The sequence below is a fragment of the Dromaius novaehollandiae genome, chromosome 5 (assembly GCF_036370855.1).
Source record: "Dromaius novaehollandiae isolate bDroNov1 chromosome 5, bDroNov1.hap1, whole genome shotgun sequence".
NCBI classification, from domain to species: domain Eukaryota; kingdom Metazoa; phylum Chordata; class Aves; order Casuariiformes; family Dromaiidae; genus Dromaius; species Dromaius novaehollandiae.
The window spans coordinates 11,626,516-11,770,694 of NC_088102.1; the positions used below are offsets into that span (position 1 = coordinate 11,626,516).

A 144,179-nucleotide genomic window follows, 5' to 3' on the forward strand; every position below is an offset into this window, starting at 1 on the left:
ATCAGAAAGAAGGAGAATGAATCTAAGGAGTGAAAATTAAAGACCCCATGACATCTACATCCATCTACTACATTCAGATGAAATGCTTCTCCTCCCAAGACTCAAGGATGTATTAAGATCCTTCTGAGAGATGGAAGTGGTTGTAGAATTGAGCATATTAACATCATCAATATAAATTATAGTTATTTAAGTAGAAAGATTTCTCTTTGCTCATCATTGAGGCTCCACAGAGAATGCAACATCTTTTAAATGAAAGCACACCTGTTTTGCTCAGCAAAGTGATACAAAGACCTAAAGCTGGAAGGAGAGATCCTGCAAAGGCAGTGTTAGCCTGACTTCAGTAAATCCATGCTGCTTTACCTCCACTAAGTGCACAACTTAAGCACCTACACTTCTCTCATAAAGGGAAAACCAAAGATGGCATCTGTGTTCAAGGCTGGAGACACAACTGAGTGTCCCCAAAACCCAATACTTCCCCAGTTGCTTTACCTGCCCTCAAAGCTTTCAAGCATAGAGGCTAGTTAGGGTTCTTCTAGGGTACTTCTCTACTTAATGCCAGAATTATTCCAGCATAAGGAATGCCTTAAGGTCTCAAGGCCATCTTTGTTTCCCATTAGTCCCTAACCAGGCACTCAGCATCCCTAGACAAAAAGTTTTTTAGAATAATCCCCCAGAGCCACTAGCACTCTTAGAGGAGTCCAGATGCAACAGGCATGCCTGTACAGAGGCAGTACCAGCCAGGTGGAGAGCAGCAACAGCAGCAGGCCAGAGAGGAAAAAACATCTTCCAGTAACTGATGGTAGCCAAAAAGGTGACTTGAAGCATAGCAAAAATATCAGGGAGCACTCCTGAAACCAGGGTGTTTTATCAACCCAGCATTTGAATGTAAGTTTTACTTTTCACTAAGAGTTCAGCATCTAAGCTGTATATGGAAAGGACCACAAATGCCTGGGATAACAATTTGGCTGAAACATTGGAATGAATTAACTTACATAAAATGAAACAGAAGCAGTCTTGGCTTAAAACACATGTGCAGCACTCTAACCTTTGTAGACTTGAACTTGTAGTCCAGGGGCAGCTTTAATCAGCAACGGACATAGCGAAACACGGGGCAAAGGGCAGGTGTTCTGCATCGTGTACTCTACTGCGTGTTGTAATTGAGCATGCAAGTATGTGGGTGTTGCAACACCCTGAACACTGGGATCTTAATCTATGGCATGTGGACACAAGTACATGAGAAGAAAAAAGCCTCCTGAGCCTTAGCTTTTGCAGACACAGGGCAGGTACTGTACTAGATTTATGAAACGATATCCAGGTTAGAGCAGCCTGGGAATTTTTCCTTCAGCAAACTCTTTTCCCATTGGAAAACTTCAATCTGTCAAAGCTAAAACTTCTTTGGGAACATCAAGTTGAAAAGGATACAGAAAGTTTTCCTTCTCTGCCAGGATGAAGCTTTCTGGTTAACAGAAGAATGGCTCCAGAAAAGTCAGATTATACTTAGCCCCCTGAGCTACCTAGATGGAGCACTACACTCTTGGTCTGAGAGGTTTCTTTCCCTCAGCCCCTCATTTCAGAGGTGTTACACATTGCATAAAAAAAAATATATAGGGGAAACCAAATAGGCCATTGGCTCAGCACAGGTGGGAAAAAACCTCAAGATCAAGTCTTTTACATGAATCAGGTCTAAAAAATTTGAAAGTAGTATTTCACATCCCACACCACTGACATTTTTGAGGAGGAGTCTCCTTATCCTTCCAGACCAAGAGTAAGCTAACAGCTTTCTGGTGTCGTTCAGGAACAATTTGGAGAAGCTTTGAAGTACTGAAGAGCTTTAAAGGGTGGGAAAACTATTTCCCACATGCTTCCATTAAATACTGTATTTAGCTAATACAGCAGCGTCTGTAGGACTGATCTTCATAGAAGAGTCAGTTGAAGTCCTCTCCAGTTTGGCTGTAGGTATTACTCCATAAACCAAGGAAGTAACAGGAGCTGAAGGGAAAAATATCAGCTCTCCTAGCTATAGCTGTAGGACCCCCCTTGTAAGAAGCTTCCCTATGATTAAGCTCTAGTACAGTCACAGGGTGCTATTTTTCATTTATTGCCTAGCTAGCACTATGGTTCCTAAAGCTTTGGGATCAACAGACCTGAAACCCGCAGAAATTTGAATGGCCCACTCCACGTTTTTTGCTTTGAGTATTCGCAATAAAGCGGTGATGCAATGTCATTCGCATTGCTTAATATCATTTCTCAGACACAGAATGATCCACTAATAACAGTCTAGAAAATTCCAGACTAACAGAAGTCAACAACCACTCCTCTTGGATATAAACCTTCCCACATCTAGCCAACCTTTGCTGCCTCCTGGCTTGGATGGCTGCCATAGTTAACCCTTCAAGGGGTTAATTGAAAGCTAATGCAACCAAGACTAAAAAGGTAGTTTTATCAGAAATAGCAAGTTTGGGTACAGATACTTAATTCAGGTATTTGCAGACAAATCAGGCTGAATAAAGCACGCAAAGCTAAAACGCCTCACTTTTATTTATTTTAAATTCTATTTAAGCTCACCTCTTTTAGAGGTACATAGCAGCCTTAACTTGCTTTAAGAGAGACTGCAAAAATCTCAGCAGAACGAGAATTTTCAGTATAAAACTACTTCTGCTCTCACACACCAAGATTATTCCAATCTTGGCAGCTCTGGGTCAGAGAGCACAACTGGGCCCCGAAAGATTATTAAATCAGTATTAAAGCAGGATGAGGACTAAATTACAGGCTCCTACTAGACAGAGTCTCATACTTCCTATGCCACGAAAGCTGTTACTTTTCAGCAACTGGCTGCATACCAGAAAATAGATACAAAATAGCAATTTTAGTTAGAGCTGACTTTCAAAACACGTCATAATTTATTTGGAGTGAGAAAAGCTTCTTACCCTGTGCTCTTGCAGGCTGCTGCGTTGAGGAGAATACAATGATTTGGCCTCTTTCTCAGGAAGGATAGTAGCATCAGATACTTGCTGAGGGCAGAAAGGGTCCTGGCTGTTTAAAATTCCTGTTCATATCCACATTCCAGTATGAACCATGGTCACACCAGAGACTGCAATTAGATGACAACGAAACAGACTGTGCTCCCATTAGCTGTTACTGATGCAAGCGCACTACTGCTTTTTAAGGCAGAAAAATTCAAATTAGTTGAACATCTATCAGTCTGTGTAGTTCCATCCACATGCCTCCACAAAGCTTTCCTCTAGTAATAAGGACTCCACTGTCTTCAATGGGACCTGCTCAGTACTAAAAAAATCCCACACACACCCCCCCACAGGTCACGTTCCTGAGGGCAACGGCAAATGCACGTAGTAACTGAACTTAATTTTCAAACTTCTGCATTTAATGACCTTTCCCAAAGGTTAAAGTCTTTCTGACAGTACAAAACCTGGAGTCTCCTTCCCTTTGGCTAAACAAAATCTTACATTCAGACACTGAGGGTTACCAGCTACACTCTGCACTTTGTATACACTCTCAGGTGGTATTCTAGGTAGTGACCATCCACAGATCTCAGCAGAGATGTAAAATAGGCCTAAAATACCTCCTCAGCAGTCACAGCTGGCAGCATGGAAGAGAGTCATGCTTGTCCCATTAGTGATGCACTGTGTAAGAGGCAACACAGTAAGTGAAGAGTCCTAAAGTGTGTTGAACCACATCCGTGTAGAGCTAGTGAGTCACCCTTGCCTGGCCTTTACAGTTAGCATTTCATTTAAGACCACCACTGAGTTTACTATCACTTACAGATAGACAGAGCATAGTAGAGCATCATGACTATGTCCAAGTCTATCCCAGTACTTGCCTCTAAGTGATGAAATTTAGCTTTGGTTCTAAATGTCTCCCTGTAATAACATCTTTAATGCCAAGCTACCTTATTCCCCCACAGTAGTGGTAGCAAAGTGCTACTCTGGTTACATAATAAAAAGGAACTAGCAGGGAGGGTGTATAAAAGTAATGCCAATGAAGTTACTTATGCTAAACTTTCTTTGGGGAGTTGCAAAACATCTGAAACTCATCCCATCAACCTTATGCTACTGTCTTTGTAAGAGAGGAATGTATAGCATGCCTGGGGTGGCTTGGCACCCATGAAGGGGGAAACAGTTGTAAAAAACACTTACAATGACAGATGAAGTCAAGATGAACATTTATGCTTAAATGCAATTTGGAGGATATTATTTATCTGGTGTAAAAAAAAATAGGTGGACTAGATCTTAATACTGATCAGCACTGTACATGCAAACACTCTGCAAAATATTAACCAAGTGAAGTAAAATGAGTTAGAATTTGTCAGGTGCTTACTTTGTGTAATTCCAGATTTTTATAAGTTAACTCTCACTACCTTACTCCACCAGTTTCCACTGGTTATTTTCCACTAAAGACTCAAACAACGAGCATTATTTCATTACTATGCTCAATATTATAGTTTCCTCCTTTTATGGTACCATTACAAGAACAACAGAAAGAAGGTTGTACCTTTTTCTTTGAAGGTATGGCCCCATAGGCCCTTCCTAGAGTTTATGCCTTTGGCACATGAAATAGCTCCCCAATAGAGCAGACAAATGATAATCAAGATAAAGACTTAAGTATATGAATAACTTTCACCATGTGTACTAGGCTGAAGACAAGGGTAACTTCACTCAAGGGTTAATAATCTGCCCAGGGTTGGAGCCTATGTGAAATGTCAGGGTTTATCTAAAGCTATAAGGAAGACTTGTTCCAGCTTTCAACACCAGCAAATAAAAGACCTTATTTTAACAAGTTCAAAAAGCAAAGCAATTTTGTTGTTACCACAGTTTTCTGCTTGAATGTATGTCTGTGTGTGTATAATAAAATGAATTGATGAGTCCACATCAGCTTTCCCCAGGAATGCTACAATATCCAACTGTAAAAGTGGCAGCAAACTCCTACCTGAGGCAAGTTTAGCAGAATTCAGATTTGCTAGTTTTTCAGTGACAGGATGAGCATCCTTTTCTCAGAAGCCCATTTTTGTCCCATAAATAATTACACGTTTGATTCAACACATTTGGGCAGGTCCAGGCAATGTTAGACTGGGAGCTGCAAGATGAGGAGTGGCTATTTTCTAACAGCCAGGGTAAGGAAGAAGGCACTGAATCTCCTACCTGTTAGCCTCACTCACTTGTGTGCCTTCTCTCTGCCTCAGTTTACCTATCAACAGCACTCTTCTGATATTCGCTTGCTTCATAAGTTTTGATGCTGTTCAACAACTGACGCTCATAAACTAGAGTCAAGTACTAGACACCTTGTACCATAAATATAAACTCTAATAACTTCTCTTTACAGCAGAACACGCAGCTCTGGAACTGTCAGGTATTTTAGCATACTGGAAAAACATAAGAACACACAACTGAAAGTGCCTTCTCAGACGAAATGCCTCAGTTCAGGCTTACAATTTACACTAGAAAAATTAACATCCACTCCAGGCTAAACTGTATTTTGAACCAACATAGCTTTCTGCACCTTGATGAGAACAGACAATGCTAGTAGGAAATACACACATCAGCACTTTTTCTTCTCCCTTTAGCACAATACAGGCTTTGAAGTAGCAACAAATGAGAACAGGTGTATTTTGTAAACAATTTTTTACATCAACTTTCAAGTGTAGATTACCATGTAAAATGATTAAAAGACTCAACGTCTTCCCTTCTGCAAAAGCTAACATAAATAAACAATTATTCCTTTTTTGCAAAGAAATTAGGTTGATCAGTTAAGTCTACTGCAGGAAAAACTTGAATTAGTCTGATTAGTCTCAGCTACTTAAATTCAGAAACAGATGCCTCACTTTGCAAGCCTAGCGATTAAAGGCTGCATTCACAAAAAAATTGGATTACATACACTTAAGACAATACCTAGCATTTTCCAGCCCTCCCCCTGCAGCAGATGGCCTCTACAATTAGTGACTTCAAAAAATTCTGACTAAAACTCCTCCAGAGCTAAGACATGGCTGGCCTTGCTTCAAGTGACAAAGGTATGCATGAGCCAAGACAATTTTAAACATTCTCCTCACATTAGGACTTGTCACACAGGTCAAGAAAGCCATTCAATTCATTTACATAGGAGTGTAAGTCAAAATACAGTGCTTGCATGTTCCCAGAAGAGCCACCCATATGGCCACTAGCAGCACAGAAGAGGTAGAAGACTAATATAGCATGCCAGACAGTAAATAAAACCCACATCTCACCCTCAGAAGGCTCTAGCCAGCAAGTGAGAACGCAGGGACTCAGAGGCACAAAATAGCTCATTATCTACCCCAGAAGGCACAGCACTGCCACGCTGCTCTTTATCAAGTCCTTAACAGGTGTAAAATTAGCACTCCTTATTAAGGACAATGGAGTTACATCCATTGCCAGCAGCTGAAGAAATGTGCTAGAATTGTTCTCACCTCCGGTTAATTCACTACCATTCAATAAGGGGCATGAAGCCCGTAAATTAGCAAAGTGCTTGCTGAAGCACTGTGGTAAGTTAAGCCAGTGTGTAAGCACCCTTTCCAAACACAAGTGCCACAATCCAGATCACGTTTTTATCAATGCCGGTGTAAGTTCAGACAAACTAAATTCACCTGAGTGTAGTTTCTCCAGATCTGCACTGATGTAATCTGTAACCAGGATCTGGAGCTATAAGAAATCCTCATAAGCAAATTCCGTGGCAGAGTTATTTTTGGCTTTTCTAGCCCTACTGAACGTAGATCTACCAGCTGCACCAATATTCTCTCTTCTCAATTACTTTCAGTTCTTTTCCAGAAGCAGTGAAAGGAGTTATTTACTGAGGGAAGCAAATCCCTATCAGATGTATCTCATTACAGAAGATGATCTCAGGTTTAGGGCCAGAAGTCCCTGAATCACTCTCAGGAGTATGTAACCTCATTACAAATTTTTCTCTTTTAATAACATGCTGAGCTTTAAAAGCAAATTATTTAGATTCAGACTGCACATAGGAGCTTTCCTAACTGCTGAATCATTTTTATTCAACAGCACAGTACCTCTCACCACTCTCCCCCTTATCCCTAGCAACTTGGAGAGCATTGGCCAACATCAAACTAATCTGATGATTAGATAAGGCCAGAAATCTCAGTGATAATTACATTCCCACGGGGTTTCATGAAAACTGGTGATGAGATAGAGGAGGAAATTAGCTCCTCCACCAGCAAAGGGTGGGCACAAGTCAGGCAGTCCCTTCGGTGGCATTGGACAGCCAGCCAGCACCTGAACTAGCCACAGCCCATGTTGTCTTTTATCTGCCAAGGTTGTCACAGGGGAGGTGTCAGGAGCTTGGGTTTAGTAGGAGGGGACGGAGGTGTTTATAAAGGTGTTTATAAATCGGTAAGAAATCATGCTTCTTTGTTTCCACTGCAAGATGCCATGCACAACCCAAAGTCCAAACCATGAGACAAAGCTCTCTTGCGTTAATATATTCTACTACTGCAGTGTGCAGGAATGGTACTGGTCTAAGTAAGAACAGTAAACTCCGAAATGGTTAAAGCCACAGGTTCTCTTCTGTTATAGTTGTTCTGCGATTTTCCTATCATTGTTTTATGATGCAGTTAGAACATGTCTGAAACACCCAATATAAAAAGTGAACTGCTACTGTGTCTCTATTCAAAGGCCTCTGAACAAGTTCAAGCCTGGACAAATCTGAAAAAAAGTTTTCTAAGATACGAAAAGCTTACTGCTGTCCTTGGTTCATGGCAAATCTTAGAAAAGGCAAAAATCAGCATAAAGCAAATAAAAAGAACAATTTGTCTTTACACAGAGCAATTTTCCAGCTCTTGTTGGATTGGTAGGTGTAGTGAGCCGCCAGCACACTGCCAGGGCTATAGTACCTACCTGGGTCCTTCCACAAAGGAGGCCACCACTCGAAGAGCTGCATACGACCACAGCCTTTTCACTTCTTGCTCTAAATGCACAGTGAAGTCTGTTATTTCTTCATGGCTCTCACCTCCCTCTGGGCAATGGGAGCGATTGCAATCTGATACATATTAGCGCTAATGAAACACCCGTTTTGACATTGAGCAGTTTAAAACTTAAGGTACAAGTACAGCAACTGCAGTGCAATAAGGACAAAAACTGGAAAGCTTCCAGGTGACCTGCAGGGCCTTGCCACACTGGCACTGAAATCGGTGACATTGCTTAAACTAGGCCTGGGACTTTCCAAAGACTGGGACCTAGCAGAACTTGAAACATAGTCTAGTTACCACAGATGCTTCCGTCAACCAGTGAAGCTACTCAGTCATGCACTGATCCTCTCCTCAGCCTACAAGCACACACTCCGTAAATAAAAAGCAGCAACAGGTCCCTTAGATGGGTATGTGCCAATGCACTGCAGGCTGGCAAAACACATCAGTAATTCACTCTGATACAATGATAGCATGACAGAGGCAAGGCTGATGCAACACATTTGTAAATATGAAGCCGTGCTGCCTTTGTTAAAGTATTGCAACATTTTAAACTTATATACAAATAATAAAACTACTGTTTGTGCAGCCCGTTGCTGTGGGAGATTACAGTTAAATCACCCCTTGTGAAGTATCAGGAGCTCTATGCAAATTGCAACACAGTGGAAGCCACTTGAAATGCATGCAACTACTTGTATGGGTCCTAGAGAGCCTGGGAGCAGCCCTACATGATCTCATTTACCATCAGCTGGAAAATTATTAACTAGTGCTGCACATATACAAGGGGCAGAGAGAGGTTTTTGCAGTCCATGACATTGGATACACATTTTCCTAAGGGAGAGAAGGGAAGATAGGACGTTAGCATTTCCAAACGTTCCCAGTTAGTTTGCATATGGTGCTGTCAGCCTGCTATGCTCATTTTCAGCTGGATTATTAGCACTGCTAACGGGGAAGGGCCTTGGATGGCAGGGACTGCGCTGCTGCATTCCTGCATGCAGGGAGGAAGGCTGGTGTGGAACAGACTGGTACATACAAAGATGAAATCCCTGGCCATACTCCCAACAGATACAGGCATATCTATTATATTAAGTAATCTTATGGCATCGAAGGCTCAAATGTCACATCCATAACATCCCTGCTGGAGGCAGGGAGTATGCAACTCTCCAACTTGCATTTATACATCTGAAAAGGGATCTTCTGTCTCTATGGCAAACCAGCCAGTGTGTCATCAATATATCTGGAAATCCTGACACAGCTAATCCAAATAGCTTCCAGTAGTTTCTGATTTTAAAGGAAAAGGAAAAAGGTGTCATGAAAGTTTAATTCTACGATGACATTTCAGAACTTAGCTTGTGCTTAAGCAGCTGGCTATCAAGGACAACCCCATCAAGTAGCTTCATCACCCAGACTGAAGAAGAAAAATTTTTACAAAGTCCTCAGACTTCTGAAGAGAGCTCCAGGGCACCACAGGAATATACCTGACCTTAGTTTGATGCTCCACTGCATTTTTTTTTTTTTTTTTTTTTTTGGTAAAGAGTGGCTTGATAAAGCAATGTAATAAGCTCTGAACATGTAAACCAAGAAAAGCAGTAGGTTTCTGCATTCAACACTCTTCATTCAGCAGGCTACTGGATATGTTCCAGAGATATCCCATACCAATGAGTAGCTGTCTTGCTGGAGTGCTTCAGAGAATATGCAGTGCATATGCATTATTCAGCAGTTGCTTTAAAATAACTAAAGAAATCCTAACAGTTCAAGCTTCAACCTTTTTAACTTGGGTTTAGTAATCATTTTAACTTAATGTCTACACTCAGCAGTTAATGAGAGCATGACACAAAACTCTGAGCAGTTCTCAAATGCAATTCAAATACAAGCATAGTTCAGTGAACCTCAAGCAAAGAAATTCCAGCCTGTAACACATGAAGATCACTAGTAAATGTGTCCGCTGTGCCTAGTGGCACTGCTGGTCTGATCCTAAACATAACTCCACTGGCCTCAGCACAGCCGAGTGTTTGAGTGGAGGTGAACTCCATTCCCAGTTTTTCCACCTACAAGACTGCTTTCCTTTACCAACCAACCCTTGCCTCCTTATACTGTGTGCTTTCATGGCAGGGGCTAGCTCAGGCTTAAAATCTGCACAGTACCTAATGAAGTGCATTTACAGCTGGAATACTAGCAATGAATAGCTGGAAGAAAAGGTGACAATGCTGTAGATATCAGAGAGCAAATCAGAGATCAAGAGAGACACCCAAAGAAGTCACAGCAAGAAAACCAGAAGATGCCCAAAAGCAAAGTAAGAATTGCAAAAAGCAGAAAATAGGGAAACACTGAATTTGCAAAAGCATTTTATAAAATTACTGCATCAAAGCTACACATAGGATGTGTACACACAGTGATGTGACCAAGGATATAAACAGTTTTGGGGGGCAGCACATAGCTGCCCTAGGTCCTTGCCAGCCCTTTATATCTGCCTGGTATGTACACAGCTTTTGCAAAGAAATGCAGTCTGGCCTCTGGCATTTTCTTTCTTTATGAGTATACATTACTACATTTTTCTCTTTCTGTTTCTCTCACAAAAAGCTAAAGGGAAAGCTTTGTTTTCTCTCATTTCCTGCCATAGAAGTAAATAACATTTCTTCACTTTGAAAACCGAGCGGTTTGAAAATGGCAACCCACGGGAGCCTGTCTGTAGTGTTTCAGCTGCCAGGGCTGAAGGTTTTCCCTACACTCAGTAAAGGACATGGTGAGAGACATATTTTTAAGAACGGTTACATGCACAGTTTGGAGGGAGACACGCTTTGTCCTTCCCTGCTATTTAGACTAAAAAAATTGTGTTTGTACAGCACTTAGCCCCATGAGACTGAAGCCTTTAGGTACAAATATAACTCATTTAAATGGTAATGTACAGTGGAATGAGTGTCACCCTTCAGAACAAGAGCTGTTTGTAAGTATGTCTGTGCCAGGTGCTGACAAATGGCATGTCGTTGTTACAGATGCAGGCAGAGCTCTAGGTGAGCCAGTATTTAGAAGTCAGTTTTTCCAGTCAAAGGCCAAACTCTAAAATGCCTGCTTATTTCTCCGCTGCCTGTGCCCTGGAGCATTGCACGTGGCTCCCAGAGAGCGGCACATTAGGTCACTACAGGTAGTTCCCATGCAAGGTCAGATCAATTAAAAAGTGTTTTAAATCTGGTCATGTGAGCAGTGGCAAGAGCTCTGCAGGCTTGATTAGGTCCCTGACGCTCTGAAGGGCAGGATCAGAGGCGATCTGGTGCCCTCGGGAAGGAGAGGCCACTAACACGGAGGCATGAACCTGGTCTTTCACCTCGCTGGGACTGAAGGCTTTGCCGCTTCTGGCTGCTTAATACGCAGACTGCTGTAACATCAGCCCTGCCAGAAGTTAGCTAATGACTGCTTCTTCCCTTACTGAAGTCAACAGCAAATCTCCATCTAGTCTCAGTAAAAGACAGGCTTGTGTTTTCAAAAGTCAGGCCGAGCTGCATTAGCCATCCCAGGGAGACGAGGCAGCACCAAGCTGCTGCATTCCTTTGCCAGACCTGATAGGAAGCTCCCATGGAAACTGTCACATTAAATTAAAAAAAAAAAAAAAAAAAAAAAAGCAGAAGCAAAACTTTTGCAGAATGAGGGTGTACGGGTCCATGCCAGGATCTGGGCTGTCCATTCCAAAGCCAAATCAGCAGAACGAAAGCCAGCAGGCAAGAAGGGAGCTCCTTATCAGAGGGATTTGAGGAAGATCCTAATCTTTATAGCACACATCAACCTAAAGTGTACAGCAGAGTGAATTAAGGTAGTAAATCAGTGTTGATACAGTGGAGATTAGGCAGAAATGTTACTTGGAATGGCTGTTTTGTATATAAGCATCTTTTTACTGTCCCCGGTGGGCTGTAGCCAAGGAAATGCTGCCCATCTCACCCATCTGGGAGCTGCAGGAATATGCCCAGGAATATCCTGTTTCCAGCTGAATGCAACAGTCGGAAGCAATGGCTCTAGAAAAGACAGGGAAAAACAGGCCACTGGGGAAGTGCATGTCACCCAGAAGTCCCCATGTGGGTTGCTCGGAAGGAGAGGTCATCACCATGCTCTCTCAGCTTGTGGGAAGAGTCCTAAGAAACAATGAGTGAAATTACATGTGCCTAAAGAAGCTGTTGCAAAGTTACAGTAGTGCCATACACACCCTATCATCAAGCAGTCCCCTGAAGGTCTGATAATAAATCTCTCTGAACATCTACACTGTCAAGAGTTATGTCTCACTCTATGTATTTCACAAACAGCTTTCTATAAGTCAAATTCTGCATGAAGCCATGAGATGCTACCTATGGGAGCAGCCTGGGAGCCAGTTTATGCTTTCTAATTTGCGCTCACGATATCATTCCACATCAACAGACTTATTCTTTCTTTTGTCCCAAATACCACTGGTAAATAAAATTTTTTTGAGCAGGATCTTCATCTGGTGAGAGTCAGCATAGCTCCACTGAACCACTGCTAAAGCAGTCAATGGGATATAAGCCAAAAGTGGAATGTTTTGCTGGGTATAAACCAGATTTACTCACTTGTTTAAGCAGGTGCTTAAATGCTGTAGCGAGCTTGGGCCAATATACACCACCACGTTTTTAATCTGTGTCCACTTCTGCCAACTTGGACATCTGATACAGAAGTCATCTTATAGCTAACATTTTTGCCTTAAAACCTACCTATAGTCACAATATAGAACAGCTACCTGTGGAATTATGTTCCGCACATAACTTTAAAAATAAAATGCAAGTGACTGGAAAACATAGGTTTATAACTAGAAACAAAATATACGAGCGTCTTGAAATAGAAATAAATGAAACGCTTTCCACAGGCTGAGAAAAGAACAAATAATCTCATATTTGTATTGCATTCTCTATTAGTACTGATGTTTCAATACTGCAGTTCAGGGTGTCCTAGAAATACCTTAGCTGGGACTGGTTAGGCCAGAAGCACTGCAAGAAAAAAGATTTTACACATACATTAAATGAGTTTTGTATGCACACTGTAAGATTGCTCTGTAGCAAACCTATTTGTAACAACTGCATTTTCAAAGACTTGAACCAATGTCCCCATAGATACACACCACTTAGTACATGGTTAGCAGCAACGCAGCTTACAGGAGTGACTATGGACTCATTTGTCCGGCCAATCCTGCAAATTCTGACAGCTCCCAGGAGTGGTTTTACTTATTAGTCTATGACTGTTGGGTGGGAAGATCCAAAACTGAGCTTGGTGGCTATCTCCAGAATCTAGGGCACTTTTGAGGGGACCCAGTCCTGTTGCTGAGAGCTAAGCGTGATGTGCGTCTGCTCAGCGGCCTTGGTCACCAAGGGAGCCAGAAACTGTTCCCCCAGTAAGGAGGAGGGAGAAATTTCATGGGAAGATCTGCAGGCAGGGAGGGAAGGAACCCTGTGGGGCATATGGAGAAATGGAGGCTGTAGTGTGCAAAAAGCACTGTATAGTGCTCCAGTACTGGTGGGTTTCTAAGGTTTTATTTGATACCATAACAAATTCAGAAACATCAATTCTTCAAGTGTATGATTTAATGGCTCTCTTAAATCATTATATCTCAGTGGAAAATTAATTAAATAAAGCATCCAGCCTCATTTTGCAATTATCACTGGTAACATTATATAACTGAGTCTTTTGCAAAATAGACTTGAATCATATACTAAACATATATTTGTATAAATTTTAACTGGATGGAACTGCAAAAGTAACCAAAAAAGGAGTATTACAGGATCTGAGAACTTCTCTTGAGATATGGAAGTTAATTTACTCTCCACAACTACAGATAAAGAATAGAATTTGCATAGGGAAAAGTCTACTATTTCATCCATCAGTGCCTCACCTTATTTTGCATCTCTGGCTGTTTTGTGTCACTGAGCCAGAGGCTAAATGCATTTAATTTGTATGCTAGCGCCATGTAGACATGGAACCAAGCAGCCCTGAAATGTCTCTTTTGCTACTTTGTGGAAAACATAACCATAGTTAAAAATTAAGGAGAAAGTATCATACAGCGCAGGACTGATCAGCAAACACTGTATGGCTGAGCATTTAAACAAATTGTCATGTTTATATAATTAGGTGTGGGCAATTAGTGGCTTTAATTTTATTCTAGAGGCTTTTAATATTGCCAGGAGGGGACATAACTAAGACTTTTGAGAAGAGGGCGAAGTGACTGGCAAAAAAAAAAAAAAAAAAAAAAAAAAAAAAAAAACAGCCACAAAAACCCTTGTGTCCATTCCAGAGGGGTTCACAGGCTACCCAGAAAAGACACAAGCCCAGCTCTGCTGTGCCCTGAGGGGGTCAGAGCCTACCACCTTTGCAGGTCCTTTGCAGAACCCACCTTGCAGCAGCCCAAGCCATGTTCTTCTAAGGGACGGTCCCATGGCACCAGCAGCATCACCAAACCCGCAGCATCACCAAACCCAGCTCCTCACCAAACAAGGTCAGCCCAGCTGCAGCCTTTTCACTATATCCGACAAGGTAACTTCATCTGCCACGTGCAGAGCTCTCCTGAACGCATTTGCCTTTGGCCTTCTCTTGGTTGGAGGTTTTCCCCTTTACTAACACATACTTGTCTCTCAGCACTCTGCGGCCTTTTTTATTTTAATTGTATTTATTTATCTCACCCTTGCTCTGAAAAAAAAAAATCACAATGTATTGAATCGCTGCCTGAGTTTTTTTCCTGTCTGTGGAAGAACTGAATTATCTGTGACTTTCCACACACACACACACACACACACACACACACAAAATAAAACAGGAATTTACAACTTTATACATATATGTAGCAATCAAGGGTATCAGCAGGAGGATACTACAGAAACCCCAGACACCATATCCCCCATGCATACAACCCGGTGCAATCCCAGTACTTGATAAGCAACCTGAGGTGTGTCCTTTCCAGGGCAAACCACAGAGAGATAAACTGGCATCATCACATGGCTCCCCTTGGCAGGATTCATCACCAGTTTTGCCATCTGAGGGCAGGACTGCGTTTAACTCTCCTCGCTGTGAGGAGGCACAATTAGAAGATCAGAAACAAGGACAGCTGAAGAAACAGGATTGTCCAAAACCCAAGTCCTTATGCCTGAAGTTTCTCCACTGATCACTTAAAAGGACAGAGGTAATAGGATGATACAACGTCAGGAAGGTACCCAAATCTGCTGTCGCTGGAGCACAAAAGCCTGCCTGATGAATGTCACTCACTTTGTGTGAGTGTCTTCATCTCCAAGAGGAATCACCGTTTCATCCAGCATGTTTTAAATAATTGGTAGCAAAACTGAATTTGGACTTAGGTGACCTGCGTTCAGCTCACTTCTCACTTCAGCGCCATATTTCATGTGTGACCTATGCCAAGTCAGGAAGATATTTAAGTAGCAAAGTCTTGCTCTCACTCTCCCACGCCACCAGCTGCAAAATGAGGAGGAAAGCATTTCTGCCCTCACAGGACTCTTGTGAGGGTGAGAGCGCTTTCTTGGTGTTTGGCTGCTAGGGCCACATAAGGAGGGAGAAAGCGGGAGGGGAATAATTCATGTATTACAGGCAGTTCAGCCAAATAGCTTGAAGATACTCAAGATTATGTCATTACAAGCACGAGCTTTACATTAAATCTGCCTGGAGTTACAGCAGCTGGCATCAGTGGGAGATGAGGCCTGGGCACAGCTACCTTTTAACCAGACAGCAAATGCAAGAGAAGAGAAATGAACCTGCTGGCTTGTTATGATGGACCTATCCATGGATGGCTGATTCCAGTTCCTAAAGTCTTCTTGTATTTGTAACCCCATTTTTAATTGCTTTGTTCCATCAGGGAAAACAAGTATCTGAGCCTCAGGTCCTTTTTCTGTAAACTCTGTGAAGTGCTAAGAGAATATAAGTATTATCATTGGTATTTATTTTACCCTTTGGTGTTTTGTCTCTCTTTCCTGATTGGTTTATTATGACTAATGTCAAAACTCTGTTTGCAGTTATCTCTCTTGGGCAAAGAAATAATACAATGTGACATTTAATGCTGTATACCACAGGCCATCTTCTCTCTTCAGAGCATTAAAATCACATACGTAGCACGGAGCAATCATAACAATAGATGTATCTTTTATTCACAGATAAAAACTGAAGCAAGCTGTTATAATACATATTTGTACAAAGGATTTGAAAAAACCATAAAAAGGAAGATGATCAGAAAATATGATTCATTATGAAATGGGGTATTACATACACTATTAAACCTTTTCAAAAGTATTCGTTTGGCAACAATTTATCAATAGTTCCACACTTAAGTGGCCTCCTTCAAAAAAGCACAAATCTCATGCAGCATGTATAAACTTGATCCTGAGGGTTTGCCTTCCTTAGAAAAACTGTAAAAAGATATACTATTTGTCTTAAAAGCTCAAAATGCAAATGCTATATTTATAGTCAAAACTATATAAAAATATGGACCTAACTTAACATTTACAAAAACTTTTTGTTTCTTTTTTTGCTTGTTTTATGGTTTTGGTAATAAACATAATTCTCAATTCCTGCAGTCAGAGAGAAAAAAAACAAACCAAACCACAGTGCCCTTTGTAGACTTCCTCACATTAAGTTAATGACTCCAAAAAGACCAGGTCTGTGATAGGTGAGGTTAGTAACCAAAGAAGTAGGTAAGCAGTTAATATATATCTATATATGTATATATAAAATGGAAAACAAACATTTATTTTGATCTGAAAAAGTAATAATACAAAACCTGAAGGTAAAAGAATCATCTCAAAATGCAATAATACAACTTTTCCATAGATAAATGTTCATAAAAATATCTTGAATCCTAACCAAGAAAACAATTATAATACAATTTTAATTCTGCTACATAAAACAGCTTTTCTATGAAACAAGAAGGCAAGTTCAGGTATGAAAACATAATTTACTTATTGCTTTTGCTACAATGTTGTTTGTTTTTTACATATAGTCATAAATACACTATACAGTATAAAATATTTCATAGGAATACATTTTGTGGTCTGCTTAGGTTTGCTGGCTTTAATTTTAGCACCAAATACAAAAATGAAAATCAAATGAACTTTAAAGGCACTTCCATTGTTTGTTTGTTTGTTTTTTAAAGTCTTGGTTTGTACTAAATTTCTTCACTTCCCTCTGGTAGAAGCAATATTTGTTCCTTTTATCTTTGTACAGTTCAGGTCACATTGAGGCACCAAATGATTTATGAACATTCCCATCCCTCAGCTGTTTCACTCTCCTACAACATTCATTGTTGCTTTTTAGTCTTCACTTTTCCTCCTTCACTTCCTGGCTCCTTATTCTCTTTTCTTCTTCATGTCGGACGATTCAGCTCCACTTCCTTCAATCCCTTGAAAATCTCTCTTCAAACCTCCACTTCCCTTACTCCATCTTGCGCATCTGTTATCATCCCAATATCAAAACACGTCACTATCATGATATGTGACTTGCACAGATTAACACACTGCTCCAGTTCCTCTGTCACTTGTTCCAGTGCCTCCAGGTACTCCTGTGACTCCTTATCGAGGTCAGGATCCACTTCAACTATCAGCCAAAAAAAAAAGTGGGTAAGAGAAGCAGCTCACAGTAAAACATTATTCTACTGGCCGAATTTAACTTGTGGTTCATCACAAGGGAGAAAATCATGTGGAGTACAATTTCATTTCTGTTGAACTAAGGAGCTTTGTCACTGTGTTCAGCAGAAGCAGAACTCTACCTTGAGGCTCCTGTCAAGCAGAGCACTCAGTTTGTGAACAAACCTCACATCTCAGTTTCCCAGCTGTAACATCCAGGTGGGAATATTTTTTCCTTCTTTGGAAAGAAGGAAAATCCACTGTAGTGGATTATAAAGGTTATATAAATATTTAATAATAATAATAATAACAGTGAGCCTCTGCATTGTTTCACCTTCCTCTTCTGGTTGAGCTTTTTGTTCATTTCTGGTACTACTCAGCACTGAAAGCAAATCCTGTATCACAGCAATGCTCATGCAGTCGCAGAGCTCAATTTAGCCAATAGTCTAAATAAGTGCTTAACTTTGTCAGTGGGACTGGTCACATGCTGAAAATTGGTCACATGCTGATAATACTGCTATTTTGTAAAAACACTTACAGTCTTCTTTCCACTTATTTGGATCCATCATCAACCTGCACTTCGTCTCTTCCAACTCTTCCTTCAAAAATTCATGCTTCGCCTTTACTTCTCTGATTCGTTGCTGGCGCCTTTCTAGTATCTTCAGCTTCGTATGGAAATACATCAGACCCTTTTAAGACACAGAAAGACAATTTCATGAATTTGTGTGTTATGAGCTGACCTCCGACAGTTTGACACAAATTGCTCCCAACTCATTACTTGTAAGAGTTAGCAGGTGGGTTGTTTTGTTTGGTTGGGATTTTTTTTACTTGAAGTGTACATTAATGGATTCTAATCTAGAGGAACAGCATGCTACATCACTTCAGCATTTGTTGCACTTTACTGAATTAGCAAACATCTCTAGTATATTCTGTAATTACTACTGTTTGTAGAGGATTTTTTTTCCAGTAGCGCAAATGATAAACACAGCCTAATAATGATGAAAGAGTTCTATTTAATACTAGCCATAAGAATTTTTATTTTCTTAAAAGCACTCCTACCTTCTCAACATCCTGGAAAGGCTATTATGAAAGAAACAGGAAAAAGGCATCAGAAGAATATAGATTTCTAGTCTCCAAAATAGAATTAGTGGAAGTGTTCTCCAATTACGAGTAAATTAAACTCAGTGCATCCCTGATGTAATAGAATCTTACCATATACATGAAGAGTTAATGACCCTACAGTTGAGAGAGGCTGTAAGGTTTCATCAGTCAGGCAGGCTAAGACTATAAAGTCTTCCCATAATGTATTCATTGGTAACTTCCATTCACACCATCAGTCATGTTAAACACAATTAATTTTAGACAGTAATCATTTTCATTTTCTGTGTTAAGGGTACCCCAACATATGAATTGTAAAATTAATAATTATAGTGCTTTAATTGCAATCAATTTCCTGAACACCATTCCAGCATTCAAGCAAGGATTCTGCCTGTATACTGTAATTTAAGTTGTCTACAGTTCTTGTAAAATATGTGCTGACCTCAGTTTCCTCTTGTCTGTGTCGCTGTAATCGTTCCACATCATCAATCTCATAAACTTTAATTTCAAATGGCTCTTTTAAAGTGCCTGGCAAAGGTGGTAGATCAATCCATTGGCCAGTCACACTGGGTTTTCTTCCTAGGGAGGCAGCATCCGGCAACGGAGCAGGAATCAGTCTACGACGCTGGAGACCTGAAATACGAAAGACAAGTGTTCCTCAGACTCAGAGAACTAACAGACTGCAGAAAGTACTGCAGCAAATTAAAGATCTAGGTTCGCGGAAACTTAGGAGGAAATGCTTTTCTTGATCTTTTCATTTTAGTAAAATACACCCAGGCTGCTAACTGAATTACTGTCTTGATGAAGTATGTTCCTCTTGCCTTACTGATGGGAGTAACAGCAGTTCTTCTCCCAAAGCAGATGTCTGGGAATCAGTTCTTTATTCTCCCCTTCCAAAAATATTTTGCCTGGATTATTTTCTCTTTGATCAGCAATAACGGCATTCACTACCTTGCTGTGACAATGAGCTAGTGAATAGATTTCAAACCAATACTGATTATGGCAGAGTAATCTGAAAATCCCCTCCTCCTCCAGCTAAAGACAAGCAAGGCTATCTAGGTAAGATCCCATTGATAAAAATCTCATTGTATTACCTCTTCCAAAGGACAAACAGCTCCCTCCAGGACCACTACCAACGCTTTAAGGTGCTAAATACGAGCAGTTTTCAATTACTTTGTGGGATTGGGATTTATTTGGCACTTCAGAAGGCAGCAGCCAGCCAAACTGCAACTTGAGTCACCTCTAATGTCCGCATATCACTGCCCATTTGCACCAGCACTCAAAAGGTCAGAGCGTGACCTCATCTACTCCTCAATGACAGGGCTCCAGATTTACGAACAAACAGCAAATTGTCACCATGATGCATCTGCTAGGACTCAAGTTTCCTGAAGCAGAGACTGACTTGTGTCCTTCAAAAATGTTGGTAATTTTCTATGTAATGCTTGCCACTTCAGTGTCCAAGCATTTTTTGTGGTTGTAAGTCTCTCTGCATTTTCTGAAAGGCTTACCTTTACACTACATCTATCAAGGATGAGTATATGTATAGGGCTACTAAGGCAATATTATAAAGTTGCAGTCCAATCCTTAAATAGAAGTGCTGAAGGCCACCAGAAACAAGCTGAAGTGTCATGTGATAATAGTATGTACAAGTAGCTTCTGGCTGACTGGTGACAGTAAATTTAGTGCCTGAAAATTTTCCTCCTCTTATGGAAAAACAGAAAGGACTCTTTTTTCCTGGTCTGATTGCTAACAGGGAGCACATCATACAGACAAAACAGTGCTGCTCAGAGAAGGATGCTCCTGAGATAACTTCTGAGACCTTTACAGGAAAGTTAAGTGCAAGTAAGGGCTGTTGGGTCAGACCTGCCATAAGATTCAAGAAGAAACAGACAAAATCCCGGCACATACCCCTGAGAGCAACGCACCTGCATAGATACCTGAAGAGGTACCTGGTTTACATATTCTTAAGAAATAAATCCCTTACTCTTAATTGTTTCCTTGTTAATTTCTAAGTAACGACAATAATCACAAAGGAAACATTTTGGAAAGGGGAAGACTTGATCCTACTTCTACCTTGGCAGGCTGGAGTTTAAGGGACTGAAGCATCTCATACAAGGAGACGCTGAGGGAGTTGAGGCTGTTCAGCCTGGAGAAGAGAAGGCTCAGTGGGGATCTAATCAATGTGTACAAACATCTGATGGGACAGTGAAAGAAGAGAAACCAGACTCTTCTCAGAGGTGCCCAGTGACAGGACAAGAGCTAACGGGCACAAACTGAAACACAGGAAATTCCACCTCAACACAAGAAAACACTTCACTGTGAGGGTGGCTGAACACTGGAACAGGTTGCCCAGAGAGGCTGTGGAGTCTCCCTCCTTGGAAATACTCAAAATCCAACTGGACACAGTCCTGGGCAACCTGCTCTAGCTGACCCTTCCTGAGCAGATGGGTTGGACCCGATGATCTCCAGAGGTCCTTTCAAACCCCAACTACTTTATGACTCTGTGATACAACCCAAGGGAGATCTAAAAAATAGTCTCTCTAGACCATAAAAAGTTAATCTACGCGGTGTTGGCCTTCACCTGTTCATCATTGCCACCACCCCAATTTATTTAGCCTGAATCACAAATACAGTCCTGCCTGCTGAAATCACCCACTGTAACTCTGATCCTGTAACCTGCAGGACCTCTCTGAACAGGATACCGAAAAGATGCAGTCAGACATACATACGAAGCAGACTAACTTCCTATCATTCCATTGCATCAGCCAAGGCCAATGTCATTTCTTTAACATGAAGATGAAGTTAAAGAACAAGGGGAAAAGGTTTCCACTGACGCCTCTGGAAGTAGGTTCTGTCCCCAGGATGGGCTTCCCTTCCAAAGCTTCCGTAAGTCCAGAGACTGCAAGTCTCCAACACAGCTTGACAATTTAAGCTACTCCAAGAATATGTCCAACATTTTACAATGATGACAATATGTTTTAGGCCAGTAATGGGTCTACACAAAACCCTTCTTGTAAGAAATATTTAACGAAGCTCCTAGGAAACCTCATTTCATGTATAAAATACACTAGTGTGTCAAAATGTAAAGCACTGAAAAAGTAATAGATAATTTACTGATACAGAGCAATTTCAATTGAAAAAAGAAATAGTTTGTCATTTTAAAAGATGTTATAAACTTTTCCCGGCGCAAAAACAAATACAAATCCATCAGTGGGTAATACCTTCTCAATACATGTGCAACCTATACAGCTGTTAATATTGATTTGTAGGAAAGGTTTAAGAGGTTGATGTCCTATGGAAAGAAAACTGTAGTAAATGTTGCACTAAGTCTCCAAACTAATTTATCACCTGCTGAAGCAGCTCAGGTGCTTTGACCAGAAAGCACTATGAAATGTATATCAGTTTAACCCGTTTTGTTCTACTTAAGAATCAAGCATCATGTGTGTCTACAGGGATTGTAATAGTTACCCCCTTTCAACCAAAGGATCAGATTCAGCCACACTCCTAGTATTAGGATACTCTTTTTCCAGCAGCCAGCACACTTAGGCTGCTGAATCACACTACTGGTCAGCAGCCGCACCACACAGCTTGTCTCAGATTCTTTATGATACTACAGCACTTCCAAGCTGGACCAGTAAAAATGACTCTGTAACACCAGTCATAGAAGCCTGATGCTGAAGCTGGCTACAGTCAGCAGCACTTACACGAGCACCACTTGTGAAAGCAACACAGAAAGGCACCAGAGACCTGGAGAAGGAGACTTGGCTCTTGCATGATCACCTTTGCATGGTACAATTGGATGTATCTAACTCAGCACAGTGTAGGAGTGGGAGCCACCTCTTTTAAGGGATTCTGCCCAAAAGTTTTCTGCTGCTTACAGAATCTGCCTGGCCACTTTAAAATTTCCTTACAAAACCACTATTACAATACAATAATTTTGGCTGATAGTGTTAACCTAAGCTTTGCTGCATCCTGTATATGCACTCATCCTCTTCTGCCTTACCTCCTCTTCCTCCTAAGCCTTACCTTTGGGTAATCTAATGCAAATTCAGCAGTCCTCATTGATTCACAAACCCTTTTCTCTTCTTCAGGCCTGTTCCCCCATTTTGAAACTAAACTCCTAGCCCATCTCATGGAAATTCCTTCATAAATGTCTAGCCAGCAGCTCTTCCTCTCTTTACTGCCATTCTCTCCACTTTTTACCCAGCCTGCAGACCCACACTCATTTCTTCCTCATAAAAACTCACCAAGGTCCACCCAGCACCCTCACTGCTCCCCCTCATGTGAAAAATACTCCTTTTCTAGTGATGCTGCACAGCGCTGAGAACACAGAGACGGCTGACGTGCTGCGATCACTGCTGATCCCGCCGAGGAATAACCTCTCGCCCATCCCCTGGGCTCCCCCATCTGCCTGCAGCCATCTGCTCTCTCCTCCCTTACAGGGAGATGGAAAGCGCCTTGGGGCACGCTGCGCTTTTCCTGCCCTCTGAGACAGAGCACCTGGGTCACACCTGCAGCCGCGAGGCGGCTTTGAAGTAAAATAAATGACAAGGAGCTTCTGTACTCGTAAACACGTGCACCACAAATGCATGCAGACGCATTCAGCTCTGCACAGCGTCTTCCTCCAAGCCAAACAACCTTGCCTTCGCCGCAGGAGGTGCCATGGAAAGTCAACATCCCCGAGGATGCCGCACCGCCGCATTTCGAGCGCATTTTGGGGCTTTCAAGCCCCGCGTCCTGTTTCTTCCTTACCTGTTGATCTCTTCTTGGGGGACTTCAGGCTCCTCATGCGGCCCGGCGAGGACATGCCGCTTTCGCTCATGGAGTCGTGCGCCGAGGAGGCGCTGCCCGTTGCTTCGCTGTCCCGAATCATGCTTTCATAGCCGCTGCTGCCCCCGCTGTGGTAAAAAAGAGCTGTCCTTCCCATGGCTGGCGGCAGCTCCCCGCTTAAAACGCTGCTGTTGTCACTGCCGTGGCCGCTGCTGTACCGCTGAGGCCTCCGGGGTGCCGTTATCTTGCTGTAAGGAGACGGCAGCACCGGGATTTGCGACTTCTCATCGCTGAGGTTGATGCCGCTGTCGTTGCCGCTGTCGGAGTCCGTGGAGCCTCGGAAATGCCCCATCTTGGCCGAGCCACCCGACACCAGCTCGTTCACGCGGCTGTTGGCCGCCCTCATGGCCTGCTTGGTCCCCATAATGGTTCCCCTGCCGGGTTTGCTGCTGACCACCTGCACGGAGCGGGGGGCCGCCTTCCCGCTCGGGGCAGTGCTCGAGCTCTTCCCAACGGGCTGCGTCAGGGACTTTACCGAGGAACTGAGAGACTTTGAGCCATTGGTGGAGAGGCTCCGGTTTTTATTTGCACTGGCTTGGATCTTCTGGTTAGTTGTGCTTTTTGCCTGGCTGTTTTTACAGGGCATGGGGGCAGTGAAGGACTGTGGTAAGGTCACACTGGAAGCAACAGGAGGGACCCCCAGCCTCGGGACGGAGCGCCCTGCCCTGCTGTTATTAGCACTCACGTTTTCCCTTGCCATGCTTGCTTTGGATCCTACTGATGTCAGACTGTCACACCTTTCAAGGGACATGTGACTTCCGTAACGGTGGACAGCTTCGCTCTTCGATGCCTTCGTCTTCAAACTTGACGTCATCTTAGGCAAAGAGTGGTCACCCTTCAGGTTCATTCTACTGCTGACACTTTCACTAACACAAGATCCAGCTTTTGACCGCAAATCTGCTTCTTCTTCAGCCTTTGGTGTGGCAGCTCTGGCAAAGTCCAAGCCAGCAGCTTTTCCCCCACCATTACCCAGACCAACAGGTTTCTGTTCCAGGCTCGATTTGCGTACAGGAGGTGTTGGAGGTGTTGGCCCACCCGGCCTAGGTAACATGCTTGACTTCTGGGGCGCGCTTTTCTTTCCCAGGGATGATTTCAAGCTGCCAGCAGCCAGGGGAGCATCCAAATTCCCCCTGGTCACAGCCTCTGACAAAGTACTGTTAGTGTGCGATACTGGCATCACACCCAGTGTGGTGGCTCCTCTCTTCAGCTGTGGCATCTTCATTGCAGTTTCTGACTTCTTTGCAGCTCCGCTGGAAGATTTGCAGGCCATTTCACAACCATCCACAACTCTCTGAGAACAGGCAAGCATAGTTTGCGACTTAGTTGGCCTGGATGCTGTACTGAAATACTGGGCAGCTTTTCCTGGCTGCTTATCAGTACCAAATGTGTGAGATTTTGGAGACAGCACTGAGTCTGCAGGGTTTGTTTCCAATTGATTATCCGTGCGTAAGAGCCAGGGATCTTCAAATATACAATGTGGACTCTGCAGCTCTTTATAGCTGAGGACAGTATTATGGTGGATTGCAGACGAGGTAGTTTTTGATTTCCTAGGAAGACTAGAATGTATGGTTTCTATCACAGGTGTATCTCGAGAATTAACAGATTTTATTTTTATGGGCTGATCAGTGACACAAAAAGCACTTTTTATCTGAGATGCTTTGGTAGTTTCCGGGATTTGGGGGCTTTTGCTGATGCCTGAGGACAGCTTGCTGGAACTCATGCTCTCACTCTCCAGCTCAGAGAAGCAAAACCCACTGTCATTCAGAGCACTTTTCAGTGGTACGGGTACATCAGGTGAATCCAAGTTGAAGGGTTCCTCAGACTTATTACAGCTGTAAGATGACTGTGCAACAAAACTGTCACTAGAATGTGCTCCATCACTTTCAATTGTACAGATGCTGACTTCGCTAAGCCATGAACTGATGGAGGAACGTCTGCTGCTGGTAAAGGGATCCTTAGCAAAGGGCACAACGATATCAATATTTACACCAGCAGAACTTTCCTGTGAGGTATAAGCATCAAACTCATCATTTATGCTGCTGATAATACTAACCGGCCTGGAACCTGATGCAAGAGCCTGAAGGGAGCAGTCGCTGTTAAAGCTAATGATACTGGAAGGTCTTCCGTTATCCAAAATCCCACTAATGGATAGTTCTTCCACCACTGTGAAAACAAGCTCATCCTCTCCATTCAGCTCAACAGGCTGCTGCAAAGTCACCGTGGTGGTTAATATATCCCGATCAAAGCATTTACCTCTGAATGCTGACCGGAAGCTGTGTACCTCTATAGCACCCGACTGATTCTGGGTGTTGCTACCAACCAGAAATGTGCTTCCTATTGGGTTTTGCTCAGGTTTGTTAACCATCTGCTTGCTCATTCCCACAGGAGGAGTCCGAACTGCATTGCTATTGTCCAACTCCGAACTCTCAGCCTTGGAGCTCGGCACTTGTTCTCTCTGCTGTGGAGGTGGGGGTGCCGGGCTTGGCAAGGGTCTCTTCACATACAAGGACTTTTCTTTAATGACAGGTTCAGCTGTGGCTTTATTTTGCTCCTGATTCCTTGAAGGGCTACACCTTGAGGACTTTGGAGAATCTGTGATTGTCTCTCTCTCCTTCTCTCCCTCCAGTACTGAGTCTATTATTTTGCCATCAGCTTTGCTCTGCTGCTTGGAATGCTCTGTTTTGAAGTGAGGTGTGCTCTTTTCATGACAATTGCCTCCCCTTGGTGTAACAGCCTGGAAATGAAGATTATATCCTTTTTTTGGAGATGCAGTTTCTGGTGGAACTGGTTTCTTAAATCCTCCAGAAGGAGAAGATATCTTCTCCTTTATCAGTTTAGTCTGTCCATTTTCTGTACCTCCAGGAACTGGACTACAATTGGATGCAACAGAGTTTTCTCCACAAGCGAATTTGATGGGTTCCTCACTTCCATCAATGCACTCTAACCTTTCTTGCAATTCAGCAAAAGTGTTGCATTTAAAATGATCCTTGTCAGAACTTCTACCAATAGCAGAATTGTCTTTACTTCTCTTCTTGTTTAGGGATGGGATTATGGGAACAAACTCTGGAGGACCTTCATTATCTGTCAATTCCCTGTCAGACAAAGCTGCACCATTGGGACCAACATAAATGACAGTATCACAAGACTGTTCACTGCTGGAGGAATAATCAGGATCACTAGATATGCTCAGGACAGGAAGGTCAGGGTCAAGGGCAACAGTTCGTGGGTGGAACGGTCGCAAATGGGGCGGTCTTCGGACATGTCCTTCTTCACATGAACTCTCTCCTCCAGATGAGCTGGATGCATACTGCAAATGATCAGTAAGGAAAAAGTTATCAATATTAACTGAGGTATATGTATGTAATTATATAGATGTGCATATAATTAATAAAAAAACTTGGGTATCCAATATACTGGGCTTTGTGTGCACTATTATAACCACAGCTAGTGGAAAAATGTTACAGTGTGAATTAAAATAACAAGGTCATGCTACATATATTTTACTATATCAGGAGTAATATAACAATCACACCTTTTCAGATAATTTTCATTAAATATACATTGTCTTTCTCTTCCTCAGTTGTCTGTTCCTTTCTCATGGGTTTTTAATTAACACAAATTGAAGCTTTTGCGATAGTTCCACATATAAGCAATGAAAGAATACGTGTTTGCAACAAAAAGAAAGGGAATTTCAGGATTAATGATCAAGGGGAGGGATGATGGCTCTGTGCCAAGCCATTTGTCAACTTCTCTCCTGAGCTTTTATGCATTTTGTATTACTTCTTACTGCCGAGAAATCCCACGTTCCCCCACCAAGAGGTTAAGAAAACTCATTTTCAAATGAATTAATTGCAGCTTGTTTGTGCACCAACCTTGGATTTCTTCTTTCTCATTCGGTGGATTCGCGATGCAAGCTGAATGGTTGTGAGAGTTTCTGCATAATTGGCTGGGGAGTCAGAAATATGCGCAATCATGGTTGTTCTGCAGTTGATGTTCCCAAGTGATTCCCTCAACAACATTGTCAACTTGTTGTCCCTGTGTAACAAATGAGAACACTAGGATGGTTTCAAGAAATTACAATCTTTTTTGTAGATTTTTGCACCACATATTGTACTTTCATTATAGGACATATGCATGTATGGTACATGTAGGTAAGAAATACGCTGCTATTATTTGACCATATGTAAAACATGTCTAAATGTACCATACAAAGATGCCATCATTTTGATAATTTATCTACATGTGTAGTTGTGGTATGATAAGTCATTTTATTTGTTGCTTAGACAATTCTAAAATGATATAATTCTAGTTACTTATCTCAGGTTTAACTCATATTACCCAAACAGCACATGGGTGCTAGATTTTCATCTGGGCAGACTTAGTATCTGGACATGCAAGCTCTGTGAGCTGTATGTAAGCAATTTTGGTATGAAGAAAAAAATTAACAGAAATGGTGAAAAGATCTTAAACAAATATATCATTAGATACCAGAAATATATTATCAGTTCCATCCCAACTAATCTAGCTTCCCTTCTGCCTGCTGACTTTCCTCTCTGAAGGCTTTCCTGATGATGCGAGTCCTCAGCTGTGGACAGCAAAACTGAGAAGTCGCTGCGCTTTGTCCTGCGCTGTTCTCCAAGACATCTCTCCTGTGGGGACCCACAGCAGCCTGGAGGCTGCTCCCCCCAACTCCTCCGAGCTGGCCCACACACACGGGAACTGCCACTGTGTCTCTGCTCCCCAAACCAGCTTAGGTGACAAAGGGATCGCTCCTGAGGAACTCCCCTTCCCTATTCTAACCACCCACCCATCCTCCTCTCCATCAACAAACCTAGCAACTAGCCTGAGAAAATTATCTATTTTCTGCCTCATACACAAGGACAGGACACCTGTTTGAGATGCCGCACTAGATAAATATGTGAAATGACATGATTGATAATGAAGGCATTAAGTTCTAATGCATCAACACAAGCAGCAATTAAATTTTCAGTATTGCAGGCCAAGTTCTGGTAGGGGGGTTTACGACGTGGATGTTGTCCTTAGGCTGGGCTCTCCACAGGTGTGTTTGACATAACATTACTGTCAAGCACACTCCCACGAAGCAATACACCTACATGTTCGCTTCTGCTAAACAAATGTGCAAGTGAGTAACAGTCCTCCTCTTTTTTTTAATTGAAAAGATTAGTGTGTGGCTATCACTCAAAAAGCCATACTGATAAACAGCCCTTTGATGATGATACTTCATATAGCTCATTGGTATTTTCTGAAATTTCAATAGAATTTCTAAATTTGGAAAGGGGAGGGAAAATCCTATGAATTTTTAATGAAAATATTCACTACTTTTGTCCAGCTGGCTGAGACTGGTCTAAGTTCCAAATCTGGGAGACAGAGAGGAGGAAGGAGAAAAGAAAACATTTTGACAACTTCCCTCTGTTTTTTAAAACATCAGTCCCTCCCCAACACACACACACATTTCACCCAAACTAAATACATGACAATATCTATATGATTTTTAGTCAGCTGAGTAAGAATTTCATGTTACTATGGGACCTTTAAAAATACACAATATAATCACAAGTGATCCTGAAAGAAGACAGATCCCTCTCTGATAAAGCCTTCTTTAACTTCCTCTTATATGAAGAGTACACTGTTGATGCAATTCATTGTTCAGGTAACACCAGCCACATATTTAAGGTAATGCATGCAATAATTCACTTACTTATATGGCACATGCTTAGCACCATTAATTAAGGCCAAAATTACATTGCCCAGGGCAGAGAGAGACAAACACAGAGAGCCTCCTCCATCTCGGGTCTTGCTCAGCACTTTTTCACAGCTCCCTAGATCAATGAGATGCAAGCGGCTGCGTCCTCCAGACACTAAAACAATAAGGGAAACATTTGTACATCATGTGATTGCATGGACCCAAGCCAGACTGAGTACTCATAACATATTCAAATGAGGAAAATAATGAATGCAGCATGGGATAATGCCCAAATTAATATTTAATGGCAGGGAAACCAGATATTAGCCACAGCTAGCAAAGTTAAAGGTGACTCTTGACTGGCTTGAGGGTTCACTTCATTTTTTCTTTATAAGTTCTTTGTAAATTATTATTAAACTAACCCAAAACCAAGTCATTTAAAAACAAGCAATTTGGGAAGATGATTCATACTTCCTCCTTTGCCACTCTTCTCCATGCGATATTGGTATATGTGAAGAGTGAAGAGCATATGCGAATTCCTCCTATCTTCTTCCTCGCATTCAGGTTTGCTGGTACTTCTGGCAGCAATTGCAGCATCAAGGAAAAAGGCAGCTTTCTCTGCTGTTGGGGCTCTTAGCTCACTTTGGTTTTGGAGCTTGAATATAAACAAGAAAATGACTAATTAGCACAGGGGCAATTTTTTTTTGCTGAACTGGCTAAATCTCTAGGGCACTGAAAGAAACAAATATGTACACCATGGGAGCAGGGCTTACAAATTAAAAGCAAAAAATTTTTTTTACTGTCTCAAAAGTTGTCATAATTGTTGTCAGATAAAAGGAAATAAAACGTGGAAGAAAGTCAGGCTCAGAAAATGTGTGTTGTGATATCCACTATACCTGGGTTCCACATATTGGATCTTCTCTCAGATAAACCCCGGGAGACTGGCCGTCCTGAAGGCTGCCAGTGGCTACTTCAGCTAACAAATCCTTAAGGTTTTCATCTTTGCCACTGATCTCCACAGCAGATACTCTAATAGAGAAACGAGTTCCAGTTTTTTCTTTACGCTCATTGATTAATTTGAAGAGCCAAGAAATTGCACATGGGATGATACCAAGGCTTTGTGTGGAATTATCTTTCCCAATCATGGTGTAAGATTTTCCTAGAATGGAAAGACAAAAGTGAACTTAATTCACCTTTCATGTACAAGACAGTTTCTCTTCATGCTATCACCACTGCACATTCTATGTGATGACATGTGCTGCACAGATAATGGGAAATAACAGATGCAAAAATGCAAAGCATTTAATTATTAATCCATTACTATTTATTCAATTAGTTTTGCCATTTTTGTAACTCAGACCCACAGCAAATTAAATTTTAAGAACATCTCTGATCTTTTGATTTTCATCACAATACACCTATATAAGTATGCTCCTGAATAAGCTAATCTGATGTTACATTTTACTTTTTCAAATTAAAACTTACAATCCCTGTGTAGAAATAAACCATGATAAGTTTGCAAAGCTAATTAAAAAGAAATTCTAATCTATTCATATACTCCAGGTTTATTGTTCCAGGAGCTGACAGCATGTAATTACCAGGCTGACATAGTAATTAACTGTAACGAATTTGGGAGCTCACCAAGCTTGACATGACCAAAGCAAAATATGCAACCATCTGCACCATTCACAACAGACTGGATTACTTCTGCTACTGTTCCAGAGCATACCTCCGCCTGAAAGAAAGATTGGAGACAAATAAGTAAAAGAGAGTATACTGCTATGGGTTCTGCTATTCTTCTACATGAAAAGAATGACTTAGTATTTTTGAGGCACAATACTCTCCCCATGTTTACGGCCTCAGTCGTATTATTTTAGTAACTATGCTATCTTAAAAAATAATAAAATCTGCTACTATAGCCTAAAATAGTTTTCAATTCTATTAAACCAATTCTCTTGGAATATTGATTCTAAGACTAATATAGCAAACTGAATGCTATCCAACCAGGCTTCCTGCTGCTATAATAGCTTAGCCAAGGGTTTTCAGCAATAGTAGCAACTCCATTGAAATTAAGCTACTCAGGAGTGCTCACAGAAATTAAAGACATTCATACTGGAGAAAATGCATTAAGATCCTTGAATAGGATTTCATAGTATCACTTTTTCCTTTTCTAGGGGAAACATCATTGTCAGTAAAGAGAACTTGCTAAAATACTTGAGTGTACTAAAACCAGTTTATCCACGTCCTTGAAAGTTTCAAATACAATAGGATATATTAAAAATGGTAATGGGGCGGCGGGGGGGGGAGGGGGGCGGGATATGTAACTACAGTGAAATGATAAGGCTCTGCTTGCAGGTGCACAGCAGAAAGCATGCCTTGAGCGACAACGCCTGCACCACAGTCGCTGTGCTGGCTGGCGACACTCAGACAAGCCACAAACGGGCCCCTGGAAAGGCCCATCATGAGAACCTGAAAGAGCCTAGCCCAAGCTGGGGTCAAAAACCTAGAGGATGGGTGCCAAAACCAGCACAGCAGCAGGCTGCGATGAGCCACCTTGCAGCCAGGCTGGCAATGGACACCCAGTAGCTGTAGGAAACAGCCACGTCCAGTTCCAGACTAACGCTGAGATCGGTGTTGTGAATTCCTGCACAAAGACACTGTTTGGCTTATCCAGTATCTTAAAATCAGGCTCCTGCAGAGGTGGCCGTAGCCTTACGCACGGGTCTCTGAGGGCCATTATTCTGCATCTTTAACACTGAACTTAGACATTTTCATGCATCTGATTTGGGAGCCAAAAAGACAACAAAGTAATAGTAGAAGACTGGAGGATGGATTACTGAACTTGATCTTGTCTTGTTTTCTCAACTTTAATAAACCATTTTCACCTTGAATGTTTTGTGTTTTATTCTTCTTTCACCAAACCCTTTTTTTTCAGGCAATTTAAACTTGAAGTGGTTTTCCACTTAATTTGTTCCCCTTTTTAAAGCTGCTATACATTTTTTTCTGCACCCACGATTTTGCTTGGAAGGGAATTTCAGGTGTCCAGTAAAAACACCCTTTTGCAGGACAAGAGAAAAATCTGCACCATCAGCACCACCATCAAGATAAAAGAATCAGTCAAATACACAGCATAAACAAACTGGAAAAGGAAAGGAAAATACAAAAGCTCCCCGTCTGTTTCAGTATAGCAATCCCATGGGGTGAGCTGTATCTCTTCTCCTAACAACAGCATTTAGCTTAACTTTAAGCACCCGCTCTTTTCCCATTGAAAGCAGTGGGGAAGGACTTCATTTCAGCAACATCACGTGGGTTAAAACTTAACTGAATGGAAAAGTGAATTTCAAATTGGCTGTGTGTCTTTCAATAACAAGAGAAAATGCAGGAAAATAATTTAGTCAGCAAATCCATCTCCCCAGCTATTACTCCTTAACTTACATCTCAGCTAAATGGAAAATGTAAGAATTTATCCACTCATCTATTAATTACTGCGTTTTTTTCCAGGCATGAAGGCAACTCATTCAAAATTCCCCAGAAACAGAACTCTTAAGGCAATCAAATGCAGTGGCCATGAGAAGGCTCAGGAGGTTGATACGAGTTTCTGCAGTACCTGTGAAGCATCCTGGGGGAATACTGCATCAAAGGCAAACATCTTTGGGACAGCAACGACGCCTCTCCTGTGACCTACGTTGGAAGGCCCACTTGTAGCTGGATCGTAAAGCGTGATTTGCTTTTTTCGTGGATCTACCTTTAGGAAGGACATGGATTCAGATGTTTCATGTGCTCCTTGAGAGGGACAGATCCTTACCATCACCTTCACCTGCAAGTATTTAGAAGGAAATGGCAACTTTAGTTCCCAGCTGCAGATGAACACATGAAAAGCATTCCTCCCAAACCCACTCCTCTCCCAAGACATGATCATTTGTAACACGTAGGTGTGTCAGAACAACAGTGAGACATAACCAGAGCCAGATTTTCCAGACTGGCTTCCACCCTGGGGTCTGCACTGAACTCGGTTTTAAAGGTGCGCTTTCAGCCCTCCAGTTAACTCTGTTCCAATCTTACCATTTCAATTTCTAAATACTTAAGCTATAGGTGTAATCTTCTGTAGGTGTAGTACCATGCCTAAAGAAAAGGAAACTCTAGTCTCCTACCTTTCATGTACTTAATGTGACCGAATGTGTACAAACTGTTCCACTCTGAAAATCAGTCTGAAAAATGCCAAGCTCAGAGAACCAGCACATTCAAACTGAACTATGTCTGGAAACGTTCAGTTCCTTGCTCACATTCTTCTAACGAGAAGGTGCTTCTCTGATAGCCTTCCCAGGCAGACGTCTCTGCGCTGTCATTGCTAGGCTCTTCAGTGGTTAGCTGCCGATTTATTGGAAGTCTCAAGGAAGGAAGGAAAAAAAATTCACAAGTCCCGAAGCCTGAAAACAAACCACTCACAAAGCACGTTTCTATTGCAGTAGCGCTACTGCTTGTTTCCTACACGTGGCATTTTGAGAGTGTTTTTAGAGAGCTCAGACACATTGGCTGTGATTTCCAGAGCAGCTCAGCGGAGCCAAGTGACTGGGTCTCACTGAAGTTCAGCGAGGTCTGCGCACCTGCTTCCTTTAACCTCTTGGACATCATGCTCTTGTTTTGGAAAACTCTGTGAGATACTACCTCACACCCACTTATAACCATTTATCCTTACGAAATGCTCCCAGGTCAGAACCAGCATATTTTATGCACCCGGCACTGAAATAAATGACTATTCCAGGTGCAGGGAATCACTTTGCAGATCTTCGACTCTGTACTACCCAGCAGATTCAAACTTAGATAAAGGCAACGCTTTGCCAGAGTGACTGTGCCCAGTATGAAACGCTTCAGTAACAAGCTGAGTAACAGTATTATGTCCTTATCCAGCTACAAGAGCACCATCACAGCAACTGTGATCCTGGGCTTCACCAGTGTTAAGCAAGATACTATGGGAAGAGCCTCAGCGGCTGTAATCCACTACTGCCAGCAGAACTGGAACAATTTACACCCGCACTCTCCAGAGCGCCCATCACGAGCCTCCCCTTCTGCGGTGCACCTACTGACCGTTACCAAACACACGCTCCTCCTTTTATGGTGTTTGCATCCGATTTACAAGTGGAGCGACAGATAGCAACCCCTCTGCTGCAAATCTGCCGGGCGAATCCCACAAGCACAGAGCGTGCAGCAGCTTGCTGACTTGAGTCAGGCCCTGCTCTAGCACGGAGTCACGTGTTGCATGGGGAAGCCGGGCTGAAAAGCATAGATTTCTGATGAAGAAAGATCCACTTTTTCAGTAACTTGCTGCTGCCGAATTTAACCTTAAATCTCCCAGAACAATTTGACTCCTACTTACTACATTCCAAGAATGTTTTTTTCATTAAAATGCTGTGCTTTTATTCCATGGACACAATTTGTCTCATTTTCTTTCTACAAAACAACGTGCTTAGTGGTCAGCACCTCTCCATCGTTCCCGGATCCAGAGAAATAACAGCCAAAGAAGAACCGAAAGTGAACAACTACTTCAGCAAAGCACGAAGGGGGAAAAGCAGGCCTCCAGGCACTGCCATGAACAGAGACCCAAGCAGGCTGAGCCATCCTGCCGGGACCTCCTTTCAGACCAGGACATGGTGAAAAGGTGGTGGCCTCCACGGCTGGTGCAAGCCAAGCGTGCTGCCCGCGCCAGGAGGGTTCACAGCAGACGGGCAGGAGCAGCATGACGCACCATGCTGAACCGCCCCACCTGTATCCGCTGGGGACGGTGGGTTATCTGAAGATTTCATTCAGATCCCCAGCTGTTTCATTTCTCCAAATCCTCCTCTCCGCCGCATGCAGGCATCCCTGCACAGTCACTCGGGGTACGGCTGAGCGCTGTCGCAGGAAATACTTTCCAGAAAGCGACCCACAAAAACTCCCCCCCCATCTTTTCAAAGAGAGAGGTTAAGAAACAACCGACCCCTCCACTAAGCGCTACGGGAGGCTCCACCAGAGGTAGCACCAAAGTCTTCCAGCCCATTGACTCAAGCAGTCCCCTGATTTCAGCACTTTGCTTTCTTTCCTCTCGCATACTGATATGAATATGAAAACACAGTCTCAGAAAATAAACGAACCTTAAAATAAATGAAACAGCTGCTTCAAAAGCAAAAGTGCATCAGAGGTGACAGGCTCAAGGCTGTTTCCCCATAAAAGCTCCACGAAGCCAGCTTTGTGTGGTGTCACTTCAACCTTGACATGCTACCAAGGGGCTCAGAAAAATAACCTTCCCAGGAAAAATAAATAAATAACAATGTATACACAAATACAAATGCCCACTTCAGGGTCACTCAATTAAAACGAATGTTTAAAATACACGCTGTTTTCAAAGCGTGTCTCTAAACAGTCCTTTCTTTTCTCTCTTATGCCTATTATTAGATTATAGCAGTCGGAGTAGCGTAAGAGGAAAATTGGTTTGCTCCTGACCTCAACAGTGAGTTACCTCTATCGGCGTTGTTCCCCTTAACACAAAGACGGCTTCACCCCCAGAAAAAGCTCATGTGTCAAATCAGCTTTTTGAGTCCATCTCTCTGAAGCTGGAGGACACTAAACGCTCTCCCCATAATGGATCAGACTAACTCTTACGAGGCCTCAAAGGTCATGTTCATTTTTCCACTGAAAGTGAGCTTTCAAGAGAAATGGGAGAGAGAAGAGAGAAGGGGCTGGAGGGAGCTCCTTCTTTAGCATTTTGTATATAAAAGCTGATTTGCAGTGTAGAAAAACACCAATTTCAAACCTAGTTCCTCTGCCAGCTAGATCTGAATCTAACTGATAATTTAATGCTATTATCCAGACCATTAATGCTTAAGGGCTATCTACCAGAAATCGTAGGGTTATAATGCGTCACTCTTATTCATGATGCTGAGCTGGACACTGACATCACTTGGAAATAAAATGGAAATGCCCATGTAAGTACTACAAGAAAGAAAGATTACGCAAATCTATCCTGTTGGAACAGCAAAACCTAAGTGTAGGCAAATCCTGGGTGCCTGCACATGGTTCTCAGTGCACAAAAGACAAGTGCACCTATACTGCATCGATATCAGCTACTGGTAACACTTCGTGGGCAGTGATAAAAACACAAGATAAGGAATTTGGAGGAGAATGAATGAAGAAACAGAAGAATTAAGACTAGTCTGAAAGAAAAAGAAGGAGACATAGAGAAGGAATGGCAAAAGGAAGAAAGAGAGACAGAGAGGAGAGACAAACACAAAAGAAAGGAAAGACCATACAAACACAGTGGTTCCAGGAAAGTCATCTCAGGCTCAGGGCATCTGCACCCTGACCACTTTTAGACTACTTAAAGGGAGCTAAGATGGCATATCCTTCCTTTTAGAACAGGGGATTTTCAGTAACTCCCTTTATTTCTCTTTTCTGTATTTCTTCCCTTAAAACATAACTGCTCTCTTCCATGTCACAGAAAGATGCAGAGTAAGGAAAAGAATTATAGATGAAAGCTTTATAAAGGATATAGGGATTGGTACATATACATTCATGCACGCATTGAATATTGGATGGAGAATGAATTTTAATGAGTGCATTGACCAAGAGGAGAGCTTTGTATCTGAGTTCAATTTCTGCAAATAATACTAAAAGAAATAAACATCACAATACATGCACATTATTAATACTTTTCTCAGTGCCTGAAGCCATCTTGAATCATGCAAATCACTGAAGTATCTCATTAATTAACTGGCTCTATAATCTTGTGGGTTTTGTACACTGGGGGTTAACACACAACTGCTGAACTTTCCAAATTCCTGTTTCTGCAGGAATCAGGAGGTCAGCGGAATCGCTGAAGGAAATCCTATTAAAATCAAAAGTGTTTGGGAAAAGAAGATGGTAAATCCACCTGAATATGCCATTAAAAGATAAAGAATTTAATAAATAAATATATAGCATATAATTTGGAAAAGCCCTGGAAAAGGGCATGAGGTCAGAGGCCCACCTACATACACAACAGTGGGTGTAATTTTAATCGTAACTGGCAAGGATAGGAGAGAGATTCACAGTAATTGGGGATTTATTTTTATTTTTATTTTTTTTTTTACATTTATCTCTGTCAGCCCACAATAGAAATCAGGGAAAAGAAAGGTTATAAAAACAAACATCTGCAAGTTAGAATTCACTTGTTCCAGCCAGGGCAGGACAAACCCAGTGGATGGATGCTTGTAGCATTAAAAAATAAAAATAGAAGTCAAACCACTGTTTTAGGCACTCATCACTGGAGTGCTAAGGGAGACAAACTGACAAAAGGCAGATTCCTGCAAAAAAATGTAACTTCCAGAATCAGAGAGAGAAAAAATCCTTTGTGTGGAGAACAATGGAAACAGCTAGACCCCAGTTAGCTTTGAAAACATCCCAAGAGACCATTAGAGAACCACTGATCTAGAGAGTACACTCAAATATCAGCAATTTGTGGGAGACGAGCCTGAACCAAAACTCAAGACCTGGACATATTTGACCCTTCTGAGAGTCAAATCTAGGTACATGCTTAGCACCTAAACACTGAAACACCTCAGAAACACATCTGAGCTGGTGCCAGCTCGTCCTCCTTTTGCAGCTCCTTGCTACAGGCTCCAGTTTGGCACCTGTGGGTCACGAGGAGAGACCCAGTGCCCCGCGGGGTTCGCTGCTGCTGTGCCGGGAGCACTGGCCCCACGCGCTGCCCTTCGCATGGCCTGGCAGAGCACGGGCTGCCCTCCGACTTCCAGACTGCCTGGTTTCAAACTGGCTGGAGTTGAGAACAGGGAAAGGGAGTCACAGCAACCAAAACAACGGGCTCGTTGCAGGACCAGTCAAGATAGTGCAAAACATCAGCGATACAGCGAAGTGTCAGAAAGCAGGTTTGCAAAAAGTAAGAGACAGTCCAAAAAATCCCAAACCCCAAATTTCTCTCAAGCTTGTCTCTGACAGCAGACATGAATGTGAAACTGATAGCCAGAGCCACACTAGCAGTTTTGTCTAATGCAGCTCATGTATTTTGGATATGCTGAACTGAAGGGAGCTACAGCAAAGCCACAAGTCAATGAATATGAAACTCCACCAAGATCACTGAGGCAAGCATCGTCTCAGAAGAAATCACGTCCACAGCTGAATTTGTAGAGAAATGAGCCAGTGGATAACAGAGGCAATGACGCAACCCTACACAATTTTAGCTGACAGATCTAAACAAAGAATCACCCCCTGTGAGTCACTAAAAAGGGTCTTCTGCACTGTAAGACAGACACACCCAGGACACTGAGACAGTCAATCATTACCATGTAATCAAAAGAGATGGAAGGGCCATCAACACTGAGACCAAAGAGAGGGCAGGAACTGTCTCACACCTCACACAAAGAACCAGATGATTTGGATTCTGTGCTTAAGACTATCATAGACCTCTAGCCCATTTTTTAGACAATAAATACGAAAACTATTATATATGGGAAAGTTGGTCATTCACCCTTCAGTGGAGCGAAGGATGCCAAACACTCTACATAGTTTAATTTGGGGCAGACACGTAGACAGAAAAGACTCCACTAATTCACGAAGTAATGACTAGACTCCATGGCATTTTGAATGCTGAGGAAATTAAGACCTTGACCCAGCCAAATATGTTAGCACACACACAACTATAACATATGGTATCTTCTTTGAAATCAATGTATCTGCAGGGCTCATGTGTTTATAGCGATGCTTTGTTAGCATTTCATGCCTATATAGTTGTCAAGCTTAAAATTAAATGGAACAAGAAGGAAAAAATAGAAGGCACATATTAAAAAGCTTGTAAAATTTTAAAATACATAAGCTCAGTCCTTGCTGCTAAAATAAACTCTGACTTTGTCTGTCTGTATTTTGGGAAAGTGCTGGCACTATACTGGAATCCATTCTAAAAATGCTGGTCATATTCTACGTTACAGCAGTATCATAATCCTTAAATGAACAAGCAATTTGGTCTTTAGCAATAAATGTCATTATATCAAATTTGAATGGACACTAAATATTCCCTGGAAACACACATCCTTGACAGGCATCACCCAGCCAGGAAGCTAATTTTGTCCAATGTTCACAAAATGGCATATAACATCAGGTTAATTAAATAACTGTGTTTAGACATCCACCATTCTGAATTAAGATTTCTCACCAAGAAATTACAAAGAATTCACATTCAGTTGAATAAAGACCCTTTTCCAATGAAATCACTTATTTTTTCAGCTACAGTGTAAATCAAATTACAAAAGTCCTAGTTCAGAGCCAATATTTTTCATGGATTTAATTGTAACTGACAGATATATAACCCTTGCTAAATTGGTTTACTGTGAGTAGTTCTTACAGGCCTTTCATATACTGCCACTACCAATGGATGGTGAATTTATATGCAAAATTGCTATGCTAGTATAGACCATCTAGCTCCCCTGGGAGAACCTAAAAAAGAAAAAAATCACTTCTGTATTGTACTCTATTAAGGAAGAATTGATTCTCTATTCCCAGGAGACGTGACGAAAACTGTTTCTTTTCAAAGGTGGAAACAGAGTAGAAGAAATTGTGTATTTTTATCCAATTTTTCACATTTTTGTTTAAGCTGTTCAAGATATTTCAGCAGGCACGTATGTACCTTGGATTATACAGGCCTGCATATATGGATGGAAGAGTACTTAGTATGATACATGATTTATATCAGAAATAACACTCTAGTCATTAGGAAACAAGCAGCCATAAAGATGACAACATTAAGTATCTATTTGTTATCCGTCATCAAACTATCATAAGAACCAGTGAAGTGGACATACAACACAGTTAAGAAAACCCTGCATGATCAGTAAATCATATTAGCAGTACCTTAGCTATGGCTTGGAAAGCATAAATGAAAGTAAATGTTTAAAAACGTAAATGGAGACTAATATGTATACACCTGTCCAAGAAACATGTTTGGCAATTCAGGTTCTCTCTAAATGCACCACTTCAGTTGTCTCAGAGAAGGCTTCTGTCATGCTGACATAAAAAATTGACAGGATCTTTGGAAGAGACAAGCACTTAAAGTTGCTCTTGTACGTGATGCAGTATTATAAAGAGCACTGAACAGAACCCTAGAAAAAACATTTTACATGAAAAAGGCTCCCTACCATGCTAAGAAAAATAGCAAATTAGAATGCTACACAGCAGCCACTGTAAAAAGGATGTCTTTTTTAATACCGCAATATGATAAATTATCTTAAGTAGCACATTAATGTCAGAAATGGAGCATAATCTAACTTCTTTCCAGTGACAATATTAAATGGCTTTCAGACGTCTTTCCTCCTATTCTGACATTAAATTTAATAACACCCAGAGAGACCACAAAAATGATTCAGTTACAAGAATCATACTGCAGTGGATCATTGCCTTTTAAGTAGGATTCAGCGAAATGATTTGGACTCTGATGTTTTTGGCACATTCAAGAGAAAGGTATGAAATTTACTATGTAACATTTATCAGTAGTAAGCAAAATTCCTTTCAGTATACAGTTTGCCAATGATAATGGGATTTTCTTTTGTGCGTGAGGGTTTGATGATTGTTGATTACATGAAACAGGCCCCAGAGAGATCCTACAGTTCTAAATTTGTTTCAACCTTTCCCTGCTTGGTATTCCTGAATATTGAGGCCCCCTGCTAGCACCTGTTGGAGTATATAACATTGTACACTCTTCATGAAGAAGAGTAAGCAAAAGGCTTAATTAGAAATTCTTATCACAGGACAAATCCACATGATCCTGCTGAAATTCTGATAAGCGAAAATTGGCATTTGTGAAACGTAAAAGGAATTAATGAGACATTTATTTTCCACCTTTTCCAAAGAGTATTGAAAACAACGAGAAATTATAAGCAGAAATTGCAAAGGATACATAGATACTCATTGTTATAGTAAGTGGATAATAACAAAGGTATTCAATGCCCATAAAAGTCATATAGCAATTTCTCCAGCAGAACCACATGACATGCACGGGAATGATGTTGTTAAGAACATGCTCACTGGGCTCAAATCATCACGAACTGCAAGAATTGGCTATCACAGCTTTCCATATTCCTGCTTCCTCCAGCAGTCCTGACTAAACACAGTTACTGTCTCTGCTATGGTCACAGAGCTTGATGGAAGTAGGAATTCAAACCTCCTCTCATCCCTGAATGTCCAGGGAGCTCACAAGTAAAAGTGAGGTCCCACGACCAGTGACAGAACCTGTCAGCCACACTCCATATAGCGTTTCTTCAAAAACTCAGACTCATAACAAACCTAATGCTGCAGCTACCATCATGGTTAATAAAATGGGCTACAGTCATGCCTGATTTCATTAGAGCTTATTGTTTGTGCACAGTTAGAGTTGTTTTTATGTACACTACTTTCTGTTAATATTAATATTCATCTGCCATTTTATCACCCAGTAACTTCAGTATCATGAGATCCTTCTGCAAGTCTTCAGAGTTAGTTTTAGTCTTGGCTACTCTGGATACGTTGATTTACCACCTTGTCCAAGCCACTTAAGATGACACTAAACAGCATGGACCTCTGTATGACACCACTGCTAACTTGGCTCCATTGTTAAATCTGACCTTTTGTTTCCTACCAGTTATTAAACCACCAGAGGACACATGACAGCTTAGGGGTTTTTAGGAAACCTAGGTGAGGGCACTTGTCAAAAGCTTTTTCGAAACCCAAATGCACTCTGTGAAGCAGACCAACCTTATTCAAATGCTCACTGACTCTTCCACAGAGCTCTAGCATATGCATTCTGCCTACAAAAGCTCCATCACAGATCCTTATTGTATCGTATTTATCCATGTGTCTACTAGTTTCAATCTTATAGTTTCAAACACTTTGCCTGGGATGAAAATCAGCCTTACTCATCTATACTTTCTAGATTCCCTCCACAGCCCACTTTTCCCCCTTTTGACCCCAAAGTGACATCACATTTTCCATCTTCCACTCCTCCGGTGCTTATAATGTATTGAATACCATCTAAAAAGAGAACACTGAGCACAGGTGGGGGGAAAAAAATAGTTAGAAATGAGAAAGCAGTGTTTTCTCACATGTACAGCAGAAAATGGTGAGGAAACAACCCTCTATGTCACAAGTAACCTCATACGACAAAGCAGCAAACTGGGAGGTGAGGAAGGAAAACTCCGCCCTACCAGCTGCTTAATGCATTGTAACCACACATAATAATAGGGCCAGGCACACCACCGACCCGGGAACGATCAAAGAAACCAGGGGAAGAGCCTGCCACAGCCACAGATGCTGCTGTAGGAGAAACTGATTCCAGAATCCAACCTGGATTCTGTTCCATATGTGGACATCATATTTATTATTGGTCAGGCTGCAAGAAGAAGCTGAGGAAAAAGATAACAAGGAACAGTCTAAAATAAAAAGCTGTTAGAAGAGAGTGAAGTTAACAGAGGACCTCAGCACTTCTGCCAGCATTGGCAAAACGCTATATTGCTGAAGATTTTAAGGGTAAAAACTGTAATTTAAAAAGTTGCAAAGAAGGGATGGGTTAACAGGGTCATTTAAGAGGAACTGTACATTTTAAACTATGAGTAAGAAAAGATGCCTAGTTACCTTCCTCTTAAAGCAAGACTAAAACAGCCAGTGCACCCTATCAACATTTGGATGGTCTAGATCTAAACTCAGTAATAGGAGTGATCCTGCTAGCAGAGAGCTCTTAACCTCTGCAGCACAACGCAGGCGTTTTCCAAACAGCCGTCAACAAGCACCTGCTGTGAAGTCCACAGCTGGAACCCTGGGCCCAAGCAAACAGTATCTTCAGCAATGTTTTCAGCTGACAGCTAAACAAGAGACATTTGAGTCCACAGCAGCTTGTCCATCCAAAAATTCTGGAAACCCTTGGTGTCCTGTGTCAGGCAGGGGACAGATACCACCCACATTGCCAGAATGCTCCATACGTCCCATGCTGGAGGAGGAGCTCCTCCAGCTGAACAGGTGGGCACAACCCTGGTCTGTGGGTTGGCTCAAGGTCCTGCCATGTTCCCAGGCATTCTAGTAGAGCTCTTCCCTTGGATTAGACCTCTGCTGTGCTAACTGACTAAAAAGGTAAGTAGACCACATGATCCAAGATGTATAATTTCCTGCCATCTGGGACCACGCACTTGATCTATATTAGACTTTGTTGATTTATTTGAAGACACCAGACAAACCAGAGCTTTCTATGACACACAAGTTATGCAGGCTGGCTCCACTAACCACCCTGATAATGTAGGAAAAAGGCTGAAGTCCCTTGGCTACACACAGGTGTAGGCACAGAAGTGCTGTGAGGTGCAGAAAAACAGTTCTTTGAGCTGCAGGCACAGGGAGATGCAAACACGCTTTAAGAGCCATCTTAAGGCCATTCCTTGGTGCCACAGCTAAGTGCTAAACCTAGCAGAGAAGAGGCAGGCGCAGCAAATGGGCTCTGCTAAGACATATGCACAGAAAGGGTGTTTCTTCTTTAATTCTTCTGCCACCTGAGAATCTCTAAGTCACTGTGCCATGCTTACTGTATGTGCATAATACTGCATCCTCCTTTCTGACATATCAGAAAAACAGTGGCAGAAACCATGTTTTCATCTGTAAGCTTCCAGTTTCTTAAAGATAAGCCCATAAAACAAAGCAATGACTATTTTCTTTTCCATTTAGCACAAACTCACTGTCTTAAGAGAATACAAAGTATGCTCTGTAAACAACAGTGTTAGTTATAGGTACTTAGGCTGACAATTATTTTAATGCTGTGTTATATGGTCTCCTGTGCACATTAAGTACTTCAATTCTATCTTCAAATGCTAATACCAAGTAACCTACATAAATAACATTCATCCACATGCCCTCGACATGTTCCCTTAACCCACAGGAGACAGACAGCACCAGCAGTTGGGCCTTGCAGGCAACGCAGAGGCTACTTCTGACAGAGACTAAACCCATACGTGTGCGTTGGTTTTGGATCAGTGAAGTCAAAGGAAAATTTTGCTGCTTACTTCAACAGCAGGAAGGTCAAAAGAGCCTCTGTCAATACCACGGCCAGTGACGTCCACTGGCTTCAGCACAGTGTGCAGTGAATCTGCTGTGGGGCTACCAACTCGAGTCAACAAACGGTAACAGCGCTCAGGCACATTCACAGCTGTGCCTAACTCGCTATCTCACAACCATTCCCTTGAGCTTATCCAACCCTCCTTTAGGCTGAAAGTTTCCAGCTCTATTAAAATTAATCTAGAAAACTAATTTAAAAATAATTGAAATCGGAAGTTACCTTTCCAATGCCAGGGTTGTCCTTGATTTTGGACACAGCTCTCAGAAGGCATGGTGGTGCTGGGGGAGGGCAGAGCTGCAGGATGCCACTGAAGTTAGAGCCATAGATGGAGAAGTCGTGTGTGTGTGGCAGGGGAGGATGGTATTTCTTTCTCTTCGAAGACAGGTTAAGCTTCTGTGCTGCTCTGTATAAAAGTAATAGCAAGAAAGGACAATGTTACTGGGTGTTATCTGCAATCTGGACCAGACAAACAGATATTCACTGTCATCACTGTCTGTTTAACAGATCAAGTCACTTCATTCTAATCAGATTTCATAAGAACACACCACCAGAAGACTAACAGAAGGAAATATGGGTATAAAAATTACTGGCAAAATATTCAATTAATTTCTCCCCCAACAGAGTTTCAGTTATAATCTAACTTTCCCCTCTTCCCCCAACAGCTTCACAGTTGAATCTTAAAATGCTAAAATCTCACTGACATCATAAAAAGCTGAAATAATTCCCTTGTCACTGGCAGGACCAGACGGACTTTGCTGGTGATAACATTATGAAAGTGATGTTTTGTATTCTACAAGTTACTCAAGACAGAGAATGACACTCCCAGTCAGCTGAGCTCAAGATACTCTATTGTTGGCTGCACTGAAATCATTAGATAATTTCCCTCCAGACAGATTGGTTTTTCCTCCTCCATTCCATTTTTCCACATTAAAAAGGGAAAGCTATTAAAGAGACATGCTTTAATGTTCTAAATGATAATGATCCTGCTTTTGAAATGCAGAATTTCAAAACAGAAAAGATGAAGAAAAAATTAAAACATACGATTATAATTGCAACATTCTTCCTTGTGAATAAAAATAGGCATATAATCAGTGTTTCTGCTATTTCCCAACAGCAACACTAAATGGTATAACAAGAAACAAAAATAGAAACTCAACTCTACATCAAAACCTGTACAGGAAAATTAGCCTGCAGAGTTAAGCAGAAGAAATACACGTTAGTGAGCATGTGCTGGGGAACCACCACCAACTGGATGGTGGCAAAATCTCAGCTCTGCCAAAGCCAAGGAAAAGTTTTGCCAACTGCATAGGGAAGGTGCAATCTGACACAGAGCCTGTCAGTAGATAGCCCACCCTCAGATGCATATCGTAAAAATATCCAACACGCTATCTTTTATCATTCCTTCAAATGACTCTTAGCCACCAAAGACTCAAAGTGTTACACTGCTAGTGTCCGTGACCTGAGCCCATGGTACTGATACCAACAGGTTTTCTGGAGGCAAAGCACTCTTCTGATCTATGCTTGCAACACAAAGCTGTGTCGCTTTGGATATATTCGTTTATGTTAACATTAGTATATGTGACCACAAAAAGTCTCTTTATACAATGGGTACTTCATATTTTTATTATGCCTTTCAGCCCAGGATCGCAAAGTACTTCTCAGTCAGAATGAGTTGGCCTCAGCAGCTGTGAAGTAATTACTGTAGGCAACAGACATATGGAGAAACTAAGGCCGTGCTTTGCTGTCACACCTAATTCGGGGTAAATCTCGACTACTAACCTTGCCTTGAATCTAGTAATCAGACAGCCTCAGGCTGAGTCAACTCAGTAAGCTGATCGGACAAGAAAAATTATTCCTTTGCTTATTTTGGGGGGGATGTTAGAAGCAAAAATGAATGCTGGGAGCAGGAGGGCTGCATGGTTTCTTCCAGCAGCGGCACTTGCTTCAAATGAGTTACAGTGCGAAGTATTGGTTGTGTCCCAAGGAGCAAAATGACTCAGTTAGGTTGAGATTATAATCGGTACTAGGGGCAAGACTCAGAATACAGATCTCCAAAATTCATAGTCCTATGCTCTAAATGCCCAAACCTGTGCTTTAAACTCCTGAACCTTTCTCCTTCATCAACTTTGAGAGATGTAGACCCCCCACAGGCTTCCTTCTCCCTCTGCAAACACTGTGGTATTTAGAAAAAGACAAAGACTCAAGTGAGGAAAAAATCAGGCTCGGTTCCAAACTCAGAGGGAGCCATAAGCCACTGTCTCGTGAGGGACGAGCTGGACTCTTGCCTCTAAGGAAAGCAGCAGCATTTGACTCCTGCTGCATCCTGAAATCAGCAGGAACCGTGTCCCACAGAGAAGCAAAATACTGCAAGCATGGACATATATAAAGCCTTGGATTTTCGGTGGCAATGAGAACTGATTTAACTGCCTAAATCCCAAATCCCCTTGCTAAAACCTCATTCAGTATCAAACCATACGCCTGAAATAGGACACCAGGCAAACCGTTGCACAACTTCACTATGGTTGCAGCTGCACATTAAAACTGTAATGCCTCCTAAATATGCAGCTTTATTGTGCAGAAAAGAGTCTCTACCTGTTGGTACTCTCATTCTGGAACTCAAGACAGTCATTACTCTCTATCTCCAAGTACCAATTAACAGTCATGGTTATTATTTAATCATCTCGTTGATTAATATGAAAGATAATGTTTATTTCCTTGTTTACATGCTATGATTCCTTGTTAAAATGATAAAAACAGCTCAAGAAAATCTCTTCAAAGTGCAATCAAGATATACATTAAATCCTGATGAAATAATTATTCCTTCAATAGATCTAGCTGGAGGAGCTCCTCTGGGAAGCATATGTGAAAGGGAATCGGATACAAAGAACAAATTTACTCAGGCAACATTTATTCAAGCACCTAGACTAAGCACTAACAGTCAATAAGTAAATGCACTCAGAAAGGCCAAGCTAAGTAAAATATATAAATCAGTCAGTCATACCGAAGTATAGTAGCTCTCACTTCAAAAAGCAGGTGGAAGATAACGGAACCACTACTAGTTTTCTTAACTTCCCCATCAAGATAGACCAACTTTTAAACTGATTCATTTCCAACAGTATTCGCACCTTTTCTGCATCTCCACTGTTCAAAGGATAGCGCCATATGCTAGCTAAAGCAATTAACTGCTACAGTGCTGATAAATCCTTTTCCTATGAGTTTGGAGAGCCATGATGTATTAAGAAATTTGGCAAAGGGACTGCAGATGTCCACACGGGATAAGAGGAAACTGAAAAAGCAGAGGAACTGGAGTAGCTGTTGTAGAAAATAATCAGTGCTTTGATGGGCAACAGGCCAGCTGTGCTAATAATGATGTATGTGGTCCACATTTAAAAGGCATCTTTTCTCAGGTAGCACTGCACAAAGCTTAATTATACACCTTTTTGTGTGTTTGTATGCAAAAATCACTTTGCCTGACATTGAAATGATGTTGTTTCCGTAGTAGGAACATCACAGATAGCTATAAAAATAGTTTAACTTCTCCTTTTAGGGAAAAAAAAATTCTAATGGAAAGAATTGGGCAATATAGGCAAAATGAAATGCAACTATCAAAATCTAGACTCTGAATACAAAGGTAAGTAACCTCCATCCTTAGCTCCTATAAAAGTGCAGTCAGTTCTTTAACTATCACCAAAGACAGCTGGTACTTGGGCTCTTCGACCAGGCCAGGCAGAGAGTATCAAACAAGCACTCATCCGTCCTCATGCATTTCTTCCAGCACCAGCAATCTACGTGCTGGTACCCCAGCCAAGCACTCAGTAGGCCAAAATACAGGCCAGGCTGGTTTGGCTACAGGCCCAACCAAATAAAACAAAACCTGACTTCACAAACCTTAGTTCAGTAAAATTTATGATAGTCTGTGTATTTCCAGGGAGCCATGTGAGACACTCAAAAGTGCTGGATTTTCTGCAGCCCTTATCCAACAACCCATTACTGAATTTACGCCTAAGTTTTCACTGCTTTTTTCTCTAGCATTCTTTTCTTTTTAGGTGGAATTTGTCCCATGAAAAAAGGGAAGGCTAAGCTTTTGTAAACTGGGCATTTTTGTCTAGCAGGCACGATAAAGACAGTCACACAGGCTATATTAGACCACTTCCTATAGGTGCCTACTTTGATGCCATGCCTATTTCCTGATTTGCTTCTCTTTCTCAAATTTAATTTTGCATTGGAGGCCCTTACATCCATCTTTGGCACCATAGTGGGCTGTCTGTCCTTCACCAATCTGAACTTCTGTTTCCTCACAGGGAAAATTATGTCCCCTAGGGTATACAATGTGAAAGTTTAGAGTTAGTCATTTATTTTTCTTGGCATTTTCCAAGTATTTTGTCACAGCTTTGACAGAGGTGTATGCTTTCCACCTATCTTCATTTTCCCCATTCAACTTACATCAAGCAGTCTAAGAAACGTTCTTGCAGGGGACTCCACACTCTCATGCCTCTCATCCAATTAAAGCTTTAGAGACAGCCGTGTATATTATTTTTACCTCTAGCTGTGAGATCTATTGTCTGCATTTTGCTTAACTCTTTTCATCTTTAATAAAAGTTGTCTTTTAAGATGCTCTGGAGAGTTCTTTCCTCATAGCTAGGTGTCATGGTGGAAAATAAAACTAATATATGGCGCACGCAGGAGCACTCAAATGTCAAATGACAAGGGACAGTCTCTAACCTGCTCTTTCCCCCACACAATTTACAGATTCCTAGGTTTTCTGCCACACATGGATGAGACTAGTGAGGAAAAGCATGACTAGATCAATTATACAATGCTCAGCAGCTGGGGAATATGACTATGCAACAACAGTAACTACAAAGCCTGGCCATTAAAAGAACTATACAACCATTTTTTTTAAATGGTGCCTGGAAAGTTAACCCGACGTTTCAGATATTCAGTCATACAGCAAGCTTCTCCCAGCCTACATTCACTCCATGGTCTGCACATTACAGCTGTGAAAGTAAACAGCACAATTTAAATCCCTTAAGAACTGGGCATAATTTCTTCATGAAAATGGAAATGAAAAGCAGAATTGAAACTTTTGGAACTATGCAGAATTATAAAATTTCACAAAGTGCTAAGCAAATATTGATTAAGCTTCAGAAGCAAGAGTGACATGAGAAATACTGTGCGATACATACTGGAAATGAGTCAACTGAGATTTAATTGGCATGATGGGTTTACAGACAAACCACCACAACCAGTACAAAATAGAACTGGGAGTCCTGCTTTCCATTATTAAACTCCACTGACAAAAGATTATGAAAAAGAAAACACAATTTTTGCATATTCATTTCAACATGAGTCATTACATTTTAACACACTTTTAGCATTATTAGCCATCCTTATCTTTCACAGATCATTATTATTACTTGTATTGTGAGAACGGCTAAGGGCTTCACTGGGACAGTCAAGGCCAAAGCCTTAAATACAGTCCAAGCTTTAAATATCTTACATTTTCGGAGGGCTCATTCAAGGGTTTTGGTATGATCTTGACAGACACTGCCAGGAGCAATTTTTTATGCTGATTCTGAACCCTCTGCAAAACTGAATAATTCTGGGTGCAGGTTTACATTGGATAGCTCAGAAATCTTTATTCAAAAGCAAGACTCTTTCGAACTTTCCCAGTTCCCAGCCCCCAAACTTAGCCATCAATGCAACGTTACATAACCAACCTAACAACCCTTTCCCACTGCAAACCAACTTGAAAGGAAGCAGTGGGAAAGTCACATAGTCTGTCATTGTATCTGCAGTTCCAGTTATTGTTTCCTTAATTACTCGTCAATACAGACAACAAATAGACGGATGTCCTACAATACACCCTCCAGCACTCTGCCCTGAGCCTTCCGTAACTCACAAAATAAACTTGGTTGGCATTATTATTTTTATTATTGCTATTACTGTTTGATTTGTGGTCCTAAAATTAGAAAGGTAACACAATGAAGCAGTACAGTGGCTACCAAAAACCCCATGCAAGCTTAAAAAAAACAAGGTATCAATTTCCATTAACAGCATTAGATTTAGAAAATAAAATCCCATTCAGAAAGAGCCATTTCTAAAGGAAAAGCTGGGAATGTCTAACTGTATCACGGAGGTTTGGAAAGGGCAGATGCCATCCATATTTCTGCAGCAATTGATACCAAAAACTGAAGAGAGATGCAGCTGAACTGAGGGATACAGTTGGAGCTGGAGTTTTCCAAAACTCTTCAAAGCCAGACTCATCCAGCCTGTTCTTCCTACACTTCCTGCAAACTATCAGTTTCCTGAATTTAAGGCCAGATTCCCAGAAATCAGCAAAGTTGTACTGGTGACTCTCACTGCCCTGTAATTTCTCTTGCTGAAGATCTCAAGCCGAGCTATTACTCTTCAAAGGGGTTGGCCCATCCAACACTGTTAAGCGGTCTTTTGTAATGCTCCATCCCAATTCCCTCTGCCTGAGGGAACTAAACCTCAACAATCTTTGCTTAGGATAGTTGCCATACCTCAACTCTCATACACTGTATTTATATTCAACATGCAGCTTGACTTTATTAACGTTAGTCCTCACGACACTATTGTGAGTTATTCAGGCATTCAGACAAACAGCAATCTTGGCAAACATTGAACAAGAAGTCACCTATAAAGTATATGTTATATTTTGAGATTATGGTGTTTCCCTGCTAGAACAAGCTTACTAGGCTCTTGTGTTGCATATATAGCTTCTGGAGGATATTAAGGCTTTCCTCACTTCAGTATTATTACACAAGAACAGAACCAGCCCTTTGTTTCCTTAGCTGTCCCAGCAACGCTGTCAAGAAGCACTGCCAGGAAGAACAAACAATTAATGTTCCCTATTTCAGTGGTTCACCTCCCTTGATAAATAATTAGTTCATCTGGATCACAATGCACAGCCTCAAACAATGGCATTTTTATAATGCGTGATGGTAATACAGTTCAATAGAAAAACATTATTCTGAAACATTCCAAAATGTCAAACCACATCTAATATTGTGGGGATATTACCAAGCTAACATTGTAAGAGAGAGTATCTCTAATACGAGATTAAGTTCTTGCCTTGCCTCTCGCACATGGCATAATCTTGCATTTCAGGCTTGAATTTCAGCCTCTTGCATCAAGTGACCTCTTAATTTTCTCTTACTATCTCTTATTAAAATCAACAAGGCAGAAAAAACAGCTATATTGACATATTAGGAACATCATCTGCTCAGAGCTGATCAGAAAAGATGGGACTGGAATGGATTTTAAGAGGTTATCTAGACTTTCCCCACCCCCCATGGTAGGATGCACTTTTTCTAATACATTCCCAATATATATTTGTCCAGCTTGTTCTTAGAAATCTCCAGTGAAAGCAACTCCACAGCCTCCCTAGGCAATCAATTCCATCTTTTAACAATTCTTACTGTTAGAAAATTCACACCTAATGTCTTGTATAAACCTGTCTTGCTGCAATTTATGTTCATTGTTTTCCCTCATCTCCCAAGCAGGCATGCAGATGAGTTTACTCTCTTCTGCTTGCCGTAACTTTTACCTATATAAAGACTGTCACCACGTCTCCCCTCGGTCTTCTCTTTTCCAGACCAAAAAATCCCAGTCCTTCCAACCTTTCCCCACAGGTCAAGTTTCCTGGACTTCTGATCATCCTTGTTGCACTGCCTCTGCTCTAGTCTCCTGGTCCACATCTTTCTTCAAGTTTTATATGTAAAACTAACTACAATATTCCAGTTATCAGTTATGTCAGTATCAAATTTCTTATGGACCAGAGCAGTATAGAATCAGGCCCTAAATCTGTTAGGCTGTTCACACATGGGATTTTAAAATAGATACAGTAAAGAGAGACTGTCACATCTTGATAAAGTGCAGAGTTAAGGTCTAATGCATGGAGGAACGACAGTTGAGATTCACCTGAATTCAGGCACCAGATAGAAAGATCAAGCAGAGCCACTTTGGGACAGATTCCGAAAGACCTCTGGAAGATGACAAGTTAAAATAAACTTGCAGAGTACCCCTGAAATCAGAAGAATTTTCTTATGCTCTACAGATCCAAGAGCTGATCCCATCTCCTGACCACAGATTATTATTTGAACAGAAGCAACCAACCAAGCCCACTTTCAAGCATTCAAGGGATTTGCAGACAGCAATCCAAGAAGGAATTTCCATAGCTCTCCTCCTTAATTTTTCCCCATGTTTAAGAAACCCAAAGGGCAGCTCTTCAGGAGCACTGCCTGTTACACTCCAGTCATTTTTTATGCCCTCCCAGACCCAGCAGTCTTTGAGGTCATTGCTACAAAATTGTCACGAGTGATGTCAACTCCATATTCTCCTTGGCTTGCAGATTTAAGACACTTTTCTGGTCAAAGAACTCTGCTTCAGCAGCCAGGACCAAGGTTCAGGAGCTGACTTATTAATTTATATACCAGAATAACAACTAGTCACCGCAGCCTGCCACATACCATTTCCAGCTCTGTTCACTAATGATGTTAAACAAAACGAGAGCAGATGAACATATCGCTGTACTTTCATACTTGCTGTTTACAATTGTACCATATGATAAACTGCTGAAAACCTGTGTAGGTTAATCTTTATGTAAGCAAGACTGTCAACACCTAATATAGAAATATGTCAGTTCCCGGGCGGCACACAGCATAGATAGCTACATATTGAAAACAGAGCTACCTGAATGCCAACAATATTTTCTCGCTCTATTTCATGAACTAACTGAGCTAAAGCAGGCAGAACCTCATCAATCCAAGCACACTCCTTAGGCAAAAAAAGTTAGGCTTATTTGCCAGCAAGACACACACTCATGAAACAGGGAGGCTGAGGGAAATAAAATTTTAGTCTCATCTGTATTCTATCAGGAAAAAGTAATAAAGACATTTTTTAAATTGCAAAGTAATGAAATAGAAACAATGGTGCTAACTAGCCATTTATTATTAAAGTAATTACTTAAATAGATCACTTAACATTTTGCCCTGCAATACCAGCTCCTGATATACAGAAAGAAGCCAGTATCAAAACGCCTTATCAGGCAATACATTATTTTTGTTACAAAGGATATTACACTCCATGCTATTTATCAAAAACAATCTGCTGTGAAAAGAACAGCATTCTGCTCATGCAGGCTGCTCCAGGGAAGAAACAGGCACATTTGTGAGGGGAAAGGAGAAGAGAAAAAGAGCAGGACATGGCAAATGGGGGGTTCATCTGCTGGATGAGGTCCAGGCAGGAAAGAGGGGGACTGAACTAGGGGGAAATCCAGGATTTCCACATGCCCAGTCGCATATCACAGTCTGAATACAAGTTAGCATCTGTGACTATAAAGCCTCCTTTACTGTTAAGCTCTAGGGTTGACTATGTTTTTAGGTTACCTTCCTTTGTCCCAGCACAGCATCCCCACAGAAATACCTTTCCCACCACCACTACCTCCCTCAGTACCACATTTTACTGCATATCTAGTAAATCTGCAGAGGGTCCATCCCTGCTTCAGCCGGGTTTTAGTTCAGATGCTTAATCAAAGCCTTGACACCTATACTGCCAAGCAAATAACTTCTCAGGGGGACATTTACTTATGCCTAGTGTTACCAAGTTAAATGGGCATTGACAGCATTAAACGATGCAATGAAAATCACAGAAGTACAGAAGTCGTACACCCATGCAGTGAGGTATTTTTAAACAGAGGAGGAACACACAGGCTTCTTAAAGCCCGGTGTTCCTGTGATTTATTTAAGTGACATCAGCTCTGTAATGATTCTTCTCAGAGGTATAATAGACTGAAACTGCAACATCATTTAAAATAGTGCTCAGCAGGAAAACGCATGTTCTGCTGTCACTGAGGACAGGCTGGGAAGGATACGGCTGTCAGAAGCAGAACCTGCCCCAAAAGCCTCCGGGAGGGGACAGAAGCCTCAGCCTCCCCTGCAAGGTGAAATGCAGCCAGCACGCTGCTCCCAAATGCCCCCCCTCCAAACCCATGCCTGCCTCAACAGACAGCTTTTAATGTTTTTGACCCCAAAATGCTAAGCTCAAATTTCAGCAGAAACAAGCACCTCCTGAAGACCTGCTCAAGACACATCACCAAAGGATACTCTAAAGGTTGCCCTGGACTGCAACTAGCTTCACTAATAACACTAAAATTAGATTCATTTTATGCTAATTAACTTCTATTGAGCCATTTCCTTCCAGTAAACACTCAATAGGGCAGTATTTCTTAATAAGTGAGATCCACCACTGAGCGACACAAAAAGCCCGACAAAACATAAAGCAACCCCAAAACTCTGTGACAATGTGCACAGAAGCACCAGCTGATGCTGACTGACGTACTGGCTAAGCTGTTTGAAACACGCTGCCAAAAGAAACATCTTCCAACCTCAGACAGGAAGGATGAGGGAAGTTTTAGCCAAAACTCACTATTTCAAACAGAATTTAAAAGCACATTCAGAGTAATCCCACAGCTGGTCAAGTGCTGAAATGATAATGCTGATGTATTATTCTGGGTTGACATTTCATTTTTTTGTTATAAATGATAATGTGAGATGTCTCATTTCGTCATTAGCACAAGCAAGCAAAGTGGGCCAGCTCAGCCTACGGCCAGCATTGCTTGAAAGTCCATCTGCTCTGCAACCTGCACCCAGCACACGGTATGTTGAGTGTTAGAGTGACTGCAAGCCAGCAGCGAGAAAAAAAGATTCAACTAAGTATCAGTCTGACTTTCCTATTTTGACTGCTAAGTCTGTCTATCATAACAAAGCATTAAAATAGATAGTTAAATATGTTATTAGAAGAGTCGGAAAGTCAGCAATGAAGTTAAGAGAAACAGGTGCGAACTGTCAAATTACAACCCTGCAAGAAAGTCACCGTTATCATTTTACCTAGGGAATGCTCCGTTCCTCCTGCAGCAAAGTCACCAGCTGCAGCTGCCATTGCTGCCGAGCTGAGGGACCCTAAATAGAGGAGCCAGAACCAGCGCTGATGCTCAGGAGTCAAAGAACCAAAAAAGCAGGCAGACTGGGAGGGCTGCAGCGGGGGGAGGTGGGAGAAATGTTCCCCTCGACAAGTTAGGCAAGGCAAAAAGATGGGAAGAAGCCAAAGGGAGGAAGACAGGCAGGAAACTAGACACCAGTGAAATGCCACATATTCAGGAATGCAGAATCAGGAGGGGGCATTCAGCTATGAATGAATAAGAAAATACAGAAAAGGTCATACAAAAAATGTCTAAATTAAGGGACCAAATAATAAGTTGAGGAAAGCGGAGGAGTAGAGAGGGCAAAATAAAAACAAATATCCTCAGGACTGTGGTCAAGACTATTCACGAATACTTCAGATTTTTCTCTAGTTAAAAACCCCTCTGCTGACCATCACATTCCCCCACACAGACACACTCTCCATCAATCCTTTCTGTCTCTGTAAATTCAAACTTGGGCAGTTCCAATGGCTTAGATACTCCTTTTCCACATAATTGTGGGCACACCATTTCTAAGTGATTCTGCTTTGCTCCTCCTCCTGGACATGAAGAATGTCTCAGAATATACAGCTAATGCCAAGGCACATTATCTCTAATAGGAGTGGCACTGAGCCACCCAGAACAGCTCAGAGAGTCATCATTTCTCCCTGGGGGCTTCTCCTGGTGCTCCACAAGCTCCTATATTACCCATTATCCCACTACTCAGCACTCAGGGGCTGAGGAAAATCAGCCTCCCCGGGGTTGGCCTCACAGGGTAAGGCAACTGGTTAGCAGAAAATGCTGCAAATGTTTTGTAGTGCTTGGTTCCACTTTTGCTACGAAACAGAAGTAAAGACCTAGGACATCCTCCCCTTTCTACCTCCAAAGATGAAGTCCCTATCATGAGGACCATGAGATCCCTACATCACTATATCTGGCTCCCTCCTCACTCTTTCATTATCTATTTTTCAGATTTCCTGGGTTTTCTGTATTTCCTGGTTGGCACCAGACTCCCTCCTTGCTTCATTTTGCCACCTCCAGCATCACCCTTTTGCTCATCTTGCTCCCATACTTCCTCTGTGGCCTGTGCCTTCCAGGTAAGGCCTCCCCTTCCAAACATCTCTGCTCCCTGTCTCCCCGACACTGATGCCTTGCGCAATCTCGCCTTGGTTCTTACCTCAATCCCTAACCCTCACACCAGGTAGCTTCATTTTCCAAGCCAACAGCCCCAAGATACCCAATGCTGCTGCTTCATCTGGGCACCACCACCCTCGCTTTCTCAGCCAATTCCTCTCGAGTCTCTCAAATCCTCACTGTCTGCTCTCCATGAAGGCTGATCATTCAACAGTCCCTGATCTACTTAGCCATTTCCTGATCTCAAATCTGTTAACCTCTGGGACTTTTTTCATCATTTCACTGACTCAAATCCCCAGTGCCAATGTCCAAAACTGCCTTCTCTCTCTTCTCAATTATTTCAACTTCTCTGCCTCCTCCCTCTGCTGATCTACAGCTCTGTGTCTGGTCCTTGTTTGTCCCATCAGTCTCAGAGTCTTCACAGATGAGCTGTTCGTAGCAGGGATCCTCACTTACCATTTACTGATAAAGCACTGTGTAAATGTATGATGCAGTACTAGCAATAATATCAGTAATGATATCAGTTCTGCTCTTAAACGTGCTGTCCTGAGAGCCATTTCTGTCTCCAAGAACAAAGCCTACTAAATTCAGCCTTATCTTCTAATTTATCCCCCTTATGGGCTAACACGAAATGAGATATATCTAAAGCATACACTGTTTTGTTTGTCCTTAATTATAGGCAGTATTATGCTGCCACAGCAACTAGGAAAGCTTAAGCTGCTCTAAGATGATACAAGATACTGCACAATGCTACACACCCTGCGCGGTCTGCTGTCCCCGCATAGCGCTGCGCTAAGCCCATGTCATGTTATTCCCGTGGGGATGGCTAGCAACCACATTCCAGCAGCCACAGCCTGGCACCGGCAAGACGAGGCAAGCCCTTCGGTAGCACCCGCTCCGTCTCCACTTGCACGCCTGTGCGAAGACTTTTATGCTCTCTCCGCTCCATAGGGAAAGTAAAAGAGGGCTGGGAAGACGTCTGCCTCTCCAGCATCATGGAGTGACACCCTGCAGGGACCAGGCTGCTCCAACCCATTAGATTCCGAGGACGGACTCAGCAAGGGGAAAAGGCTAATTAAACATCCAGCTCCCTCTGAAAGAGCTGGACACTTCACCACATCTGCAGCTTTCTCCCAAGCTGCAGACTGCTCACGCATCCCTCCCAACCTGTGGCACACAGAGCAGCTTGAGAGGGTTAATGCTAGCAGGATGCAGGGCTAATGCTAGCAGGGTGCCGTTTCCAGTGTGGCTCTCCCAGGATAGGGCAGCTCCACACCACCCTCTCTATGCAGGGCTGCAGCCTTAAGTGCCAGCATCTGGCTTTATGCATATGTGCTGCAGTCTCCAATACAGGTGTAAACATGGTTTTGTATGAACGCTAGGAAGAAGATGGGCTTCCAACAGTAACTGAGTGGTAGCAAGAGAAACAGGGGCATTGCAGGGCATTTAATGAAGATTGGTTGATATTCCAAGCAGTAGTCAATCTGCATTAATACTAGTCAGTCATTACATCCCTGGAACAGCCTTGTATCTCCCTTGATACTGCTATGACACTGCCAAGTGGAGATGAACCATACATGGGTCTTTGCACATATCTGTCAGCAAGACAGTCTTAACTGGGAAGAGCTGCTACGCTGCTTTTCTGGGTATTTAATTCAATTTTAATTTTTCCCCATCACCTCAACATACAATTTCTTGGGTGTGGATAATGCTTAACGAGGAAGCTGTAACAACTGACTCCACTTCTTCCGCTGACTTGTCATTCACCAAGAATTTACTACGCTTACCCTTAACTGTACTAAACTCTTCTGTTTCAGCCTCACAAACTAGCCTAACTACCACAAGTCAGCACTAAAAGGTCTAACTCAGGATCCAGTGAGTCACAAATTTTCTTCACCTTCTGCTGAACTACTTACTCATAACCCAGTTATCTACTTTATCTGTCAAAGAGATTTAAATTATGCCAGCTCTGCACAAAGCCAGGATACCAATGAATCCCAGCAGGGTAGAGGGTAAAAGTTTACAGCTATTAAATGCAGAGAACTGGTGAACTACATTATGAACTTAGCAGAAATATAATTCTTGCTTTTAACAGAGCAAAGAATGACGGACTGAAGTGATTTAGCTACAAACACCTTGAACAGGCAACTTAAAAAACGTACATTTCATTTTTTGTGCTTTTTTTCCCTGTATTAAATTCTGAAAGCACCGATAGTCATGGAATAATCAGGTTTAACAGGTTAGCGGTAATTTATGCCTCAAGTGTTTCTAATACATCATAATCTTCTTTCACAGAATTTGCATCACTGTCAAACTGAACTACAGATTTTTGGTTGATGCTTTTAACATGTTTCTATGGTTACTTTCCAAGGTCGCATCACAGATGCCTGAAGAGCGGTTCAGAAAGACAAAAGGCATTTTGCATCCTTCACCATATTAAATAATTTATGAAAGTTAAGGCATCTTCATGGGAAAAAAATCGTAAAAAAATAGGTTCTGAGGTTATTTTCTCAGCAACAGTTTAAAGCACAGTAAAATCAATATCTCTACAGCAGCCTTCAAGAACTAGACTATTTGACTAATGTTCCATATGGTACAAAATGCCAAGGAATACATTTTAAGTTTAGATCTATTTGTGCAAGCCTATATGAACTGCATGAATGAATCTTAAAGCAGAACATGTAGATATCTATTTGCTACTGTCAGTTTTAGCTTTTAAATGAGGCACCAGCTATTGTTTCAGAAAGAATTCTGAGTCTAAAAAATACGAAAATAAAACTGAAAAAATGAAGTTAAAATGATAATGACAGCCTGTATTATTTCCATCATTTTTTCATGCAAAGCCACACAAATTTCATCTGTCTCCAAAACACTACAAATTCTGACTAGTGTAATGAAAGCTTGTACACAAAATATCTGAATCCTCTGCCTACCGCTACACTAGATCACAGTTTATTGGAACTAATTGAAGTGTCTGAGGCTTGGAACAAAAACACATTAGTCATTTAGTGGTTGTGCTAATATTGCTATGCCTTTCCTGCAGTTTCATTAGATACAGACTGCTTCAATACCCTAATCATATGCTCAGTCACAGCACAATCAGTACACAGAGTACTGACAAGCTGTCCCACCATGCCTAAAGCTGATAAGGTGCCTGCTCTATGAGTAACCTCAATTATTGACTATATTTTACGGTCAATCTAATGACCAAATGCTTATCAGTGAGCCATCAGGTGCCTGTAATAGGATAGTGACCCTTAGTTTATATGTACCATTACTGCTCATTAGTGAATAATTAGATTCTTTAATCCACAACTCACAGACATTAAAATATGATGGAATATTCTGAACCTAGAAAAAGACCACTGTGCTTATTTTAACTTTAAGATATTCAATTACATTACTCAGAGATTGTGTGTTATGTCTTGTTAAGAAAAGCTGCTCGAAAAAAGTGTATCACATGTAATGTTTTATGCCATATCTAAATTGACACAGCTTTCTTAGACATTCAGGAACATGAAGAGAGTGGAGAGATAACAGGTCTGATTCACCATTGTGATTCCCCAGATTTATTAACTTAAATGGTTTTAAAGTAGCAAAGCCAGCAGCATACTACTGCAAATAATTGAGAAAACTAAAAAAAAAAACAAAAAACAACAAAAAACCCAACAACTTTCCCTCAAGTAAGTACTATGTTTCAAAGAGTAATTGTTCCAACAAAAGCAGCTGGACGCAAGGGAAAGTAGCTGCAACCAGGCAGCTGGTTCGCTGTGTTCGGAGGCAGTGGTCCTAGTGCAGCTAATGCAACCCCGTGACAAACTGGTTTGAAAAGACAGGAAATAATCCGATAGCAAAAGAGATTAAAATTTAAGAAGGGAGTTTGTTTGATATATAATTCCTTTGAATCAGCTATGACTTCCCGTACCTGCCCTGTCACAGCTCAGATCTTCCTCCCACCTTGCCCCTGTGCGCCAAGGCCAGACGTGTGCTGGCGCCAATGCAGCAGTCCCCACCAGCAGCATGGACACTGCCACAGCTGTCACAAGCCACCAAGAGGGGAAAGCACAGACTGATGGTGATGACTTGAGTTTTTAGGGGGCCTGGATTCTCCTCTCAAGGGAGTGGTGCTTCCCCTTTTGGCAAATGGGCAATTAACCTCTTCCCAGGTGCATCCCCATTCCTGAGCTGCTCCTCCTCCTCCTCTCTGCCCTTCTCCTTCCTATTCTTGGAAGCAACATTTCCTCTCTTCCCCAGGTGCCTGGCTAACAAGAAACCTGACAGCTTATTACAGCTTTATACCAGCTTTTTTATACAGCTTTTTTTTTTTTTTTTGCAAGCATAAGAGGATGCAGCCCACAGAATGGTCCTATAACTATATACCCAAATGTTTTCACTGTTCATCTAAAGTTTGTTGAGGTTGTTTATACAAAAAACCCTGGAAACAGGTAGAGAGTTTGGAGTACCGCAGCCAGGCATGGCTCAGTCCACGCCAACGCGCAGTGCCCAGTTATGTTTTTGTTAAACCTGAAGAACATGAGACTAAGCTGCTCCTGCATCAGAAGGGTAAATTGGGAGCCTCTTTGCAGAAGTTAATGCTCATATGCTGTACTTTTTGCTCTGGCTTTCTTAAAGGCTTTCATATTCTACCAGTGACTCACTGGGAAGATTCATTTTTTGCTAAATTCTGTAGCCCTTAGGTAACATGGTCATTGAGTAACGTCTGGCAATTTGCTTGTGTGACACAGTCATGTGTTAATCAAAGCTTTTTTCTTTCTCTGACACATCAGAGTGAGCAGGAATAAAAGCTTAAAACTGATTTAATTTCCTAATCTTCTACCAGTTTATAATATTTGGCTTTGATTTTGAATCATTAGCACTTCCAATCCCAACTCTGTGCAATTCTAGGTAATGAATAAAATACTATTTTAAAAAAAAACAGAATGTAATTAAGCTTTAAGAAATTAAATGAGATATTCAAATGAGAAAGCGCTTTCGATGAACATGTAGATTGGGGCTGCATATATTCTTAACAAAATCAATGCATTCATTGCAAACACCATCTTAAGGATCTTCACTTTAACCATGGGTACATCTTATTACCAGGTGAATGTTTTGCTGCAGCTCTTAGTCATTATTGTCCAGGTGAGGACACAATCCCTTCTGTACTGCCTTCTGAGTCTGTGACCTGACAAACACAGAGCTGTGCTTCTCAGTGAGGAACAAATTAGAGTAACAGAAAACCCACACAGCTACAACACAAAGCACACAGACCTCCTCCCTTCACAGGCACAAGACAGCACACAAGTCAAAGGGGGCTCTTTCACTGAACAAAGACTCTAGTCCTAATGTGAAAATAAACATTTATTTGCTGCCAGGAAATAACACAACAGCCCAAAAGCTAAGTGTGCTAGGACCTGTGCAAACACCCTTAAAGCTGTTTCCCAAAAAAACAAGACTGGAAGCATTTATTCATGTGAAAAATTCCACATCTACTACTGCTGCTGCTAAATAAACCAAAGGTGCAATTTCCACAAGGACCCTACCAAGCCTTTAACTTCCAAAGTAACTAACTCTGCACCACAATACAGTAAAATTTAATATACATGCCTACTTTTGCTTAGCTGCTTTATTTCTATGTCAAAACGAGCCTTTTCCCAACCATAAGTCTAAACCACAGCCCTTTCTACAAAAGGACTTTTGAAAAAATTGGAGGTACTCAGAAGAGTTATCAAAAAGAGGGCAATGATTTAGAAAATTATATATATATATATAATTATATATATATGCATGTATGTAAGAGGATGGTGCCACGAGGGAATCAAGGCAGGGACGACCTTCTTCCCCAAAGTGTGGAAAGCTGGATGGTGTAAAGGGACAGAGGAGATGACACTGGGAAGGCTGGAGCAACAAGCAGTCAGCTGCAGCCAGATATCCCATTAATACTGAACAAAACCAGCTGAAACAGGTAGAACTGGTGATATACTAATACTTTCCGTGCCTGGGAATGCCACTTCTCTACCCCAGTTCCCATCAGTATCTCTCTGATGCGTTCCTGAAGATCTCCTCTTTCTCTCCCCTCTTGCCAGGGACCACTGGGCACAGAGGGTGGGAGGAAGAGGCAGTGCCAAAACTTGGGTCAGTCATTCCCCATGGGGGGAGGAGGAGGAGGAGGAGGAAGAGGAAGAGGAAGAGGAGCAATGGGGAGAGGGAGCCTCTTCTGGGATTGGGGGCTGATGAGGATGGAGCAGCCTGGCCAGGTCCACACAGCAGTACCCACCTGAGGGCCTGTTGAACACGATTATGATTGCCAGGGATTGAAATGGATCTCTCTTCCCTCCTCCTCTGTGAAATTTTCTGCATTTCAATCTGTATGTTTAATCACAGCCATAACTGAACGTGTTTTTTGAATGCTTTCTTTTAGGGAACAAGGGATTCTTAGACAGGCTCTGGAATACTGAGAATCAATGTGGACAACACATGAAGCAGCAACATAATAAAACATCACGAAAATGCTACAGAACAGTAGTTTAACAGTTATCAGTTGTCATTTCTTGCTTAAGTCTCGCTCTCCAACAACAACCACACACAAAAAGAGAAATCAAAGTGCTTTCTGCAAAGAAAAAAAAAATCAACCAGTGTTGTTATTTAGTTAAAAAAATTGAAGGGAATCAATTTTGAACAGAGGAAACATGGGTAGGGAATAAGCAATGTACTAATGGGTTGTAAAATGTTTTAGCTAGCGCATAGCTGCTAAAGCTATAAAACTCTGATTCACTCAGGGCAAAGACAGATTCATGAGAAGTAATTAGGGCCTGATCCAAAGTCCAATGATGTCATTTGCAGTCTCGCTGTTGACTTCAAGAATCTTTGAATCAAGCCAGTGACAATATGGATCTGTCACATCACAGTAAAACTAGAATAGAGTTTCACTGACAACAACAGAAGCACAACTGTGGGGAAAAGGTTTTGGATCTTATTTTGGGTTATTAGACACTGATTTCTTTCTCTCATTTCTGGGGGGTTTTGTTGTTTTCTGGATTCTCCAGGGAAAGCTATAGTCTTTACATTTGTATAACACATACACTGAAATAAATTCAAAACAGATTAAGTGAAATCAGAATAAGACTATTCATACACAGAATTTGAAATACAGTAATATAAGATGTGCTGCTATCCAGTCTAGGTCCTTTGTAGTGGATTCATTTGTCCTTAACCAGATAACTAAAAAAAACAGATGTCTGAGCTTTTCACCATACCCTTGCCCTATACTTCCACCAGTTTCAGACACCTATCTTAAAAATCAAATGTACCATCCTCTGTAGGTAACTATTTCTCTGTGCTGACAATGAAAGGAACCTACAGCACTTAGCGCAGACACAAAACATGGACTTCCAAACACTACACTTGGGGCAGTTATTGCCCAGCCTCATGTGTATAGAGAGCCTGAGCTATGTAGCCATATAACGCTACAAGCTTATTGTATTAAGTTCTTTTAAAAACAGGACTTGGGAAGTTGAGCTCCTTCTAAGGTCAGATTACAAATTAATTTATACAAAAAGGCATTCTTTTAATGTTGCAAACAATTTGAAAAGATCAAGGAAAAGGAAACAATAGAATTTCTACATGATTACATGATAAGAAGTGTTCTCAGTGCATAAATTTTACTTTAATGCCATTTGTAGACATACGTTTTTCAATATTGTCTCAAAACATGTTCAGTTATGAATTAAAATAGGAGTTTGGAAAGCAAGTACAAAGCCCTGTATTTTTTGTTTTAAATACCATCTGCTTGACAGTGTATTGCATTTAATCAACATTGCTAATTACAACAAACATTCCACAAACAAAACTAACAGATCATTTTCATTATAAGACCCAAGAATGAAAAAAAAAAAAAAAGAAAAAAAAAAAAGTTCTAGGCTCCCACTAGAAATGACTGCTTTACACTGTTTTAACTGTTGTTATCAGCTATGGAAAAAAACTTCTATTTGCACATGTAAGCCATGCTACTTGATAAAAAAATGAATAAAGACTTCTTTTTATTCCTCTCAAACAGATCACAGAGCAGTCAAAGATGATCATCTTTGACCCTCATTTTGAATAAATAGGAAGGAAACAGATATCTAAATGTGCATGCATCTTTTTCTGCCATTGTTTAGGAGAAAAGTTTTCCTAGGTGGTATCTGTTCACAGAGCAAGGGGTGCTTTGTATGTTAAATATCTTTCTCAGTCAGTGACAGCAGGTGGAACAGTAGAATAATCCTCTGGTTGTAGAGGAGAAAGCACATACAGTGTTCTGGAAAATGCAAGCAAACATTTCACCTGCTCGTGCAATAACCGCACTGGTATGAAGAGAAACCACACCAGCTCCAGTCAAGCCAATCATCAACAAATGGAGGTGAATGTAGTGTTTCTTTAGAGGGATTTCTTCTGAGAACATGCATATGTCAGCTGCACGTGCAGGACAGACAGCTAGACAGGGCGCCTGTTCTCGCCTTCGCTCAGCTGGTGCAGACCAGATCTGAGTGGAACGACCTTGTTATTTAGCCCTCAGCCTTGCAGAAACCTGCTGAATAACAGATTTGTTACAGGTGGAAATATCCCCTAAGGACTAGGCAGAGCCCACCATACATATTGCTGGTTTCTGGTCAACCAAGGTCCCAGCGGAGGTCTCCAGAGAGAAAAACAGCACGTCACCAGCACATCTCTGCTCCCCAGGGGTGGTGGAAACCTGCAGCCAGGGCAAAGTGACCGACTCTGCCGTCCACTGGCAGCGCACACGACACACCTTACCCAGGGCAAAGTCTCAAAGGCATTTCACAACCACTTGACATCCTTTAGCAATTACAGAAAACAGACAGGTGAAAACTACCTTATGAAGAACGAAGCTGCAGCTGAGGTACCTGCAGAGACCCCGGCAGGAGCCACCAAACTCTGCGAGCTCGGCGAGCTGCCTGTCCCGGCTGGGTCCGAGTTGTTCTGCCCTGAGGTGACTTGCACGTTAGGACCATCCCGTCCACTTTCTGGTGCCGCTTCTGCCTGAAAAAAATAAAACACATGTACAGGTTGATATGCTTGCTGAATGGCTACGACATTCTAGAGAGGCACTTCCAAAGCGTGTCTTTGCAAGGGCAAACACGAAGTTCAGCGGTAGCGGAGAAGTGGTACCACGGGGACAAGCGTACCACAGTTGGTCCTGCAATTGAGAAGGTGAAAACCATGACTGCAGCAGACAAGCAGAATGGCACAGAGACCCTTTGTGATGGGTACTGCACAGTTAAACAGTTTGACAGGCATGGAGAAATGGAAAACGATAAGCAGAACCCTTTTGTTTTACAGTGTTATTTGGTAGCTGGCAGAACTGTTTATCTGCTTCAGTTATAACTGTCAGGAATTATTTCTCAGTGGCACATCATCTACAAGACCTATCTGTTTAAGAGGAACTAACCAAACAGTCACATTTGTAACATGTTTCCACATGAATAACCCCAAGAACCAAGTAAAAAAAAAAAATTGATTTTTTAAAAACGTATATACAGGCCTGCTTTTCAACATTATCTATCTTAGTAGCACAAGTACGTGGCACTTTTGTGTCCTGCGAACAGTTCCAGTGGAAAAACAGGAGTGACTGGAGATGCATCTTTCCCAGCATAATGCATCTGTGGTATCTGAGGCCCAGTTTGGAAGGGACGATTGTTTTGAGATTTTGCCAAAATATCAGACATCTGTATTGTGAAGTTGTGTCATGTCAGTACCTTCATGCGTAGGCCATTAACTCTTTCAGTGCCACGTTCAATTAAGTCACATCAGTCAAATACTCACTAACAAGGCTGGGAAGGTCTCCTTTTAGGGAAGAACCTGCTCTATGTCTAAGAGCACTGAAAACTTAATTAAGGAAGACACCACAATAAATACTTGTCAGAAGAGTTAATTGTTTCATGTATGATAATATATGATGTTTCTGTCATCTGAAATACTACTCTGACATTTCCAGCTAATTAGCTAAAATAAATTCCAGAAAAGGAGACAGCCTTGTAATGAAGCACAAATGCAATTAAATGCTTCCTGGGATGCCACCAAATTTTAAAGTTTGTGCTGCCATGGATCATGTTTTACAACTACAGATATGCAGACATGGTAATAGGGCCTTCCCAGTTACATATACACACCCTCGACTTTCTCATACACTGAAAATCCAAACAGAGTATTTCTCATGAGAACTGAGGCAACCCAGTTATTAGGTATCAAGTAAAAGAAAACCCTGCCAACCATGCAATGCTTGATTGAAATATGAAAAGCTGTCTGGAGTTTCGTTGGACTCATTCCCACAGGTTCTGAGTGCTGAGTTCCCAGCTCTCAGTGAAGTCAACAAGAACAAAGTATGCTCAGCTCTCCAAAGGTCTGCTCTTTAAAGATTAATATTACTGTCAGTGCTATGAAGTGGCTGACTAATGCTTTCCTCTAGACTTTTACTCAAAAAAAAAAAAAAAAAAAAACCAAAAAAACAAACTTTTACAGACCTCACCTAAGAGATCTGAGGCCATGCCATAGGGGAATATTCTCAAAGATTAACTTAACCCTAGTGAAGCTACTCTCCCTGGAAGTCTAACTGGAAACTTTGAATGACCACCCACAGAAACCCTCTTCTTTGTAATATCGAAGTCTCAGGAGACTAGATTCCTTACGCTATGCAGGCAAAAGGCTAGAGGCCAAGCAGCACTAGAGGTCAAAACTAGTACAAAAAGTGGTGTGCCAGCAACACAGGCTTAGAAAACAAGGAAGCCCGTCCATCCCAGCTGCAATCCACTGGGAATGAAACAAATAGCCGTGAACCGAGATGCTTGGAAAACGATCTGATCTGCTTACGTGGTTAAATGTTAAAAACTAGGTGATGCAGTAACGAAGACAAGTGGTAGATAGAGGAGGTGCTTCAGCATTAACAAACTGAAGCAGCAAATGTATGGTCTAACCTATACCAGCCACGGAAAGTGTATGGCACAGAAAAATAATGCAGACTAAGAAACATCCAAATGTGACAAACTGATACACAACACTAATGACAGATGGAGCTTACCACACACTTCAGCAATGGACGGATTAAGAAATCTACAACAGATGCATAAAAGAGAGTAACTGAGAGAAGAATGTGTGACACAATGTCACGGAAACGATCAAACGCCCACGAGGAAAAGGCGGACTTCTGATCTTTGGCCTAAGCTGCTGGATCGGCTGTAACGCCACGCTGCCCTGTGTGGTTATTGGCACGCAGTGCTATGCTTCACCTCATTAAGAAACCCAAGTGATGAAACTAGAGTTAAACTGAGCAAAGCGAATAAGCAAGGCTGAGCGAGACTGGTCCCCGGAGAGGAGCGCTGAGAAACGCTCTGGGGCAGGCACTTGTGGCTCACAAATTAGCACGCCAAGGGGCAGCCACGCACCGTGGTCGGTGGCACAGCGGCCATACGAGAGGGAAGCCCTACAGGCAGCCCCGGATGGGCTAACGTTAGCAGTTGAATACTCACACATCCTCTGCCAAGACAACGATCATAACCCTCTGGGCGATGTCCCCACTGCCTCATATTAAAAATCACAAGATCAGACTGAATCCCCAGGACACATTTTTCCACTCACTTTCAACAGGACTATATTGGACAACAGGCTTTTGAAACGAAGAAAATGATATATTGAAGTGAAATATTGAAAAAAAATACAGAAGGAAGGGGTTTCCAAGCAATCATACTTCAATCATAATCTAAAGGTAAAGGTGAACTCGGCAGACTCATGGAATTTTATGGCATAGTGTAAGAGATTCGTAAGAACTCCCTGGAAGCTGTTACCCAGACCAGCTTTTGCTTTGCAGTCACTCTGCTCATCTTCTGGCAGCTCTATTTCCTTAAAAGCTATTCACATTTAATAAAAATATGAGCAATGGATAACACACATGCTTTTTTCTCCACTTTCTATTCCTGTGGGAACTTAAAAGCCTACATTTCTAAAAGAGACTAGTAGTTTTGGACACATTATCAGGTATCTAACTTGAAATATCCAGGTCAAATGATTTTTCAGATGGCAGAGGCTCAATGTCTTCCAAATACCGGTCTCCTACCCAAGGTATCTCAAGTCGGATGTCCATAAGTTGCCATTCTTAGAATCAATAATCAAAATTGAGTTTTGAAAACTCAAACTGCAATTTCTGGATGAATTCAGAAGTTTTATTCTCAGCTCTGTGCAAGAAATTGACATCAAAGGAGGATGAGAGGAATCCAAGGAGAAGGCACTGGTTCTTGGAAAGTGTAAAAAAAATGAAGTAAGACATGCAAGACAAATACATCAGAAGACTAGTGTAGGTACAGACAATCCATATCTTCTTCATTAAGCCTTCAGTTCCTCAATTAGTATTCTTAAACACAGAGGTCACATCAATTTTGCTACATACTGACAAGCTGGAAAAGCCAAACAAGTTCTTCCAAGTTTAGGATTCGTTTCAGGGACTGCTTGCACCATCCAAAGTGCAATCCTTTTCTAGCACAATCATCTCCAGCTCTCGCTGAGACACCTGCCCCTCTCCGCTGATCAGGAGGGCAGGGTCAGTACTCCTGCCAGCATCCCTAGCCAACGCAACGCTTCAGCACGGGTCAATAATTTGGGAGCTCACACCACTTTTCCAGAAGTGACTCGAGAGATGTTTACATGGTCAGGTGCCATCACATTCCCATTTTGCCCATTCTCCTGATATCCCTTGTCGGCCCCAGGTCCATCTCCCCACACGCGGTCACACAGGCTCGGCAGAGCCCTGGCTGGCAGCCACCCCCGCGGGCGCGGGGGCCCAGCAGGCACGCAGCTGCCTGCCCTGCCCAGGGAGACGTGCCCACGGCAGGGGTGCCCACAGGCTACCACCCCGTTGAGTTTAAGCTCCTAAGTCCTTACAGCACTGCTGGAAAAATGGGACTTCTGGCACCTACGAGAAAATGCCTTGAAAATGCATTTTCAAATGCTGCCTGCTGATGCCTGCACACAGCCTGATCGCTGCTTTCGGCTCAAGCGCCGAAAGGCACTGGTAGGTTTAAAACACCATCAGTGCTGAACACAGAGGCTGTTTGTGGGCACTGTCCCACGTGCACATTGGGCCCCAGCAGCTCAGAAGCCCAGGCTCCCCGGCATCACGGAGCCTGGCACACCTCTGCCTCCAGGAACCAGCAGCACCCTGGGAGAAGGGAAGAGCAAAGACGATTCTGGGGAGACAGAGAAACCAGAGGATGAGAGAAAAACAGGGAGGAAACAAACGCATCGAGAAAGACAGCTCCACACATACGTCTGTCTTTGCAGTCGCAGACCACAGCTGCTACCGGTTCAAGAACAGCCAGTTCAGGTATGAGGAAATCTGTCAGGTCCAAGTCATTTGCCCTGAGGTAGAAAAACTAAAGACACATAGTGGGACCCTCCTACACACTCCAGTTTGTCACACGGCAGTTTTAGCTTGTTTCACTTACAGCTCCTGAAGGGTTAAGAATAAGATGAAGGGGGCTTTGTTTTTAAATTAACTGCAGGAATTACCTCAAGCACTTCCCTCACCTCAGTCTACACCGTGTTCTTCTGGGGACTGCGTGGAAAATGTAACTCTCCAGAGAAATGGGAGCAACTTTGCAGGGCCTTTTTTTTTTTTTTTTTTTTTTTAAAAAAAAGCACACAAGTCTGCACAGGGAGAAGACGCCAGTAGGCTTCTGAAAGGGAACGGTGCTTTGCTGTTTACTACATTTTCATAAATCACTCAAGATCAAATGCAGAAATCACAACCTTGTCATTATAAAGTGTTACTGACTGCACTGAATATTTTAAATGTCATAAGCCTCCGCATGCGGAGATTAATGGTTCTTAATTTTCTATGAAAAAGTGAGGAGGGAAGAGAGCAGAAGTCATTAACTCTCTGGAAACCAGTTAATCCTCAAAGGGCAGATTTCAAGGACTGCTTTATAAGGCCTCACCTTCGCCATCCCAGAAGAAGCCAATGGTACTCTACATCCCCTCACTGCATAGGGATGCCGGGAGGTGCAAAATGCAATAGCCGGGAGCTTGCCAGTCCCCTGTCCTGTCTCCGAATCCCACTGCGCGGGCTCCCCACCACGACCAAGCAGCAGGAAACATCTGCACAGGTTTGGACAAGTCGGGCTGGTCCCAGACTACACTGTCAATAGGTTTGCCATAGATTTAATCTCCAGGTACACAATGCACTGTCAGGCCAGTCCCCTCCTAAAGGGCAATTACAACCCTAACAAGCTCTTAACAAGTTTGATGTCCAAAGCCAAAAATTAAGCCATAATGTTTCCAGTTTCCTGAATATTTCTACTCTCTGGACATTGACCTTTGTGCAGGAAGCCAAAAAAGCCAGGCGAGCGCTGCCACCTTGCCTTCATAATTTGTGCAAAACATGAGCTTGGTGACAAGCAAGAAAAAAAAAATGGAATATAAAAATCTGCATGGAGAAAAATAAATCAATCCCTGAACAGCACTGTGATGGTAAAAGAAAACCATAAGGGAAAAAAACAAGAAAGCTGCAAGAGTTGCAAAAGAAAGTAATCAGATATGATGGCTAAACACAAGTATCAAAACAAGCTTCAGAAAAGAGGGAATGGAGAAAATTGCAAAAGCATCAACACTTTCTTCTCATTTCCACTAACATCCATGAAGTTACATCCATATGTCTGATCCACACCCACATAATTAGTCAGAATTCAATATGATTTATTTCCTACACATGCTCCCACAATGAAAGCATTCAGCAGAACTTCAGTAGTGAATTGCATGCAGAGCTCTAGCAAGTCCAAGCCTCTGAGTCTGTACAGGGGCCTTTTTATTTTTTCAAGTACCATTATGACTAGCAGGCAGCAATACAAAATTTGGAGGAGTTGCTCTCACTTACCATTGCTCACTTTCAAACTAGAACATCACAGCAATTTAAATGATAAAAATTGTTTGGTGCAAGAATTTTAGAATATATTAAAGCTACTGTTTGTATATCATATAACAATAAATAATTTCCCCCTAAATGATTCATGCTAAAACTCTACAACCTACCCCCGCTAACTGGAACAAATATGATGTAAATCTCTACCTGGATAAAGCTCACACTAACCCTCCTTTTCCCCAGGCATGGATGAAATCCTGCATACATCTTCTATGTTAAACGTCTCCCTCGCAGACTGAATAGCATTATGTAAAGTTAACAGGGCAGCATAGGCCAAGCCGAACTGAAACATGTTCTGGATAAACTTTTTACTACCACTTGACAATGCTTCTACTGGGGCTCATTATAAAATACTAGGGCATTTTATAACTAAAATACACTACTGTAGTCACTTTATAAGCTGCAGCTGCAATGTGGTAACAAGAACGCCATTCCTAGTAATCTGCACGTAAACATCTGAAACAACAGGTTTAGGTGCATCATGTGTTCAATGTGAATCAAATGCAGAGCATTATATCCCTTTCCCCCAAAACAGGGTTTCAGCTAAGAGAGTTGCTAATGCCTGGCGTATTGCTGACCTCTGAAAATGAGGCAGAAGGAGAAAACCACAGAAAGGTAGAATTAAAGAACAGGAGGGCCAGCCTGCGGTCTCAGGCAGGAATGAAAGCCGCACAGGAGATTCGTAGGCAATCTCAGGGCTCTTGCTTTTTGGATTAATATCTGGGTCACTAACACAGGTTAAGGGTTTGGATCTTCACTGCCAAAAATCACAAGCAGTATGTGCAGCATGTACAGATTGGGTCTCTTACTTAAACTGCACGGCATTTGCAGCCTGCTGCAGCCAGCACCAATGTCCAGGGCAGTACACGGACAGAGAAGAGGCAGCTTGTTCCTCCCTGCCAAAGGACTACTGATCTCACTCTGGACCAGAGGAAAATAGCTCTCAGACCTCCCCTACTTTCTGCTCCTCAGGCCCCAAGAGATTTACTAAGGTTATGAGCAGGTCTTGGTCAGGCCTCCTTCATCTCCAACATGCCTGTTCCCTCCTCCACTCTGCCCAGACTCCCGCACTGGAAAGCCTCAAAGATGCCGTGGGGCAGCCATGAACCTGCTGCCCCTTTGCTGCCGTTTCACAGCTTTACAAAGACCCTGTCCTCTCTGATTCAGCGTGTTTCGCCATCCAGAGCTTCTGTACCAACACAGACGACTTCACATTTCAGCCACTCGGGACGGCAGCACCAAAGAGGCAGCAAGAGACGCTCCGTCTTTTCTCCCTCACAGCTATCTGACCACTCATCACACAAACTTCACCCTCCCGGCTGCACATGTAAACCCGCCGGCTGGAAAGTCATGGCAACATGAAAAAGGAGTATCAAAAAAAAAAAAAAAAAAAAAAAAAAAAAAGGTAGTTCCTGCTGCACACAAGCACTCTCAAATCACGACTTTTTATGTGCCATGGATTTAAAACAGCCAGAGTAGAGGAACTGTTTCTCCTAATGCCTCCAGGCAAGCATCAGAAAATGTTGCTCTAAACCCTCCCTGCTGACACGTATTATAACAATTACAGCCTCCAAAGCCAGAGCCAAAAAATATAGCTGTGTACTGCTTAGGGTGTTTCAATTTACCACTGTGGTCAAAATAAAAAATGAACTGTTTATTCAAACAGCAAATATACAGTTGAATCCCTGCTTTTTGTCAAACACCGATATGAGCAGCAAAGGAATTCATTAACAAACTCATAATAATGCAAATTTCCATCAGCTTAGGATTAGTTTTCCTACGAGGAGACAAATGCTTTTCCATTAGGACAGTTTCCAATGGCCAGATGTGTCTTCGAACAAAAGACAAACAGTGGACACGTAGAGAACATCGAATGAGGAGAGCTTGTGTCGTCCTCCTGACTGCAACAAAATTTCTCTACAACTTTAGGCAACTTGGTTAAAATCTCACTGTGCCTTGCTTTTTCCATTCTGCAAAATGGGCTAATCACATTCCCAAGGATTACAGGTCCTTGTCATTATAATTTTATTATAATTATTATATTATAATGATTGTAATATAATGCCAGCAAAGAATAGGCAAAGGTGGATGGAGGCTGTCATACCCAATTTCTATTTCAATCACGTTCAGATGGCCTATATGTAACTACTTTAAAGAGAACATCTTTTGGGAGCAATTTGCCTGTCAGCTACCAAGTGCAAGGTACCCATTGACTAGTATCTTCCTTGAAAAGGTACAAACCTGAGTTATATGAAGCGTGAACTGGATCTTTAATATACCCAAATCTACAGAACAGGGCTCAATGATAGGCAAACTGATGGAGCAGCATAAGTCTGGGACAGTTCAGATCATATGATAATTGTTGAAGAATACCAAGCTTCCAATATAGGTAAAGAGCTGTGCACTGCTACTCCTTTTCCCTTGCTGCTGTTCACCACTGACCTGCTGTTTACTCCCCACCCACATGTCATGTAGCAGTCATGATTCATTATGACTGGAGTGAAATCTCCAAGTTTGCAGATGCCCCAAAGCTCTTGCAAGTAGTCAAATGCCATGCCAATGATGAGGAATTCCAGAAGAACTTCCCAAACCTGAGTGGGCAAAGAAGTGCCCACTCAAGGTTCAACATAGATAAAGATCATGCATTTAGGGAAAAATAATCTAAACCACACCTAAATGCTGCTGAACTTGGAAATGGCAGTTACAACCCAGGAAAGATCTAAGAGTCATTGACAGTTCTCTGAAATCATCAGTTCAACAGGCGGCAGCAGCCAACACCACCAAACAAATCTTGGGCATCATGAGGCAGGGACTGAGAACAAGAGGAGGGACGTCCACATATTGAGTACCAGTGCAGTTCTAGTCCTGAATCTCAAGATGGAGGTAATGGAGAGGGAAACAACAGAGACAAGCAAGTAAATGATCAACGGTATACACAGGATGGAGCAGCTGCCTTATGGGGAGAGACAAAAAAGGCTGGGGCTCCAGTTTGGAGAGGAGAAGGCTGAGGGGCATCTGAGAGAGGTTTACAAAGTCATGAGGGTGGTAGATAAGCTGAATGTAGAACTGCTGTTCACCAAACCTGCAACATAAGGGCTAGGGAATATTCAATGAAACTAACAGAGTATCAGTTTAAAAGAGCTGAAAGAAACTAAGTACTTCCTTGCACTGGGGTAGTGAGCTTCTGGAACTTGCTGATGCAGGAGGTTGTAGAGGCAAAGAGTATCAGCCAGACCAAAAAGTGACTGGACAAATTCATGGACAACTTGTCCATAAACAGATACTACAGGGAACAGACAGGCATGTGCTTTCTCACCCCCCAATTGTCAGCGCTGGGGAGTAGGAGCAGACTGCAGAGAGTGGCCAGGCTCCAGGTGTCCCCCCCTAGAGAGCATCTCTAACTTCCACTGCTGGAGACACAGCCCTGGGCTAGATGGACTGCAGCTCGGACTCAGGAGGATGTTTCTTCTGTTCTTTTCATTCCCACCTGATCTCTATGCTAGAGTTCTGGCTTAACATAGTAACAGGAGGTTGGGCTATTCCCATAGGCCCTTGTGAGCACTTCAAAGTCATCAGGAAGGTTGGTCAGAGCGTGAAGGGGATTCTCACGCTGCTACTCTGCACGGACAAAGTAAACCTAGACCCTTCCCAAGCCAGTCATTACATGGGTCCCCTCTCCCCTTCTTCATCCTTACACTATCTATCTTCCCCCCTTGCCTGACTTTATCACCCTGAGTTTGAGAAGTGGAAGGGGGAGGTTCTGGGTGGCAGACCCACTGTCTTTGCCCAACAGCACCAAAAATCCATCGGTGGCCTCCTGCCTACGACACTGTTAAAGGCTTCCTTCAAATAAGATGATCAGAAAAGAACAAACTCACCCAATTCTGGGACTGTGTCGGCTATACAAACCCAGGGGTATTAACTCACAAGCACTCAGGGCACCTTCAGTAGCTAAAAAGCTGGAAAAGCCTTTGAAAGCACCAAACTTAAAAGAAAAATAAGTACTTTGGAAATTGCTTAATTGCCAAGTTTGGAAAATGCCTAACCACAACATCAGTTTGTGTAACAATTTATATAGACTCACTTCTCTAGAAGTGTTTTACACTTGAATCTTACAAGTACTACTTTAAGATTCAAAGCAAATCTCTAATTATTGATCCTTCGTTATACTGGGAAATTACCTCATCGTAGTCTTAAAGTTCTATTTATAAGTCTAATAATCTCATCATTGATTACGGTGACTGTATTCTATTTATAAATCCATTACCTTCCCAACAATGAAATAAAATCAATAGTGCACAAAAATGAAAAAAAGGAATTTAAATGTATACATTAATGCCATTTCAACTAGCAGTATTTTATGCACCATCTCTAACAAAACAGTGTCACATCATTAGCAATAATGTGAAAAATCTTTTTCAATTAACAGCGTTGATTTGATACTATGTTCAGTAAAGCGGCAATCCATTTCCATTAAATACACACATATGAAATGCTTGAAACATCTATGAACTCCATCTATACATCATAAATTCTTACCCAAGTGCTGAAACAGAAATATAGATACATTTTCTATTGATGCTTTTTAAACTTCCTTTCAAAAGCTACACTCGGTGGTGATTCTAGTTCCAATAACAAAGAGCATCAGTATTTGCCACATGCACAGCTGCTCATGCCACAGGACAACAGGAGATGCATCTAGCAATGCTCACACTGCACCCAGTCTGCTCCTCTGACTACCTGGAGTCCCACTCTCTGGACATGCCACCATCCTAGTACTCAGCCTACGTAGCAAATGTTAAATTCAAAGTGCTTTCCAAAAAATGTATGAGGTTCAATCCCATTTTACCCGAGTAGGACAACTGGGCAATGTTCACTTCAAATGCAGCCACGTAAATCAGTTCTTTCCATTCGGTATACACAGGACTGTTGTGAAAGACTTCTCCTCTACCAGCCTTCACACGACCAAGTGAGCTCATCTGTCTGGTTTTCCGCTGCACTCTGAAATCGCAAGGCATCATTCTGCTGGAGTCCACCAGGAGCACCCGAGGTTGCTGATGCACAGCAATGGTGATCTTATGAGAGTATTTCTGGATTAGATACACAGAGAAAGAATCTTTCTCAAATGTCTGATGACACTTCTGAGGTCCAGGCAAAAACTAAGAGCCTTTCTTATATGGCTATTTCCAACAGGGGAAAAAAAGTGGGGTGTGTTGATTAACAATTAGTTTGCTGGAGAGTTCAGAATGGAGCATATGCATAGCATAAATGGGCTAGTGGGAAGTAAAAGAAACTGAAGCAAATTGGGTGAACAGACAAGACCATCACAAAGAAGTCAGTTCAAGAGGAAGAGAAGAAAAATTAAATATTTGGAGTAAAAGAAGAAGGAGTTTTTCTATCTTAAAGCGTATCTTCTCATATACTCGCTGGATTAGAGAAAGACCTGTGGACCTACCTCCCCCTGCTACTCTGCACAGAAAAATCTGGGCTCCCATGGTATTTTCAGGGAGTTGCTCAGGAAGTTCCACTAAGCATTTCTGGAAGTTTTGAAGGCAATTAGCTTCAGTAACAGGCCTTGAGATAAGATGAGACACAACAAAGGCAAATTCTCCAGATTATCATTTGCAAATAACCTCTAAAGTCTGCTTGTCTTAAATCTACCCTTGATGAGTACAGGTGAAGTCTGGGCCAACATTCTTTATTATTGCTTGTTGACTTCAGTTGTCAACAAAGGCTTGTATGGACTTGTTTCCCTGCAAGAGCTATAATAATAATTGCTTAGCCTAGAGGAGTGAAGGATCAAAAGAACTGTGTTTTCAGGTGGTAATCTGAACCACAAGGTCTGAATCCTGGGGATCCTCCTTATCCTTACCCTGTCCCGCAGTGGTAAAACTGACGCTGCGGCAGAAGTGTCAAATACATGACATAAAGAGATAAAATCCACAACCTCACTTAAGAAAATGCTCATTTCCATTTTGTTGCCAGCGCCCCTTATGCTGACTCTTACCATTTTATCCTGACTCACTGTGATATCTGTGGTTTATTTTAAAACAATAACCTCATTTTCATTCATCAGAATCCTACAGTGGGGGCAATTAAAAAAATGGGGGGAAAAAATATGGAGTTTTTAAGCAATTAAACAAAACACAGGACCATGTTTTTATGTGCACGTTTAAGGCTGAAATTCTAACCTTGCTTCATTTCAGACTTTCCAATCTCATCTGCTAATCTGGTGGCTGGGGCAGGGTCTCCCTGGTGAGCCTGAACGCAAGGCGTCGCTCCCCCACGTTGCCCCTCTCCCCTGCGTTTGCTAAGGCAGCACAGTGCTATGCAAGGCAACACCAACACAACTAATCTAAAGGGAAAACCAAAACGCCTCTAAGGAGTCCCGGCCCCACTGACAGCCCCCGGTTTGCTACTGACTTCGGCAAAGCCAAGGTTTTATACACTGGGTCACAGAAATGTCCCAGTGCTCAAAGTCACCCAAGTGACTCACGGACAAGATTTACGGTCCAAGCACCACATTTAATTTGTTTCGTTACAAGATCTTCAAGTATATTTCCCGCACTGTACTAATAAAAGGTCACTGAGAAAGCTATCAAGAAAGATTCTAAAAATTAATTTAAAAATCCATTTTGTTTGACATTTATCAATGTAGAAAGGTAAATGCTGGAAAGTAACTTTTGTCATTCTGTTTTCCACAGTCAGCTTTTTACTATATCTCCTAAGCAAAATGAAAGTCAGCCTCTTTATAAACAAACAAAGCTGATTTGGAGAAACTTAACAGGGGCTGAACTCTACCCTCAGATAAATCCATCTGGATTACATTAGGATAAGTAGAAGATTCATTCCTAAGAACAACAGGACACTGAATTGTGACTAAAATAACTTTCAAAGATTTTGCACATAAAAATAAATGAACTTAACTCCTATAATTTCAGAGCATACACACCAGTTTACATGTACTGTGGTCCCCAGCCTGCCCCCTCCCCACCCCAAATCAGGCCATACATATACATGTAACTTAAAATTTGTGAATAATCTGAGGGACATACATTGGAATGCTGATAAATTTACAATTTTAGATACATATGCTTTAAAAGTTTTACTTAAGTCATTTTTTTTAGTATTCCAACTTTTCCAATTTCCTAACGGTGCATTCTTTAATATTTTAAAGCAACTTAGAAACTGGTAAAGTGCTAAGGACCAACAATATTTTGCCTTATAACCAATACCATTTGTTTATATGTGAATTAGAAAAAGAGTGTGCCAGGGATTTCATTTTGCATAAGATGAAAGAAAAAACAATTTGCAAAACAAGCTCTATTTCACTGCACTGCTTTTCCAGCACATGGGATGGCTACATTACCACTTTTATTGGTATGCAGTATTATATACTGCATAACACAATTGAAAACATACTGTTGGACCTCTCTTCTCCACAATAAGCAACACATGCAGATACTTCTAATAAGTGTACAATGTGTTTTCAGTGATTTTAATTTTCAACATCTCAGCCAAATGCCGGTGTAACTAAGAAGCCTAAATTCACCTTGTAACTCTGTTTCTGTACTAAACTGAGTAGTAACACCGAGCGCTGCTAACACATGTTGTGTTTCATTTGAGTAGTAACCTTGCATTCAGCTGTCAGGTGTACAATTAAAAGCATCAATATAAAAAACTATTTATTAATTAAAGTTGTCAGTGGTCTATTACGAATCAGTTGTCTTACACAAGAGTTATATCGGCTCTCTTCCCTTCACAGAGTTCCCTGTCTGGCCAAACTACTTATCAGTGCTACTGGTTATTATTCTTTGTAATTTGTCATGACAGGCCACTTGGGTAAAGCAGCTGATTACGCTCTTCACCTCTTGCACCTCGGTTGTGATCCTGGTTCTTCCCTCCCTGGACCTTCCTCCAGATCGTTAACTATTGTTCCTCTTAACGGCTCCCGAAGCCCACAGTTATTATTTTGCTTTGAGCAGCACCCATGCTACACTTCACAGACATGTTCTTGTTCCAAAAATGTATAATCTACATAATGGATTTTCAGTCTTGAGCTCCAAACATGTATTACAAATGTACGATGTTCTGCACCGCCGACCCCAAGCATTTGGCCCAGCAGTGGCTTTGCAATCCTGAGTGACGTCAGGAGGTAATACACATGGGCTTGGGGAGGAAAACGAAAAAAGCGGAAATCTGGTCATTCTTTTCTATCAGCAAAGAATTCCACCCCATTCACTGTTAAAACTAACCATAAATAAAAAATACGGACCCTGGAGGAATAGTCGCACAGGCCAGGTCTCCCGCGGTCAGGCAGACACCCACTGCGGTGCTTTCTGCCCTCTGCGAGGAGGCATCTCGGGGTGGCCGTGCCGCCCAGCGCCGGCTGCCGGAGAGCGCGGCTTGCTCCACCTCACCCACCCGGGCTCCACTGGCACCGACAGCACCTTCGGCAGACAAGTCGAGCCAAGACAGACGTCTCAGATAAGAAGGATAAAGTGCCTTGTGGAGGTGCCTGTTGCTCTCCCATAACTATAAAGGAAGCCTGGGTAATTACCTCTGAATAAACATCTGTCTTTTTGGCAGCTAAAAATAGTTGAGATGAATCCCAGCCTTTATCTACGTCTGCCTTCCAGTCTTTAGAAGATGAGTCATGCTAGCTTCACATGCAGCACTGGGTTAAATCTCTGAGATGTGAAGTACTTGAACTCCTAGGTAGGAAACTGCTATTCAGCACTTGTTTTGAGAAGAACTCTCTCATAAGAAAACAAGGGACGGTTATAGATATTGAATGAAACAGCAGTTTTTACAGAGTACTCAAATAACTAACATCACAACTGAGAGTATAATCTCCCTGGAGCATGGGCCATTTTTTCTGTCTGTAGTATCTTGCTTAAAAGGGGCTGAAGACTCCCGACATGCAACCACATTACACATAATAAATAATGTTCTTCGTGATTCAGTGTTATCCTTTTTATCACTTTTGTTTCCCTTGCTCCAGAATTTCTTCAAGGCAGACCAGCCCTGCCCCACAGGGAGAGGGCATAGATTGCTAAGGAAGGACACCTCCAAATACATGCATCTTCCACAGCCCTCTCCAGGCTTAATCTTAAACTTAAACCCTATCTCCAACTTAAAGAAAGAATGGCCAAAATCATGTATGTAAGCATGGATGGAAATAAATAGACCAGCTTATGTCTTCTACTGGCTACACTGGTGCTGTATTTTGAAGATTTGCTCCACAATTGCAACACTGAGGTTTTCTTTGATTCCAGTGAAATGCAAGAGCCTGAAGAAGGACCAAGAACTCTCCCTGGGGTGTCCACCAGCCTCTTCATTTTGGGGACGCCTCATCAGGAACAATATATCCAATTTGGGGCACTGCTATTTAGATGGATATGTGCCAACAAGTAACAATCTAGAGAAAATGACAAGACTGATCATAAGTCTAGAAACCATGACAAACAAGGAAAGACTGAAGGTTTGTTTCTTTTTTTAAGTACAGAAGAGACTAAAGAGAAACATGATAACCAACTTCGAATACATAAAGTATAGCTATTAAGAGGAACAGAATAAACTCTTCTCTATGTCCACCAACTGGCAACTGGAATAATGGGTTTAAATTACAGCACTGGAGATTAGGTTAAAAAAGAAAAAAAAAGTCAAATCAAGAAAACCTTGCTAATGGGAAAAGAAGTTTAACATCAGAGCTGACAACCAGCAGAAGTTGTGAAATCTCAATCTTTGCAAAACTGTGAGGTGAGGTGAGAATGTTCTGCAGTGGGTGCTAGCCTAGGCGAAGGCTAGACTAGATGATTCCCAAAATCCCTCCCAGGCCTGCTTCCTCCAACACCTGCAATTCCTCCTGGGAAAAGTGTTGGGCAGGGGGCATGTTCTGCCTTAACCAAACAGCTTCATCAGACACGAGGTTTGCAATAACATAAAAAAGCAGTAAGACAATTCAAAGAGGCACACAAAACAGAACTTGGGAGATGCACACCAGCCTTTAGTAACCACATTTGGGTTTTAAAAAAAAACAAAACAAAAAACAAAAAACAACCTAGCTTCTCTCCAGAAACTGTTTCTAAATCTAAACTGTCCTTACAGCTAACTGGGTCGCATCCAAGCAGTCTCCAACACTCACAGTCTAACGGTGTTTGTCCTTAATTAAAGGTCACTGTTTTCCAGGCTACTGATTTTTGCACATTTCTAGATCACACTTAAGCTCTGTTGCATTATACACGTGGTTTTTCTTCACGGGGGTTAAATGAGATAACTCAAATTTGTCACAGAATAATGCAGTGGCTGGTTAGGGAAAACCACATCTATCAGTCAGCATGGTTAAGCAGGAAGAAATCTGGAGCTGGTGCTAGTGAAATATTTAAGACAAGAGTAAGGGCAGACAACGACTGAGCAGGGAAATGGAAATACTGCTTCCAGACAGCACAGGCTTTTTTTCCATTTTTTCTGTTTCTGTGAGGTACACAGAATGTAAAGATACCATAATGTCACATCACACGCCTTACATGGGCCAGAGTGATGCCTAATGTATGGAGTAGCATTTACAGAACACCACTCATTGTAGCCGTTCCCCAGATACTATGAAGAGTTAAATTGGCCAGGGTTTTCTTTCCTTTTTCTTGATGTAATATCAAAGAGCAATGTGACATCAGTGAAGATCCACTGGATTTAAGTGGAGATCCCTCAGAGGTGGGCTGTGTGTGCATTCACATACTTCCATACAAGTGAGAAGTACCGGAGGGAGGAATCAGCTCTCCAAGCCTTTATTGGAAGCAAATGGAAGCCTTTACTGGAACAGCAGTGTTGCACAACAGCACGCTTAAATATCTCAGATGATCTTGGAGCTCAGTCAGCTCGAAGCTATGAAGCAATTTTAGGCAGTGATTATATGAAACAGCATATAAGGTCTTTATGTCAAATTTAAAGCTGCCTAGCACCAATGTCCCTGGTGTTGCAAAATGTACTACAAACGTCTTTAAATGACAAGCAGAGAACTTCTATTTGTACATGTCATCTGAATGCCAGCAACGGCAGCAGTGCAGTGTCTCTTCGCACTCCCTGTTCACTATCATGGGGAAGCTGTTTAGGAATAGGTCTTAGTCAAAAAGGGTCACTATATCCTCCTCTTCCTAGCAGCCTTCCAAAGACCTGTACGGAAAAATCACAAATCTGTAATGAACTTGCTCCTTAAGGTAACATGCCCCTTTATAAAGCTTTTTGCTTCTCCGCAGGGATGTATCTACATTTTTAAAGCATTCAATGAATACAGATTACACTGATCCAACATCCACAACACTCAGATTGTAAGTGCAATAGCATTTACAGAGATACGCCGTTGTAGTAACCTTTTGAACATCCTTCTTCTTTAGAGCCAACTGTTTTGCAACAGATTTAACCTGAAGATTAAATTTCTCTATCATGGTATGCCAACAGCATCCACCATATTCAACACAGCCTTAGAAATTCAGCATTGGACTTGAGGGTCAAGTTCATCTTTGATATAACTTCCATACAGCTCCCAGAGTTTCATGTGACAAACCTGGCCTTTCATGTTTTCTGAAGTGGTCACCAGGTATGTGACAGCCAAACAACATCACCTGCACACATGAAGCTAAAAGGGGTGCAAAGACATCTGAGGGAAGGATCTCACCACCTGAGATAAGGGAGCAAATTCTCTGTGACATGTGATAGAACATCATTCAAAGCACTTTTTCAACTCCTCAGTTCTTGAAAGGTGGCTTAAAAGAGATTAGCTGATTCCCACTAAGATATATATGTACACATATAAAATTTTATCTTTATTTCTCAGTATACACACACACATGTACAAATATAAACAAACCTGTGAATCTGGATTATCGCTACTTACTAGACAAGCCTGAGGCAGGAAGCTGTTCACCCTGGAGATACTCCACATGCCCTCAAGGTACTGCTGAGCTTGGATGGTCACGGAGCTCAGAGCACCGCTGAGACCGCTGGGGGCCACCGTGACTTGAACACTGGAGTTAGGAAAACTGCCCGCACCTTGAGGCCACCCGAGTCCCTTCTTTCTCTCTGTGCCAGAGAAGAGATTTGGCGATTTTCCAGACTGTCTGCCCACTGGCCCAGCAATGAGCGGCAGGTCTCTCTGGGAAGAGACGGTGACCATGCGGGGCACCATGCTGGTCACTGCAGCGGCGCCCGGCGGCAGCTCGGGCATCTCGGGGTGGCTGGCTTGGCTGAGGGCGTGGACCATCTGAATGGCTTCCTGCTTCAGCTGGTTCAAGTGAGTGGCACAAGTTTCACATCTGCTCTCTCCTTCATTCCTGTTTTTCTGTAAATAGTCAGGCACTTGAAGCTTGTCAAAAATTAAAGCTGATAATCGTGGGTCCTAAAGAAGGGGGAGAAGCAGAAAAAGAAAAACAATATTGAGTAGAAAGAAAGAGAAAGAAAAGTTCTCCATGACTTGCTCTTCACCCACCAAAGTCCTTGAAAGCTATCCCAATAACTCTCAGGTTTCTCCGAGTATCCCGAAAGATTCACAGGTCACAGCTGATTAATAAACCATAACTGGCCTCATTTGTATGAGGCCCAGCATGAAAATTATCAGCAGAATTTAACGGTGGGGCTTATGGTGCACTTGCACATTCGTCTGATTAACTCTCCTTTTGAGACACCAAACGTGCCCGTGTTTCTCATGCACAGGGACAATGTTAGTGCTCATGCTGACCCTACAAATACCATAACGCAGTTCAAAGGCACGCCAATATTTTAAATCCAGGAATATTGGGCCGCAGAGTATTCACAAAAACTGGTGCATGACCTGGTAAACCTTTCGTTGTCCTCACCCTCAGGGATGACTGATCAAGTGGCATGAGAAACAGTTTACATGGTACTGCCCACAGCTGGCTCCTCTGCTAGCGAGGACCGTCATTTTTGATCTTTGCAACCCAGACGGTGGCAATATTCCCTTCTGCTACAGTTGCTTTGATGAGAAATAGATTTGAGGCTACGGCCATGTGTGAAGGTGCGACAATGTGCACACCAAGAAGCTGATTTAAAAGCAACACCTATTTTGTTTCCACAAAGCAATTTTTCTTCCCCTCCCCCAGCTAGTTCATTTTAAGGCCGCCCAGACACTTTAAAACCCAGCACTGTTTCCAGTTCAGAGATAGAGTTACCTATCTCCTAAAACACACGAACGCCTTCCCATCCCCAACCAGCTACTGTAGAGATTAGTCAAGAGATTAAATCCAGCTGTGTTGTAAATCTGCTATCAAGACTAATGCCAGGCAGTAAAACTGACCAACTTCACGCACTCTTGTTGAGCTCTCCAAACAATTAAGGTTTTAATGAAATCACAGTGCTGCCAAAAGGTTTATTTGTTTAATTATTTTAAGTGAAAATATTTAATTTGCTTGTTAATAATGAGGGCAGGCAAAGCTAGTAAGTCAGCCATACTACATATGCTCAGGGTATCCCCAGATCAGTGCTCATTTTAAAAAGTGTATTACTTTATGCCAAACTGCAATTGCTCTCTAGGAAATGAGTATCCTATTAGAAAACTAACTAATCCTGGGTTTAATTATAATACGCATCAATAAAACTCTTTTAAGAAGTCTTGGCACTGGTACTTTGGCTTTGCTTATTATTCTTTTTCAACTGTGCTATCTCCCTTTGCTCTCAATTCAGAAAGTCCTAAAACACTGCTTACCTTCTCCGGCCAAAGCATGGACTTTATTTCATTTTCACCTCCTGGACTACTCTTGCAATAGCTTCTTAAACCTACCTCCCAAAATATAGTACTGTGTTGACAGAAACTTTTATGAGCACATCCAGCATCATATCCCTCCACCAGCCAAAAACCATTAACAAAAGTTGCTTTTTTCACAATAGTCTAAATTAATGTCTTTTTAATGACTTTGTTCAAGTCTCACTTCTGAGGTGAAAGCAAGCTACTCCTGCTGCTGACTGAACAGTAAATTGCATTCACATTAGTGAACTGGTTTACAGACTCAAGTGAAAGGCACAGTTTAATTTTTGTCTCTTTTCTCTTTATTGAGGTTTAGACCCCGGTAAAACTGTCTTTGAAGTTGTAGCTTTTGCTTACAGTCCTAAGCAAGAAAGTTCTTTCCCTCCTGATCTCCAAGAAGACGATAGTACTAAATTAATGAATATTAGTCAGGCAAAAATAGTATTCTAGAAACTTTTTTCTAACCCACTAGCCTCTTAGGAGAAAGTGGTATTAGTTAGATGGAAAAATATAAAGTCTCAGTGCTGCAAGCACTACTAAGCCTCAGGCAAAACAAAGACCGTGCAATCTATCTCCCAAGAAAAACAAATAGCACCGCAGTCCACAGAAACCCTTCCAAGAGAAAACCCTCTGAGCAAATTCTTGCAGACGCTGACACACAGCATCTATTCAAACAGCCCCCAAAAAAGCCCTTTTCCCGCGCCCAGGGCCACACCACCCTGGCCGCAGCCAGGCCCATCGCGGGGCTCAGTCCTTTGATTAAAGCTGGGCACGGGAGGAAGCACCTGCAGCTCCCAACTGCATGAGGCTCATCTGGCAATGCTTAAATTGCTATCAAATGTCGAAAGTTTCAAATAAGCAATTAAACTGAATTACTAGGTGAAGCAGGCTTCTCATTTAAAAGAAACGACTTCTTTTGATGTAAAGAAAATTAATGACCCCAATTCTAGTTCCATAAACACAGTTTACAGCGTAAGGCAGATCAGAGTCAGGCCCATATTGCAGATATAAGGAAACTGAGGGGATACCACGTCAAAGGAAAAAAAACTATTTACTTAAAAATGTCACAGAAAAAAAGTCATATAAGCACACTGTATTTCAGATTTAAACCTTTTCACTTAAAAAAAAAGCTCTTATTTCCAGCACTCGTATTTTGCCCAGCCGCTGCAAGGAGCCTGTTAAGGCACTCATCCCGTCACTGCGATCGCTTTTTTGTATGTGGCCATTCCCCTCCAGCTCCTCACCAAGGGACCAGCTGTGCAGTTAGATTACTTTTATTTTTCCACTCTGTGCGACAAAAACACCTGGCTAATGGCTGGGCGTGAAGGGCAGAGGAAACACAAGGTACTGTTAAAAACATTAACCGTAACTTAAAAGTTAAAGCCAGTCCCATTAAAAAGGTCTCACCATCCGGTGGCAACGCCGGGGAACCCCTGTTTCGGCAGCCTTGCTCTCTAACAAGCCGGGGTGGAGTTACACCCTCATGTTTTACAGGGGGAAGAAATAAAAGCAAGTGACCAAATGTGCTGGCCGCACACGAGGGAGGGGGGAAGTGGTTAAACTGACCCTTGCTCCGGCTCTGCCGGCAGAAAGGCAAGGCGGCTACGCCAGTCGCTGGGGGATTGGCACTTCTGCTAAAATTAGACATACTTCGTGCAAGCCTTTATTCAACACAGCACTCCAAAACCACCGCAGTCTGTGGTGCTTCAAGGAGGAAGATCTCTTTATTCCTTTACAGCATAAAAAAAGCACGCTGTGCTCATCACACCTACTTCCCAAATGCCAGCCTTATCTCCCGAGCGGCGGAACAGCAAAACGCTGCCACGCAGTAACATCGAGAGCTCCCCTCTTGCTACAGAAACCAAAACCCTAATTTCACCCTCAGCCTGTCAGTGGTATACTAATTTCAGATATTCAAACACTGCCAACTGTGACTCGTGAGAGTAAAATAAACAGTCCCACCAGGCACAAGTGCACTGGAGAGCCCAGCATAAGGTCAAGACAAGAGGTGGTATCTACGCACATGAGCAAGAGCTTTCAGAAACGCCTGCCTCTACCAGCCTTTGCAGTGCTTCTCACACACGCGAGAAACCTCGCAAAGCCCTGGGAGTTGACACCCACGCATGCAAACGACCCACACGGGTACGAGCACGCAGGCCAGGTCCGCACGCCCAGCCAAGTCAGCCCAGGGAGGATGGAGAGCTCGGCAAACAAGGGCTGCGCTCCCGCTAGCACGTAGGGCAGAAGAGCCACCGCGTGCAACGCGGGCAGCCGCCAGCCCGCAGTCCGCCTTCGGGCTTTCCCTCCGAAACCCACGGTGGGAAAACAACGAGCTCAAATTCAAAAACACGTCCAGTAACTTATAATCAAAAGCAGAAACCGCTCATTTTAGTTCACATATCTCTATCCTATACGTAGCTCAGCGGCTACCTTTCCTCCCAGGGAAATCCAGCAAGGATAAAGGCAGTTTTCCCGCTAATTCAGTTCACACTGATGTGCTGCACTCGAGCAAAACCCCACATTTCACCACTGTAAAATATTATGACCTGAGACAGTCGCCCTTGAAGTTACGGGCATACTGAAGCCAACTGTGATGTGCCCAAAGGCCGCTATCTCAGAAATGCCCTGATCCAGTTTAGGCACCAAAATAATAGCCAGGTTTGCAAAAGCGTGCAACACCAAAGCACCCTGCTGGATGGAGCTGAACTCTCCTGACATGCACTTAAAAAACAAAACTTAGATTTTCTGGAAATGTTGTCTCTATTTGTGAATTCCCAAGTATTTAAAGCTTTTCACTTAGATCTTTTGTTTAGTCAATAGGGACTAATAGACAGCATCTCCACTGCAAAAGAGAAATAAAGATAAAAATTTTAATCTTACCTGCAGCTATTGACTGCTAACTCCCAAACTCAGCAAATGGAGAAGACGGAGAAAAGCATCTGGATTCTCGCTTAAGAAGTCACTGCAGTAATACCCACCCATCTGTAACCTAATCCTTTCAGCAAGGAACTATCCACAGAGTGCGAACAAACGATGACGAACAAACGATGAAAAGTCAAACCGCCAACAACCATCCCCAGTAATTACCTGCAATTCTGCCTGGTACTAGTTTGTGCAATGCAAGTATAACCAGAGCAGTATTCTGAATTAAATTAAATTCTTCATATAAACGTAATTAAAAAGAATGAAAGAAATGCTAAATGTTACACTGAAATATTTCCTTAAACACAGACCTAGGTACACAACATTTTTACAAGATGCTTCGGGAGAAAGGAATGTACTTTCCCAGTGCAAAAGGATCAATGTTAATGATTTTTTGTCTTAATTGTCTTTCCAGATTTCTGCTGTGCTGCTTACAAATTAGTTTTTATCCTACATGACATTGTGGGATATCCACTAATATCTCCTGTATTGATAAATACTTCGAAGGCTGATGCTTGCTTTCAACTGTCTAGTCACTGTCAGAAAAGGAAAAGAAAAAGAGAACACAGTACTCAGCAAAAGCAGAGACTGCTCAGTGTAATCAGGGAAAGAATAGCGCTAACGGTTAATTAAAAAAAAAAAAAAAAAGTTGCCATATAGCTAACTATCTCAAGGGAGTAAAAATACAAGCTAAATGTCTTCAAGTAACTCATGTTGTAAATTCATTCAGGTTTTGACCTATATCTTATCAGATTATAAACAATTACGGAAAAACAAACATGCAAAGCTTCCACAGAAATCGAGTTCACAAGAAGTCTCATCTTTTTAAAAGTCTAAGAGTAGCTGGAACTTGCAGCCATAACTTAACTGTGCTTGAAAACAGCCCTCTGAATAAGCAGGAGAGCACTCCACATTTTCACAGCAGGCAAAATGTGCATAGAAAACAAATAGATGCATTTTTTAAGGCCAAATGCCATCTGGCCTTCTTGCCTGAACGTTTCACTACCTTTAAGCAGAAAATTAATTTAGGGAAAAACCTGTGGTCCTCCTCCCACGCTGTCAGCTAGTAAAATTTCTTCAGCCCCTGAAGCCCCTTATTCTGTTTTAACCACGTCCTGAATTAGAGCACGCAGACACATCCCCCATCAGCAACCCAGCTGAGACACAAGCCAACTTCTTTTCATCTTTGGTAACCCAAAGAGTCGGAAAAAATATCTACGCACATTTTCTTACTCATTTTAAAAGCATATCGCATCTCTTTTCAACAGCACCCAGCTTTATAACAAAAGTGAGGAAATACAACAGACTTGCTAAAAAACACACGACCCCACACTAAAAATGACTGCAGCGTGTTTAGTTATTCCGAAGCCTCCGCCGAACTCTATTTATTTCCATTTCCTGCCCACTTTAATGTACTTCAGTGGCCCGCAGTAAAGTTAAAGCAATAGGTGTCTGTCATAAAGATGAACAGTGCTATTGGAATGCATAATACAGTGGAAAGAGGAAATGAGAGCAATCTGGTTTATTTACATCTCGGGCTCCCATCAGCACCTCAGCCTACCTCCCAATAGCTTCAGCGGCCTTTCCTGTTATCTCGCTGTATAGTCCCCTGCAACGATCTGGCTTTTAACCCCGCAGAACCAGAGGGTACGAGCTGATCTCCGGGATCTGCGTCTGCGAGCAGGCAGAGCATCGGCGCAAGCAGCCGTGCAGCGCGCTTAGCGTAAAGGAAGCAAAACAAAGGTAATGGGAGTGATTTAAAATAATTAGAGGCACAAACAAAACAAAGGACCCCGAAGAGATCTGCTATCGCGTTTAAATTTAGATCAACACACAGGAACCTGACTACTTCTGAAAAATAGTAATTACTGTATTGCAAAATATTACTTTTAATCTCCTTTCTTTACGATCTAATTAAACAGATATTTTACTTGCATTTGGAAAATGTTTTTCTTAATTTGATTCAATTTTAACATTCTGTATATTCTATAAACCACACATACAAACTAGTATGTAATTTTGTGCTTATTTTAATAGTGCCTGACTTCATTTAAAAATGATGACTTTTAATTTGCATGTTTATCGTTGGGTTTAAGTAATCCTTTAATTTTCCTCTTGGTTCTGTAGCTTACTGTAACTTTACAATGCAGATTCTGTACTGATTTTGTTCATATGAAAACATGGTCTTCCAATGACCATTATGTTTTTCTTTCTGTCTTTTTTTAAACCTTCATCACAGTATTAGCATTTTGCATAGCAGTAACTGTTTGGGGAAATAGTTGCAAAGCCATCACCACACAATACTTTGGTGTCTGAAAAGCTTTTGTTTGCATATCCCTTTTAGAAACACAATTAGACAAAAATTTTTGATAGAAAGTAGACACTTTTACATAAAAGATGAATAGCGTTTCATCTTTAATTATTTCTTCCTTTGAAGCTGGAATTTAAACTCTGGTTAGCCTAATAGCATGGCAACTCAGATTACAGAAACTCTGCTTAAACTGCATGAAAAGTTACTACTCTTTTTTACTCTTTAAAGCAAATTCAGTGCTTATGAAAAGTGCTAGAATGACTGCTCCAGAAACTGATGTCTTGAACACCTTCATCACATCGAATGCCACCTACTGCACAAACAACTTCAGTTACGCTGCTTGAATAATACAGTAGCCCTGGATTTCAGCATCGGCATGAAAATCTGAGAGGAGCATCCACTACGTACAGAATACATTGCCTTGTCAAAATGCTTCAAAACCATCACCTCTTAAGATCATTTTATCAGGAACAAAAGGCTGCTTTTATTATTACATTTATTCAGACAATAGCCCCTCTTTTCAGAATCATGATTGCAATGGTAAGCCTTGAGAGACGGGCTCCTTCATAGACAAGCTCTGGCCAGAGACCAACAACCCAGCTCAGACAGCCCAGGAAACCAGGAGGGGAGTAATGCTCCAGACGAGATCTTCAGCATATTTAGATGGTTTTAACTGCATTTGTTTCAGCAAAACGGTGCCCATTTGTATCAGACAAACCCTTAACAAACGTAGGAGTTCAAGAAAGCCTGGATCACAGCCTCAGTGAAAGCAGCATTGGCTTAGAAAAATTGGATAGGACTCTCTGGGAAAAAAGCACTTGGAGCACTCAGGACATCTGTATATAAACCCTAGAACTGTTTCAGTCCAACCATCTGAATCCAATTAAAAAAAATGCTCAGCAGCAGAAGTTAGGGAGTGGACACATTTTCCAAATGAACACTATTAGCATAATGTAGATTTAAAATCAACTATGAAGACCAAAGCTTGTTACTGGATCACATCCTCTCAGTGTCTCTTTCACTTGTTCATTTTATGAATTATTTGTTTAGTAAATGAATACTTGAGGACCATAAAGTAATGATATAGCTTTTAGAAGCAAAGGGCTGCCCATTGTGTATTCCTCCGACAAGCTACAAATTGCTGCATATAGTGCACACTTAGCACACCAGGCAGTCTGTCCCCAGGAACAAAATGGATTACATTTATTCTTCATCTTAATTGAAACGCCACTGCTTCAGTTTAACTGCTTCACCAAAAACTGACCAGTTGACTGAAAAGTCTTGGGCTTGCATCTGAATTTAAAGAGTAGTGTAGTGGGTTAGAATTCTTCCTTTTCTTCCCTGCTTGGACTTAAAAATAAAAAATAGGAAAAAAATAAAAAATAAACCTTCCAAATAGGGTTGGATAAAAAAGAAATTATGGGTATTTCTAACTCCTCAGTCACAAGCAGGCCACACAGTGGCTTTAAGCAGTTTGGTGTCATTCCTTTGTCTACTCAGTGACACATGTATGAGACACCACCTCTCTCTCCAATCTGTTCATCCCACAGCATCTGTGTTAAACTGGATTGCAGTTTCGTGTTTCTTTTTATCCTACTCCGCAACAGAGGAACTTCAGCAAGCAAATCCTGGCATTCACCATAACCATATGCTGGAAAGTGAGACAAAGTTCTCCTTTGGTTCCAGTTAAGAGGCTGGTGCATAGAAGTAGCTGACCCCATCTCACATTAGAAAGAAAAGGTATATATGCAGATCCTAAGGGGGAATCTACAGGTGGGGGACACTGCCCAAAGCATCAAATAATCCTCCTATGAAATCTCATTAGTGATGAAGGATGATCTCAGCCACAGAAACAGGAGGTGCAGAGAGACCATTTGGAGAACATCTAGAGGAAAATAAGCAGTTTAGAAAACAACAATGATGTAGGAAGTTTAAAGGATTGTGGTTTGTTCAGTTTAGAAGACAGAAGATTAAGAGGAGACTTGAGAAGACTCCTCCAGTATACAAAAGGTGGTTATAAAGAGATTGGTGACCAATTCCTCTCTGTGTCTGCTTTGGGAAGGAAAAGAAGAAATCATCCTACTTTTCAGCAAGAATGCCTTAGGTCACGTATGATGACAAACTTTCAAAGCAGTGTAAATACTGGTAAGGGTTAGAGAAGGATGTTGCAAAATCTCCTTCCTTCACTGCAGGTTCTCAAGAGCAGGTGAGAAACATCCGTGGGAAGTGATCTGGAGATAGGTGATCCCATCTCAGTGGACTACCTTTTGAAGATCTGAAGGTCCTTTCCAGCCCTACATTCCTCTCATCCTAGAGTTTGGAAAGATGAGTAACATACTTGTAGACTGACTTGTTGCTTGGATTCAAGTGTCACAGATGGACAAAGAAAATAGATGGCAAATACTGTTTTCCTTAATGACTGTTCAGTGACCTATGCTGTCTTAATCCCAGCAAGTCTTCCAACATGCATCATTGCTGTATTAACTCTTGCCCTCTTGCCCTAGTAGTACCACCTCGAACAACCCCTCTTTTGCAAATACTCATAGCCCATCATCATTATCCCCCAAACATTCTTATGATTACCTAATATATTTGTCTTTCAATCTACTGTTATAGATAAAAAGAATGGAATTGTTCCCTACAGGCTCAGAGGATAATTTTAGGAACCTAAGTGAGGTACCTATATTAGATGGCGTTAGTCCCAACCACTCCAGTCTGTCCATGACCTTCTAGAATTAAACATAATAATCAAGACTGATGAAAATCTCATAAATGAGAATTGGGAAAAAAAAAAAAGAAAAAAAAAAAGAGAGCACTAGCTGCATTACAGTAACCATATTATCTCCTTCCAAAGGTTCAAAAGAACTCATTGCAAAGCCAACTGAAAGGAGCTGTGCAGGAATGCAAACTAGCCAGACCAGATTACAAGTGGAAGATATCTCAGGGTTGTTGATGGTATACCAGAAATGCTGATAACAGGATGGCATGAGAAAAATGAATCCATAGCTATCTGCAGGCTTATCTGCCCAGATGCTTCTAGAGACCCAGCTACCAACAAACTCCACAGCCTCTTCATAAAAATTTGCCTATTAAACCTGTTGCTCCTCTGACTCAGAGAAACGTTGATCAGGTTTTCAAGAGTAACAAAGAATTACCAAAAAAAAAAAAAACCAAAAAAAAAGGAAACAAAAAAACAAGGTCTTCCCCCAGACATCCACACAATGAAAAAGGGACAGAGATATCAAACACTCAAATGTATACACTGAACAAAGAACGATAAGGACTAGTGACTTAAAGATTTCCAAAAACTTAAAACAACTCAGTGTGTTCTATGACAATACTTTATTTACATGCTTCTCCTATTTCAATATTTTCTTTAGATGATAAACTCTTTAGACAAAGATCACCTTTTTTTTCTCTTGAGCTTGTGCAGCATGGACTATGAACCAGGCTCCTGTAATGGTGGTAGTAGTGTCATAATAAGAACAAGATTAGTAGTAGTAGTAAGATATTCCTGTTGTTTTTGTTGTTGTTTTTACTGTTCTTCATCAACTATTTTCCTGAATAATATTAGAAAACTCTTTTCTACCAAACAACTAATTCTTAATAGTCCTATGTCTGATCAGTTATTTGCTTCACTCCTTCCCCCAGCAGGTGAAGAGAGGAGGGAACTGTGCACAATAAACCAGATAACCAGCCTTGAATCCTTAAAATACTTGACTAGGATGTACAGAAAGGCCTTGAGCATTTTCTAGGCAACCCAAATATCAAGTAAGATATTGCCTTTTTTAAGCCGCTCTCCTGTGTCAGTGCAGTCGGTCACACAGGTGTGCACGGGACAATGACAGCCCTGTGGTTAATGTCCCCACACAACAGTTCTTGCAGGAACAGCGAGAAGCCCTGCAGTGGTCCACTGAAGCCCGCACGTTGTGCAACCTCTCCCCACGCGCAGGGCTGGGGTAGTCAAAGAGCAGCAACTCCCCTTGCCTAAGGTCTCTCTTCTGCCAACATAAATCGATGTGGTTATGCGCACAGGCAGACACAAACCCACTCTACCCATGCTCAGAGCATCTTGAAAGCCGTGCTAATACGGTTAATAGGCTCAGCTACAACACAGAACATAAACAAACTTGGGCAGAGTGAGCTTGTATCTAAACACACATACATGCATGCATGCCCAGAGATGGCTTGCTAAAACACCTCTGTAAACTCTGTCAGTCTCCTCACAAAAAAAGCCTCATCTCCCGAGACACAGGAGCAATCAAATAGCTGGCAACAACTTTCAACACCCTTCAAGACAGATCCTATTAAAACCAGCAACTGAAAGATGAAAGGCTCTGGCTCACTCTACTCGTCACCCTTACAGGGCTTTTAAACATTTATGGTATCTATTGTTCCTTCTATACAAGTTCCACAAATGTAGACAATGCCTAACATCATAGCAGACATTTATGTCTCCATGCAATTGAAGTTACTACATAAGAGGTTGTTTTTATTTTGTGTTCTGGGTCCCTGGAAAAGAAGCTGTCTCCTTATCTGCTGGAAAAGGACAAGCTACTGAGGAGGAAAAGGTTCTTCTAGGAAGGGAAACTACAGCCCCTGGGTGACATTCTGGCCCTAAAGGCATCCATGGCAAAATTCAGGCTAAGTACAACGTCAGTATTTCACCCTCTGAGTTTCAGCATCCCCACTCCTAACTCCAAATCAACAGTGAACATTCTTCTTTCACCTCCTTGTCTCTTCATTGCATAAAGTGCCCATGAAAACATGTCTGTAGTTGTTAGGTGATGAGCTAAGTTAATATGGAAATTTCCTCCCACTTTAAAAATGAAGTTTTGTGGCACTAGGTATTGTGTCAAATTTGCAGTAAATCATTAAGGAAAAAAAAAAAAAGCATGTCATCCAGTGTTTCTTATTGCTATTATAAATGTAAATACACATTAAAAAAAAAAGAAAGGAAATTGTGTGCAATCATGCCTTGCTAACATACTTTAAAATTTGATAGCAAGTCAAACAGCTCCAACTGTGGATGGTGCTGAAGTGGTTCTACAGATCATTAGAGTTTAAGGCCAACAAAAATAACCATCTTGTCCAGCCTCCTGCAGATTACAGACCTGCTAATTTCAATGAGAAGTTGACCCTGATAGGCTTATTTAACGAAAACAGATGTTGTAATATTTTAGGAAACACTCACTTTCATTTGATGTACACATCTTCCAAAGCCACTGTACTTCTGAAAGAATCATGTTTTTAAAGTACAGGTATATGAATAAAAACTTACAATCAAACTTACAGGGACAGCACTTCACATGATGTAAATCCAGAGCTGACAGGCACTATGCTTTGCTCCTGTGCCAGATTATATCAGCCGCGCCAGAAACTTTACTGTCTCTGATCAATTTGAGAAATCGGAGTGGCCGATTCCAGGACTCAGCTCATGAGACAGCACCATCCCGGACACTGACTCTGTGCTGGTAAAATCTGATTTATGCTTGCAGCTCTAGTCTCAGAGAAATGCATTATGCAGGATATGCTCAAAAATGTGTGTTTTATTTCACAAGACTGATGCCATGATTCACAGGGAAAACCTGCACAGAAGGCACAGCCTGGGATGTCACCTCTCCAGCTCCAATCAGCAGCTCGTCACTGATACGAATTCACATCAGCATTTCATGGAGGTCCCTGCATGAAAAAGGTCGGCAGGATTTGTTCAAGACCACAATCGCAGAAGCGATTCGTCACAATCAAAGGTAAGCCCAAAAATAAATAAATAAAAACAGGACCAGCTAGAATAACAAAGTAGCTCGGCCGAGCCAGCAGCTGCATGACAGCCAGAGGCACCTCCAGAGCGATCCGAACAACTGTCCGCAGATCCTGCCAACGAGCCAGATGCTGCTGCTGGAAGAATGCGCGTGTTGACATAAACTCAGAGATGCGAGATGCTTAACACCAAGAGCAATCCATCTTCCCTATTACCATGTGGCTGCCAAGCTTCACTATCATGCCACAGAGGGATGAAAACAAACTTCATAAAACACATGCAGATTCTGTAGGATGTCGAGCTTCCCCCTCCTCCTTACTACTACCAGCGAGCTGGGTGTAACTATAAATGACCTGATGCTTTTCCTGAGTTAACAACAGAACCAGGAAAGAATATCCTTGGCTAAACAGCTCACTGCACAGACTGCCAAAAAACCAATGAACTTATCATACTGTATAGGAAATTCCTATCTTCCACACCAATTAGTGACCCAACAATGATTGATTTTATAATCCCAAACTTGACTTACAAAGCGACTTCCTCTGGGGCCAACTTTCCATTACCCAGAATGCAGAAAATTGCATACAGTCAGAGCACTATGAAAACCAAAGCAAAATAAGTGCTTTTAAACCCCAATTCTACCATGCCTTCACATTCTTGCTTTCCTAAGGGAGACGCACTTTTGACAGTTACTTCCTTTCCCTGCCCTAACATCCTATCTCCGCCATATGTAGGCTGGGCACTCAATCAAAACAGAAACAACAACAGGAACCAGCAGCTATTCATTACAAGAGGATCAAAACATTTCTAGGCATTCGTGCTTGGGCCAAGTCACCGTCCTTGAAGACCCTGCCGTAATCCACTTCTTCCCTCCCACTGCAGACGCCGTTATTGAAAGTGTCTGCACTTCACCCTGAAGCATCACATATTAAAAATCACTGCTTTTTAATCACAGTCCCCTCCCTGGCAGACAGTCACATCTTGGAACTGCGGGAGGCAAAGAAACAGAGCAGCTGAAAGGTGAGAGAATTCACTTGCCAACAACAAAGGCTGATGTTTATCCTTTATTTTAATCAACCTAACATTAGCTTCACTCTATAAAACCAGAATTGCACTGCACACTAACTACCAGTATAATCAGAGCAACAGTACCAAAATATGATTACCGGACACTAATTATATCTTATAAAGAGTTAACGACAATCAAGTACATGTAATAAAGATTTATATGTGGTTTTCCACTGACCTGGAAACAGCTTCATACATTAATAAGTTAACATTACTGCAAGGAACAAAGCAAACAGTTACATCTACATGACAAAATACACGGAGCATAAGAGCCAGATGTTGAGTCCTTTCATCAAGGAAACAATTATTTAATTCCGAGGAAAAGATTTTCTCTTTATTCCATCAATACATAATATCACTCATAAAAGACACAGTCCTGGCTCCATGGCCTGGCCTGGGTCCAAATCCACGGTGCAGCAAAGGGACATGAACCCAGGAGTCTTCTCTTCCTACCACGCGGTTGTTCTGGGCAGTGAGCACAGGGCATCCTCCAGCAACGTCCACATCTGCCCCACACCACCTTCAGCAATGCAGTCCCCAAAGTGACCATCAAGGGAGACTGAGCCACCCTCACACCCCTTCAGAAAAGCCAGTTCTTGGTGGACAAGTGGTATGGGAAACACCAAGGGAACTGCTGGTGCTCTCCACCACAGCAGTCGGTCCCGGACAAGAAGTGTCACTTGGTCACCAACCTCAAGCTTCCCCCACCCCAACCACCGCTGAGAACTGCAGGTCTTTGCTAAGTCATCCCAGACATACCCTTCTCACCCATCGTCCCGCCTCCCAGAAAACAACAGCCAATGTTCCTCAAAGCTGGACACACACTGGCCACAATCAACAGGCACTCAAAGGCAGAAAGAAGCTTCTGCTCCAACTCCACAGCCAAAGTCAGAGACATCCTGCATACCACGAGGCCACCCTTTCTGTGCTCGGCCTTATGCCAAAATGACTACAGAGGCAAGCGTAAATATTTATACAGTGGTACCATTCAAAGGCCCAGCTGGGACTCAGGCCCCCACCTGCCAAACTTACAAACCTAAAAAATTCAATGAGTTTATCAAAATCCCAAATTACACAGAGCTCTGCACAACATGTGATTCAGCAGTTCTGCAGCTACACTGCTACGGGCATTGTAGCCAGAAAGTACTTCCCTCTGCAAGGTTACATAGAGGCTGTCCCCAGACCGAAAAGCCAGATTTAGCCTGAAAATACCACATTTAAAAAAAGCTCCTGTATAAGACATGACAGATAGAAACACTTAATAAACAAATCCATTAACTAGAGAATATCCCTGCAGCAATTAAAACTTTGCAAAGTACTACAATGTACACCTGGTTATTGCTTCGACATCTGCTTAGGTTTTCTATGTGTTTATAAGTTGGACCAAAGAGAAAGATAATGGAGTTTATGGACATATCATAACAAAAATGACAACATGTTACTGATAAATGTTCACCAAAAATGGCATAAAAACTCAAATAAAGCATGTGTACCGTTTGAAATGCTTCAAGTTACCTCATTTTATAATGAACCATATATAACCAAATGGTGTTTCTCCTACTGCTGAGGAATAATTTTATTTTAAACTAAGGATCCCATCGTAAAATGAGAGGAGATTCAGAGTCTGAACAATCACAGTTGTGCTGAGCACATTTTTAGGCATATGGCAATTTTATAATGGTCATTGGGAATGAAGAGCTAAAATTCTGGTGCAGCCTCTGAATTTAAGACATTTCACATAAAACTGCACATCTCAGGAAACAAATAAATTGCTAACTGTGCAACCTCATAACACTATGGCCAATACTCAGCATATGTAAATTTGACTATCTCAAAATGTGAATGCTATTTTCAGTACAAGAACCCAATTACTTTTTAAAAGGGTCCGAAAAAGTCAGAAAGAAAATTTCTTCCGTCTGGAGACATCATTAAAAGAAAACAAATACAAGATCTGTCTTAGCTTTATACGGTTCAGGTTACCTCAACACTATGCAGCTACAACATGCAATGAGCGTTCCCAAGCAAATGCCTTGATTACTATTGTTAAGTCTTTCATTTAAATAGTTCCTTCCTGTTTAAAATATAGAAAGCCAAGTCTGTTTTCCCACCACTAAGCATTGTGTAAGACTTCTTTTTATTCCAGCAAGCTGGCTGAAGATGGATGAGCTTCCAAACTGATATCATTTTTAATTACGTGTTTTTCTCTCATTGCTAATTTCCTAAACATGTCTCTAATCTTGCAGTGAAATCTCGGAGTGCAGTAGGTGTATCCACATACATCACGCTCTAGAAAATTAATACGAGATAACGATCAGGGCTGCCATCACAACATAACCTGAAACAAGTAAGATACACTAGGGGTGATACGTACTCATTAGACTCTAATCTCAAGTGTTTCTGGAAAGCAGCTGTTAATGGGTAGTTTCCCTCCCTCCTACATCTTGGAGCCACGTACTTATCGGGGTCCAGGGGAGGGAGATGCTTCAAGTCCACATTACACAGTCACCTCCCATTTGCACTTTCCACCAGGCACTTAAAAGCATGTGATGCCAAATGCATATTCACCCCTTCACTTCCTTACTCTAAATACTCCACCATGAAGTACCTTTTGCATAAGGGAGCCAACCCAACCTTCTCCTCCACAGCGTGGCCTGCCCAGCTCCCTCCCACCATCAGGGGCTCCCCCTCACCAAGGTTTCCTGGTGGGGGCTGTCTCCACCAAAAGTGCAGGAGAGAAGAAACGTTGGAGGTAGCTGCAGCCCTGGCAGAGGCGGGAGGGCACATGCCCATGCACCCCCACGCACTGGAAGGGGGTCACCACACAGCAGCTCTGTGCATCAGGTCCTCTTTCAACGGGGCAGGAATTAAGACTATGTAGGGACCTGTCAGCGTAGGTCAACCAAATGCCAGGCAACTCTTCGCACGGGATCTTCTCTTGTTCCTTAGGCATTTTTCGCTCCCTGAAGGGCATTTCACAGGTAAATGTGTTGCGGCATTGAACCAACAGAGTGAGATGGCAACTTTTGCGGGGGGGGGGGGGGGGGGGGAGGGGGAAGGAGGAGGGAAAAGCCAAGGGCAACTGTCACTGCTTTCTCCCCAGCTAAACTCATTACACGTCCAGTTCTTCGGAGAGCAAAGCTTTCTGCACACCAGCTGGCTTCTCTTCAGCAAACACTTCCCAGAGAAAAGAGGCAAACCTCAGGAACTTTTAAAAGTGTTTGACATTTAAGAAATCAAATAAAGCAAAACAAGATAAATCACACCACTTAAAGAGGTTTATATCTTCCAAGTGTTCTTAAAATATGACACAAGTATGACTGCCTACTCATTCAAAGAAAAGTGATCACTGCTGTTTAACAGCCAAAAATAATGATGGTGCAGGGAGACTAATGACATAATTTTTAAGTGTATGCACCACAGTAATACACATAAAAACAGTGCATATATAAGGAAGGCCAACAGGAGAGCTATGGTATATACGCATGCAATTCACCAGTCTGTAAAGGCATGCTGAGCAAAATGCATATGCTAAATGGAGTAAGTAAATCCAAAAATGTAATGCTAGCTGGCTTGCGCTAGATCCCTAGGGAAGTCCATAGCACAAGCAGTACCAGCAGGCTGGTGTTGGGACGTTTCTCTCTACTCACACACGCTCCAAGGGAAGCTGGCTGAAGAAAAAATTCTTTTTTTTCCCCAAAAATCTCAATAGTTTCCCAGAATTGCTACAAAATTTCATCCCATTTTTCTACTTGCTCTCCATCTACTTACCAAGATCAAAACCTTTAAATCCAAGCTTTGACTTCCTTAAGAACTTGGTAAAGGAATTTGATCCTCTATGAGAAAGTTGGTCCTTCTTGAAAATTGCTTCATTCAGCAAAGGGAAGGAAAAAACAGGGAACACCTTCATTTTCTCTTTCCCACGGCATCTTGAGAGGAACGTCAAGACACATACAAACCCAAGGTTTCACCAGTTTCACCACGCACCACCCACCGCTTTCACTGGAAGCGACAGCCTTGCTTGGACTCATGACAACACACTGCACTGAGCTACTCAACTCTCAACCTCAAACAGGAATCAACTGACCACTGAAGTCAAGGCAAGCCTTTCAACTGACTTCACTGGGTTATGATGGGGGTCCTACTTCTTTTTAATTCTCATTAACATTCGCTGACAACTCCTTCACAACCAGAGGGACAGGTTCTTTGCAAGACACTGTTTTGGATCCCTTAGCTAATGCCTTATTCCACAGACTGAAGCAGGTCAGATTATCTACACATATCAAAGACAACATCATGCTTCGTAAGCTATTTTTCTGCTTTGGTAAGGAGTAAGCACGTTTTTATTTGTTACTATGTTTACACATTACCTCACTAAGTGGCATTATTGTTATCCCTACTGAGGCTCTCTTAGAATAGGAACATATAAAACAGGATTTCCTCCAGCTCTGCATACCTAGTTACTCCAGAGTCATTAATGACATAGGACTGGACTGAACAAAGACTCAGCATCAAACAAGCATTCAAAACAGCCTGGAAAAAAAATCTCTGCCTGGAACGCTGCATCGCTGCTCTGCCTTCCAACAAAAATGCCAAGGAAGCATAAATTTGCTCTAAAGACCATTTTTACACTAATGTTTTCATGAGAAAAATAGAAGAGCTAAACACTTGCATGTGGAACATGTTTATACCTCCCAACTGGTTCCAAATTAAATTCACTGCAGCTTTTACATAGCAGCCTATACATCAAGCTGCCTTTTTTACTGCAGATCATAAGCAGCTTCACTGCCATCAAAAGGAACTCTACAGATGGAAAAAACAGAAAAGCACCAAGTCCCACACGAGAATCCTCCAAAAATCCAAACCAACTGCATATTGTACTTCATGTGATTACAAGTGATAGATAAAACATCCAAGGTTAGACAACACTGCTCATCTCTTTAGATTTTAAACTAACCAAACTTGTCTGTGATTGGGCACTTCTAAAATTTCTCTAAACACCATCTTAAGGAAAATTTATAGATGTATTTTTATAGGAAAAATACAAACGATACAGCCCTAACATCTGTAGAGGCTGATTCCTCCGGTTGTTACCCAGGTAGGGTTTCGGATGGAGGCCATTATCACCATGCCTCTTTCCCCTGCCAGAACGTGCCTGCCCGCAAAACTGGCACTGCGCAGCGACACCCACTGCGCTGCCCCACAGGACATGCCGCTAATAACCCAGCACTGAAAAGCTGGGTAACAACCTCCTTCTCCCTTACCATCCATCTCATCCCATAGACAGACACTAAAGGAGACTAACTAGAAGGTACACTTCCAGAAGCCGTCCTGCAAGTACATCTTCCCTGCAAATTAACAGGAATTTGGAAGAAAATTACAGGAAAACAATGAAGAAAACAAGCCAGAGGCTAAAGACTGTCCACATAATTATGCTGTAAAGGCTAAAGTTGCCAAGACACGGAAGAAATAACAAGGATATTGCTTGGGTTCAGCCCTCGCTATCCAAAATCACCTTGGCAATCTCTTAAAGACCGCTGTAAAGGGTGTATAAAAGCACAAGGCAGCGTTGGCCCAGCAGGCATCTGGGTGGGAGAATCACATGCGCAAGTAAGGAGGCTCTAGGAGCAATGTTAGGGGTCTGTTTAATGCTATCAGCACCTGCCTGAGGACATTTCCTACCTCTACCTACAAACACAGCGATTCCCAAACCATTAAGTAAACATTCTTTGAAGATAATGAAGCTTATTCTAATCTCACACTGATTTCACTCCTGTATTGTACTCCACTGAGCTACAAGACTCCTGGGTTAAGTCCTCTGTGAGATCAGGATTACCTTAACTCTTGTGCTCTTGCAAAGACTTAAAGAATCCCATTGAGGCAAAGAAAGAAGCTGATTTTTCACTCGGTAGGTTTACACTTTTTCTTGTTGAACAATCATAGACATTTTTCAGCCTCCTTCCTTAGATGTGGATGAGCTGCTTCTGTACCGTTATGCTTAACAAGATGACCTGCTGCACCAGCCCTTTCACTGCTGCCAAACAAAGCAGGAGTACAGCCTTTAGAAAGCAGAGGGGATGCCCTGGACTAGTTCAAACACCGGCAAGCAGGGCTGTCACTCCAGCGGCACGGGGAAAGAAAAATCAGACAGAACCTGGACTAGCAAGGGGAATTAAAATGGAAGCTACAAAAAGAAAACAGAAAAATAAAGATATTCCAGTGCATCACTTCAGAAAACAATGCTCCTGCATTCTCATTTGTATTCACTTCCCAAGGTCAAGGGTTTGCTCTGTTCTGCATTACAGTTCTCCAACTGTCTACTCTACACACTTTCCATTGCATCCAACGCTAGAAGCGGCAAGCCCTCCCACAGTGATAAAAAGCTCAGTGGAGGACTTGGGGCAGGTCAGAAAAGCCCGCCCTGTCTATAACATATCTTTCATGTCATCAAAAGATTTGTCAGCAAGATGCTGCAGCCCAAATAAATTCTTGCAGCACAAATCAGAGCGATTTTGCTCCTAGGCTGTGTGTACTTAGTAACGGCTATGGCCAGGATAGTAAAAGGATATAGAGCACAAATCTCAGAGACGGGGCTCAAATACCATGCTGCTGGCATGGCACAAACTCTGCTCTTCGGGTGTCCTTTTACTGTCTTCTCAGAGGGAGGCACCAATAGGCACCCACTCTCTCTCATTTCAGCTGTTTTCGAACGCCACAGGTTGGGCCGAGTATTCAAGATAGGTGTCAGTCCAAAGGCAAATTTCTTTTGGAAAGTCTGAGCATCACCAGCATGGGTCATATGCCTCATAGATAAACCGCTGTCAGACTTGGATAAGCTATGTCTTAGCTCTACCAAATAGACCCTGGCATTATAATCTCTTCCACAAGCAGGTGATCATATTCCCGGTGAACGGAAAAATTAAGAGGATGTGCTGGAAAAAAGCACATAGAAGTAATGCTACACCTACGCAGAGAGAGATTGGAAATACACTCATGGATCGAGTTCTGCAGTCTGATTTCCTCCTGTTTCACCAGTGTAAATCAACTGAAACTATACAGAGCCAACAGCCTTCATTTTCCACCTGTTAACACGGGGCTTTGATTCCACTTTCAATAAATGAACCATGATGCAAACTGTCATGAAATGAAAATCAACTGCCATATGTAACAGAAGACAGAAGTAGAGAGATGTACAGCCAGATTCAGGACTATATATCGTTCAAAATACTCTTCCCTAAACCCAGTCATGGCTCCCTGAAGGGCTGTTACCAAAGACATGGCTATTTTCCACTGCCAGACAGCCCACGGGGAGCCAGTAAGGCCACAGGCTAAGAGCAGCCAAGGTGCTGCTCCAATTTACACACAATCATGAGCGAACTGGCATGTGCCAAGCGCAAAGTCCATTCTTTCGCGCCAAAAAGCAGCAAAAGCTATTCACAGTCTATATTCCACAGGTACAACACATCACCTGAGAAACTCTTTAAATGAAGAAAAATGTTTTTAGCTATTTAGCTCTTTGTTAAAGTCTCAAACTTTAAGCTCTTGAATAAAAAACAGCTTCACCAGAGGTCAGTCAAATGGCAGTAAGAATACGCAAGGCTGCAGGTTAAAGCATCTCATATTTATAAGAGCATAAGCATGAAATTCAGAAAGGGCCTCCAGGGATCCCAATGCAAAACATGACAGTGTAATTAAAAACCATAAATCCATCAAACCAAGAATATGTAAACTTCATACATTAAGTCATATAATTTTTCTTCCCCCTCCACATTTGTCTTACTCTACACTCCTTTGGAGCCTACAAATAAAAAATTAACAATATCAGAAGAAATTTTTTTTAATATGTGGAATGTGAATATCAATAATAAATGCTTTTTATTTTACTCTTATAGGTAATTGCTGAAGGAAGCTCTCTCAGCAGACTGCCGAGACTCCATGCATATTGTAAGTTACTTGAACTGTATCTCCTCTTTACAAAACCCACAAAAGGACAATATCTTACAGCGTTTCCATGCCACTCTATCATCCACACAAAATTACCCTTGGGAGAGCTTGTTGGAGGAGTGTCAAATGCGTTCTCCTTTCTCTGCAACAAAATCTTCAGCAAAAGAGAGTGAAATAGCTGACTTCTGTGTTCACAGTTGTGAAGCTACACTCGCACCTGAGCATTTTAACTGGAGATTCCAGGCCTAGTTTAAACTTTATATTTAACTACAAGCTAAAAGCAAAATTTTGCCCTGTGTTTCACCCACAATATAGATTTCAAGCTATTTTAGTTTACAGAAATTCTGCAACACCCATAGTTCATATTAAGGCTAAAAGACACCTCATCTTAAAAGTGATATTTGGGATAAACCAGTTCTCCCATCTACTTGCCTGCAGCTCAGCAAAGGAAAAGGGGCATCGCTCTGAAAGGAGGGTGGGAAATGCAAGGCACCTGCACCTCCATCCTTCAGAGGCTGCTATGGATTCCTGCCAGGAGCACAGAGCAAATTCATTCCTCATCACTTATGACTGTTTCCTTGTGACCAGACAGCCCAGGGCTGGGCAGCAGTGTAAAAACACTTCTCTTCTTCAAAAGGCACTCAGCTTTAGGGCATACGTGGATGGTGGGAGGGTCTCATCAGACCTCCAGCTCAGCTTCCTCTCTGTCCCTGCAGTCCTAGCTCCCGCAGTCAGGGCAGCCAGCTCTCTCCACAAACACGTGTGTTTAACGCAAAATTGATGCAATATCCCAACACAGCTGACACTTCTCAAATAATATCTAAGTCAACCAAAACTTCCCTTTTTCTAATGGCAGGCCAAACACCAGCACAGCTCTGCTGCTCTGTCAATACAACACAGGCAAAGGTTGGCGTGTTCCTTACAGTTATCCTAAGCGTCCTCTCCACATGGGAAGCAAAATCCCCTTTGCCTTGGCCACCTAGGATTAACTCACTCAACTATCTCCATACAGTTTCTTCAGTCATATGGATGCCAGGTGATTTGGCATCATAGGTCAAACTTCAGCTGCTGGAAACAGGCCAGCTCCATCTGACTTTCGTTATTCATTGCTGCTGAAAATCATCTACTTTCATGAAACAAACTGTGCAGGATGAACCCAGTTTGGGTTGGGTAACTGGCCGCCCAGGCCTACTGCTGCAAGCTCTTGGCTTCTAGAGCCAGCTCAACACCAAAGCCTACCAAAGGCCCCATGGGGAGAGCACTAAATGCATTTATTAGGTCTGGCTCTGGGCCATTTTTCTCCTGGAATCTGGGCTGTCGCTCACTATAGCCAGCTGCAGTTAGGCCGTAGATAAAAGCAATTGCTTTTACACTAGTCACGCCAGCCAATTTGGTGCTAAAAAGGGGCTGTCACAGAGCACTCAAAGAGGGCCCAAGCCCTACAGCAGAAAGAGCTTGAACGCTTTCACCATACCATACCAAGCAGTGCAGAGGGACCCAAAAGTAGTAAGTTAACTGAAACAAGGATGGCCAGACTTCCTGATCATACGAGCCACTTACATGTCTTCGTATTTCTGACAGCCGCTCTTTCCCGGGATGGGAATCGGCCGAGTACCAGGGTGGCCCTGTGCCGCTAACGTCAGCCACCCGCAGGATCGCTCCCTTGCACGGAGACACAGACAACTCAGCAGCACGGCTCTGCCGAGGGCTGGCACGGCCACCAGTCATGAGTCATGTAAGAGGCAAAAGCAGTCCACTCCTGCCAAAAATTTTGCTTGATAAAGCTACATTTTATGGTGTAAGAAACTGCTGACTCTGGGGTCCAGGAGAATAGCAACAGTGCTAAAAAGAGTAAATACATGTACTACAACACACAACGCAATATGAACAACACTATGCAATAAAAAGAGTACACACGAACTGAACATACCTAACTTCCCAAAAGACTGTTAAAACACAAAGCCAAATGCTACCCATTTACAGTAGAACCAGCACTGATCAATATATACACACTGACGGCGACACAAACCGTGCTGTAACAAACTGCACGATGTGGTAAAGCAGGAAACACATTTAAACATCATCTTTTGCATGCTGCGAAACCTGGGGCTAATGCTTCCCTTCCACGGTCACCGCTGCAAGCCACTCAACGCTCGGCCTGGCTAGAGGTACCGCGTCCCAGTCTTGCTCCGACAAAACTTCCCAGCCTGTCCACGTTAGGAGATTTGCTAAGAGCTAAATGAAAATTGATCATTCTCCCACAGCCGTCCAGCGTTCCAGCCCACCCCGCACAGGTATTGGCACATGGCGATTCCTCCCGTCCCCAGGCCGAACTCGGAGCTCCCTGCCAAATTCCAGCAGCGCGGATCAAAGGCTCATTTCAAGGCCTGACTCAGACAGAAGGATAATTGTGTGCACCTCAGCCTTTTTGGTGAGCAAGTGTTGCGATTTTGCTGATTCACCCGTACATTAGAGTGATACATGTGCTACAACCAGGCTCTTAGTGACAAAATAAACACGCAACAACGGCATTAAGCTGCCTGGAAGAGACGGTTATATTTAAACTGGTTAAATACTCTTTTTCCAGCATAAAAATGAACATCTGCCACTTGGACGCCTTAAAAGTTCATGAAGCTTCAAAGCAAAGAATCCAGTCAAAATAACTATACACCAAAAGTTTACATTCATTTCACATACCTTAAAGAAGAATATATTACTGCTGCAAAGTGACATCCTCCCCTTGCTTGGGATAATCGTTTGAATGCTTTGCTCTTGGTTTTCTCTGCAAATTTTTCTCCTTTTTTCCATTGAAAAATAATTCATTTTAAATGAAAAAATAATAAGTAGCACACTTCGGCATAAATTTCAACGGCAGCATGAGGGACTGAAGGCACTTAGGAGTTCCTGATTTACTGCAAGGACCCGCCACGCTTGCTACAACACAGCTTTCTAGTTTCGCCACACGTCCTCGCGGCGCAGTGTGCGGATGAGCCCCTTCTAGATATGGTCATTACGGCTCTCATCCACCATCCTGGGCTGGTCGTAAACCTCCTACTTGTGCAAGCTCCAGGTCGCCTGGACACCCCTGCAGCACCTCAGCCCCTTCCACCGCCTCACCACACCCCTTCTTCGCTAACCAACAGATTTTTGGGACTATTTCTGTTTTCATGGATTACCTGAGGTCCCTGGCAGTCAGACAGCCCAGCTAAGATCAGCAGTCCACGATGCTCAGTGCTGTACAAACGGATGGCAAGAGAGAGTCCCCACCACACAAATTCAGGTCCCGCATCCTTATCCAGTGTCTTAATGGGACACTGCTCTTCCCATTGACAAAGCCAGTGGGAGATGTGGTAGCTCTCAAAGTAAGGCCCAACTTTTCTCTCCTCAGCTACTCCTCTGAAAGACCTTACAAAATTAGTAGACACTTGTGACAGAAACCAGCCTTTTCCTGATCATGGGTCCAGCCAATGGCAGACAGAAGACTCCTGCCTTCCCCCAAACACCTTCCGTTTTGGGATATATTGGCAACATAAGTAGGAAACAGCTATTCCAGTGCTGCAGGTCTGAGGTCAGAGGACACGGAGAGTATTCAGACAAATCAAATTCCACAGATTTTTGGTAAATAAAAAAATGAGGATATGATACTCCCAGACAGCTGTCTGCTGCACTCAATATGAGCAACATCCAAATAGATCTAGATCATGAAGGTAATCCAATTCCCAGGCAGCAAAAAGGCAACAGCATCCTTATGGAAAAATATTTCATTTCAGACACACAGGCAGTTCCAGATAGAAGATTCTCCTTCTCTGGACAGGGTGAAGCAACGTCTCTACTCACTACTCAAGACAAAATGTTCATCATCAGCTGAAAAGTCAGGTGCTAGCTGGCTCCTCACTACGTCAGCACCTTCGCGGTGCAAAAAAGGATTCGGACTCGCATAGTGCAGTTTTTGCGGGGCATCCAAGCAGCGGCAGACCCATACAGCAACTGCGTATGTGGTGGGCGATCCCGGTCTCAGGAAAGAAAAATCTCTTGGCAGTTTCAGCCATTCCCACTCTGATCCACAGCACTGTCAGGCCAAGAGAGCCCATCACGATCAGCTGCTGCGGGCTGGGGGAGAGAGGATGACTAGTGCCGCCCACAGCCTCGCTCTTAGCAAGTCAGAGGTTGGGATCACTGTAGGTGGAAACTCTTGGCAAAAACAATAAAGCAACTAGATGTAGTCATCTTTCAACAGGTTCAAAGTAACCTCAGATGTTAGGAGCAGATGCTCTTTTCCACCCCCTGGGATTTTTAAATGGTTTATGTGTTTCCTCCCTTTTCCCTAATAGGCCAGGGTGCTGAAGGAATTAGCTACAGAAAGAACCAGAGCAATGCTAATTACTCTCAGCTACCCAGCAGACCACAGTACCTTGAGCTAATTGCACAACCCCAGCTCCCCCGCTTCAGATCCCCCAGTGAGAAGGTCTGTTGCCTCAGGCATCTGTACTGCAAGATAATCCTGCTCACCTGTATTTTAAAAGGGCATGCTTGAAAATCCTAAATGTCTAAAGCAAACTCATTACAATTAGGTCGCACAGCCTATGATACAGCATGGGGACTGCCGCACTGACTGAAACAAGTGAACTGCTCACGTCAACACATTTGATGCAGCGCTGTCGCCAGCCCTTTTATTAGGCCGCACGCGTACCTGAAATCCACATCTGAGCTCACAGCCTGGAGCACTCCACAGCCAAGTCTCTGCAAGAGTCTCCCTCACAAAATTAAATATTAAAAGTGCATTGCAAAAGAAATGCCCTGTAGTTTCGTATTTATTAACTAAGACAACACTTTTCCACTTACACATTTTTGAAATGTTAAATATAGAGCATTTTAAGGTGCATTTAGTGCTTGTAAAGAGCCCTGAAAAGTTGATTCCTCTACAGAGGAATCTGTAAAAAGACAAGATTCTCCCATTCCCCTTATCCACATCCATCCAATTATAGAAAAGCCTCACAGGAAAAGAAAAACAGCCCCCCCAGTAAAAGAGGACCCCAAGGCTAGCCAAGACTCAGCAAGGTGATTCTAAACAGTCATCTGGATTCTGCAATTGTAGATGATCGCGCCACTGAATCAAGAGGGCTGTCGCATTAATAGAAAACTATGGGCATGGCAAAAAAACAAACTCCACAGAGAGTCAGGGCTTGCTTCTAAAAGCTTAGATCTGTTACCTGTGCACCTCCAGTGCTGACAGAAGCTCCCATGTGCACTGAACCCTTGCTCTTTCAGGGAAGCAGGAGTCTGCAAGAGAAACCTAAGGAAACAAAGCCCACTCCCCATCTCTTGTGCATTCTGCACATGCCCTCGACTTCTGAAGCACACAACAGTCCAAACAACAGTGAGGAGACAGGCACTGGCAAATAGGCATCATGCAGGTTCTTCTTGGTACTAGTCCTGGGCAAGAAGAGCCATTGACATCAGGCTGTTGGAGCAGCCAAGGTGGGAATAATAAAGTGCAGCTGGCCCTCCAGAGCCCTCACTCATTAACACTGCAATCTTCAGTTCTGTCCTTTCAGCCTAGTTTTCTAAAGCAATGAGGAATGTATTGCCCTCCTTTGTCCTTCTTGCTGCCAGCCCTCTTTAACAACTTTTGAACCGTCAAAGGATCTGAAGTTGAGGCAGAAGGCTCAGGGTAAGTTGCTGCAACTTCCAGAAACTGGCAGTGAGAGCAGCTGGGCAGGACCCACCCATTATTAGTTGTTTCTCCAAAGCCGGATGGCCAGTGAGTATCAGCTTACTGTCAGCCAAACAGCATGTGTGTAGCTCCCAATGACCCAGAAAACATGCTGTCTCTTATTGGGGGACAAAAGGGGGACATCAGGGATTAATGCAGTGGGATAGGGAGGACAAAGGAGGTGAGCAAAATGTTCATTTGACTAAAGCATGCTTCCTTAGTTCTGGTGCTCATGGAAGCATGGGGGGACTATTTAACTTACATGTGAAACCCATGGGAAAGAGCATGCCATGCCCAAAACCTTGTTCGTCATCTCCCTTTCAAGTGATGCAATCAATGGCACATGCAGGCGTACCACGAGATCATCCCTTTGGTAAGAAATGTGTAGGGTAAGAGTTCAATTCAGACAACAGCAGCGATGGTAAAACCTGTACCGAACTCCACAGGGGAGGCAACCACTGATCGCTACGGAAGACTGGAAATGTGCAGTAGTATTAGTTTCAGCACAATTCCTTGGTAACCAGACATTAACACTGCCTACCAAACAAGGAACAAGTACTTTCCTCCTATTCCCATTCTTCTCAAACCCAGGCCCAGTAATCATCAGCATCCTCTTAAATCAACCCTCTCACAGCCTAAGGCAGCCTGATTTAAGTGGGAGGTTACACAGCTTACGGGTAATGCGCGGCACTTCACAACATCTGCACAGTCAAGACACGTTCTGCACCAGTCGGCACAGTGTGTCTAAAGCCACCGCTATCCTCCCCATTTTCCGGAAGAGCCAGTCTTCCTCCAGCTCTAGCTGGTATAACACAGAGCTGACCTACCTCACAAGAAGGAAGAGCTGCCAAGAACACAGCAGGCTGCTACTTGCTTGGCTCCCTCAAATGACTCATGGTTTGTTAGCCATGGAATGACCTGTCCTGGGCACCCAGGCTCTCCGCAGGCCAGGACCGGCAGGAGGCCTCTTTATTCCCAACCACCGCTTAGTGGGTCAACTGGGAATACAAAGGATACTCCGTCTCCTAGGAATCAGGAAGAGCATTCTCCATGCCCACCCTCAGATCATAGCAGATCCCATCAGCAAGAAAGAGCACAGGCACTCACTCCTTTGCTTCTCCAGTTCCCTGGAAGCCTCATCTCCTTTCGGTGGTGTCCCTCATGTAACGTGCAGTGAAGGCAATGTGACAGGAAAAAAAAGTAGGGAAGAAAAGAAGCTCTCAAAAATGAGGACAGTAAGAACTCAGTTGAACTCAGGTTATATGTTCAGTTTTGCCCCATAATGCTGCATCTGTCACCTGTCTGCCTTGGTTGTAGGTACAACATAAAGAATTGGGCTGCTGAAATTAGATATCTGAACTCCTGAGCTGGAAGAAACATGTTCTTCAATTTTTTATCACTTGCAAAGTGAACTTTCTGATCTTGGCCTCTTTTTAGTAGTCGTGAAAAAATTGCTTTTATTACAAAATAAACGAGTATGATTTTTTGTTTAAGCCAAAATAGTTATACCAGTAGAATACCCTTCCATGGATATATTTGTGTCAGGTGCACATTCCTCATACTGAGAGAGTTTTTTCTGCTCATAAGGGATTAGCTAAAAACATCTTAAAGTAGCCATATATCTTTATGGCTGTGCCTGCACCAGAGGGAGTGCAGAGTTTAGTTCCAATGATGCAGCTGCAAAAATACATCGCTGTATAGGACAGTCCCTGCCTGTCCCCTTTTTTTCTGAGACACACACCTCGTTTTGACATATACCTCTTTAGAAAAGACAGCGTGTTTGGGCTTACTGTACAGAGGCATCACGCAAATTAATTAATTAGCATTTGTGAAGTACTGTGAAGATTTTAGGTGCTAAGCATTATTATTACTAATTTAATCTACATTCCCATTCAGTCCTCAGCCTCGCTTGTGAAACTGCCAACAATGATGCCAATTAGTGATAATTGTCGTGGTGGTTTTGTGACAAGGCTGTTTGCCAACTGCGAGCGAGACAGCGACCACCAACTCATTTCACATGGATCACCCAACAGCTGCCAACCAGGAACAACTTCCAGGCGCTAACAGCCAGGTCTCAGCTCCAGCCAGAATCCCAGAGGTAAGAGATCCCATATCCCATTACCGATTCCCCAGGCATACAGCCTGCAAGACAAATACAAAACTTTTAATTAGAGATAAACCAAGACACCTTTTTTTTACTCCCCTCCACTATTTCAAGACATGATCCAGTAACTGATGCTGATACTGCAAAATGGAAATGCTCATCTGTAATAATTTCAGCTCCAGCTTTACTTGTTTCTACCCTTGCTTGATTAAAATTGCATTTTGATTCACATACAGGCCTCACTGTGGCAGCAAACTGTAAAGACAACAAGAGTAAAAAGAAGGGAACTGACATTGCAGGGTGCAGTAAATCTTGTATTACAGAGTCTTATTCAAGAGTTTTAAGATAAGCAAAGAGGTGCATCTTTATATCAGTGGTCAACAGGGATTTGGAGAACTTCACAAAGACACAAACAACTAACAGTCTTCTGTAATCAATGCACATCATCTGAGTACTGACACTTTAAATTATTTATATATTTTAAATACATTTAATTGAAAGGACAGCAACACATAAACTGCATGAATCATAGCCCTCTCGAGCAATTAGATTTGTTATCCTTGCAGACAACAAACAGTGTGTTGGCTTTTTATTCTAATGGGACTTCAATCCCTTGTCAGCTGCCCCACGCATAATAATACAACTTCTCTCTTTCATCAGTAAAGATATCAACAGCAGGAAACTAGCCCTTCTTTCATCTCTGAGGCACCCACCCACCTTTCCAAAGAGTTTTAAACCAGGTGTGGAAATCTTTCTGAATCTGTGCTGAAAGATCCCTTAATTATGATGGCAAAGGACATAGGAATCCTTTGAGTGTGCAGCATACTCCAAGCAGTAGCTTTTCTGCTGTTTACTCATCCACTAGCCACTTGGCTTGACAGTACATTAGAACAACCTATAAGTTGACTTTTATTTTATGGGCATGAAACTCTTACAGAGAGGAGCTGCTTTTTCAGATGTCTTGTTATATAATTAAACAAGAAAGAAAGAAAGGGAAAAAAATGCAAGCTGCCTTTCTGGCACAAACATTGCATAGTGCTCAACCTGCCAGCATATTGCATCAGATTCTCCCTGCAACGCCAATTCGCAGCAGCTGAGTATCTGAACTACTGCCTCTTATCTCCTGCTAACCTACTTCGCACTCAGAAGGCAGTAAGTAGGACTGTTTATTGCATCTTCCTTCCCGGAGAGCTGCTCACTACACGAGGACTAGCAGGTTTTGACCTTGCAGTTAGGCTAGGAGTATCATGACCATTTGAAAATGTATTAAAAAAATGAATTACCTCCTAACTCTACTGCATGCTACTCAGCAAGTCAACTCTAGGTATCTATTACCCTGTGATCAACTTTGTCAAGGTTTTGACACCGTGATGACTACTATTTTATTACTTCTCCAGGCATGCTTTGAAACCCTGCAGAAAAGGAGGCTTAATTTACCCATCATCAAGTGCTTATCAAGGAAGTCCCCGGGGACTCGCAGAAACGAGACCACACAAACAGGCCTTTGCTCACAGGTCTCCTCACCTGCACACCTGGGCAAGGCCCGGCGACTCTCCTGTACCGCTGCCTTTTTTCCCATGACAAGGATCCACTGGCAGGTAGGACACTATTCTTTCCCCTTGAGGCCGAGAACTAGTCGAGGATGAGGGCACTGTTTTGTGCACTCCTTGCTGAGGGGCACATCACACACCCTTCCCAATGGGAAATTCAGCCTCTCTCCACCGCTCATGGCAACCCAGAAAACAAAAGGTCCAACCGTTCTGACTTCAGCAAGATACGTGAGCTTTTGCACTGTAGAAGTAAGAACTCACTCCAGACCTCGTAAGTCAAGAGAAAAACTCCAGTTGATTTCAAAGGAGTTTGGATCAGGCCTTGCTGTGCCTCCTGACACCACTCCACAATGCGCTTCCAAACAAAACTATATTTAGATTCAATGGGAATTCTGTAGATCATACAGGAACTCTTTGAATGAAAATGAAGGTCAATAGGGTTTGGCTTCCTCTCCAGACCCTCCCCCCCCATTCTTGCAAACATCCAGATAAGAATTGTTTAGAAAACAATACGTTACTTCCAAATGTTATCAAAAACCTAGCACACACTTTGTGAGCCGTGAAACAGAATCACTGCAACTTTCTGTTGCGTTTTGCCCTGTCAGCTAATCTTTACGATCTTGTAAGGTGTCTAGTCAAGACAGTGTATTTTTTCACCTGCATTGCCTTTGAAGCATTTTGTTTCACATGCTCTTACTAAAGCAAGGGAGAGAGGCAGTAATAATAAAGAGCCCTGATATACAGAAAAGAAACACATAAAGAAGAACTGTGCAGATAATACAAATAAAGCTGCACATATGCTAAATGAAACCTCTGGAGCGCTCACGCATTTTACCGCTCACTAGCAGCTACATGCGAGCGCCCGGCACAAGTGCAAGGAGGATGATGCAGCCCCGGCTTCCCCGAGGGAGGCTGAAGGCGGGATGGAGCTCACGGGCGCTGCGGTGTGCGCAAACACCCAGGCGGCCAAAGCCCACCAAACCCATCCTTCCCAGACTGTCTCCCGGGCCCAGAAAGCAGGCCTGCCCCAAACGAGAGCGTGCGATTTTCAGCCGCATTTTTACGGCCTCCTTGGAAGGAGGAGCTGAACCGCAGCTTCTGACAGCTTGTAATAAAAGCAGCGAACGTGCTGCAAAGCCCAGCTGCAGCCTCCGAAACTGTGTCACCGGGGCTGCGAGGCAAAGGCCGCCGAGGACAACCGCTGCAGCGCTGGGTAACGCGCTCGCCCGGCGCCCGAGCTCCCTGCGCGGGTTCAGCGCTCGGCGTTGCGCGTCCTGGACGGCGCTCGCTCCCCGTGCCGCTCATCCTGCCAAGGCGCCGCTGCCTTCCTAAACATTTTGGCAGCCGGCGACTATAGCGAGTTTCGCTTTGACAAAGCCGGGAAGGGGGATCCTTAACTCCCGCAGACCCCCCCCCGGCCCGGAGCCGCCCCCTCCGCGGCCGCGCTGCCCCCCCGCCCGCGGTGCTCGGCGCTGCGCACTCCGCGGCGCTCACTTACCGGCAGGGCGTCGGGCGCGCAGCCGGCGGCGGCCAGGCGCGCCGCTTGCCGCCGCAGCTCGCCCAGCTTGGCCTGGCAGCTGCGGCACCAGCCGCCGGCCGCGGCCCGCTCCAGGTGGCGGAACTCCGCGCCCGCGGCGGCCCCCGCGCCCTCGGGCGGCGGCCGGCTGGCGCAGCGCTGCTCCTCGGCGGCGGCCGGCGGCCTCTTGCGCGGGGAGAGCTCCCGCGCCGCGCTCCCCTCCGCCACCTGCGGAGAGAGCAGAGCTCAGCGCCGCGGATCGCTGCAAACGCAACACCCCCCCCCCAAAAAAAAAAGAAAAAAAAGAAAAAAGCCAGCGCTTTTCGCGTCGCCTTACCCCCGGCGCCCGGGGCTCAGCCTTCCTGCCCGCGGCCGCGATCATGGTGCGGGGGGATGCGCCCCGCTCCGCACCCTAGCGCGGGCTGCGCGGCGCCCGGCGGCGCGGCCCGCCCGCGGTGCCCATCTGGGGCGCGGGAGCCAGCGGGGCGCAGGCGGGGGCCGGCGGTAGCCGCAAGCTCAGCCGCTCCGGTCCCCCCCGTCCAGGCTGCCGCGGCCCGGCGCTAGGTGATGTTGCCTCCCATGTTGCGAGAGGAGTAAAGTTTGGGCTGGAAGTCGGCAGAGGGGCGGGAGAGGGAGGAGGCGTGCGCTCCCCACGGCGGCACGGGAAAGGAGCCGGAGCCCCGCCGCACGTCGGAAAAAAGCTGCCGAAGTGCTCGGAGGGCCGGGGAGGAGGGGCCGGCGGGGGTGGGCTGAGCGGGGCGGGGGGCCTCGGCTAGGGCGGGACGGGGCTCGGGCGGAGGGTTGGGGCTCTTCCTAGTGACCCAAATCTGGTCCCCAACCGGCGCGACTAAAGCGGTGGCCGTGCCGCGGCCGGCTGCTTCACACCGCACCCCGAGTGGGGGGAAAGCGAAAAAACCGGAGGGCGTCGGGGCTGCCGGTCCCGGCGCCGAGCGCGGAGGCGGGCGCTGCGGTGAGGGCCGGCGGCAGGGGGGGCTGCCGGGCCCCTGCCCCCCCGCGCCTCGCCCCTCGCCGTCGGGGGCCGCGCCGCCTCCGCGGGCAGATGCGCGGGGCGCAGCCAGGGCCGCTCCGCGGGCGCGCGCGGATGCTCCTATATGTGAAAATCGACCTGACAGATGGAGAAATTAACGTTCGCGGCTAATTGTCTCCTTGGCTGCCGCTCCGGCTCGTATGTTTAGCACTTTTCTCTCTTTTTCTTTTCTCGAGCTTTCCCCAGAGAGCAGCATGCGCCGCTCACTGCAGCGCTCCCCCCGGCCAGTCCCGTCCGCGCCTGCTCTGCGCGCCCGGCACCGGCCGCAGCCCCGTCGGCAGAGCGCCGCGGGCGGGGGGCGGCGGCGGCTCCGCGCGGCTCCGGCGGCCAGCGCCGTCCCTGAGACCCGAGCGCCACCTGCCGGCGCCGCGGCGCGCAGCGGCGGGGCCGGGCCCGTGCGCGCCCGCGCCCTCCCCGACCCCGACCCCGGCCCCGGCCCCGCGGAGCAGCGGCGGCAGCGGCGGCGGCTCCCCCCGGCGCTGCTAAGCGCAGCCGCCTTGTTCCCTGTTCCCTCAGCCCCGCTGCGCGGATGGGCGCCGCAGCGCGGTGCATTCCGCGCGGTGGGGTCCGCGGTGAGCTGAGCAGCGCCGAGCACGGAGAGTGCGGAATAAGAAAAAATAAGTAAATAACAAGAGGCACCTTCTCCGGCCGCGCAAACTTCCCTGGCTCTCTAGAGCGCGTGTCTCAAGCAAGCCGCCCCCTAAAAGCGTGCATGCCCCCATCGGGGGGGGGGGGGGCTGCGGCCATGGGCCCTCGGGGCCCCGCGGCTGCGGGCCGGGCGCCTGGAGCCCCATAAAAGTTTCGGAGGGGCGGCGAGGGGAGGAGCGGGCCGGGGCCGCGCCGCCGCCCGGCTGCCTGCCCCGCGCCGCTGCGCACGGAGACATGCGGGTCTCCGGTAACTCGCTCAGATACATCATGGGCCGAAGCAACGGCTGCAAAAAAACTCCTCCAAGTGTCAGGTTGGACGAGGGGGAAGAGGAGAGGATGTGCTCCCCTCGCGGTGCTGGGGCTGAGGTCCGGGCTGAGCCACCCTCTCTTTTTTTATTTAAAAATTAAAAAAAAAAAAAATCACTGCTGGAAACACCGAGACAGCCAGCCCCACGCGCTCCTCCGCTCCCGGTTTGGGCGCTTTCCCGGGCGCGGGCCGGGCTGCGCGGCCCCCCGCGCAGCGCCGCGGAGCCGCGCGGGCTGTTCGTGGTGCTGAAACCCGCCCGGCGCCGCAGCCGCCAACTTCGCCCCGCCGAGTTGGCGGTGCCCTTTGCGCGGGCCCCGCCGGGGCGGGCCGAGGCCCCCGCCGGCAGCCGCGCAGCGCGCCTTACCTTGCCCTTCCTTCGCAGGAGGTGGCTGGTGAAGCCGAAGATGATCTCCGAGTCCAAGCACAAGGCTCCGATCTCCAGCAAGCTGGGGTTTTTCCTCGTGGCGTTGGAGGCATCGGGCGGTTTTTGAAAAGCCATAGTTTGGGGGTGGAAATACCCGGCTCCCTGAGCGGCCGCGACGTATTTGTATACAAAAAAAAAAAAAAAAAAAAAAGTATAAAATGGCAAACACCCCCCCTCTACCCCTTAAAAAAAAAAACCGCCAGGCGCGGGGGAGTTGCTCCTTCCTCTGAGAGGGTGCGCGCTGCTGACCGGGGTTAGGCAGCCGGCAGCCGGGCGGCGGGTCCACCAGCCTCTCCGCCTCGCTCTGCCTCTCCCGCCGCTCTGCCTCCCGTTTTATCCCCCTCCAGCGCACCTTGCCTGGCGAGCGAGCGCGGCTGCGAGCCCCGCTCAGCGCCCCGCCGCCGCCGCCGCCGTCGCGGCCGGGGCCGCCGCTGCGCTGGGTGCGCGGGGCCGGCAGCGCCCTGCTCCCCCGCGGCCGGCCATCAGCTCCCGCCGCCGCTGGCCAGGCGCCCGCCCTGCGAGCCTCCTGCCTCCCCCAGCCGCTGCTGGGTGGGTTTAGGGCTTTCTTTTTTTTTTTTTCCCCTCTCTCTCGCTCTCTTTCCCTCCTCCTTCTCCTCCTCCTCCGAGGTGAGCGCAAGGAGGGGAGAGCTGCCAGTGAAGTCAGGTTAGGAGGGGGAAAAGACACGCACAAAAAAAAAGGGGGAAGAAAAAAGAAATACTAAGAAAGGAAAGCCTGAGGGAACGGAGGTAAAGCACTCTCCGGATGGCGTCCGGTCTTCGCGTCCCTAAAAGCCTCCCCTTCCTTTTTTTTTTCTGCTCAATTTTATTTGCCACGGGTGAGTATCGCAACGAGGGAGCGAGCTCGCCCTCATCGAGGGGGCGAAGAAGCAGGTCTGCGATGGCCGCTGGGGAGCCTTCGCGGCACGCTGCCGTCTCCGGCCGCCCGCCCACGCGTGTCCCCGCGGTCCCAGCCCGCCCCTGTCCCCCCCTCCCCGGTCCCCCTTGCGTTTGGGGGCTCCGCCGGGGCGCGGAGGGCGCAAGCCCGCCCCGTCGGGGCTCGGCGCGGAGCCGGCGGGCGGGCGCGGGGCGGGCGGGATCGGCGGGGCTCCGCGGCGGAGGCGGGGACGGGCCCCGCTCCGGGCACTAAGCCCTTTCTCCGCACTTTCCTGCTGAACAGATAACTCACATCCCGACAAAAGCCTCCTTCCGCTCCCGGCGTCCGCACTGACACCGAGCGGGATGATCTGCTCAGCCCGGCTTTGCCGGGGCGCGCACCCGCCGCGCGGATCCTCTCCGGGCGCCCCCCCCTCCGGCGCTGCACGGCGCGCAGCGGGGCGGAGCGGGCGCGGAGCGGGGCGGCGGGTGCGGAGCGCTGGGCGCGGAGCGGAGCGGCCGCTCCCCTCGTTCCGGCCCGCGCTGCGCCGCGGCCGTGAGCGCTGCTCCGCGCAGGCGGAGCCGGGCAGAGCTCGGGCCGTGCCCGCCCGCAGCGCCGGCTCGGAGGGGAGCTGGGACATCTGCCGGCGTGTGCGGTGTGGCGGTGGGTGCTGGGGGAGAGAAGGGGAAGGAGAGGGAGAGGGAGAGGGAGAGGGAGAGGGAAGGGGAAGGGGAAAGGGGAAGGGGAAGGGAAGGGGAAAGGGAAAGGGAGAGGGAGAGGGAGAGGGAGAGGGAGAGGGAGAGGGAGAGGGAGAGGGAGAGGGAAAGGGAAAGGGAGAGGAAGAGGGAGAGGAAGAGGGAGAGGGAAAGGGAAAGGAAGAGGGAGAGGGCAAGGGCGAGGGAAAGGAGAAGGAGAAGGAGAAGGAAGGAAGGAGTGAGAGAAAGAGAGAGAGAAAGAGAGAAGGAAAGAAGGAGAGAGAGAAAGAGAGAGAAAGAGAGAAGGAAAGGAGAGAGAAAAAGAGCGAGAAAGAGAGAAGGAAGGAAGGAAAGGAGGGAGGGAGGGTGGGAATAATCTAAGACTCTAAGGCTACAAAAGGATGCCATAGCTTCTCTTTGTCCTGAATTGTACTGGGCCCCTTGTTCTGGGCTTTCAGCCGATTAAAAGCTTGTGCCTTAGATAAGAGAGACCAATTAATGTGTGGCTGCCTACAATGGAAGTAGGATCCGGGCTCCATAGGCAATTGCAGGAGGGATGCTTGACTGGAGGGGAGGAGGAGGATGGTCAGAGGCTTACAGAGAAGGGGGAACGATTCCTCTCACTTCCTTATTGCCTCCACTCCTGACAGAGATATCTAAAGCCAGATATGAGCCGAGGTGTCAGATGGGTCCTGAGCCCACCTGGGAACAGAGGCTGCAGGGACCTAGCCCCTGTCTGTCCTGTTTACCACCACCTCCTCACTGCCCTCGCCTGCACAGGTGGCACATGCCCCTGGCCCTGGTGGATCCCCATGTTGGGAAGGTGCCGCATTTCCAAGGGGGCGGGAAAAGGATGGCAAAGGGGATGGCAGAAGGAAAAGCAATTGTAGCAAAATGGTGGTGTGAACATCACCTGTCTGGGAAAAAAGTCTCCAGCACAGGCCCTCAGCCCAAGTGCTCAGCAGGAGGTGGGAAGGTGCCTGTCACCAGCACCATGGCAAAAACTGTCATTTGCGGTACACTGGGGAAAGAGGCTTGGAAATGTCCCAGGGCAGAGACAAACATGGCCATATTGGGGAGGCTCATGGCCTACTTCAGAGGAGGCCAGAGGCATTTCTCTCTGTCCCCTACATCTTCAGTCCAACCCAAGTTCAAGCCCTCAACCTGCCCTGGCCTGGCCCCAAAGGGAGACAGGATTTTCCCTTCCCCATCCCACAAGGTGTCCAGCCCACCAGATCTCCCTTCCCCACCATAGTCTGCCCCTTTTCCCAGGCTCTGTGCTTAGGAGGCACCTCTGGAAGGCCCGGCTCCAAAATGTGCCCTGAAAGTCAGGCACTGAGGGGCCCTGTGCAGCCCCCAGTCTCATCCCTAATCCCGGAAAGTCTCTCTCCAATAATGCCTGACAAAGCGAAAAATCTCCCCACTTCGCTGCCCTCAGGTGTCTTGCCGATAAACAAGCTGAAGGGAAAGTTATTAGCTTTTATTCATGGTGTCTAAAGTAAAGTAAAACATCAACGGGGTGACTGTACATAATAATAGACTAGATAAAGTCCATTTTTCTTGGGCCCTCTGAAAGCGATCCCTGAGCATTAAAACGGGTCTCTTAATAAATATCTTATCTCCCCGCCACAGAGCCCTGGCTGCAGATAACCAGACAGCCATTACTGTACCTCTGCAATAACCCCATTTCCATCAGGGCCACTTCAAACAGGCTCCTCTCCGAGCCCCCTTCCCCACCAAGGGGGGCGAGGGAAGACTTGGCTCTTGGGGCCGGGCACCCACGGGGGACAGGGGCTCTCCCTGGGGGCTCCTGCCCACGGTGGGCTGGATAAGCCCCGGCAGGGTCATTGCATTGCAATGCATCCCCCTGCCCCGGGTCCAGGCTGCCACTTCGCCTGGGGTAGATGTGGGGGCAGAGCTCACTCCCTGCGTGCCGGGCTCGGGGCCTGTGCCTGCGCCCGGGGGGTGCGCAGCCCGCATCTTGCGTGTCGCTGCAGGCCTGGCCTAGCCTGAGTCTGCAAAGGAAACGTTTAAAAATATAGGGTTAGGGAAAGTGGGAGCTGTGTGTGTGTGTGTGTGTGTGTGTGTGTGTGCGTGTGTCCAACTAACCTGTGGCAAGGCCAGGGTTTGTCCTTCCTGGCACAATACTGCCCTGTGTTTGGTGACAAGGTGGCTTGGGTCGCTTTTGGGTCCCCTCGCAGCACCAGCCATCCTGGGGCACAGAGGTGGCCACCCACTGTGGGAGGGGAGGCCCAACCCAGCCGGGGGGTGCGATTTCAGGGCTGACCCCTGCGAGCCAGCCTGTGCCCCCCCACCAGCAAGGAGGCAGCTGAGCAGGACGGACAGACGTCCCCGCAAGCCACGGCAGGCAAGCCACAGTCTCCTGCAGAAAAGGCCTTTCCTCCCTGCCGCATGCAGCGTGGGCTGCCGTGTGATGCCGTACAGGTTGTATTGGCGCTCATTTATTAATACACCGTACAGGTGATAGTGGATTTATTAAGTATATTGCTGTGATTTCACATTTAATTTACTAAGAATACAATGGTTTGGGCTAGAGGACCCAAGGGAAATCTAGGCAACAGTGAGCAAAAATCCATGAAATTCAATGTAGCACACTAATCATGGAGGCATTATAGTATTAATTGCTATAATGATATACTTCTAATCCTATCTTACACCGCGCCACATAATTTCATTGGGTAAGAGAGAAAAAGGAATTAAATTTAGTTCAATACAGGCAAGCGTGTAACTTAATAGAGTAGTTTGACTCCTGCACACTCACCGGTTTAGGGCTGATGTCACGCAATGCAGTCTGCGGCGGGGAGGAAGGACGACAAAACACTTTTGACACCCTCACCGAAATCTGGAAGCAATAAGGAAAAGTGTTAGATTTCTGCTTTTCAAGAGGCAACCCGGCCATATAAAGGATAATTAGAATTCGTTGTAAAGATGATTTATCATGTCTATCATTGTGCTTGAAAAGGCTAGGTCACCCATGAATGCTGATGAAATTTCAAAGATCTACTCCCCAAGGACTTTCCGCATCTGCTGCCCTCTGCGATGGGGAAATAGCCCAGGGCAAGCTTCTCATTAATAGCACAGGAAAATATAAGCATTTTGTCAGACATAACATTTTTCTTCAGTATTATACCTGACACGATCAGACCTTTAAATAACGTGGTAATAGGGCTCACTTTAAAGTTCATGTACTTGTCGTCCGCCCCCCCCCCCCAAGTTTTCATCTAGGTAGTAGCTCTCCATAATGAGGCAGCGTTTAGACCCGAAACGCTCCTTCTCCCCTAACAAATATTGAGTGAGGTGGGCGGAGGTGCTAAACGGAGCTTTTGATCTTGTTTGTGTAATATGCAAAGGAACATCAAAGCAAGGGAGGAGGGGGCGGGAGGGAAAGGGAAGGAGCGCAGGAATAGCCCTAGACACTGGAACACTGAATAGCTGATGAATTGCTAAATGAAACGTGATTAGGAAAACACAATAAATGTAGTGGTTCTCTAAAGAGAGAGCTGGCGAAGCGGAGCGAAAAAGACGAGCTGAAAACTCAGAGGTGCGGTGGGAAAATCCCGCGGGCCGCAGCTCCGCAGCACCCCGCGGAGATCCCCGCACCCCGCCGCTCCAGGACGCCGTTCGCCCCCGGCCTGAACCCAACCACGACCCCCCCCCCCCCCCCAGCACGTCCAGCGCACGGACGGCTCCTCCTCCGCGCAGGGCCCGCGGGGCGCTGCGGGTTTCGGGGTGGTGTTGCGCGGGGCTGCGTGGCGCGGGGGGCCTGGGGGCCGCTGGTGGGCTTGTTCGTTTGCTTGCTCCTCCTCGCCTGTGTTTTGTGCTGGTTTTGTCGGCTTCGCGGGGCCGCGCGGGCTGCGGAGCGAAGAACGACCGTGTCGGTGAAAGCGAGGTGAAAAGCAAACGCACCCTCCCACCGCAGCAGTGGCAGCTCAAGCCACAAGTGGGCCCGGTGAGTCTGCAGCAAAGCAGGGACTTCACCCAACCCCAGGTCGTGACCTGCCTCGTAGGGGCGGGCAGGGGACACCAGCCCGATGCAAGGGCCCTCCTGAGCTAGGTGGAGCAGAGGCGATCCCAGGGCTGCTCCGGCTCGGGCCCTTGCCTGCCCGTGACCCTGCTCTCCGAGGAGAGCTTGAAACGCCTCCTGTAAACAACTGGTGAAGGTCAGGGAAAGGAGGAAAGCCTGACACCACTTAATGAAAGACAGTTGCAGACAATCTTTTGCTCAGTTGTCCGTGTCTGGGAGGCGTGGGGATCTCTGTGTTCAAGCTTTTTAATTTCCATTCTAATTTGCAAGTCATAAAGAGAGACAGTATGCAATCCATGGTCTCCCATTTAATTTCTTGTCACCCTAATCATGCCAGTTTAACCCTCACTCGCTTGCCTGGGTGCTTCTGAACCTCGGCCCTGGCTGCTTTTCCTCGGCTAAACCTGCCCACCCGGAGGCGTTAGTGTCCTCCTTGCACTGCGGACGTGCGGTTGCAGCGCTATTTCGATGCTCTCTGCGCAGACGCCTTCGAAGCGCAGCCCGCCGAAAGGAGAGCAGAACACCCCGGCTGCTTTTCCGTGTTTGCTCGCTTGCTTTGACGGGGAGGGTGGCAGTGAGGTTTGTTTTCCTCCGAGCTCTGGTTAGAGCCACCTCGGCGCGGGGGCACTTGCCCGGGGAGCCGCACGCAAGGCAGCGCAGCGACGGGGCGGCCCCTTCAGCACCCTGGACAGCGGCGGCGGCGGCGGGCGGCGGCGGCGGGGAGCCGCGGAGCTCCGCGCAGGGCCGCGCCGTCGGGGCGGGCGGGCGTCGGGGGCCGCGCAACCCCGCGCAGCCCCGCGCCCCCCAGCGCGCGGAGTAACCCTTCGCTCGGCTGCACCGGGACAACCCGGGATGAGCTGCGCCCTCTCCTCCTCCTCTTTCTCCTCTTCTGCGCGGTAACGGAGCGGCTGCGGAGGGCCGCGGAGACCTTCGCGGGGGCTGCGAGCGCCCTGTGCAGCGCACGGGTCCCTGGCAGGTGACGGGGCAACGCAGCGGCCCCGATTTCCAGCCGTCGCTCAAGAGCTGCTCCGTGTCCGCAGCACAGCGCAGCGCAGCGCAGCGGCGGCGGCCCGGGCACCCTTCTGCCTTGCGACAAACGGCCCATTTAAACGCAAACACGCAATTCTCCACCATCGTATTTTCGTCCAAGGGGAAATAGCATCATATCAAATATGAACAGATCCAAGCAGTTACAGCAGAGAGGGACGGCCTTGCCGGCCGCACGTAGCAGAAGTATTTACAGCTCTTGTGACTTGAGAGCATCGCGTGTGTGTGTGTGGCTCTGGAAATAATGCCATTTCCCCGCCTCCACAGTGAAGGGTATACCGTAAGGAACAAAGTCACCAAACAGGCTCCGGAGAGCTGTCCCCACCCTCGGGGAAGGGCCCCTCTCCTATCCCCGCTCAGCTCATCCGATGCATTGTCTTCCTGGAGAAATGGCTTTTCTTTTTCTTTCTTTTTTTTTTTTTACCGCATCAGTTCTTGAGTGCATTTTTCTTACTGCCCCAGTCGAAGCCGTGTACCTCTTTAATCTTTTAACCAAGCAGAACGATTCCATTTCCTAAATTCAATATTTAACCGTACTTGATTGGAAAGAGTATATTTCAACTCAAATGAGGCTGCTTTGTCAGAAAGGGACAAAGAACTGAGCAGGTGCTTATTTTCAGCAGCCTTGTGGCTCTTCAGAGCAGATTTCACTCGCAGCAAGAGGCAGAAACTTTGTCTGAGCGATACTATTAATCTTGAGGACTACAACAGAGGAGTTTGAATCCCAAACCTCAAGTAAATACAAAACAAAGAGTATTTATCGACGTTCAAGCAACATCATTTCCAGACCCGTCTCCAGCGATGTTACAGCATTGCAATTTACGGTCTGTGCTTCCCACTCACAGCAGATGGCACTGCTTAGCCAAGAACTTCCCAGGAAATCGTTCATCTTTTACTGCTGCAAGAGTAAGTTTCAAACCTCGACTGGAGAGTCTGGAAAAGAGACACCAAGGAAAAGTCGATTGCCAAGAAAGCCTAAATTCGAGTGGCTCAGGGAATACTTGCATGGCACTTGCTGAAGTTGAGCCATGCATTTTGCACATTGGAAAAAAGCACAATAAAATATGAATTACGATAAACAAGTGAAACAACTGACCATTCACGACTGTCCTTTATTTCTTCATTTTTTCCTGCGTGAGGGTGCTTTGTAAGGAAGTTTTAAAATCAAGGGGTTAGACCCACCATTTCACTGATTGGTCCTCTTTTTTTTTCAGAAAAACTCTTTTTCAGGTTATTCAACTTTTGCACGGAAGTTTAGCTGTATATTGTTTATCCGATGTTCTAGGATGTGACAAATGAAGCTCTGAACCACTGTCAGGGCATTGACAGCCTGAGAAGGCAAAGCAAGATGAATGCAGTTTTATGTGAATCCAGGAGGAAAGGAGGGGGTGAGAGCATCAATGTTGCACATGGAAAACATTGCTGGAGAGCCTATGACACAAAGAGTGATGACAGGTTCTTTCATAATATGACACTCAAAAACTACAAGTGGTTCACTAAACTGGAAAAGCTACTCCCTCTGTATCCATTTGTATCCAGACATTTTCAGGCTGCAATAACTTCACTGGTACATAATGCTCATGCTGGCTTACCATTGAACACAATGTGTGTTCCTGGATCTTTTGGCCCTCCTGAACCAGTGGGCAACAAATAGAGAAAAGAACAGCAGGACCAGCTCCAGAAACTGTCAAAGTAATTTGTTGTTTACAGCAACAGAAAACTGAACATGGCAAAATGACCATCCAATGCCTCCTTTGCCTTTGCCGGAGCCCTAGAGAGCCAGGCTGGAGGCTACTGACCCTGCTATGGGTGGAGGGAAGTCTCTCTCACTCTCACACAGGCATGTCTCCCCGTAACAGTAGACGCACCAAGCCGGAATCTCCCCCCGATCTCTTTCCTTCTAATGGCAGAAGGCACCTGGCCCATGCCCTTCATTTGCAGGGCAACATACCAGATTTTGGCTGCGTTGCCTGCATAGCTGAGAAGCCTTGCGCCAGCTCTGCTGAACACATCAAGCCAAAACAGTCCATCGCATGCCAGATGCAAATTGATCATTCAAAACAAAGGAGAAGTTTATTTCCAGTGGGGGAGGAAAGAATTCAGAAATATCTTCTTCATAAGACTAAAACAATGACTGGGAGAGGCAATCTGCCCAGTTCACTGATCCTGCTAACTAAACCTGAACAGGAACTTACCTCAAAAAACTAGCACCATTTTTAGCAACAAAGGCTACTTACTCCTCTGCTGGTCCTTCTGGCAGGTGGGATAGGAGGAAGAGCTCAGAGCGAAGCAGGATTTTGGAGATGTAGTCGGGAAGATGCAGAAAGAAGAAATTAAGAGAGAAACAGAGAAGGTAAGGAAAGATTGATGAAAGGCTAGAAACACAGCACTTCCACACAGAAGAATCCCCACTGGGAGAGAGATTATGGGTCAAAACTTCACTGAAAAAGGCCCAGAAGTGAATGAATACCTAAGGCACTCTCTTTTCTACCCTTTCCTAGCACATTCATCCTGCTGCCAGCAGTGCCGCCACCCCTTGCTCGCCTTCATTTCAACTTAGCCTCTTTTATCAGACCCACCCAGAAGTTTCATCTTAGCACAGCACAATAAACACATTGGCTGGCTGCCTTTCTAGGCCAGCTCCTCACCACTGCTGATCCTGCTGTGAGATACCCCATCCACCCACCGGCAATCCACCATTTCTCGACTTTGTGAATAACGAGAGCCCTCCAACTCCTCTGGCAACTCTTCTTGCCCCACACTGGCTTATCTTCATCTCCTTAATCCTTGTTGACTTTCCAGTACTCATGCAGGAGTAACCCCAGCTTGTACAAGGCTGCATATACTCACCCCAGATTCCCCAACTACTTAGAGTCAAAGGATCAAATTCACAGCTAGAGTCAAATTCACAACCACAGGAAAAGAGACAGCAGCAGCAAAGTCCTCAGCCATACTGCTTGAACTTTGTCTTTGTAAAGCCAAGGTCCTATTTCTGCATGCCAATGTGATGGTTTCCATTTTGTTCGATACCAGTGACACAACAGGGAAAATGATTGAAAACACTTGAACAAAAGAGCTAAGCCACCAGGCTTACAGCCTAAGTCATGAGGACTGTAACAGTTCTGTATTCTCCGTATCTTGGGCATATATGATAACATGACACACGCAGCCACCAAATGAATGGTCCCATTTTTCTTTAAACTCACAACTTACGCATGCGAAGCAGGCCACAGGATTGTTTGGTGTGCTATAGCAATTATGTCTGCTCAAGGTATCAGGTTTTTTAACTGCCACAGTTCTATTAATGCTATTATGTCTAAATGTGACAAAACAATTACAGGTAGGCAGGTCCCAAGGGTGGACTTAGAAGCTCTAATGTGTCTCCTCAAGTCTCCAAATGATTTTCTGTCCCAGGACAGAACCATCACTACTAGCAGTGAGATACCTCTTCTACAATGCTTAGCAGTGCTGAAAAGTCAGCTCTTAGAGGAGCATGGATAACAGCTTTTTATTACTATCTTAGAAAATTTCTCAAGAGATATCATTCAAAAAGTATAAAATTATAATCTTAATATATCCCTTTCCAGAATTCAGTAGTAAATGGAAACCTTTGAAACTCACTCGTGGTAGGAAGCCACCTGAGGCCAGATTAGTTACCTCTCTTTCTACCTCCCAAAATACACTTTTACTCAAACACATTCTGTATTTGATTTTATTGATCAATAAATACTGAGTAATAACAATTCATAGCTTCAAGAAGCCATATCCATAAGCTACAATTCATGTGATAGAAGCACCATTCACTGACTACTGTAACACTTAGCACCTGAAGTCACAGCAATATGCCTGGACACAAGCTGACACCAGACCAGATTTGTGGTGACCACTGGAGAACAAGTGAACTTTGGTGAGCAAGTAAGTATTGGCAAGGCCTGTGTTCCTGCACGCTGACACTCTGAAAGATGCGGCATCTTGCATGTTGACTTTCTAGACCACTTACAATTAAGTCTAAATACAGATTTTGGAGCTAAGTTTAGGCTTTGGGGCTGGAAATTCATGGCTCTGCAAGATGTTGGCAACTTCTGGAACATTAGGTGTTTAATATACAGTCTGCACAAACATAAAAATCCAGTGCCTGTTTTTAAAATAGTGTGGTCACTCTGCCTTTTCTTCAAACCCTTATTACAAAATGGAATGCACAAAGAGAGCCAGGAAAAAATATGTTTTTATTTACTAGGGAAAGAAAAATAGGGAGAGAAGATGTGAACAATATTATTACATTAAACGGATCTCCTGTTTATTTTAGAGAGTCTGGAAATTGCCTTGTTTTTTTCAAGTTGACCACAGGTCTCTTTCAAAGACGTGTTGCACTCCAAACCACAAATATTCCAGGGACATCCTAGCAGTGTGATGCAGCAGAGGGAACGAGCTCATCCCTATGGAAGGCAATCACAGTGCCTACTTACATGCATTTGGTTTAAGCCTGTCTTCTTTGGCTCCCTCTGCAGCCAGCAGGATTCTGTGCAGAATCCTCACTACAATCCTCTGTCCTTCCTTTGGAGATGCCTGGAGAGAGAAATCTCTGAGATAAGCAGCCTATAATTAGTGTCATGTGAACATCCTCTTCTGGCCTTAAAAACTTTGAGTCTATGAAAACAATAAAACACCATTCTCTAATTTGACATGAGCACAGGAACTGCCTTTGACACTTTTACATCTGACTCTCATTAGAGGGAGCCTGGGATGCCACCGTTTTGATCTTCGGTATTTGGCAATGCGCTGCTGAGATAGGAAGCCAACAGCGGCCCGCAAGGAAACCTGCACAGCTCTGCTGAACCCTCCTCAGGCTGTGCGCACGTGAGAGTGACCACAGTCGGATGAGGGGAGTTTACAGACAGGATGCAATGACAGCAGAAGGAACATAGCAGCATAAACCCTCTGGTGGGCATTCCCCCGTAATTCTAAATCACCTTGCAGATCCCGGTCCGTCATCAGGGCAGATTACAGTGCCCAGGAACACAAACCACAGCAGCAGCATACTCCGCAGGAAGCTGCTTATCCCAGCTAGGAGGAAGATTCAGGCGGCTCAGGACAAGCTCAGGACACACTGCAAAGAGCAAGGCTCTGGTGCCGGGAGCCACCTCCTCGTACTCCAGGATATCCCTTGCCTGGAGGCAGGTGCTTTTGAATTCTCCTGCCCTGGGCAAGAGAGGCATTTAAGGAAACCTCTTTCCAGATCTCCTGCTGCCAGAATTTAAACAGACCAACAGCCCACCAGAAGCAATAATTTTTCCCATGTACCAATTGAGCTTGACAAGCCTTTTGACCCGCCAGTGACCTGGCATCAGCAAAATGCAGGTCAGGCCAGACAGCATTTGGCGTGGGAATCACAAGTTTTACCTGACACGACAAAAGCACGGATCATTGCAGCACTATTAGTATCTTCCATTTGTTTATTCTGTTCCATCAGCGTACACAAATAACTGAAGTTTTCCTGGTTTTATGCCCATGTGAAAGAGAAAAGATTTGGTTTCCTGTCTGAATGTCATAATATTAATGGGGAACATCTTTACAGACTTTTTACAATGCAACACTGTCAATTCCAAGCATGAAGAAAATAATAATAAGAAAGAAATAATGAATCATTCATCTCTACCCCACAACAAAAATCACAAGAGTAGAAATGGCTTTGGTTCCATTTGTTTACCAGTGTCTGAGCATTTCTGGTGCCTTCAGATTACTATTTCAAACCCTTCTGCCACAGTGAGAGCTAGAAACTTATTTCAAGAAGATTTTCACTTATCCTTGAATCACATGAATCCTGAAGCTGCAGCCTTGAGGGGAAAAAGTACCTAGCAAAACAAGCTACCAAGAGATGCAGGATGAAATTACCAGACTAATAATGGATCATTGATACAGAATAGGTTCATAAGGTTGGCTAGGCTGCAAGACCCCAAAAAGCTGACACATTCGCCAGAGCAGATTAAAACTGCCTAAAGGGAAAAAAAGGGCCAGTGTACTGCACTTCAGGTATTAATCCAGATGAACGACTTACAGTGCTCCTGACAATTAAAGAGCATGGCAACTCAGTCTTGGGCCAGTTCTCCTGCTCCTGATTTCTCATGAATCCAGGCTAAAAGCATTGGCAAAAATAGCTCTGTGTAAGATTCATGAAATGTGGTAACTAAACATTACTATAAATTTATTTCATCTTGACACTGGAAAGACTCTACAGCTGTTTTATGATATTGTGAAGGTTAAACTACTATGGAGCAAGAACTCCTGCATGTGCTACTATAAAAGTGTCACTGAATTATTTCTAATTTTAGTGCCCGTTGTTCTAAAAATCGCTTCCCACTGCACTCCAGGAAGCGAGAAAAAGGTAGTTCAAATAAACCTAGCAGCTGAGGGACAACATGTATCTAACCTAAGAAGCTGAGCAGCTGCTTATGGCTGGAGGGGTTTGTATCAGACTAAGAATAACAGCGTGGAGACTCACAAGGGGGTTCAAGTCACCCAGCCTCAGACACCCATGATGTAGAAGGCTATAGGTGATTTAGTCATCTTGCCCCACTTTATGGTAAACTAAGAGAAACAGGCACTTTCAGGGTACAATTAATCTTATTAGTTCAGCCACCCACTTTAGGATGGAAAGATGAATCACATGTGAGAATGCCCATTTCTCTGCACTGGCAATAAAGTTAGTTTAGGCAACTCAATGTTTACATTTGGTCAGATGAATCATACCCTGGTGTCCACTACAAGGTAAATGGTAAAAACACTAACTGCAGCTTCAAATATTGTGACACCCGCCCCTCCCACATTTCTAGGGGATGCTTGCAGAAATATCAGCTATCAGTGCTTCCAAAAGTCAAACACAGAATTACAGATACCAGTAAAAAAAACATTATCTGAGAGCTGGGTCTGTCTAGGGACATCAGAGAGCTTATATGAAGCCGCGCAGGCTAAAGGAAGCCATAAATAACAGGCCTCTGTGTCGGGCAGAGATAGAACAAAAATTAATTGGTGAGATGACAGTCAACACTCATCAGCTACCAGCATAAATTGCTGAAAATTATGAACATCTTTAAAATGAAAATCATGTAGACTCTAAAATCACAGGTTCTTGGATAAATTTTTGTCAAAGAAGTAATCAAAAACAAATTAGCTAGCAAAAAGTCATTCCTTCATAGTAATCAGAGAAGCTCTGACACCCCATTTGTCTTATCTGGATGCAGTCACTGCAGATATGGACAATTAACTGTATTTGGAAAATACATTTTTCAAAAATTATCTGTAAGTTTACATCATCACTTTTGAGCACAAAAACATTAGCAGGAAGAAATAATTTCAAGACCTGTGCCTCAACTGGGGTAAATCAATGTAGATACACAGAAATGAAAGACCATAAGCCAGTTTACGTGGGTTACAAATATGGTCACCAACTTCTGACCATCAGATTGGAAGCAGCAAGCAGTGGGTCAGCTTCTGTTCCCCCTACAGTGAATAAAGCAAAAAGCCACACCTGGCCTAAGAATTTCCTACGTTAAAAGACAGTTAAATGGTGGATGCCTGGTCTCTTGGCATGGAAATTATTGGGTGAGCAACACTGCAAGGATCATCCTAGGTGTTAAGCACAAACCCTCTGAGAACCTTGACTACCGATGGCTAGAAATACATTTTTTTGTATTAGCTTTTCACAAAACAGCTTTTATACTGTTATTTTTAAGGGCTTCTAGAGGTACAACTTCTTCTTGGTCAAAGACCTAAGTATGATCTTTAAGATGCCTTGATTACACCATTACTCAATAGCTGACAAGCATTTATACCCAGATTGCCCCTAAATGGCCTTATTCAGTAGACGGCAAAGAGCAAAAGGAAACACACCTTTCTTAAGTCATACATGACTTTGATCTGGAAGCATGCTTTACCAGGTGTTACCTCCTAGATCTCTGACCAATCAGTATCACATCCAACCTATTTGTGCATATACTGAAACTATCAGATGCTGCCAAAGCATTAAGCAGCCTACAGAAAAGGGTGGGGAGAGAGGAATGTGCTTCTGCTTCCTGTTCTTGGGCAGAGCAGACATGGAGAAATGCGGTCTTAGTCCAGGGCAACCTGAAGGTTTAATCCACCCATGCTTCCACACTGACCATGATATCTTTGCTATTCCTTTAAAAAGGGAGTAAAAAATTAGATGTTATTATACAAAGGCCAAGATTCTGGTGATAAGGCAAAATGGATTATTGTCTGAGATGGTAATAGCAGGAGCTAAAGAGACGCTCTGCAACTGCGGGGCAACATTTTACTAAGTTTGGCAGAAGAGAGTCTCCTCCCTTCATACCCTCGGGCTTTTGCTTAGCTGAGACAATATCACAAGGAAAGGCTGTTTGCCCAGAGGTTTCACCGCATATTTGTCGGGGATTTTTGTTTGTTTGTTTATTCATGCACGCGGCTTTCTGCCAGCTTATGAAGACTACAAGCCTGTCATCAGGAGTTCAGCGGGGCTGAGCAAGGAAAAACAATGCTTACAAGTCAACCTGATTCCATAAAATGTCACAGAAGAAGACACACATAGAAGAGGCAGTCTAGTAACGCTGTGACGCTCCCTGATTCCACCCAAAGATTATAATGAAACACTGGTTTCCATTAGTAATCAGTATGGGTTTGCCTTGATGTTGACAGTCTGGTACGAGAACATTAAGCCCTTCTTTTCTTTGTGCACGCAGAACCTCCCCCGCAGGTTCACTCTTCCACAGTTAGAGATTTTCTTTTAAAAAACAAAACTCCTTCATCCCTGTTAGACAGGTTCCTTTCAAACTTTTTCAAGGTACAGTGGACTCAAACACAGGAAAAACAACTCACATCACCTCTCGCTATACTAAGGACCATAAAGAGGATTCCCTGGAAACAACAAGCCCCGCTTTGTACAGTTCATATTCCCACTGCAGTCAGTGGACAATCCAGATACAGCCAGGTGAGAGCATTAGGCTCAGCAGCTGGAGATGGGACAAGAAAGAAAAAATACTGGGTCAAACCCCAGTGAATCAGTGCAACTCCACTCGAGTTAGCAGGGTTGTGCCGATTCAAGCCAGCTGTGGATCTAACCCACAGTGTGTTTTGCAAGGCTATTTTCAGCTCTCCAGGGCTCTGCGCTGCCGTATTTAAACATTCACAACACCCACTGAAGTTAATGAGAACGGTGTGTGCAGAACACTAGTGTTATTTCTTTTTAAATATTTGGGAGGTGCTCAGAGACTGTGATAATGAGGGCCATATATTAGAACCCAAATAGAGCAGTATTGAATCATCAGACCCTTAAGCGGGACAGGTCGTTAATCTCTTCCTTGGGAGAGCATTTCAATTTTTGCCTTGGCAAATGAGGAATCATCATTAATAGATGTGGGGGTTCTACCTTTGCCAAGTCCCAGACAAAATGTGTTTTTCCATTTGCCGTGGGCTTGTGTAAGCTTGCCTAAGGAGGCCAGCCTCACAGTTTGAGAAACACTGCTAGCAGCCACCATACCCTCATTCCCAGCTAAATTAAACCCCATTATGCTGTAATTAACCTTGCCTAACTTGTTCTGAGTTACAGCAGTTGGTAAAAATCATGCTGTTTCTAAGCTGTTCCTGAGCTGTTCCTGAGAAGCATTTTTACATATCAGGCTTGCCTACTCTTCAAATATTTCCAGCTTCTCCTGGAAGCTCTTGCTCTGAAGATCATAGCTTGACCGCAGGCAATGTCAGAACTCTTCTTGACTCCAGCAAGGCCAGAATTACCTGCAATTATACTCACACAACTCATGTTCACACCAGACAGCTGTTTGAAGCAAACAACAGCACAAAAGTGATGGAGAAAAATACATACCTTGTAGCTTTTCTTTTTAAATACATACATAGAGAGAGAGAGAGAGAAGCTCAGTAACTTTCCTTAGACAAATTTAGACTAGTAACATTCCGTTTTGTTTCAGTCTGTTGCCTGTTTTGCTTAGGTGTAAAGAGAAAAAAAAACACTAGAAACCTTACATGTTTCTAGTTCTACTTGACTCTTGGGGCAAACAGGAGAAGAGTATGCACAACATGGGAGGAACTTCTCATTTACAAAACCAATAAAAGAAAAATAAGTTATTGGCAGAATTGCTGTTTTCAAATTAAAAAAACCTCTAGAATACAATGCTGTATTCTGAAAGACCAAGTTTCACCTAAGCCCATCAAACTCCACCAAGTCCGCAGACCTTTAGATCAGCCCATCCATGTGCCAGTCTCAACTAAGCCAGACACCCACCGACAGCATTTTGACCAAGGTGGGAACGAAGGTCTGGATCATCCTTTAACTGCCCGGAGTAAATGTGCACAAGGAAAATAATCCAGCACAAACCACCACGGCATAAAGGTAACGCTGCCCTAAACAAAAGGGCACTCCGATAAATTAAATAAATAAATAAAGGAGTGCTGTTGCTGATTATATATTGCCTATATTACCAGTGGAAAGGCTGTATGCCTTCGAAGAACACAGCATTAAGAGTCGGCAATGTGATTTTTTTTTTAATCTGCGTTTAAGGCAAAGAAAAAAAATACATGGATAAGCCTTGAGTGCAACAGCCTGCCACGAGCAGAGCCGGCCGGCACAAGTGGTAGCAGCAGAGCGATTTATCCTACCTGTTTCTTTTTACGAGATTAACCGCCCCGGCTCTTACAGTACAGGCAATAAACTTTCTCTTTTTTTTCTTATTTTTTCCCTCTTTTTTTCGAGCGCGCCGCCGCGGTACCGCGCTGCCGGGCGGCCGCAGCCTCGCGGTGCCGGTGCCGGTGCCGGTGCCGGTGCCGCCCCGCGCCGCCGCCCGCCAGGTGCCACGGCCGCGCCGTCCCGCGGCGCCGGGGAGGGGGGCGGTGTCGCTCGTCCGCCGCGACGCCCGGGCCTCGCGGGTCAAGTGGTCCTAAACATTTCACAATTATGATAGAGAACTGTTGAACTGTTAAGAACCACTGCACCAAGGAGGCGGAGGATCCGCGGGGGGAGCGCGGCGGGGGGGGGGCGCGCACACCCTGCCCGCTCGCTCCCGGCGCCGGGCTCGACTCTTCCTCTCGCCGCGGCCGACCTGGGGACAAGACAAAACAGACGGGGCGGCCGGGCGCGGCGAGGGGGCACCCGCAGCGCCCGGCCCGCCCGCCCCCCCCAGCGCTGCCCACTTACTCATGGCCAACGTCCCGCCGGCATCGCCTGGCGCCGGGGCGCTGCGAGAGGGCAGCGAGAAGCGGTTCTCCTCGGGGCCGCGCTGCGCCACCCCCGGCGCGGCCGCCCCTCTGCCGCGGCTGCCCGCGCCGGCCCCTCTTATACCCGCGCGGCCGCGGCGGGCGCCTGAGCCGTCCCCTGCCGCGGCGCCAGGAATGCAGCCCTCGCCCCTGCCACGACCAGTTTTTCCGGGCTGCCCGCGCACTGACGGGGCGGTTTTGTTTCCAGCGCCCGTGTGGGGCAGGGAAACGTCAGCAGGTTCAAACCGACGGACCTGTTCCCAGGCGGCGCCTTTCCTCCCTCCGCCCTGTCACCGGCGCGGCGGGGAGGGGGGGGCGGCTCGGCGGGTTTCGCCGGAGCTGGAGGGCGGCAGAGACTCCACCCTCGGCACCCTGGGGCTGCCTCGCCTCGCTGCCAGCCTCCGAGTAAATAAATAAATAAATATAAATAAATAAAAGCCCCAAACCCGCCTGTCGTGTCCGCTGGGGGATTTTCTCGCCGCACCGCAAAGGCCGGCCTGGCGCGCGATGGCGTCGCTGCACAAAGCGCCTGTGGCGGCCGCCCAAGGCCTGGTGCGCGGCGTGAGCCTCGCTCACCCACCCGCCGGCGTGCGTGTGCCGTGGGGTGCTGTGGGGTGGGGAATTGCCTCCCAAAACGAGTGGGGGGTCTTGGCTGGGGCAGGGCGCACAGTGAGGCCTGCCGCGTTGGCCTGCCATGTGCCCTGTCCCCCCGCAGTGCCGGGGCCGTCCCCCCGTGAAGACACCGCTGCGGAGCTCGCGGCTCCTCAGAGCTGCCCCGCACTCGCTTTCCCCTGCTGAGGGTTTCCAACAGTGTGAACGTCACGGTTTCAGAAAGGCAGGACCTGGCTAGGGCTGAGAAATGTCAGAAAAGGGCCTGATTTTCAGAGGTGTTGGACAGCGGGTGGAGGAGGACGCGCCGATCTTCCAAAAATCAGGCTGTGCCTCGCTTCGCTCAGGTGGACTTCCCTCCCAAGTTTAGTGTCTCCAAAGCTGGAGTGAAACCCCGGTCACTCTGGTCACCGGAGGCCCCTGGCCTGCTGCGGCGGCCCTCGGGGCAGCCGGCCCGAGCAAGCGGTGCCTCTGCGGTCGTGGCGGGTTATGTCGGTGGCGGGGCTGCTCGCCTTGCCTAACCGTGTGCTGCTCACGCCGGCCCCGGAGAGACGATTTAGGGAAGCAGCGGATGGCAAACCCTGCCCTGGCAGTGACTCAGCCTGCGGCCTCCGCCAAGTCGCTTCACCACACCTTGGAAAGGAGAGATAATGCTCACCTACCTCCTCTTACGAGGCTTCACTAATGTTTATATAGTGCTTTGAATGTTTAAAGAGCTGTAGAAGTGCTGTGTATGAATTTTGGCGCTCCAGATCCTGTGATCTTTGGCCCTTTAAAAATACGTAGGTGACACCAGCCAACCCCAGAGGAAATGCCCTCAAGAGAAGGCATCTCAGGCAGCAGGGGAGCGGGAGGCCCCTGCGGCTGTGCCCTGAGCACTCCGGCACAGCCCATGTGAACCAGGCGCTCGCACCAGCAGCAGGAGCAGACGGGTTGCTCTGGGAGCCTATGCAAACCTCATGCTGAAGATGCTTCCTGGATCGAGGCTGGAAGCATTGCAGCCCACTTGGGTAAAACCAGCTGCTCCTTCTCTTGGTTGCCCTCTCAGGCTCAAACCCAAAAGTTAATTGTATCCCTTTTTCCAGGGGCCCCAGTCCTTACGGGTTTCCTGGACCTCCCTATACTCCCAGCAAGGTAGTGGCCTGTCTCTGGCTGTCTGTGTGTTCATTCAAGGGCACATCTGGCCTTGCCGTCAGTGGAGGTCCGTGGAAGCAAGGCAGTTCCTTACGACCCGTGAGAGCAGTCATTCAGTTTAGCAGCATCTTAGGTCTCCCACTCCTACCAGCGACGTACGCAACGTGCGCGGCGTGATCGTACTAGCTGTATTCTCAATATAATTCCTCGCCAACTACACTGCCGGCTCTCGCCAGCCCCTGACCACACGGCTCGGCTAAGGGACAACCCTTACCGGCCACACTGAGCGTGAAAGCCCTCTCCTGCCGCACCAGTCAGGGCCCACTGCTGCACTGGTCCCGTGTGTGATCCCCAGCGTCCCCATTGCTCTACCGGTCCAGGTTCAGGCCAGCACTGCTGGTGGGCCCTCAGTGGGGAATTACGTGGGGGAGCCAGCGGGAGCCAAGGTACGAGAGCTTGTGTGGGGTTAGGCAGGATGAATCATCACATGTTTCATATTTTTTAAAAAGGGTCAGTGGTTTTATTAATTGAATGTTTAAGGTTGTTTCTTTCAGGGAGGAGTAAGCTAAAAGATAGTAAAGGTCTATCCTAATGCTTACTAAGTGGTGGGTAACTAGGATGAATGTTAAGCTTTTATACACTTAGCAAGTGTATAAATTCCCTAAGATCACTGGTACGAAAAATGTACTTTTTTAGTAACTTACATGTTGGAGAGCAGTGGATAAATGTGCATTTAATTAATTTATTTGTGTAAGTATTTAACAAGTTCTGTTTCTCACCTATATGCCCCCGCTTATGAAAGTAAGAAATCTAGCATGCTGTGCATCTCCATTAGCTGGGTAGAGTCTCACGGAGCAGGCTGAAGGCTTTAAAAGGCAGCAGAATCGAGCTGCCTGGCAGTAGAAACAGACTGATGTTGTAGCACTTCCCTACTTAGCAGTATCCAAGGGATAAACCATGTATTAATTGTTCTTCCTCTGTGAAGACTCGAAAGGTGATTGAAGCATTAAAATAATAGAATTGGTTCTGAAACTGTGTAGAGAAAAATTCAGCTGTATTAGAGTAGTAATTAGCCCTTATTTCTGGTGATGGTGAAACTTATTTATATCCTTCACTTTTCAGCTGCACATATATGACTACAATAGTTATGTGCTTGGCTTTTAATGGACCATCGTGCAATAAATGGACTTGTTAAGCAAACGGCAGGTATGTCTCCCATGGAGCCTGCAGTCCAGGGGCACAAGCCCAGTAAAACAGGACAGGTGCTACCTGCCGGTGTGGACCTATCCTGCAAGATGGGGAGAGGCCTCTCGTCGCACTGACACCCTCGAAACCCGGAGGAGCTCAGCACACCGTGATGGGGAGCGTGGTAGTTCAAGTGCCTTGTAGGTGGGTGAGGTTTTCTCAGGAGAGGGAACCAAATATTAGTCAGCTGATAGTGCCAAACAGAGAGCCACACAAAAAGAGACAATGCCAGGGGTGACTCTAAGAGACAAAGCTGGCCACGGAGGAAACTAAGATGAAGGGTAAGCTTAAGGGAGGAACGTAAAAGGGTGTGCTCTTTGCATGGGAGAATATGGAGGGTAGAAGATCACGGATGTCTGGTAAGGGGAGAAGGATTATATTTAAAGGAGCTTCTACTTCGAAAAAGTGACACTGTGAAACATGACAGGGAGCTGCTATCATTATGATCCTTCAGCGACCTCACGCTGCTTCTGGGAAAGGTCTCAGTACCTCCCTGCCAGTACGTAGCTCCACAAGTGCTATCGTGGAAGAGTGTGGGACAACCTGAAGTGCTGTTCCTTGTACTGCAACATATTTTATCCAACAATTTGAAAATTAAAAAAAAAAAAATCCAGCATGCAAGCTAAGCCTGGGCTCTGAGTTTACTGTTGTTTTTCCCTTCCTCTTCAGTTCCCTACTGGCTTGCTCTTCTTGGTCATTATCTCTCACCTAAAATAAGGTTGGATGTTTCCTAGACAAAAACTTGGAGTCTGACATGGCCTGTAAATAGCTGTCCTATTCTTGGGCCCAGTAAAAATAATAAAAAAATATGCGGGTAGATTTGCTTCCTCCCGGGGAAATCAGCATTCCATATGTTCATAGCAAACACTTGCTGGGCCAGCTTCTTGTTTACGTTGGTCGGCTCAAACCGATTTGTCAATGTAGCAGCCCATTATGTGTCATATGCAGACATAATAATAGCTTAATACTAACTTGTTTTGCAGTAATAAACACCTTGAGTGATGGCCTATTGCTTCCTCGTAAATAGGAAGCATTTTCAGATTATTGCCTAATAACGTGAAGTGATTTATACAGAAATAAGATGCAGTGGGACATTTTTCCAGCCAAGAACTTTTAGAAAGATGGGGGGCTGCCATTTGATACTTATAAATAAATAAAGCCATGCTAGAAATTGAAATATGGATAACAGCTTCACGTGAGGCTAAGAATTCACTTTTTATTGGAAAAAGCCGCCATTGTATGCACATTTTGATTAATCACAAAATTATTAATTTAGCAGGGAAGGGATTTGTATCTCATATACTCTATCTAAACAGACAGTTCATCATCCCTCAGCACTGCAGTAGATCGTCTGCGTGCAGAGGATACCTATCAGTTTGGTGTATAATACTGCATTTCACCATTTTCCTTGTGGTTCTGGTTTAATATCTTGTCCACTGCAGCAGTTTAAACTGTGTAAATTACATTATACAAATTAATGTGTTTTTTCCCTTTTCAGCAGACTTTTTCAAGTCCAGCTTTATATGCATACAGTAGCACAATAGGTAGGAGTAAGTAAAATTAACAGTTGAAATTTACTATTTTTCTGCTTCAAATTTTCTATTGCATTGTTAAACCTGTCAGTTCTTTCAATAATCAGTCTACGATAAGAAGGAGCCATCAGGGCTTTGTCCATTTACAGACTTGATCAGTGGGTACAGCAATTACCTGCACATCAGCAGTTGTAAAAAATGGGTGAAAGATAATCCTCGTGCTGCAGAGATGGTGCTTGAGCTGTCAATGGACACGACCTGAGAGGTTAGTCAGCCTCTGCATCAAGAGCCTGATATTAAGGAGAAGTTTCAAGCTTACCACTGGGAGCACCCAAAACCACTAGGAAAAGCATATTGCAAACAATCAGTGGGTATTTCCGCAGTCCTATTGTAGATCATATTTTGCTGTGTCTTTCCACTGGAAGCTTAGGAATCACAGCAGTTCTTTCACAAGGCATCTAGCCATTATGCTCATAGTCCGAGATGTGCAAATGAGAAATGGAAGCCACCGAGTCCTGTTTTGAAATCAACTCTGGATAAACAATCTCTACAGTATTTTTACCAAATTCAGGAAAGTTTGGTGTCATGGTTACTTTTTTTCTCTCCTCACAATCAATTCTCTTTTCTCTTCCATTGCAGTTTTTTCTTGTTTGAAATAAAAAGTCAAGTTAATTAACCAATGAATGAGATTATGACAAGGCCATTAATAGTGAATGCCTCACTTTCCAGGTTCCTGACTTTTTATAAACAGCTGATTTTCCAGAAATCTCAGCTACCTTTCATTTTATATCAAGTTAGACCCTGGAAGCTGAGACACTTGGAATCACATTTTTTTTCCTGAAAATTTCAACCCAACAATTTGTATGTCAGATTAGCTGCAGTACACCAAGTGCACTTTCATTACTGTTACTTGCCGTCACCATCACAAGCCTTGTTCTAACTTTATTTTTTATTTTCACCAACCAGCTGGTTTTTTCAGAGTTGGCAGAATTGTGTGTTATGCCCCATAAAGCCATCAGAAAGAAAGCCATTATTAATGATTTGACCATCCTATTCAGATTTCATGTGTTTGCTGGTTCAAGCCATTGAAGACTGAGATTTAGAGTGTCACTGCATTGAAGAAGTATGGTCATTTTTAGCAACATCTCATACTTCTGGTTTTATGTCCTTGAATGGAGACCTTCCCAAATAACAGTGGTAAATGGTGACATATTTGTGGGCAGAGAGCTCAGTCAAAGTGGTCCAAGTAAATAAACAGACGTATTTCACATCGCGCTCCGTCAGTCAGCAAAGATAAGAGGCAGTCACCTTCGTCTTGAAGCCCTGGAGCCCCGTCGTGTTCAGCAGAGATCTTGTCTGGATGTCTGCCTTGAAGGTGCTGAGAACTGCGTCCCCCAAAACTGACCCTTCAGTGGGAGTCAGAAATTCAGATGGGCCACAGGAAGAATTTGATGTGTCCAAATCCCACTTCCACTGGGCCCTAAGATTTTGTTCACAGCAATACATACCTAGGAAGGAGGCCACACACCCTCCAAGACACAAGCAGAATCATTTGTGCACAGGGATCACCATCATGATCACCCGTGCATCAGCTTCTTGCATATGGCAGGATTAATTTGCAATTTTCTGTTCTAATTGTGATAACTCCTTATCTCTCAGTACTGCAGTGCCATTAAGATTCCTTTGTCTTTAACCTGAAATTCTCTTTGCTATGCATGACTCTTGCTGTCGAACTGCCAGACTATCATTCCCCTTACATGCTAATAATTACTCATTTAATGTTAAGTTATTTGAAATTGAGGTGTGGAAATAACCAGACTGTGTAAATAACCATTATTGTAATTCTTCTGCCCCTCTCTTCCCTTTTTATCACCTGTTGTTTCCTTCACTGCATAGAGTCTTATCTTCATTTCACTTGTGAACACTTCAAAACAGGGTCTGTGACTGTCGAACACAAGCACAAGAGAATCAGATAGGATCCAGAACAGTGGGCGCTACAGTGAGATAAATACATTTGTTGTGCACACAAACATATAATTAACAGAGCCAGCACACACTCAGAAATGCTGCAAGCGCTGCTTCGGAGGTGGTTCTGGCCACACACAATCTCCCCTGCCCACCGTTCTTCTGGTCAAGAGAGGTGTATATATAGCTCAGGATTTGAGGCTGAGAGGGTGCAGAGGGGTTGCGGGCTGCAAGACTTGTTGCAGCACGACTGAGAAGGCTCTGGGCCTTTTCCTAGCGCGACGTGCCATGCGTCAGGCCACACGCTGCTGGAGCAGGGCAGGGCCTCCGCACCCAGGAGGCCGCAGGAGGTTGTTGGTTGGCACCTTCCCCCGGCTCTGGCCGACGGTCTCCCCGTGATGTGCAGCATCTCGGCGCAGCAGGGAGGTGCTGGTGTGGCGCTCGGAGCGCCAGCGGGACACGCAAGATAGGCACCAGCTGAGCGTGTCTGAGCAAGCGAGGCAGCAGGGCTGAGTGGGGCGGCGACGGGCACTGCCCTCTCCTTGCTAACAGAGCCTGCAAGGAGCCGTATTCCCCATCTGTTACATATTCCTGTTACGTCAGTAGCAATTTTGGTCTGATGTCAAGATAGATTTGGACATCAAGGTCCAAATCTTTTGACTATGAGATTTGCACCAACTCTTCCAACTAGAGACAGATTAAATAATGCGATTTTGTGCTGTTTAGACAAGACCTATTTCATTTCATTGCTAGGAATCAGGATACTTGTCTCTGTTACACTTTTGAGATGCAGGAGTCTGCCTCTTCCCATTTAGGTAAACAAATGGGATGTATAATTAAGTTTCTAACCGTAATTTTCAAGTAGACATTTTGCACAAATAATACAGCTAGTAGTACCAGATTTTACTCTGACTCAGGGACTATCTATGGTGGCAACATTTGAGTCCCACGGATTCATTTGTATGGTTCTGTAGAGTATTTTGAATACCTTATAAGCTTTCTACATTAGCAGCTTCTCTTAAACAGTAAGTAATATGAAAGTTGTTACAACCATGCAATCAAGCTGCACAGTGTCATAAAACGTTGTTAGAGAATCGTGGAAAGACGAGTCTTACTAGTCTAGGAGATGATCATACTGCTGATACAGCTCACTTGGAAGAGACACAAATGTATCAGCGCTTGTGATGACACATACCAAGCACATTTGATGAGTTCTTCCTAATTACTTATTTTCACCCATCACATAGTTATTTCAGGTGTTCTGTAGTGATCTAACAAGTTGTGATGCTGGAAACTTTAAAAGCATTTTTTCATTTCTTACAGTGTTGTGGTAGGTGCTATGCAGGGATCGGCACAGGTAC

The 144,179-nt window shown here is 44.2% G+C and overlaps 1 protein-coding gene across 3 annotated transcripts; it reads right to left on the reverse strand.

Moving 5' to 3' along the window:
- Positions 1-16,058: 16,058 nt before the first annotated feature.
- On the reverse strand, positions 16,059-118,540 carry KIF26A (kinesin family member 26A). 3 transcript variants are annotated; one of them, XM_064512019.1, is made up of 15 exons: positions 118,357-118,540; positions 115,972-116,217; positions 83,241-83,741; positions 65,258-65,424; positions 44,487-44,670; positions 32,790-32,999; positions 30,824-30,917; positions 30,079-30,341; positions 29,654-29,837; positions 29,198-29,357; positions 27,351-27,513; positions 23,401-26,785; positions 19,091-19,281; positions 18,089-18,239; positions 16,059-17,521 (listed from the first exon to the last, which is right to left on the reverse strand). In XM_064512019.1, the coding sequence occupies exons 1-15, from the start codon at positions 118,489-118,491 to the stop codon at positions 17,343-17,345; spliced, it is 6,213 nt and encodes a 2,070-aa protein (XP_064368089.1). In that variant the 5' UTR covers positions 118,492-118,540; the 3' UTR covers positions 16,059-17,342. The 3 variants fall into 3 exon arrangements, with proteins under 3 accessions (XP_064368089.1, XP_064368090.1, XP_025967151.2); XM_064512020.1 differs by lacking the exon at positions 118,357-118,540 and adding an exon at positions 116,327-116,721; XM_026111366.2 differs by lacking the exons at positions 115,972-116,217; positions 118,357-118,540 and adding an exon at positions 87,984-88,029.
- Between the last annotated feature and the right edge of the window lie 25,639 nt (positions 118,541-144,179).

What these genes read in the sequence shown, in the direction of transcription:
- KIF26A (XM_064512019.1), bottom strand. Translation starts at nt 118,491, where the DNA reads ATGGCTTTTCAAAAACCGCCCGATGCCTCCAACGCCACGAGGAAAAAC. An exon ending in GCGCGCCCGACGCCCTGCCG is followed by an intron (nt 83,742 to 115,971) that starts GTAAGTGAGCGC and finishes CCCCTTCTTTAG; the next exon opens with GACCCACGATTATCAGCTTT. An exon ending in GAAGAGTGGCAAAGGAGGAA is followed by an intron (nt 29,358 to 29,653) that starts GTATGAATCATC and finishes TTATTGTTTTAG; the next exon opens with TGTCTGGAGGACGCAGCCGC.